Raw genomic sequence first — 144179 nt, forward strand, 5'->3', positions numbered from 1 at the left:
AATGCTAAGCGTGACTGGCATGTGATCATCTTTCCAATTTTATCTTAAATTTTTCCCTTAAGATAGACCTATTTTCATCATTTAATCTAAGCATCTCCCTTCTTCATTCCCTATTGCAACACTGCTTTAACCTTCACAGCCTTTACTTATTAACATTAGATTAATTCCCTCAACAAATATTTATTTAACACCAACTAGCGCCAGACACTGTACTAGACTTTGTTTATTGTCTTTCGTAACATTATGTCCATCTTATTTACCAAGCGTAAGTCCATGCCCAGAACATAACAGATCCTAAATAAATATTCACTGAATGAATGAATGAAATGACCTGATACCAAATCCAATAAGAAATTCTGAGATGGTTTGAGGGGGAAAAAAAGAACAGGAAAATATATTATTGTTAGACAAATTTATCTCAATCTTGCCTTATTGTTTTAGTACTTAATTTGCTTTAGACACATACATGGACCCCCAAATTTAGGCAATAAAAATAAACTTGTCATACAAAAGTCATTAAATATATTATTTATAAAATTACTGATGTAAGTCCACAGTACATTACTGAAAACTCTTGAGAAGAGGTATATTTTAATATTAAGATTCTTTAAGTGCAATTAATATAAGGTATGTTCCTTATATTATGTAACATAGTCAATAGGGTAAGGGCAATACCATATAATAAATGTTAAACTTCCTATAGCAAAGACTCATACCAAGTAGGATTGAGAAGGATAAGCATTCCTATTTTTGTTCAGGTCAAGTTCTATCATTAAATGGATTTTCTATGAAGCTATTTAAAAAATTGGTATCTTAGGATTTGGAAATAGCAGATAAGGACTGTGAACTTAAAATCACATATTTTTCTACAATAATTCAATGCAGTATTTCTCCAAAATGTGTTTTTTTAGCTTGATTTTTATACCTAGGCAGTTTCTTTCTTGTTTTTAATCCCACTGAATTAAAAATGCTATTTGACAAATTAGGTCACCGGGATGGCAGAACTACTTACCTGCGTATGTGCTTCATTTTCACACATAGCTGTTAGTCCATGAGCACTGATCACATGCTGTGTCCAGTCCACATCTGTGGGACAGCGCTTGTGTTTATCACACCAGCTTTTCTTCCTGAGTAAACAGGAAGACTGTATTTCCCAGCGTCCATGGCAATTATGTCTGGGTAATAAGATATTACCAGCCAGTAGAGTACAGATAAGAGGGATAGAAGCCATTTCGAAGCCCATCTCTTACAAACAATCCACGAGACCTTTTGGCTTTCATTTCCTATTCCATAGAAGTCCTGGATATCACGTGTTCCAAATCATACATGCACGGAGCAAGGCTGACATAGGGGTGGTGGGCTCTCATGTGACTGAACGGTAAACTTTCACAGTGTTAAGACATTGATTTCGGGATATGTTTGTCACAGCAACACAATTCACAATGTAATCTTTTCCCTACGTGAAAATCAATCCTACGTGAAAATCGAGGCATGAGACCTCAAAGATAGAGCAAAAACCGATCAGGCAATTCTCCCTTACATATGACTCTCATGTATACCACAAGTTAATTGGCATGTCGTGCAAGACCGTGGACTGAAATGTCAGCTAATAAGTACTAGTGATAATAATTGCCTTTAAACCCTGTCAACAATCCTTGATCAAGACATTTTGCGAAAAGCTCATTCAGCTTTCTGAGTTTCTCACCTCCAGTGTCCATAGCATCTGTGAGTTGGTCTGCCCCAGGTTTTTCTCCAGAGCACCAGCATCTCACCCAGCCAGAGCCCACAAGTGCAGGGGGAGTTAATGCCCCCCAGAGCAACTCAACTTCAAGATGGTGAATCGGTGAATGGAAAGTCTAAACCTTCTGTCACGTGGTGGGAAAATTCCAAGGTTCATGCTACACAGTTCACTAGAGGATCCCAGTAGGACTGAGTTATGCTTTCCAGAATAGCCAGAGCCAATGACATACCCTTCACTGTCTTCCTAACCTCCTCAACCCTTTCTGCTTCTATACTCTGGCTTCCTGGGATTACCTCCCAAAATGAATGGCCTGTTCTGGGGAAAACCAAGCTAATCCACTACTTCTGTGTTGAATTTACCTATAAATTCAATCAGTTTCATTCCCAATTGGTTTATTAAAAAGGAATTATGTATTGTTTGAAAAGGATGCAAAAACAGACATTAGTCAAAACAGACAACAAACTAGTTATTGAGGGAACAGATTTCTGACCCAATAAAATCCACTTTTAAGGCTGGCACTTTTCTGTTTGGGCTTCTTTGATGTAAAATCTGCACCAAAAATCATGTATTCCAGTATGTAGAGACTTATAGTCTATATTTTCAATGGGAGCCCTAATCATTTCTTACGTCCATGGCATTGTTTTGAATTATAGTATGTGTACCTATATAAGGTGCTTATCTTTTTATCACTTTTTTTCTTCAGTGAGCCAGTTTTGAACCATTGATCCACATTTGTGATTGGGAATGTAAAGAAGTATCATAAAGATCAGTTGGAGCCTCTGGAAAGTAGATGCTGAAATGAACTGCAAGTTCAAATGTTTATTAGGACCAAACCTGTGACAGTTAAGAGGGGATTGAAGCAGAACTGGGCAAGGAAAATCTTCAACCCAATGATGGGAATCTGACATCTCTGAAAGGAAAGGGGGTGGAGAGGAAGCAGGATTGGGAAGGAGGTCATCTGACCACACCATACATCTGACAGTCACAGGCAATCCAATAGAAACCTCAAAAATAAAGATTTCCCACTCCAGTATTCTTGCCTGGAGAATCCCATGGACAGAGGCGCCTGGCAGGCAACAGTCCATGGGGTCGCAAAGAGTCAGATATGACTGAGCGCGGGTGCGCACGCATGCACGCACACACACACACACACACACCAGGCCCTAGGACTCAGACCATGCTCAGTTATGGCTAGAGGGCAACTGCCCAGGAAGGCTCTGCCTTTGTTCAAAGGCCAGAAGCGGATCCCGAAGGTGCTAACAACTGGAAGCTCTCAGCTAACCACTCTCCTCGCAGCTGAATGGCAAATTCTTTCCTGAAAGAAGATCCAAGCAGCACACCACCATCGCTGCCACGATATTAACAAATATAAACATCAATATGAAAACTACGTGATAAATGACCTACGATGAACTGCAGCCTATTAATGGAACATAAAGTGAGATGATCTAACCACGGAAATCCTTGTTGCCCATGTACAATCTTTTAAAACATGAGATTTATTAATAACGTGGTAAGGTTTCAATAAAACATAAGTAACATTTTAATTTTGTGAAATGTGAATAAGATACCATCCCTGCCTTTTTCTGTCCATTAGATTGTGGCAAACACTCAACCTTATGTACCCTACCCTTTCGCTAGCCATTGGAGGGAAAACTGTAACACAAACTGTAGCTGACTCATGAGTGCCCAGGGCTTTCCAGGTGGTGCTAGTGGTAAAGAATCCACCTGCCAATGAAGGGGACACAGGAGATGCAGGCTCAATCCCTGGGTAGGGAAAATCCCCTAGAGAAGGAAATGGCAACCCACTCCAGCATTCTTGCCTGGAAATCCCATGGACAGAGTAGCCATCCATATAGAGTTGTAAGAATCAGACATGATTCATGACTAAACCACCAACACCACATTCTCTGTTAAGTCCCAGGAAGGTGTGCTTGGGAGGAGAAGTTTCAATGTCAAGGACATGATAGAGTATGCCCCCCTAAGTGGAAGACAAGTCGTTGCACACAACATTGACAGGGAATCTTTTTGGATTCTGGAATCAGATTTACATAGCATTTGTGCACCTCTGAGCAATTAATTAATAGGTAATACAGAAATCTGCCCAGAGCAGATTAAGAGGAGATTTTCCAGATGGTCTAGACCACAAGGTTTCCCAGACAGCCTCTGAGCTTGTCTGATGGACACACTGATCTGATAGTGTCCACGATGCATGAAGCAGGCCAATATGTTATAAAGACACTCTGCTAAGCCTTGAAAGTAGTGTTACCACAGGAGATCCTGGGGTTTTGGAGCTAATTCATGTCATCATCAGCAGGCAACTGTTCTCTTTTTGAGCAACAACTCCTGGCACGCTTCTAAAACCAAACATGTGATTATAGAGTCAGGGTAAATATGCAGTCTCGGCAGCCCTTCATGAACTGTAGATCTGAACTGTCAGATCCAAAGAACCACGTTTACCCTAAAACACTCCAAGAAGCAGTATATAAAAGAATAAGCTTTACAGGCCACAATGCTATTTAAGTAAATGTGTTACTCACTTGGAACACAAGAGCATACATTTATATATTACAGGAAGTGCTTAATAAAAATCTCATTAAATAAAGAATAAATAAGTGAACCTGTTCCTAGCAATAAAAGATTCCTACTATACAGGAGGCTATCAAATAGTTTCTGAAGTAAATTTTGCCACACATCAGGCTTCATTAATAATATTTATTTTAAAGATCACTTTTTATCGTAACAAATATAAAGTCATCAATGTTTTACAAATTGTCAAAAATGCCTTAAGTACAAAAAAAATTAGTAAAATGAATGTTATACTGTATATTATTTGGTATATACTTAATACTGTCAACATGCATACCATATGTCAGAAAAGCTCATGCATTATTGGAAGAGAGAAAAAAATAAAAGTGCTATATTAAGACTTCCCAGGTGGCTTAAGTGGTAAAGAATCCACTTGCAATGCAGGAGATATGGGTTCAATTCCTGGGTCAGGAAGATTTCCTGGAGGAGGGTATGGCAACTCACTCCAGTATTCTTGCCTGGAAAACCCCATGGACAGAGGAACCTGGTGGGCTACATTCCATGGGGTCCCAAAGAGTTGGACACAATTCAGTGACTGAGCACTCACACACGCAAAAGTGCTATATTATCTGATTACAAATTCATCGCTTCGGTTAGTTTTCTTTCTTCAGGAATACCATTTACCTGCAATATGTAAGAATGAATGAGTGTGAGTTAGACATGGACAACTTTTAGACTTTGAGTAAAACAAATTATGGCAAGGTGTAATTTTCTATCTTCTTAACATAATTATGTTGCATTATTTCTTTGCACTTGGTTTTCAACAAGAAAAAAAAGAGGAAAGTCTAAATTAGTCCTCTCCTTCCTGGAGAAGGAAAAGGCTACCCACTCCAGTATTCTGTCCTAGAGAATTCCATGGACTGTATAGTCCACGGGGTTGCAAAGAGTCGGACATGACTGAACGACTTTCACTCTTGAGTCAAAGTTATAATGTTTTATATTTCTCAAAAGGTATGGTCTGAAAATTCTTCCCACAATAAACAAAAAGAATGGGTTCTGACTGTGGGATGTATGACTGCATCGTTTAATCACAGCTCTTTAGAAAAAATCATGTGGGTAGAAAGGACAGAGAAAATGAGAGAATCTGAAGGGACGTCAGAACTGATGGCTTCGGCTGGTCTAAATGGTAATACTACTTACTGTCAGCTCTTAACTGCTCTATTATCTGAGCCAGTGCGTAAGTGCAGGATTACAACCCTAGCAGTTAATTCATTTCTTAAAGTTCTGATGATCTTTTAAGAGAAAACAACTAACTAAAGAAAACAAACTTCAAAATACACTCTCCATTGGCAAATTCCATAGAGGAAGCTCAAATAAAATATCTTGATATCCAAGAGATAAACACTGTGCTTAAATTACCTTCATAAAGAAAACTGTGATACCAACATAATGCTTTGAGGTACTTGCAAAAAGCAAATTATGTAAACCCTGCACAAACGGTGTTGCCTCCTCGTGATACTAAGATAACCGGGATGCAGGGACAGGGAAGTTGTGCCCGTGAAAATTTTGACACATCCATAGCACTGAATCTACGCACGTGCACACAGAATGGGATAAAATTGAGAAACAAACTTTATTTTTTCATTCAAATGAATAGAAAGGGAGTAAGGAGTGTAACGTGCCCATTTAGCTCTTCTCTCCAGGAGTCACAAGTCTATTTGGTGTTACATTTATCAGAGGAAGAAACACAACAATCTATCATAATTATATAAGATGCTAGGGTGGTTTCTCTCCCTTTAGCATTTAGGTACTTTGGGGACTCACTGAAAACGAGAACAAGTCGAAAATAACCAAGAAGAGATGGTGCAATAATATACCCCAAATAACAGAAAAATATAAGAAAACAAGAAGGTAATAGGCTATAGTGTTAACTAAAAAGGAGATGAAAGCTTTCCTGACTCAAGCAAAATGCTTGTTTCCCAAAACCTGTTTTAGAAAAATAACTTAGAAAATTAGGCTGAAAAACCTAAAATCCCCCTAGGGAAATTCACTGGTTCTTATAACACTTGCTCAGGCATAAATTGTCTTTTTATTTGGAAATGGTGCCTATTACTAAAACGTAGCAAGCTAGTAAGTCTACTTGCTAAAAATTTATACAACTACTAAATAAACCTCTCTAACGTCATATACTTAGGTTTCCTTATTTCCCCCAATGGGAGGGGAGAGAAGTAAAATCAAGATTTTGTATATATTCAAAAGAACTATTTACTATTTTTCTAGATATTGTCTTCCTTCATTCCTTGTCTGAAATAATTAAGAAACAGAGGAAAGACATCTTAGGAGAGATTGAAGCCTATGAGGAAGAAGTTCTAGCATTTTCATTGTAGAAATACTCTTTTAAAATTTTATCTCTTGAAAAAAAGTCATGAAATTAGTGGTAGTAAGGACTCATTTAATTCTTTGCTCTTTAGGCACATTTATAGCAGTTTGTTCCTTCATCAATCACCTGAACGCTCACACAATAGAATCACTGCATCAATATATTGAACAGTCTTGTTGAAACATGTTAACATTTAATTAAAACACAGCAATCAAAACTCTGGGGAAAATTCGTATAAACGTTATCTCATACTTAAAATCTGATGAACAACTTCATTATACTTGCCTCAAATCTTTGAAAAGTTGTCAAACGAAAATCTCCTTAAATTCCCCGAAAGCATTAATAGAGAAGATAATTTTTTGAATGAAAATATGCACAGATTTTCTATATGTGCCTAAAGTTTTAACGAGACTTACTTAATAGCTTCCCCACCACAATACCACTATTCATACTCAGAATTCCACATCCAACTTACAGTTTTAAAACTTCTCTTGCTTTTCCAAAAGAGCTACAAAGGCATTACTGGTTGCTTGGCAATTAGAACTAGGAATCAACCACTAATTAGAAGACAATCATGAATAAGTTATCTACTTGGTACAGAGATGAATGAAATAATTGGCTGTGGAAAATTTTTAGGGACACTTGAAAGAAATAAACTTAAAGAAAGCAAGTCTTAGGGCAACAGGGAGAATTGTCCGCCATCTTGTTATTGGTCATGTTATAACAGCTTTTTAAAGCTGCATTAAAACCAGGCCAACCATTTCTCCTTTATCCCCCTGAAGCCTCACTGATTAGCCACAATGGTTTTCTTTTGTAAGAGTCAGTTTCAAGCTGCTCACTTACTGAGACAAATCCTGGAAGCATCCAAGCTAAGAATCTTTCATACCAAGGGGAAGAATAGGGAGCTTCGCTGAAGGAAGGGGATTTTATTCAGCCTTCCTTAATTAGACAGGACCTCCATGGATGCTTTTGCTTTAAGATCATTTACGCTGTGTTTATCACTCTGATGCCAATCTATGCAATAATCTAAGCTATTATCCTGAGGTTCTAACTCTGATTAAAGAATGACACGACTGTTTTGCCTTACTTGGTAGAGCTAAAGCTTCATAAATTATCTACTACTAAAACAATCTTTTAATCTATTAGCTTCATTCATAAACATCAACTTACTATTTTTAGTACTCACCTGTAGTCTGCTGTTGGGGAATCTGAGTCTGATGTGGCAAGTTCCTAGAAATGATGAACATTTTTTAGTAAAACTATTTTTATTCACACACATGTAAACAGAGAGCAGACACATTAGAATGAAAAACTTCATAGCTAGAAAGGACCCCAGAAATCATCTAATCCAGCACAAACATGGTCCCCCAACCCTCACAAGTTTATGGATGAGGAAACCAAGGTCTGAGAAAGATGAATAATAACAATATTTGATAAGATTCAAGGAGTTTCTGCTACCTGTTAAACTCTATCTCATAAGAACACAAGGAGGTAGGTATCAATATTATTTTTCCCAATTTACAGATGAGGAAGTAGGCTGAGGTTCAAGGCTACATAGCTAGGAAGTGCTAGATAAAGATGTGAACACAGGGACTCCTGGCTGCGTGCCTATAACCTGTACACTTTCAGATCCAGGTCTAGATCACATGTACACACTCACAGAACATGTATCACCATCTTCAATCACTGTGCCAAGTCCATGCTCCTCCATTCAACTTCCAGGAAATGACACTGGCTATCCACCAACTGGACAAGTCAAAAGTACAGAAATCCTCACTCACTCTCCCCCCTCATTCAGTCCCCACATCCAATCACTTGGGAACCCTTCATGAGTCTCCTCAGTCTCCTGTGAATCTGTTCACATCTCCCCATCTCTACTGCTGCCTTGGTGGAAGCCATCACCATTTCTCATTTGGGTTTTTGCAACTGATCTGAATTGTTTCCTCATTCCCGTTCTTGCTTCCGCATCATTTACTATGCACATTGCAGCCAGACGATCCTCCAAGGCACAAATCTGACTATGTCATTCAAATGAACACATTTCATTATTTCCTTATACCTACCTGTGAATTAAGTTTCAGGTTTCTTAGTGTGGTACAGAAGTCCAACCCAACATACCTAGCTCCTATATGGAGCCCTCCCTGCACTGCTGGAAACAGAACCACCACCATGGCCTCTGTTACCTCTTGCCGCCAACTAGCCCTCATTTATCCTTGCAAACTCAACCCAAAATTTGTTAGAGTGGCCTCTTGTTACTCCCATAATTTAAAGTATTCCACAAGGAATGTTAATTAAAATATTTAACTTATTACTTTCAATTTATAAAGTAACATCTCAAGTACCACCTCTTCTATGCCTCTGTCCTCTCCAAGCATTCCTTCCCCAATTAGGTTACCATTCAGCATGCTTTCATACACATGTTGTCATTGTTCTTCTCCTCACTTAATATTTAATTGCCCCAAAGTGCCTTAACAATGAGAATGTTCCTATTTTGTATAGTACCCCTAGCAGTAAGCATACAACATTTGAATGAACACATACAAAAATGAAGATACTTAAAAAGATTAATGTAACGTACATGTTCACTGACACACATTCACCCACTCATTTTCATATTTTGATATGAAAACTAGTTTACAAAAATGTACAGTTTAGATTCCGTGTAGGAGAAATTCTAGGAGTCAATAGGGCTTAGATTAAGCCAGGGATTTTCAAGGTTTTTTTGTTTCTCTTCAGGAATGGAATTCCTTTTAATTGAAATCCTAAGCAGAACACTTGATGTACAAAAGAGATAAATGTGAGGTTGCCCGGGTTGAAACAAGGGAGCCAGGAATGCCGTCTCCTTTGTTTCCTTTACCTCTCATGCTGGCCCCTAAGGCATTTTAAAGAAACCTCCAAGAAACAGAGTTTGAAAACCACTGATCTGAATCATTTCAGCCAGGCAAATATTATGCTCCAAATACAAGGGCCTAAACTGGAAAACAGGACATGCTAGTTAAACATTGTTTAAACTCTTAAACTAATCCATAGGAATGTTAATGACATCAAGTGATTTTTTTTTTATTTCTATTCTATTTAAAAGATATGGTTAAGGAAATAAAATCAAATTTAATTCAGTTTGAAAAAGTTACTTTATAATTCATCTCAATAATCACATTCTTTTTTTTTTTTTCTGATATTACCTATCAGCCCTATTTATCCTTGTGAGGTCTCAAGGGGTATTTTCCTTTGTTTATTCTTTCAGTACTTCACAAAATGTATTTATAGTGCTTTTGATCACAAAAGTAAAAAGATGAATTTACATATCACGGAAAGGACATTAAGTTATAGATTTAAAGATGGAAGAACAAACATCTTTACTACCAAAGTAAAAAATGTAATTTCATTGGCATTTGGGAAGAGGATATTTGTCCTTCAAGAGGAAACAAGAGTTTTGTTTTAACATCTCAGGTACAACTAACTTTGGGTCTATTCTACATTGGAAACAAACACAATATACCTTACACACACACACACACACACACTTCCTCATTTCCTATCATCTCTAGCTCTATTTAGCCTATTGATGGATTAAATCAATACATTTTGACAAAACAGAGGCACCACATAGGACAAAGAAAGTCTCAAAAACCCTAGATAAAGATAACCAAACTCAGAAATCAAGCTGTGAATGACGTGGCTGCCGCCCACTCCCACCGCACTCACTGGTCAGCCCTCTTACCCTTCTGTGGAACACAGTTTTCAAATCATAGATCTGAGTCGATCTATACCCTGTAATTTCTTCTCTAGCCATCATTTTTTCCCCCTCTTCTGCTACAACTTTCTAAATAGCTATGGGCTTGGTTAGGTTTGAAGAGAACTGATTAGTTGAGAAAGTGCCACACACAATTAAGCAAAAAATTCAGAGAAGTATGAGCAACTGTGTGTGCTACATTGGTTAGAGATTTAAAAGTATCTGCAGCATGTGTCCCAGTTGGTTAACGATGTACATGTGCTCCTTGCAACTTCAACGGAAACTTACATGAGTTGCATATATATAAGCACAGTGTGTACAAAAAGGTGCTCAACAAAAAATTTGTGGAGATTCAACCTCCTCTGTCTCCAAGGTGTATACACATAACTGATTTTGTGGTTGTCCAAACTTGTGGCTACATGTGAGCCTATGAATGTTAATATACCTATGATGGGCATATTTGAAGTACGTATTTCATTTAAAGGCTGAAGGAAGGTACCTCATAAGAGTGCTGCTTAAGGCATACTGAAAAAATGCCCCACTACTGACTTTGCTATAGCTGATCAGAGAATGCAGTAAGAAAATGGAAACGTTTTCATCTTTGGTGAAAGCAGGTTGCTAAAGGCAATTAGACAGGAGAGTGGGGTCGGACTTCAAATAGAAGTCCTATAATCCTTCAAAGAAAGGACCTTTATAAAGTCATAAGACTATTTAGAATAATTGAGTTATTAAAGGACTAACAGAAAGATTATTATGGGTAAACTGAATTATGTAGAGAAAAGATTTACAAAAACTGTAATTCTCTGAATTATTAGCATTAATTATTTTCTATTTTACTACCATTAATTACAGGCATTTAAATAGAAAATTATGTAAATTAGCTATTGCACAAACTCTATCCTTTAAGATAGCAAAGGTAATAACTTGCAAATTAACAAATAAGTGATTTAGGGGGAGTACACAATCATTTATTATTTGTATAACCATTTTAAGGTAATTTGATGTTCTTGGATACCCCGTAGAGTTATTCTATGAGTAAGGTTGAGGATTATCAACTCATTATATTCCCACTTGCTTGAAGACCCAGAGCAAAGAAAGGTTAAGTGATTTCTATAAAAGCCACAGAATCTGTGCCAGAGTTGAAAACAAATGACATTAGTTTAGTTACGAGAAACACAAAACACTTCTCTTGTGAATTAGTATGGATTCATTTAACAATACGAAATAGTAACATCTTTAGGGCATTTCTCAATTATCAACAAAAACTGGTATTACCAAACCTTAAATTTTCTACAAATTCTTTTCTACAGAAATGCTGATTTGGGTCCTATGACTACTTTTACTAAGGAATCAAGTCATTATTTGGCTCAAAGAAGGAAGGAAGGACACAAAGAAATTGGAAACATCACCACAATTTTAAATTTCAAGATCGAATTTTAGTTAAAATCGATGTAGAATATACATGCAATATAAAGAAGAAAGGTGATATTTGTTTATTTTAGGTTTTTCCCTCCTACTTTTATAAAGTCAAAAGCAAGTCTACCAAAAGTTTAAAATGGAGTCAATTACACTCCTTAAACAGAATTTCCTAAATTATTATCAAAAGCAGATAAGCAATAGTTAAAAATAATTGAATTCTTAATAAGTACGGTGGACTGTGATGATCTTTTACTTATGTTAATGCTTTTAATCCTCAGAATACTATTATGAAGTGGCTATTTTCATAAGGCCTGTTTTATTAATGAGAAATTTTAGGCCCAGAGAAGCTAAATAACTTGATCAAAGTATCACAGGTAGAAAAAAAAAATGACAGGATTCAACCTTGATGTTGTGATTCATTTTGATATTTGGCAAAACTAATACAATTATGTAAAATTTAAAAATAAAATAAAATTAAAAAAAATAAAATAATAGAAAGCAAAATAAATAAATAAATAAATAAAATAAAATGGAGTCAAAATCACTAGAACCAAAACCCATCAGAGAGATATACTTATTGCTTTTAGTGTATCCTTGCTGAATTTTTTAAAAAGTCAATGGCTCTGACATATCCTTGGCTGCTTGACACTTCTTGTCAACAAGAAATTATTATCTTCATCTCCAGAAAGTCTCTTCAACTGATAATAACTTTTATTGAAACCTAATTTTTTATTTATGGAATTTTACCATGAAGTTGGTTCTCACTAGTACCCAAGGGAAGACAAATGGAAAAATACTTCAGGTAAAAGCAAAATGATTAGTTACTAAATATCTATAATTAGAAGACTTAATTCTACTTTTATACTGTTAATTTGTAAAAGATTAAACACAACCTACTTCCTGTTTTGAGGGAGACCCAATCACCCTGGATTAGGTGTTATGTTTAGCATAATGAATAAGGAAAATTTTGGTATAGCCAAGTAAAATCTTCCTGGGAAATGTCTGGATTACCTTCCCTTATCATTCCTTACATAAACTCTTCATTGAAGATGCCTCCCATGAAGGAAAAATCAACTGATATTGATGTTGGTATAAGAAAAAGATAATGAGGAGGCAGATCTACCCCAAAAAAGACTGCATGATATATTATAAATTTAAGAATAAATCATTTTTTAGAAAATTGAATATTGGGGAGCCTCTGGTCAATGCTGTCCATAAAATTGCAAAGTGAGTACAATTTCCTGGGTGGTTTTTACCCTTTCAAGGTTTACCATTTCTCCGTCCCATTAAGACATCATTTTCTAGTCATCACTCACCTCTCACTTCTCCACACCATCCCCTTCTGCAATTTAAGGGAGTGTGAAAGCAGAGAGGTTGATGGGCATTATAAACTCACGAAGCCCAACAGTCTAGACTGCCACATGTTCTTTCGCACAGACCCCTCAAGGGGAATTAGGAGAAACTGTTCCCCTCCCACCACCCTCAGCAGAAATGCCAGAAAACCTGAATCCTAAAACAGAAGCACTTCAAATATTTAAAAGCTGGGATTCCCAATTTTATTTTTCCTGCTCCACCATAATACACCCTAGAAGCAGGGCCCTGGGATCTGTATTGTTAAAGCCTCACAGGGGAGTATGGCCTCAAACTTGGTTTGGGAATAACCAGGCTAGATTATCTCTCAATAGTCCTTTTAGGACCTAAAATTCTATGCCTTGGAATCTGACTTTCTTAATTTAAAATACTGTGTGTTAGTCGCTCAGTCATGTCTGACTCTTTGTGATCCCCATGGACTGTAGCCTGCCAGGCTCTTCTGTCCACGGGATTTCCCAGGCAAGAATATTGGAATGGGTTGCCATTCCCTTCTCCAGGGGATCTTCCTGACCTAGGGATTGAAACCGGATCTCCTGCATTTCAGGCAGATTCTTTATCATCTGAGTCACCAGGGAAGCTCATAATTTAAATGAATATAAAAGCTTACCTATGAGGCCTGGCGTGCTGCGATTCATGGGGTCGCAAAGAGTCGGACACGGCTGAGCAACTGATCTGATCTGATGAGATACATCGTGTGTGCTAAGTCACGTCAGTCGTGTCTGACTCTTAGCAACCCTATGGACTGTATGTAGTCTGCCAGGCTCCTCTGTCCAAGGAATTCTCCAGGCGAGAATACTGGAGTGGGTTGCCATGCCCTCCTCCCGGGGATCTTCCTGACCCAGGGATCGAACCTGCGTCTCTTATGTCTCCTGCGTAGGCAGGCAGGTTCCTCACACATCAGTTAAAACTATATTATATTTTTGATATTATGTCTTTGGTAAGAAACATAACATCTAATCACAAAAATGATTCTTTGGGCAAAGAGAATGTACTCTTATTTTTAAGTTGTTTTTTTTTATGTGCACAATTTTTAAAGTCTTTATTGAATTTGCCACAACATTGCTTCTGTTTTATGCTTTGGTTTTTCTGGCCAAGAGGCATGTGGGATCTTAGCTTCCCAACCAGGCATCAAACCTGCACCCCTTGCACTGGAAGGGGGAGTCTTAACCATGGACCACCAGCGAAGTCCCTAAAGCAAACTGACTTTTAAGAATTACTTGAGAGTGTGCTTTCTAGCAATAAATTGTAGTAAGTCAGGAAACTGCTTTTAGTGGAAAAAATTCTTCCTATTAACAGTCACATATCCACTAAGCTACAAAGACAAGCAGTTAAGCACAGATGTAAGAAGTCTGACTATACTTCAGGGTGGGGGACATTTTACAGAAGACCTGACCAGTGCTCCTCAAGACTGTCAAGGTCATGAGAAACAAGGAAAGTCTAAGACACTGCCTAGAGCAGAAGAGACTAAAGAGATATGCCGATTATTCTGTCCTAGACAGAATCTTGGAGAAGAAAAAGCTCATTGAGGGAAAAACTAGTGAAATCTGGGGGGGAGGGGAACAGTCTGAAGTCTGGTTAATAGTAAAGCAGAAATGTTGGTTTCTTGGGCTTCCCAGTTGGTGCTAGTGGTAAAGAATCTGAGTGCCGATGCAGGATACATAGGAGATGCAGGTTGAATCCCAGGGTCAGGAAGATGCCCTGGAGGAGGGCATGACAATCCACTCCAGTATTCTTGCCTGGAGAATTCTATGGACAGAGGAGCCTGTGGGCTACAAAGGGGTGGACATGACTGAAGTGACATAGCACGCATGTGATGTTGGTTTCTTAGTTGTGACACATGTATTATGGGACAGTAAGATGTTAACAACGGGAGAACTGTGGTGGGGCACCTCTGTGAACTCTGTATTATCTTTGCAACTTTTCTGTACCTTTTAAATCATTCCAGAATTAAAGTTTATTAACCAATAAAGACATTGGGGCTTCCTAGGTGATGCAAGTGGTAAAAAAAAGTCTGCCTGCCAATGCAGGAGACACAAGAGATGTGGGTTTGATTCCTGGGTCGGGAAGATCCCCTGGAGAAGAAAACGGCAAACCACTCCAGTATTTTTTGCCTGGAAGATTCCATGAACAGAGGAGTATGGTGAGCTACAGCCCACGGGATGGCAAAAGAGTCAGACACAGCTAAGCACACACACAAACAATAAAGACATTAGCAAATATCAAATAAATATGCTTTATATTTCTATACATGTAATAATTTTAAGCTCGTCTGTGCTGTCTGTCTAATCTGAAAAGGAGAAGGAACAGAAAATAACTTCCTTTCTAGCAAGTCCTGTGTCTCCGGACCTGCTCCAGTTACCCTTTCTACTATCTGTTCAATCACCTTGCCTGTAGCCTGAATCAGAAATCCTAGAGGTCAATGATCACAGCATCTATTGCTGACTTGATATCAAGACTGGCAAATAATCTAATCCTGGTTTTGACCTAATTTAAAGTCTCTTATCCATATCTCAATTTTATTATCTGCCAATGATTAAACATTTTTTACTATCTAATTTAAGGGGCCAGTCTGGAGTCATGTGAAGCATTCTACCAAAAAGAAGGTTGTGTAATTGATGAATAACAGTGGCAGCGTCCCATTACACAGCTTTCTCTAGACCGCAGTGTTACAAGGTTTGCTATACATCAGACTGACTTCTTTAAAAGACCCAAACAGGCTTCTATGCAGCTCTGAAGAAAAGCTCTGAATGTTCTTGAGCCTTGCTTAGAAGTCAACATAAACGTGCAACCCTATCTTATGCCTAAATATTTCTGATGTTAAATCTGAAGAATAAATACAAAATGATGTAGCTATCCACATTATGAACAATAAATTCAGTACAGTCAGTACGCCTATGTGAAGATGAAACTCATGCCCTTTTAGAAAGAGTTTAATAAATACCAGGCAGCTCTCTCCAAGAATATACCTGGTTATCAAGTTCTGTAATGCCCCATCAAATATAATATCTCATTTTAACACTGAGAATTCAGTTTGATCCAAACGACCAAAATATTTATGTATGTGTGTACCTGAGCTGAAACAAACCTTCAAAAACAGGTTAGGAGCAAAAACTGAATTCGCATAAAGGACAATTGTGATGAACCCGATACAATAAATTCCCTATTTTCTGGCATGGTTGGAAAATGAGGTTAATCACATATTCTGGCTTATAGAGAGTTACCATAGAGACCATGCACATATTATCCATTTCCAAGAATAAAAGAAAGATAATATACACTCAACACCGAAACTACATCGAATGTAATTTAATTTTCCTCTGATGAGTCAGACGCACTTGATGATCTTGCAGTAGCTCAGAATAATCATTGTGAACATCATCAATTATCTATGTACCCTGTTTATATAGAAGTGCTCGTTAATGGACTTTTTCCATTAGCAGAAATATGAATAATATAAAGGTTTTCTGGACTTAAAAATACATATATGGTCAAATTGTTGCAAGTTCAATAAAATAATCTATTGCATTTGCAAATAGAGAGATCTGATCAACATAATGACAGTCTTGATGGAGTTATGGAAGGACCAGGAAGATGCATTTGTTTATAAACTAGATAGGAAATTTTGTTTTACTTGGGTATTAGTAGTAACACTGTCAAATCCTAGTCACAGAGAATCAAAATAAAGCTTAAGGAGTTATCCTTATTCTCAACATATATAGTTATTAAGCACATCTAAAAAATGACCCAGCCTTTTATCCTCCCTTAAAGTTTTACTGACTTATTGTAAAATCACATTCAATTTCCCCTATTCATTGTAATGAATATTCTTCTCTTCTAAAATTTGACAGCATTGTTATTTTGTCAGTAGAAGATTCCCAAACTTCGTTCTTTACCTCTTCTGATCCTTTCCCATGGATTCACAGGGCATATCAACACACTAAAGGCTCTGAGAATGCCCCCAGTTTAAACCAAAAAACAAGAAGTCCTGTTTCTCAAATTTATGTGACTGCTTCTTTTCTGAAGATATATATCAACCTTTGAAGAACAGGTATTGACATTTACTAGCATTCTTAGGGAAAGAATGTGAGAAATGGAAACTTTAAAGAATTCTTCAATTCTTTTCAGTTTGAAAATGAACAATAAAGCTGTTCATAATTTCTCCTGTCATCTAAGAAAGACAGGAGAGATTGCAAAACTGTGAACTATTACAATATTCTTGGATACTGTAATATTCAACATTCTTGAATTTCCTAATTTTTCTCAACGGCTTCTAATAATCCTGAGAAAGAGGTTTCACAGTGACCCCACTAACCATTTGAGGACATAAAAATCCATCAGTTCCGTTCAGTACAACTCGATTTTGTGAAACTTTAATATTTATATCAATGCTAGAATATTGTTTCCAAAACTCGAACTTTTAAATATATGCCATTTTCCCTACTGCTAATAGATTGAATCAGTTACTCACAGACACACACATACACACACGTACACACAAATACATACCTTGGCCTATTCAACAGTAAGAGCATACTGCTAGAGGACTTCAGGAAAATATTCATAATACTTTTAAGAGTTTCATGCTCTACTGACTGAGCTAGCTAGGCATGCTTTCATAATACTTTTAGATTGTCAAAGTCTTTTGATAAATTTATAGTCTGTCTATACTACTCATATTAATCACTATTTTAATTACTGTTTAATCTTCAAATTACCACATGTCATTTACATGGCTGTAAAACAAGCATTTGCAAAGTAAAAATGTACCCAATATGCTGTTCAAATAAATCTCTAACCAGTAAGAGGTTACTTTTATATCCTATCCTAATATCTATGTGTGAGTATCTCTGTATGTATGTATGTCTGTGTGTTTGGGGGTGGGAGGGATAGATATATTCATTCTATTTACAAAAGTCAACTGAAAAAGAGAAGACTCTTAAAAGCAAACTGTGACTTCCTTAGGGAAACTGAATTTAACCCATTTTAACATATGTTTAAAAAAGTAAGAGTCATGTTCTTCGAAATAAATGACACTTTCACCTACAATTTCTTTACACTAAAACAGAGTTTCTAGATATATCATGGGTTCTCAGGAACAAATGGGCAATCTCCTCAACTAATTTCCTCTACACCTACCCCTTACAAAGGTGTCCTCCAAGCTTTCTGACCACAGTCCTTCTAGCACAACAGAGAAGGTCTGTACTAACGTGTCTTTACAGTCAAAATTGGAACTACTCATTTTGATATATAAGCAAATCATTTTTTAAAAAACCCCAAACCTTAAAAACCCTGAGGCAAAAAATTTAGATTAAATAGCTCTCTGGTAATAACATTAAACAACAGGTTAACAGAACCAAATAATTCTAATAATAGCTTTAAAAAATAATCAATTTGCTATGCTTTAGGATATGCCTCTCTTTTCACAATTAACTCATCTTTGAGCAAGCATATGTGAGTTCATTCGTTGTGCTAACATTAAGGTGAATGTCATCTTGTTTAGATTAGTGAAGGAAAAAAAAAAAATTTCCTCAAAGTAATTTTATGTATGTGCCGTGGGGCTAGGATCTACACTATCAGTGTTCTTTGGGTACTTTTCTCCTCCAGTTATAAACAAACAAACAAATGCAACCATAATGAAGCGCTCTGGTCTTGAAAGACATTAAGCAGATACATTCATGCATTAATAATGACGGTTCCAAGTGGACACTTACTGCTGCGTTTGCATCAACGGCATATTGGTGCTCTCATAATTGTCTGTGTGTAGAGGGGGTATGATTTCTCCAGTCACAGGGTGAAAGACAGGAAGTGTGGACAGGGGCCATGCTATCTCTCTATTCTTGGACATGTCACGGAGTTCTTTGGTAGATTTCTGAATAGCACTATGATGGACCAGTTGGATGCTAGGTCAAAAAGAAATAAAACAACACAGATTTAAAATCACATATTAGCTCCACAGATTATCAGTTTGAAAAAGTTACAAAATCTTTTTTTTTTTTTTAAATAAGAAGACATTATCGCACTTTGGGCATTCTACAAGTTATTTCAGAAAAAGATAAGTTTCACATACTTTTAACATAACAAAACTGAAAATTAGAAACTAACTTTTAAATAAATGTTATTTCTTGTTAAACTAAGCTATAAAGCACTGTGTTAATATTACAGCCCTAGGTAGCAAACTACTATTCTATTTAATCTCTATGATTAAGATAAAACTACCATAGCTTTTATACTGTTGCTTCTGATGGGGCATTTATACATACTCACATAAGTTTCATTTTATGGTAGGTTATTACTGTAGATTCAGGAATACGTGTATGAAAGGTCTTTTCATCTGTTCTCTGGTTTATAGAAATGCAGATTGGGAAATCACATAATATAAATGGCAAGTTAATATTCTGAACCTGAAATATTTTAGGTTTAATTTTTACCTATATAATCTTAGTTTTCACATCTTTTTTATTCTCTACCCCTCCTAAATTTCTCTATTTAGAAAGCAGCTTTCACATGTATGAAATAAACTATGAAAGATGATGAATGAAAAAAAAGCATGACACATGTATGGCGCGTGATGAGCAACTGAGACATGAGAAAGAAATGACAAAGAAAATAACAGGAAAGAAGACACTTACTCTGGTGTTTGCATGTTTCTCTTTTCCCTAGAAACAAAACAAAATTTATGAATTAAATAATAGCATTGAAATTTGGAACATTAAGACTATATGCGCACGGATCTCGCATGAGGTGGAAATGCTGACATTGTTACTATTAAATGCAACCAGGCAGCATTTGCCAGCAGGTTTATGACATTACTTGGATGAGTACACACACAGAAATGGAATACTGATGAGAAACACAGGAAAAAATGGGAAAAAATGGAGATTAAGCATCGAGCTCTTGGAAATAAATTCTATGACATAATGAAATCAGGCTACATGAAAAAATGGAAGAATTTGTTACTTGCTGCTTTATTAATATTTTATCATTTGCTTTGTCACCCTGACTTCCAGATAATCTCGGGAGGTTATTTTAATTGACACAGATGTCCTGAAAGCACTAACTATTCATGAAGTGAAGACTCATTGCTCAAATTATCATTTTATTTTCATTAATTTACTCCTAGGTTTATATATATCTACATAGGTACTTTTAAACATTTAGGTTGTACTGCCTTGCTTGACATCCAGAAAAACTGCAAGAAGAAATCTAACCATCATTTCTGATCAAACTGAGACTGAGACAATTTATTTAAAGTGCAATTACCATGTCAATAGGTTCCACAGTCTCTGCTTACACAGGACGGCTTACATAACCAAAATAGCTAGCCTCAATTATCCTTGGGACTGTTTTGGCAGTATGAGTTTACATTTAGCCTTAATCATTTTTGAATATAATAATTACAACCTCTAGTTTACCAGACTCAGAACTATTTTAATTCATTTGAAAGGAATAAAGTACTGTAGTTTGACTTGAACAAAATTTCATTTACAAGGTGTTTTATGAACTAAATGAAACTTGGGTTTTAATGGAATCTTATATATTATCTTAGAAGTTCTATAATTTTTTATTAGTGTTTTAAAGTACTCACACTCCTTCCCGTCGGCAGCACATAATATAAGCAAGTATTAGAAAAAGGACCAATGCTACTGCCGAGGGCACAGCCAGTGTAATTAGGAAATCCGTGTAATAGTCTCTGCTTTTCAAAGAATCAGAAGGGGGTTTGTACTCTCCACCATCAGGCAAAATCCCTTCTCCACGAATCACTTCCTGATAGGTGGACACTTGCTTTGTTTTATCAACCTGATACAAAAGAAGATAATTACACATGAAATTAATAGTTGCAAATATTATGACAGCTTAAGATCTAGACATACCAAGATAGACTAATTTCTAAAAGGCAGCCTTTCCTGATTACTTTATCACCTTGAACTTGCAATTATTTATGGAAACTAGGAAGAAGTAATAAATGAAAGTTAACAAGTTAAAAGTTTATACTGGCCTTTCTAGGTCCTTCCTACAACATATATACATACATATATATGTACACAAAAAATGAGTACACGTGTATGATTGTTCTTTTTCACTTTACTTCCCCCAAAGCAAAAATCCTCCACATGACTATGCATACTTCTTGTTTCCTAGTGACAGATCTCTAGTGCAGATGTCAACAAACTGTCAACTGACTGATAACCAGTATGCAGGTATGGTTTCTAAGGTTAGTGAAAGAGAGTCAAAAAAGAGAGGGAGAGAGACAGTTTCTAAATGCCTACGACTTTGATCCTCTGCCATCCAGCAGACAGAAGTCATTTTTAGGAAAAATAAACTATTTTCCTTAAAAATAATTTAAGGAACATTCAATGCTATTGCTTCATTAAATTCTATCCCAGGCACAAAAAATGTATAACACTTGTACTATATTAATTTACCTCCACATTAACTGAATTGCTTTCACTGAGCTGCATTTAATTATGCTAAGGGTTTTATTGAAGGACACAATAAAAGAGCCGTGTGAAATTTGTTACTACATTTGTTCCCTGCCTTAAAAAATATTGGGGAGAATTATCTGCAGCATTTTTCAGTATCCTCGCCCTTAAACACCACTTGAAGAATTTTGCTACTGATATAGTACTAGTAAAAACTTTATCTTTTGCCAAGGAATTGATGCTCTGCCTCCTTTAAGAATGAGAACTAAATAACAAATTAACAAATTAACAAATTAACTTCCTCATTTTACCAGGGACATTAGGAGGCTTATTGTCAAACATGACCTTAGGCTTTATGTTTTGGTAAAGTGCAGGTCCTGATTTTCCAGTTCTTTTATATTTGCTCTATTATGCTTATTTATCTGACTCTTATTTAAGGGTCTTGAAATCTTCTGTGGTAAGATGTAACCAATACACACATACATGCAAAAGAAAAAAACAAAAATTCCCAACGTTTCTTTTTATGCAGTCTCACCACAGAAAATGCAGTCTTCAAAGCATGTCATTTTTAAACCTTTAGAAATTAGATAATTTTCCTAACCATGAATAGTGTACAGCTCAAGCACAGGTGAAATGGCATCACCAGGGCTCTCTGTCTGCTGCTCTGGTGAGAGGCATCTATTTAAGTTACGAATGCAGCCACTCCACCTTTTGTGCGCTTTTACGATTAGCACATGGCCAAAACATTGAGCTTTGCAAATTCAACATTCATTGAGTAGAACACGTAAACCACACAGCATCTGAATACTTTTACTGAGTTTGAGAAAACAGAGAAAGAGCATTATCTTCCTAAGGCACATGTGACGTGGAAAGAGGACGCTGGGGCACAGGCCACGGGTGCTAAGTGCTTCAGTGTGAGCAGGGTGTCCCCGTCCCGGATCTGGGACAGGCGCCTGCAGCTGGTTTGCTAAGATATCACGTGACAGGTGTGTTTGTGTGTCAATAACTTTGCTCAAATGTCAACTTTAAACTTAGACCTAACTCCCCACCAATCATTAAGAGTGGACTGAAGTTAAATCTAAAGGTCACTAAAGAAGTAAACCAACATTCCTAGCTTCCAGAAAGGAGGATCAAAAATATAATAGAAATTATATGTACAATATCATATGTATCTGACATACATATGAAATCTTACTCACATGTTCCTAAGTCTTTGAGCATGCTAATTAAAAAGTGATTTGGAAAAATAATATTTAAGGGGTTCTGGGTAAGATTCTAACTTTCCTCTTCTTTTCCTTTTATTCCTTGATCTTTCATGACAATGAGTTTCCAGGACACTGAATCATAGCAAACTTTTGCTTTAGTTTCAGATTTATCATTGCACTCCAGTCTCGTCTTCCAAAGTGGGACAAGGCAGCATATTTGAGGCTTCCCGCCCATGTTACACAGACTCCAAAACTTGACTTAGTAGCCACCTGGATGTCCGGGGGATCATTCAGACCACCTGCCAAGCTAATTCGGCCCCAACAACTAATCAAGAGTAGACTGAGTATAAAAGTGGAGGCACATTTCTTAAATGGAGGCACTGTCAACAGTCTCACCAAAGCCTTAAAAGTCAAGGGAAGTCAACTGCAGTTAACAAAGTAAACCCAGGATTTGTTCCTAAAAGCAGTTCAGGTTTTAGTCAAATGCTATTTTTGGCCACATCACTTCTAGCTACAGTTGCAAAAAACAAAATAAAAACTCACCAATGAAATTTTGCACCAGTCAATGTAAAATTGAGTACGGAATTTTTTGTCACATGTTATTACAGGCTCCATTTCTTGACTGCATCTCAATTGATTCTGTGGATTTTCAACTTCTCGTAAACAAGAAGAAAACGGGACGTCAGCACCAACCATGACATAAACACTGCAAAAATGTGAAATTCTCAGGTTATCCTTTAAGAAAATTGGAAAACACTGAAATAAATCTACCCTGAAAGCAGGATTTATCCTTTTGAATTGAGGGATTATCTAGAATCATCCCTAAGGTAGAGGCCTGGGCTTTTAAAGCAGTGATTCATGTAGGGGCTTCTTTCCATTCTTTCCTTTATTCAACCAATATTTACTGAGTGTTTTGGTGTACAGACACTCTCTTGACTCTTGTTACTTCCCCAAAATTTTTTCACCCTGTATCATATTTTGATTAGATTTGATAGACTCCATTCAAAATATTCTTAAATTGTTTAAATAATATTATCACTAAGATAATTATCAGTAATAATTCTTCATCTAATTTCATTTTAATAAGATTGTGATATTACATCCTGAGGTGTGGAACTGCAGGCAGATCTATTCTTTCTAACAGCTCTATCTTTTAGGCTTTTCTATGGCACAGAGTCCCTACTGGTAGGTGCCTCTATACAAGGTCTCTAAATCTTTATCTAAGAAGCTGATGTAAGAGAAAAACTCCTGTTTGGTAAACACAAATTAGGTGAACAAAATTTATTTTCTTGATATGTATCTTGGCAACTAGGGGAACTCAATTTAATTGACCAATAAGAGTTTCACAATAAAAGAGAAGACAGATAATAGTGTTTAAGTAATCTTGGAGCAGCTTGAGCAGCTAGGAATTTCAAAGGTCTTTTCAAAAGAAAAGGGAAAACCAGAAAATTACTCTAAATAAATATTATTTCTTTTCTTAATGACAGTGCCATAATTACTTATAAAATGGAATAAACCCATCAAAATTCCTGCCATCTTTTTTACAGAAATTGACAAACTGATCCTAAAATTCACATGAAAATTCAAGTGACCCACACGCACACAAAATTCTTGAAGAAGAAAAACACAGTTGGAAGACTCACAATTACCAATTTCAAAACTGACTACAAAGCAATAGGAATAAAGAGAATGTGTTACTATCATAAGGCTTGGCATGTAGATCAATGGACTAGAATTCAGAATCCAAAAATAAAATCTTTAGCAAATTGATTTTGTCACAGGTGCCAAGACAATTCAATGAGGGAAAAAACAGTCTTTATGGTACTTTAGAACAATTGGCTATCCACATGCAAAAGCAAGAAACTGGACCCCTACCTCACACCATATAAAAAACTGACTCAAAAAAAAAAAAAAAAATCAAAAGCTTAATGTAAGAGCCAAAACAATTAAACTCTGAGAAGAAAGCAGGAACAAATCTTAATGGCCTTGGATTAGGCAGTAGTTTCTTAGTTATGACACAGAAAGTTCCAGCAATCACAGGAAAAAAATAAATTGCATTTTATCAAAATTTAAAACCTTGTGCTTCAAAGGGCATCATGAAAAAAGTGAAAAGGCAACCCACAGAATGAAAGAAAATATTTACAAATCATATATGTAATAAAGGACTTACACCTATAACATATAGAAGACTCTAACAACTCCATAACAAAATGACAAATAACCCAATTTTAAAATGACAAAGAATCTGAATATATATGTCTCCAAAGAAGATATACAAATGTCCAACAAGTGCACGAAAAAACATTCAATATCATTATCAGCAGCAAAATAGGCATCAAAACCACAATGAGATATCACTTTACATCCATTAGAATGGCTATAATGAAAGATACAGATGATAGGAAGTGCCCAGGATGTAGAGAAATTAGAACTCTCTACTATACTGGTGGGGATGTAAAATGGTGCAACCACTTTGGAAAACACCCTGGGAGTTCCTCAAAAGATTAAATACAGAGTTACTATATGATGTAGCCATTCCATTCCTAAGTACATACCCTAAGAGAAATTTAAACACATCTATCAAAAACCTTGTACATAAAAGTTCATAGCCACATTCTTCATAATAGTCAGTAAGCAGAAACAATTCAAGTACTCATCAACCATCAAATGGATAAAAAGTAAAATATCCATATAATATCGCTCAGTCGTGTCCGACTCTTTGCGACCCCGTGGACTATAGCCTACCAGGCTTCTACGTCCATGGGATTCTCCAGGCAAGAATACTGGAGTGGGTTACCATTTCCTTCTCCAGGATATCTTCCCGACCCAGGGATCGAACCGCGGTCTCCCGCATTGGAGGCAGATGCTTTAACCTCTGAGCCACCAGGGAAGCCCCCCATATAATATTACTCAGCCATAAAAAGCAATGAAGTACTGTACATACTACAACATGGATGACCCTTGAAAACAATATGCTAAGTGAAAGACGTTGGTCCCAAAGGACCACATATTGTATGATTCCGTTGATATGAAATGTCCAGAATAGGCAAATTCATAGAGACAGCAGGTAAATAAATTGTGGTTGCCTAGGGCTGGGGGTTGTGGTGGTGGTGACTGCTAATGGATGTGAGAAGGGAGTGTCAGAAGGATAAAAATGCTCTAAAATTGACTGTGGTAATGATCGTACAACTTTGTTAATAAACTAAAATATATTGAGTTGTATATACTTTAAACAGGTGAATTGTATAATATGTAAAATATGTCTCAATAAAGCTGTTTTTTAATGAAATGAAATAAAAGCATGGCACAAAAATTCAAAGTTATGTGACTATGAAGCCACACCCTTAATTAACAGCTGTGTCCCAGAGCACACTTACACAGATTCAGCTGGTTGTGCTTTATGTCAAGTTAAAAATTTATAAGTTCAGAAAAAGTAGAAGAAACCACTGGTAAAGAATTCACATGATTAGTGAGTAGAAATAGATTCCATTTATAGGAATATCGCTCATTCATAAAAAAGAACAAAATGTCATCTGCAGCAACATGGGTGGGACCTGGAGACTGTCAAACTCGAATGAAGTCAGACAAAGACAAACATGATATGGTATCACTTATACACAGAATCTAAAAAATAGTACAAATGAACTTACTAATAAAACAGAAATAAAGTTACAGATGTAGAACACAAACTTATAGTTACTGGTGGGAAAGTGAAGAGCGGGAGAAGGCATAAATTGGGAGACTGGAATTGACATATACACTCTACTACATAAAAAATAGATAACTAATAAGGATCTACTGCATAGAACAGGACACTCTACCCAGTACTCTGTAATGACCTATGCGGAACAAGAATCTGAAAAACAGCAGATATGCGTATATATATAACTGACTCACTTTGCTACATACCTGAAACTAACACAACATTCTAATTCAACTACTCTGCAATAAAAATTTTAAAAGAGAAATACATTCCATTTAGAACAACTGGTTACTCTTAAGCTTCATATAAAGCCAATTTCTATCCTCTTATTAACTGCCTTGCAAAGACCATATTTTTCCTTGATAACTATGAAATATATTTGTAAATACAGAAATTAAATATTTCAAAAATTGTTAAAAGTCCTCTTGCTTTTATATAACATTGATTTGCATTTATAATTAGTAAGATTTTAAATTAATTCACTCAAGATAACATAAATAGGCATAAGCATCAGTTTTGGGTGCTCTGAAATGTTTTTTTTCCCTCAAATTATAAAAGCAATATAAAAACATTACATAAAACTTGGGATATAAAAACAATTAATTTCTATTACCAAGATCATGATTTTCATTTCCAATGTACCTTGCAGAATACTTTTCAAGTGCATATATTTTAACCTAATTGCAATCATCTCCAAACTATAATTTTGTATCCCACTTTTTTACTTAATGCATCATAAGCATTTTCCTCATAAGCATTTTTCCATATTTTATAGTCATCGCAATTACATTTTTATAGGAATATAATTTTTAAGTGCACATGAATTTATTCATAATTATTTCAGAGCTGGCCACATAAGTTGCTTCTAATGTTTTGATGTTATAAATAATACTGTAAAGATGATCTCTGTGCATATTCTTTAACATTACTATCTTAAAAGAGATGCCTAGAAGTGGAAACATTTTTATGACAGTTGACACACACTGCCAAATTACTTTCATCTCCACTTGGACGATCCAGCAGCTTCACAAAGTTAGTATGTTCCGAACTGAGCTCATCATCACCCTATCCCACCTCCACCTGTCACCCCTTCCATCTTCTTCTCTCTCAGTGATTGGCAAGGGCAGATGCTCAAGCCCCAGCATCACTGACTCCCGTCCTTTTCCCTATCATCTGTCTCTGACATTTGCCCTGAAAGAGCTCTCGCACACACCTGTCCACTCTGTCCCTTCCCACAGTCAGCACCCCAGTTCTAGTCAAGGGCGTGAAGCAGCAGCGCCCTGGCTATGCGCCTGGAACTCAGTCTCCCTCCCTGTCCTCAGGGCGTCTATCTGCAGCAGGAACGATACCGGTTTAGAAACAGAAGCATTTGTATATTTGAAAGTTGCTAAGAAAGTGGTTCTTACAAGTTCTCATCACAAGAAAATAAAAACTAACTGTGAGGTAATGGATGTTATCTGAAGTTATTGTGGTGATCACTTCATAACATATACTTCTACCAAATCTTCATGCTGTGCACCTTAAACTTATCCAATGTTACATCATCAATTATAACAAAACTGGAAAAATAAACAAGTTAATTTAAAAATTGCAAACAGACTACTCCAGAGAAGTAGATATTGGATTAGACTTGTAGTTTAAAAAATAGGTATTCATTGTTTTTTGTTTTTTTTTGTACAGCCAGTAAGTTTTAACATCTTGGCTTTTTAAAAGATAAATTTGTATGAGGCCATGTGTAATAATTATAATTTCATGCTATACATGCTAAAATATATTTTTAATAATCTGCTCTTTTCCTAGATCTTTGATACGCAGTTTTTGATTTACAGCTATTTTGACAGGCTAGCTTTTTGGTAGGCAGAAATTAAAAATTTTTATGAAGAGAAATGAGGATGATCTTTACATTTATGATCTTAGCCATGCTTTCAAACTTTCAAACATATGTAAACAGATGGCATGGCAGTGTATTATCAAGTACAAGGCTCTCAAGCAAATGTTAACAAAACATGGTGACTCACAATCTTAGGAATTGAGTACTCGAAATAAATCTTGCTCCTCTGAAGAATCTTTTTCTTCCAATTTGAACAACTCAATTTCCCTTGAAGTAAAACCCATTTACTATGGTCTTCACGCATACAAAGTGCAGAACCATGTTACAGGTAGAAAAAGTATGTCAAAACTCTCCTGCTTTTCCAGCAACAGTCAGATAAACAGATCCAATGATTATATTGCTTACCTAGTTGTCCAAATGATGAATGTATTTTATTCGTGATTTTATGTATATAAGAGACAGAGGACGGTTTAGAGAAGAAAGTGTCCAGGTACGTTACATGCTACCTGGTAACTCTTAAAAATATATGTTGATTCTTGCCTCTGTTCACTTCTCTGTTCTGTGCATATCAGTCAGTTAAAAAATAAGATGAAAAACAAAGAAGACATAAAACTAAATACAGCATCTAATTCAGAACAAAAAATAAAGAATAAAGGTCATTTCTAGACTCTACTTCTACTACTGTTTGTCACTCCTCTTTACCCAAGAAGGGAAGAATGATCTTATCAACTGGCACCCAAGACTCAGACCTTTCTGGGGGATTTTGTGGGAGGATTTTCTTGCTTGAAGAAAGGAGGCATTTGGGTTTGATCTACTCTTTTAGCTTGTGCAGTTCAGGGGGGCTCAGCAGGCCTACTTGCTAAAATGAAAATGTTAACATACACGATTGTTTGCAATGTCCCTAGTGCTACACAAGATAAAATCCAAACAGTTCTTCCTGGAGTACGAGGTCTTAACATGGTCTGGTCTTTACCTCTTTGGTCATTATTATTTGTGGGTCCCTGTCCCCCATTTGCACACACAAAGCAACTTTCCAAATCTACCTGGCTTCTTCCCACCTAATGGCTCTTGCTCAAGCTGCTCCCTCTCCCCAAACTCTCCCTTTATCATTTTTTGAGCTGGCTAATTTGTTCATTTCAGTTCAGTTCAGTCACTCAGTCGTGTCCGACTCTTGGCGACCCCATGGACTGCAGCACACCAGGCTTACCTGTCCATCACCAACTCCCAGAGTTCACCTAAACTCATGTCCATTGAGTCAGTGATGCCATCCAACCATCTCATCCTCTGTCTTCCCCTTTTCCTCCCGCCTTCAATCTTTCCCAGCATCAGGGTCTTTTCAAATGAGTCAGTTCTTCACATCAGGTGGCCAAAGTATTAGAGTTTCAGCTTCAGCATCAGTCCTTCCAATGAACATTCATGACTGGTTTCCTTTAGGATGGCTAATTTGTACTCGTATTTTAAATCTCATCTCCTCTATGAACCCTCTGACATGGACCAGAAGTGGGGGAGGAGTCATCTCCATGAATACCTTAACTACAATACATACAACACTGTTTTCTAATTATCTGATTACTTTCTGGTCCCTAAGAGATGTGAGCATAGACTATACTCTTTATTTTTTAAATTTAATTTTATTTTTAATTGGAGGATAATTACTTTATAATCTTGTGATGGTTTCTGCCATACATCAACATGAATCAGCCATAGGTGTACATATGTCCCCTCCCTCCCCATCCCATCCCTCTAGGTTGTTACAGAGCACTGGTTTTGAGTTCCCTGCATCAGACAGCAAATTCCCACTGGCTACCTATTTTACATATGGTAATGTATATGTTTCAACTGTACTCTTTAAATAACTGTACCCTAGAGAGTAATACATTATTCCCCCATAAAAAGCATTTACTAAATGCTAAACAATGGAAGAAAGAAAATAAATCTATGCCTAGAACTTAGAAGAATAGAAATTAAAGACATATAGTTATATAGATACAGAGTTGCATGGATTTTTTTTAATTGACTTATTTTTATATTTATAAAAATGGGCTTATATTGGCTTCCAATTTTGTTATTAAAGGCTCAAAAAGTCCAATCTCATATCATCATTCCCTAAAATAAAGAATAGTTGCATCAAAAATACAGGAGGCACATTATTTAAGAATAAAGGGCTATCTTATAAATCACCAACGATGGGGACTGACTGAGCAGAGCACTATAGACTGCCCAGGACCATGGCCTTGGATCAGATGAGTCTTTGGCAGCCTCTGACTTACATTTTCTTCTCCAAGTGTAACTTCTCTCTGAGCCCTTCACAGGGCAAAAAGCAGACAATCAATTAGAGTGTGCACTCTGTGAGATTGTCTAGAGAATAAACTAGGATTCTCTGTTGCTGACTGAGGCTAGATCCACAGGCTTTGGTAACCAGAGGAAACAGTGGTAGGTTTGACAATCTCTTATGAAAAGTGAGTATATTCTTTAATCCTCACACCCCATCATTCCCTTCATAACCACCATTTACACCACATCACTCACCCTGAGTTGGCAGCTACGCCATGTTCAGACTGAAATATGAACCTGCTCCTCTTTCCACCAGCTTTATCCCAGGCTAAATGCATCCACGAGTCCTTAGTCTCTGGCTCAATGTCAAGAGCAAAAGCAGCCCTGAGACCACACCCAGAGACAGAGCACAGTTGCCCTGGGCTTATGGGTCTGGAAAGTGAAAGGGAATCTTTTCAGGAGGTTCAGCTTTCCTTTGCAGGAGCTTATTCACTCTGAAGGAAATCTTTACCATTGGTTTCTGTTAGATTTAGAAGTTTAAAAGCTGTCAGTGAGGTCTGCAGAAATGAGGGTGGGAAAATGCACATCGAGAAGGACGAGGAGCTTGGGCGCTGTAGCAGGGACTCCTGGTGACTGATATTTAATGCACTGTGGGCTGTGGAAGGGCTGGAGGCTTACTCCGAGGGTCTACTACTGAGAGTCCTCTTGGCCATCTGCTGCGAGTTTGACTAATGTGGAAAACTTTTCAGTTAGTAAATTGTGGCTGCCATGCATCAGAATAGGAAATAATTTAAGGAGATTTTTTTAAATCACGGACTGAAACTCACTCAAAGAATAAAGCAGAACACAGTTAGTAGGTGTTTAATACTTCTGAAGTATATTTTTAAATACAATTTTAGAAAATAAAGTGATGCAATTCCTTTGCATCTCTGACCATATCCTTGATCTTTCCAGTATTTCATTTTTAATGACATTTATAGGCCATGTTACTTTCAAAAGAAAGTACAGAGGCAAAAATTTTAATAAGTGGATTAGGAATCATGATGTTGTTATTCAGTCGCTAAGTCACATCCGATTCTTTTATGACCACATGGACTGCAGCCCACCAGGCACCTCTGTCCATGGATGGGATTTCTCAGGCAAGAATACCAGAGTACATTGCCATTTCCTTCTCCAGGGAATTTTCCTGACCAGGAATTGAACCCACATCTCCTGCACTGCAGGTGAATTCTTTACTGCTGAGCCACCAGGGAAAGCCCCCCTAAAAGTTCAACAAATGAATTAAGAATCATGATATTCACCATTAAAAAGGAAGAAAGGCACAAGAGGTGAGTTAAGCACTGAATTTATTCTAAATTTAAGGCAAATAGGGTAAAAAAAACAAACGTATTTTTGTTACCTTGACATTACATAACAACCAAAGAAAACATGCAAAATGATTTCCAGGGACAAATTTTTCTTATGCAATTATACTCAAGTAGGATCCTACTCCATTGGTGCTCATATAGGTACACTGGAGTTATAAAGTTGGCATTGGGTACAATTTATAGAAATTCTATTTTAAATGACTTACCATATGAATACTTTGTAAAGGTTGCAGCTTAACATTAAATTAAAACTCATGGAAAGCATTTCTAGTTGGGAAGGGATCTGAGACAACAGGGTCCAAATAAATGCCACGGGACTGACAACACATGCCTCCTGCTAGCAGGTGCTGGGGGTCATCAGCTAATGACTAGATTCCCAACAAGTACTTGTAGAACAAGAAATTCTGTTCTTAATTTAGACTCACATGCTCAGGCCCAGCCCTAGACTCAAAAGATCCAGAATCTCTAGGGGGGATCAGAGGCCAGGAACCTAGATATATTTTTAATAAACTCTACTGGCAATTCTCAAGCTAGACACATTTGAACAGTACCGTTTTAAGTCAGAGTTTGGTTTAGAGAGGTGTTAGCTCAATTTAGTCTCTGTGCTGTGCTTAGCCACTCAGTCACGTCCAACTCTTTGTGACTGCATGGACTGGAGCCCACCAGACTCCCCGTCCAGGGAGATTCTCTAGGCAAGAATGCTGGAGTGGGTGCCATGCCCTCCTCCAGGGGATCTTCCTGACCTAGGGAGCGAACCCAGGTCTCCCGCATTGCAGGCAGATTCTTTACCATCTGAGCCACCAGGAAAGCCCTTAATTTAGTCTAGTGGTGGCTAAAAGTGCCTCTGTGGGTGGGGCCTACACTACTGATTAGGGAAGGGGTGAGGCCAGAAGGAAACACAACTATGGTGGACTCTTCCAATGACTGGTTTTCCTGTTGCTTCCTCCAGCATCTTTTAGTCATTGTTTTAACAATCGCTGTGGAACACATTACTTTAAGAAACTGTTGAAGACTCCAGGGACTTACCTGGCAGTTCACTGGTTAAGAATTTACCTTGCAATGCAGGGGACGTGGGTTCGATCCCTGGTGGGAGAACCAAGATTCCATATGCCATGGGGAAACTAAGTCCATGCACTCCAACTACTAAGCCCAGCACCACAGCTAGCCTGTGCACAGCAACCACACATCCTACATGACACAGCTAAGACTCAATAGAGCCAAATCAACAAACATTTCTTTAATAGACTCCACATTTGGAGAATGTGGGAGATACTCCTGTTCATCTCCTCCTATGGTTCTACTTTAATTACTCACTGGGAAAAAGATCCAGGTTGTAACCTCTGAAGTAAAATGTTAAGGCCAGAATTCTGTTTTCAAAGAGAAAGCCAATGAGCAGACAGGCAAGAAATAAAGCAACTGTTTTTCTCCGAACACTTGCAGGTATGCTTGACTGACTTCAAAAATCCATTATTGTACCATACGAGATACAACTGAATTCTGAAATTTGTGAGTTGGACTTTACAGGTCATTGCTTATGCTTCCATCCCCTTTCTCACTACTTGCTCTACCTTATCTGTGTCTATTTGGGATTTCTTCCCTTATTTCCAACAAAGTTCTCCTTTGAAGTTGCCCTTACATTTGATTCTTATTAATCCAGACATTCTGGTTAATTCCAGATGTCCTCTGTATAAATGTTACCAAAAATATGGATAAAAGAGAAGATGGAAAAGCATATGTTATGCACAATGTGATTTATTCTGTATCTCGTACTTTTATAGGATTTAGTTTTTTTTAAAAAAGCAGATCTGCCTCAACTTGCAGATTAGAAATTAAACAGTAAAATTTCATCAATGTGGGCATTCAATCTGTCATCGTGCTCAGGTATAAGTGTTTTACAACCCCTACAAGGGTGTAAGTCACATTCTATATATGTAAGACTTGAGAATAGACAAGTCCCTTTCAAATGCATTCTCTCTTTAATCCTCACCACAACCCCAAGGTTGTTCCCATTGGAGCAGACGAGGAAGCTGAAGCCCAGAGGGGTGCAGCAGTTTGCCCAATGTCACCCAGCTTGTGAGTGACAAGGCCAGGCTTTAGGATGGGTTTCAAATCCACCCCAGCCATCAATCATCGCCACATGGTGGAAAGAATGTTAAAGGCGAAGAAATAGTTTCCTAGAATAAAGTTACAGCAATCTGTATGTCCTTCTGCAGCTGATAACTGGGGCATCAATTTCCTTTGAAACTCGGGGCCCTAAATAATCAGCTTCTCTACAGAAGGTACAAAAAAGACTTAGCACTGTAATTTATGATGCAAGTCCTGATCTACAATTAGCTTTCAAAGGACCTGGAACATCAGATATAAAGGACCATTAACGTAACCTCTTTGTCAATACAGAAAATTGCTATTTTTTTTCCACATCTCTGCAATACCTATCGCTTATTAAAAAGAAAAATGCCACAGGCCCTCTTCCATCTACACTAAGTTTGGTAATATCGCCACATTTAAAAATCCACACTTAAAGCGATGAGATGAAGTCTGCTTACCCCTCCTTCATGTCGTTGATGGGCAGTGGGACCCGGCCGCCCCGGTCGAGGGCTGACGTGATGTTTATGGCGTTCAGGCGCTCGGGCTGCCACACATTTTTCACGGCCCCCAGGAAGTCTCCAAGAACCTCGCTGGCCAGCATTTCTTCTACATTCATATTTTTGATGAAGAATTCTGCTTGATAGGGTAACGGGAAGTCTAATTTTGGTGGGAAAAGGGTATGCACACCTTTAATGAGGGAGTCTTTTGAACGGGAAACAAAACAACTTGAGATTTGTTGACATGTCACAGTCCTGGCTTTGGGGAACAATATTATTCCTGACTTCAAAGGCTTTCCGTGTAACAGAGGCTGTATCTTATCTAAAAACACCACATACATTTGACCCAGAATTTTATCTATGATGTAATCAAATCCAAGGGACACCAGAGCAGTTTGCAATTATAGGAAAAAGAAACAAAGAAAGAAAAGGAAAAATGCCAAATCTTGTATCTGTCTCTAACTTGCCAGTGGCCTGCCAGCCTCCTCACCTGGCCAACGTACCCAGGTAGAAGCAGCATTTCCAGAACTGAGAAAAATATTTTGTGTTTGTAGTGTCTTAAAGTTGACAGATCTTTTTCATGTTGTTTAATCATTACAACCCTAGGCAGTGCTATTTCTATTTGAACAGAGGAGGAAGCTGAGACACAGAACAGTATCCTTTCAAATAGAGAAGATATGACAAAATACCGGGACTTATTTGTGGGTTGCTTATATAGGATACGGAAAACCGCATTTTTAATTTGCAGTATCACTGATCTTTTTAGAGCATGCTAAAACATTACATTTAACTAAAATAAATACTGACTGCATTTTCAATAAGTACTTTGAAATCATAACTATTTCATCCTTTGGATCACTCCATAATTAGATATTCTAGAGAAATCGTAAAGTTTCTCTTGAAATTCCATATCTCACATTGTTAGACATTTACCTAGCTTTTTTCCTCCTCAATGTCTCATCAATAATTTCCCTCTAAAGATGACAAAAAGAATATTTTAAACCAACCCAATGTCCAATTCAGACTCTGGATATAAGAAACTTGAAATAAATATAATTGATTTCAGTTTCTCAAATGTTAGTCTTGAATTATAAAATGTCATTTCCTATATTCTGGCTGTTCTATTAAGACAAAGAATAGCTTTCTTTTTGTTTAGTAATATTTCTGTAATAATAAAAGCTACTTTCAAAGAAAACAGGTGAATTACCATATTTAATACTCACAATCAGAAAGTGAGTAGGCACTTGTATTTTTCTCCATACTTTCAGAAGAGGAAGCTAATTTTTAGATCATATGAACTTACCTCACATGATTTTTACCTGAGCTAAAAGAGACTGTGTATATAAAGTGCTCACTAGAGCTCCCAATGTAAGAACTTAGAAAATATTAAGCTTTAGCAATTATTATAATAATATGCACACATTACTTATTTGGATTCTGCTGTGAAAATTTCTGGACTATCCACAGATTTAAAGTCCCCAATAATAATTACATTATGTATTGTTGTTGTTCAGTGGCACAGTTGTGTCCAACTCTGTGACCCTATGAACTGCAGCACGCCAGGCTTTCCTGTCCATCACCAACTCCCAGAGTTTACTCAAACTCATGTCCATTGAGTCAGTGATGCCGTCCAACCATCTCATCCTGTTGACCCTTTCTCTTGCCCTCAATCTTTCCCAGCACCAGGGTCTTTTCCCCTCTGACTTACTATAACTCATGTACTATCTGTCCATTCTTATTTAATAAACCAAAAATTAAAATTATACAATAACTAAAACCTCGATGACCTCATTTATTATGAAGCCTCTTTAATATTAAAGGACATTTGACGCCAGAGCTGAAGTCAGGAGATATTCTGGCTCTAGAGTTTTCAGGAGAGTTTTCTGGAGTGTAGTGTCTCTAAAGATTAAGTTTTTCAAAGCCCTAATCACAGACGGCTTTTCATCCTTCTCCTACACTGTAATTTATTCTGCTTATGATTTTGTTAGATTTGTTTGATGTATAGTCCATCTGTAATCTTCTAAAATATGCTGTTTATTCTCTTTGATGTAGATAAGTTTCCTGTTTTATACAGATACGTTTCCTGTTTTATATAGATAAACAGTACCTTAATCATGTTACATTTCCCCCACCCCCACCCCATACTGAGAAACAGTCATGCAGAAAAATGTCAGGAAGAACAGTTTCTTGGCAATAAATAATATTTATAAATAATACCAAGTATAGTTTGTTGAGTAGGCTAGAATTCTATCATCTATTCACTTCATTCGGTGTTTTTAAATCCACTTGTCAAAAAAAGCATGCAAAACTTTTTCCTGTTTATCATCGAGGCTCCTCCTTGGAGAGCTGCTCCCTGGCCTTCCCTAATGCCTGTGACCTTCCATGGCTCCTAAAGAGGCTGGCAGCTGCCACACCCTTCCGTGGCTCCAGGCAGTGTAAGCTGCCTGCCGTCTACCCAAGCCAAGTGCTCTTGCCAAGTCTCCTAGAGAGGAGTCACCAGAGCTTTCTAACTTTGGGGAAATCCCGCACCTGCTATAATTGGACATCACGGAGGCCAAGGGAACAGAAGGCCAACAGAGTGGTGGCAGTAAAACCTGATTCAGAGAATCACTCTACATTCTCCTTGGGCTTCACACTGTGCGATTCCACACGACTCATTTCCCATTAGACCTCCCAGAGCAGGAGGCAGCTCCCAGACAGGAGACAGAACTGAGTATGGTTATCCTGACGCTCAGCTCCCGTTACTGCTTTTCCTCACCTTATCTGGGGGCAACAGCCCACATATAGGTCGCCCACAGATGCATACCCTAATGACCACATGCATTCCAGCAAAAAGAGCAAGGAAAAATGACTGCACTGGTTTTCAGAGGTTTGGCCACTGCTGCTGTTCACTCAGTCGTGGCCAACTCCTTGTGACCCCATGAATGGCAGGCACACCACGCTCCTCTGTGCTCCTCTATCTCCTGGAGTTTCCTCAAATTCATGTCCATTGGGTCTGTGAGGCCATCCAACCATCTCATTCTCTGTCCCCTCATTCTCCTCCTCCCCTCACTCTTACTATCTAATGCAATCTAATAATCTATAAAAGGAGGCTTTCTAAACCCAGATATTCGTCCTCTTCCAACCCTAACTTAGATAAATAGCCCCTCAGGCCAACTTTCAATCCTATAGTTGACTAGCAGTCTTCCATTAGTATCTGCTTGAATATGGTTCCCACACGTCAGCATCACCTGTTAGGATATATTCTGTGTCGACTAGACTGAGACCAGACTTGAAAAGAAAGCAGTTCAAACCATAGGCCAGGTTATTTTTCAATTTGTTGTTGTGGTTCAGTCGCTAAGTCGTGTCCAACTCTTTGCTCGTAGGGATTCAAAATACCTTGCAAAAGATTTCTGAGTCCCTCTGAGAACATACTCGTGAGGTTAGTGGTCCAAGTCCACTGTAATATAACTAAACTGATAGATTCCCAAGGAAAAGGAACGTCACAACCATTCTTCTCATTAAAGATATTCCAATTTTACATAGACAGCTTGGACAGCAAGTACCCAATTACAATTGGGTACACAATTACAAAAGCCCCTGGGCAGTGGAAAAGTGGACGGAGAATCTTCTGTCCTGGCCAAAGGAATGGGCACTTGGACTTTCTTCTCATATATGAAAGTAACAGTGAAAGTCACACGGTCGTGTCCAGCTCTTTGCAGTCCCATGGACTCTAACCTGCCCGGCTCCTCTGTCCATGGAATTCCCCAGGCAAGAGTACTGGAGTGGTTTGCCATTTCCTTCTCCAGGGGATCTTCCCAACCCAGGGATCGAACCCAGATCTACTGCATTGCAGGCAGATTCTTTACCAACTGAGCAGCTAGGAACGGTCATTTTAAATTTTAAACTAGCACATTTGTTGTCTGCAATTAATACAGCTAAAATGCCAAAAGGAAAAACTCATGTTAAGGGGTTCAAAATCATCAAGCATTCTCCTCAATTATGTATTGTATTACATTTTCATTTCTATTGAAATTACTTTCTTTCATAGAGTGTAAAGATAACTTTAAACACAGCCTTTACTGAATTACTATGAATTCCAAATTAGTAGGCCCTGATAAAATGTGTTGTACTAGAAAACAGACGGAGAAGGCAATGGCACCCCACTCCAGTACTCTTGCCTGGAAAATCCCATGGACGGAGGAGCCTGGTGGGCTGCAGTCCATGGGGTCGCAAAGAGTCTGACGTGACTCAGCGACTTCACTTTCACTTTTCACTTTCATGCATTGGAGAAGGAAATGGCAACCCACTCCAGTGTTCTTGCCTGGAGAATCCCAGGGACAGGGGAGCCTGGCGGGCTGCCGTCTATGGGGTCGCACAGAGTTGGACACGACTGAAGTGACTTAGCAGCAGCAGCAGCAGCAGAAAAAAGAAATAAGAATTTTCCTATTCAGGATACAGAATTGTTTTTCTGTGCTGGGATGGGGTGGGGGGAATATTGTATCAGTTCTTCTCCCATCACCCTCACAAATGATATCTGGTATAGCATCCCATGATTTATAAATTTTAACCACAAAGTTTTTAGGGGTATGTCTTTCCCAACTGAATGCCAAAACAGCATCAGAATATGCTAGGTGTCGGAGTAACTCTTGTGTCCCTAACCTTCTAAATCCTAAGGTATCACTTAACAATTTGAGCATGTGTAATTCTAAATTGCTGATGGACTCCAACAATTACTCCAGCTAAATGATTAGCTATTTAGAAAGGAGACTGTGACCCAAATGATGACCCAAATGATGGTTTATTTCCATTGACATTTCTTTATCATCAACACAACTAGACTACAAGCTATGATAGGTTTTAAAATAAAATCATACCAATGATGAATTCTATGACCAGCCTTACGTCAAGCACATTTTGAGCCTTAAATGATCGCTTCCTTACCTCAGAGTTACAAGAGGAATGGTATTAGTCCCGCTGAACAGATGATTCAACCAAGGCCTGGAGAAATAAGTGGCCTCTATATTTGGCTCCCTGTCCTGAGGTTTTCAGCACCAAAACAAGTCATGATATTTTGTCATGAATTTTATTGCTTGTTTTCTTTTCTACATTTTACTATTTCATTAGGTATGGTAGGTATGCGGAGCTTTAAAATCCTGAACTAGATTTTATATACCTATAAAACATAAGTGAAATACTTGTTGCAAATAAGGAAACAATCAATAACGTATTTTCCCATACCTACCTTCTGCTGACATTATATTAATTATCAAATTGTGCCTTGCGGTCTCAAAGGTACGCCTATTATAGGCTGTTATCTATTAGAAAAAGAAAGTTATATTAAAGAAGTGAAATGTTATTTGAAAAATGAAATTCATTAAGGGCTAAACGAAAACAAATTGTCGTTCTTTCCATTTTCATTATTTGTCTATATACTTGCAAAATATTCCTTCTCTGAACAACAAGAATCAGAGCTTTTAGCAATGTTATGGGAAATAGATAATTAGTCAGGTCTATTAAACATGCTAAAACAACAAGTTAAAATCAGAAAAACCCTTTTATAGAAGACTGTTAAGTGCCAGTGGCAATGCAGATGCATCATTAGTAAATGGATTAACTATTATGAATTACTTACCAGAGCCATTCTAAACTTGGAAAAAAAAAAAAAAACATACAAAATCTATTTCTGTACTTTTGAATGGAACTTAAGGATCATACCAGAAAGTGCACTTTAAAACAAGCATATCTCTGTGTTCTCTGCATTTAGTACTAAACTGCACACCAACCAGTCAGGAGATGTCAGGACCCCTTTGGAAATCATATCTCACGATGGAGCACAGCAGTAAGGATCACAGTCTGATGGCACATGCTCAAAACCACAAATCAATTCCTTCACAAAAAAATATTGGTAAATGTTTGTGGAGTCAATGAACTTACATCAAAGTCAACTCAGAAACAGCCACTGCAAACAACAAAGCAAAGGCCAACAGCAGGATGTGGCTTCAAAAATCTAAGAATAATTAACTTTATAACAGATATGAAATCACTCAGACAGGCCTGCGGTACCTCAAAAACCAAAACACAACAAATGATCGTCTTAGCATCCCAGCACTGTCCTGGCAGTAATTGCAGCCATAGTTGACACTGAGATAAAAAAGTAAGACAACAGAAATATCTTGCACACTCAGAACCAGTATCAAAGATTTTAAGCATCATATATGAGCTTTAAATATATCACCCTCATCAGAAGTATCCTTTGAGACAACAGTGAAAATCAGAATTTGGAAATTAAAAATTTTAAAACTTTAACAATATTTAAAAGTACATATCCTGAAAAGTGTATTATTCCACAAAGATAAAAGAAGTTCTCTCTCCACAATCTGTCAGATTTCTTTTGGATTCAGTGACTTCTTTGCTGCTCTCTGCTGGGACACATGATCCATGAGGTTTGCAACCAAACACTAAAATTAAGACTAGTCGTTAAATAAATGGGGCATTATTGTTTGCAAAGAAGCAAAAGACATTTGGGAATGCTCATGAGTTTAAAAGTTTACTCTGCAAAATTTTAATCATGTTCTCAATGGAAAAAAATACTAAATATTATTTGCTATAACATCTTAAAGCTAATGATCAGGGAGAAAAAGTTAAACGTTTTCAAATTAACTGTAATATTCTTCTGGCTAGCCTTCCCATAATTATCAGAAAGTTCATTATTGTACATTTCTTAATTCTAATAAGTTTTTTAAAATCATAGGCGACATAAGAGAGTGAAGAACATTTTCATAAATCAGGAGGAAGGATTTTATTATCCAGATTTATATTTAATGCTTAATTTTAAAAGCTATAACAGAATTCAATTCTTCTATCATTTCTAATGAGATATTTAAATACTATAATATCATCTATCAAAGTCTACTTATCATGATGTGAAGCCCTTCATAGCTAAGAGATAAGCACATGTGTACACTTTTGGATCCCTTATTTCTAAAACAGTGGCTGATTTATTTTAGATGCTTAATAAATATCTACTGAATAAATTATGGATGTAAGTGACTAAATTTAAGATATGCAAAATCTTTTCACTATATTATTAAAAGAATATTTTAAAATGCTAAAAATGTTTTTATAGATGGATATGAGTTATTTACAGATAAAACACTACTTGTGTTAGATGAAATATATGCTGTTTTCATCATTTTTAAAGATATTATTTGATACTCATTCATAACCTTATATTTTGGTAGTAGGGTATAATGAACCCCTGTGAATCATGGCTCAACACACGTGTTTCTCTTCTGTCCTAGCTGCTTGCCTTTCTCCCACCAGAGAAACCATTTTGGATTTTGTGTTTATCATCCCATTAGTTTTAAATATAGTTTTATTATACATGCATGTATGTTTAAAATACATTGTTCACTTTGATAGCTTTTGAACTCTATAAAGATCATAAACTAGTCTTCAGAGGTGTGGGGTTTTTTCCAGCATTATGTGTAAAGCATTTATTCATGCTGCCAGGCAAGTCTAACTTCATTCTTGCTGTAAGTGTTCACTATGTGAAATAATAATTCCAGGAATTATTTATCTACTCTCCTGTTGATGGACTTCTGGGTCTCGGTTGGTTTGTGGGTTTCCAATGTTTTACTATGCAAACATTGCTCAAGGAACATGACTGTGCATGCCTTTGGGTGCTGGACATTTGCAAATATTTCTTTTTTTTATATTTTAGTCACACCACATGGCTTGCAGGATCCTAGTTCCTCGACCAGTGATTAAACCCCAGGCCACAGCAGTAAAAGCACCAAGTCCTAATCACTGGAACGCCAGGGAATTCCCTGCAAGTATTTAAGTTCATATGTAGAAGTGGAATGGCTAGATCATAGGGTACCACAATATTCAGCTATGTAAAAGTGATTAGTTCAATTCCCACATCCACTGCCAAAGAACTTTACTGAGGGTAAAATTCTCACTGCAGTCTTAATTTGAATATTCCTCCTTATAGTGATGAGAGTAAACTTCTTTACTTAAATGGCATTTATGTCTTCTCTTTGGTAAAAATGTCCATTCATGTCTTTTTCTTACTGAAATTGTAGGTGTCCTTTTTCATAGTTTACATACTTCTTATTAGTCAGTTATATATATTTCAAATATTATCTTCCAGTTTGTGGGTTGTCTTTTCTTTAAAGTTTTCTTCTCATGAATGGAAGTTCACAAGTTTACTATGGTAACTTGATCAAGTATTTCTCTTAAGTAAAAAATATTTAGGTTTTATTTAAGATATCCTTTCCTACCCCCAAATTCAGAAAGATACTCCTCTACATTTCTTAAATTAATTTAATTGGAGACTAATCATTTTACAATATTGTGGTGGTTTTTGCCACACATTGATGTGAATCAGCCACAGGTATACATGTGTCCCCCCATCTTGAAAAGCCCTCCCACCCCATGCCTCTGGGTTGTCCCAGAGCACCGGCTTTGAGCGCCCTGCTTCATGCATCGAACTTGCACTGGCCATCTATTTCACACATAGTAATACACGTTTCAATGCTATTCTCTCAAATCATCCCACCCTTGCCTTCTCCCACAGAGTCCAAGAGTCTATTCTTTACATCTGTGTCTCTTTTGCTGTCTTGCATATAGAGTCATCATTACCATCTTTCTAAATTCCATATATATGCATTAATACACTGTATTGGTGTTTCTCTTTCTGACTTACTTCACTCTGTATAATAGACTCCAGTTTCATCCATCTTATTAGAACTGACTCAAATGTGTTCTTTTTAATGGCTGAGTAATATTCCATTGTGTATACACAGCTTCAAAAGCAGAGACATTACTTTGCTAACAAAGGTTCGTCTAGTCAAGGCTATGGTTTTTCCAGTGGTCATGTATGGATGTGAGAGTTGGACTGTGAAGAAGGCTGAGCGCTGAAGAATTGATGCTTTTGAACTGTGGTGTTGGAGAAGACTCTTGAGAGTCCCTTGGACTGCAAGGAGATCCAACCAGTCCATTCTGAAGGAGATCAGCCCTGGGATTTCTTTGGAAGGAATGATGCTAAAGCTGAAACTCCAGTACTTTGGCCACCTCATGCGAAGAGTTGACTCGTTGGAAAAGACTCTGATGCTGGGAGGGATTGGGGGCAGGAGGAGAAGGGGACGACAGAGGATGAGATGGCTGGATGGCATCACTGACTCGATGGACATGAGTCTGGGTGAACCCCGGGAGTTGGTGATGGACAGGGAGGCCTGGTGTGCTGCGATTCATGGGGTCGCAAAGAGTCGGACACAACTGAGCGACTGATCTGATACACAGCTTTCTTATCCATTCGTCTGCCAATGGAAATCCAGGTGGCTTCCATGTCCTGGCTATTGTAAATGGTGCTGCAATGACATTTGGAAACATGTGTCTGTTTCAATTCTGGTTTCCTCGGTGTGTATGCCCATGCCCTGCAGTGGGATTGCTGGGTCATATGACAGCTCTATTTCCAGTTTTTTAAGGTATCTCTACACTGTTCTCCATAGTGGCTGTATCACTTTGTACTCCTATCAACACTGTAAGGGGGTTCCCTTTTCTCCACACCCTCTCCAGAATTTACTGTTTGTAGACTTTTTGATGGCAACCATTCTGACTGGTGTGAGATGGTACCTCACTGTGGTTTTGAGTGATGTTGAGCATCTTTTCATGTGTTTGTTTGCCATCTGTATGTCTTCTTTGGAGAAACATCTGTTTAGTTCTTTGGTCCACTTTTTGATTGGGTTGTTTATTTTTCTGGTATTGAGCTGCTTGTATATTGGAGAGTAATTCTTTGTCAGTTGTTTCATTTGCTATTACTTTCTCCCATTCTAAAGGCTGCCTTTTATTCTTGCTTATAGTTTCTTTCATTGTGCAAAAGCTTGTATCATGTGTTTATTTTTGTCTTTATTTCCATTACTCTGGGAGGTGGGTCATAGAGGATCTTGCTGTCATTTATGTCAGAGAGTGTTCTGCCTATGTTTTCCTCTAAGAGTTCTATAGTTTCTGGTCTTACATTTAGATCTTTTTTTTTTTTTTTTTAACAGTAGTTGTGCTATTTTATTTTTTTTTAATTTTTTTTAATTTAAATTTTATTTTATTTTTAAACTTTACATAACTGTATTAGTTTTGCCAAATATAAAAATGAATCCGCCACAGGTATACATGTGTTCCCCATCCTGAACCCGCCTCCCTCCTCCCTCCCCATTCCATCCCTCTGGGTAGTCCCAGTGCACCAGCCCCAAGCATCCAGTATCGTGCATCGAACCTGGACTGGCAACTCATTTCATACATGATATTTTACATGTTTCAATGCCATTCTCCCAAATCTTCCCACCCTCTCCCTCTCCCACAGAGTCCATAAGACTGTTCTATACATCAGTGTCTCTTTTGCTGTCTCGTACACAGGGTTATTGTTACCATCTTTCTAAATTCCATATATATGCGTTAGTATACTGTATTGGTGTTTTTCTTTCTGGCTTACTTCACTCTGGATAATAGGCTCCAGTTTCATCCACCTCATTAGAACTGATTCAAATGTATTCTTTTTAATGGCTGAGTAATACTCCATTGTGTATATGTACCACAGCTTTCTTATCCATTCATCTGCTGATGGACATCTAGGTTGCTTCCATGTCCTGGCTATTATAAACAGTGCTGCGATGAACACTGGGGTACTCGTGTCTCTTTCCCTTCTGGATTCCTCAGTGTGTATGCCCAGCAGTGGGATTGCTGGATCATAAGGCAGGTCTATTTCCAGTTTTTTAAGGAATCTCCACACTGTTCTCCATAGTGGCTGTACTAGTTTGCATTCCCACCAACAGTGTAAGAGGGTTCCATTTTCTCCACACCCTCTCCAGCATTTATTACTTGTAGACTTTTGGATCACAGCCATTCTGACTGGTGTGAAATGGTACCTCATAGTGGTTTTGATTTGCATTTCTCTGATAATGAGTGATGTTGAGCATCTTTTCATGTGTTTGTTAGCCATCTGTATGTCTTCTTTGGAGAAATGTCTATTTAGTTCTTTGGCCCATTTTTTGATTGGGTCATTTATTTTTCTGGAGTTGAGCTGTAGGAGTTGCTTGTATATTCTCGAGATTAGTTGTTTGTCAGTTGCTTCATTTGCTATTATTTTCTCCCATTCTGAAGGGTGTCTTTTCACCTTGCTAATAGTTTCCTTTGATGTGCAGAAGCTTTTAAGGTTAATTAGGTCCCACATTTAGATCTTTAATCCATTTTGAGTTTATTTTTGTGTATGGTGTTAGAAAGTATTCTAGTTTCATTCTTTTACAGGTGGTTGACCAATTTTCCCACTTGTTAAAGAGACTGTCTTTCCTCCATTGTATATTTTTGCCTCCTTTGTCAAAGGTAAGGTGTCCATAGGTGCATGGATTTATCTCTGGGTGAATCAACCTTCCTGACTTCTGACTATATTATAAAGCTGCAGTCATAAAGACAGTATAGTACTGGCACAAAGACAGAAATACAGATCAGTGGAACAAAACAGAAAGCCCAGAGATAAATCTACATTTTTATATAATAGCTTAAAAATTTGCTAAATCTTCAATATACCTAGACATGAATTTTGTATTTCTTGGGAAGTAAGAATCTAATTTTATGTTTGTCATGCAGCTGAGTTTCAGTCAATAGGCTTCCTTTTTCCTAATCTGTGATATGTGGTACCATTTCTTTAGATATGTACTGTTGTTCTTTAAGTACATGGACCTGTCTCTGGGCTCCCTACTTTATTCATTGGTTAATTTCTCTATTCGTGTATCAATACAAACTTATGATTGGTTACTACAGATTCACAATAAATCTTGATATCTGGAAAGGAAAGAAATTTTACTCCCTTTTTTTTTTTCCTCTTTAAAAGGAAAGTCTTTAAAAGTCTTGATTTTTCTTGGTCATTAATTTATCAATTTTAGACTTAGACAATTTTAGTTGTCAAGTTTTGTGAAATAACCTATTGAGATTTTTTTTTTTGAACTGCACTGAATCTATAGATCAATTAGGGAGAAATCAATGCTTTCATGATTTTGAGTCTTCCTATCCTTGAATGATAGGATAGCTTTTTATTTATTCAGGCACTATTTAAAATCAATAAAATTTTATAATTTTTCCCATATATACCTTTTGTTAGATTTATTTCAAGTACATTAGAATTTTATTGCTAAAAATGGTATCTTTTAAAAACTTGCATTTTTCTCAATACTTATTTAATAAATAAATATGATTAAGTTTTTTTTAAATTTTATTTTATTTTTAAACTTTACATAACTGTATTAGTTTTGCCAAATATCAAAATGATTAAGTTTTTTATATCAATCCTATAACTTACTGCCAGGCTTTCTTAAGATTTTAATAGCCTACAGACTCTTTATATCATTGACTATTCCATTTCTTCCTTTCAAACACTTATAAATTTCTTTATTTACTGCACTGGTTAGGACTTCTAAAATATTCTGTAATAGATGTGATAAAGGGAGCTATCCTTGTTTTGTCCCTGAATTTAAATGGAATTCTCCTAGTGTTTTCCCATTAAAAAATGATGTTTGCTATTAGTTTCCATATATAACCTATTAGGTTAAGGAAGCTCACTTGCTTTCCTAGTTTGCTCAGAGTTTCTTTTCTCTTACCAAGAAGAAGTGTTGAATTTTAGTCAACGCTTTCTTTGAATCTATCCAGGTAACTATGTTTTTCTTTTTGAATCTAGCAACGTGGTGACTTCCATTTATATATTTCTTTTATAACTTTACTACATATTTTAAAAATTATTTTGACAATAACTCCAAATAACTTTCCTATATCTACATATATTCTATATCAACACTGCCTTAAGAAAGCAGATTTATAGACAGACATCATTGAAAAGTCATGTTAATACAAACTTCAGTTCAGATGAAGAAACACCTTCTCTCAGTCAACATGGAAGTTCATATCCACAGTCCATGGCTGATTAAAACTTTGGAGAAAAACGCAAAACGTGTAGCCTCCTCAGAATTTGTAAAATTACTACAAATTTCTGGTGGTAGAAAACATGCCACCCATGACCTGTGCAAACCCCTGGCAATTCCACAAGCAGTTCCGATGCTGGTGCCCTGGTCACTACCAGTAAGTCTTTACAGAATTGGAGAGTTAAGTTCAAGAGGGAGGGGACATAGGTATACCTATGGCTCATTCACGCTGATATCCAGAGGAAACCAACACAATATTGTAAAGCAATTATCCTTCAATTAAAAACAATAATTTTTTTTTTAAATTCCAATTTAAGATCTTAGAGGCATCGAGGCCTAAAACTGTACAACTCTCTTGCTATTAATTGCCAGTGTAATTCTGATTTTGTTAGGTATAGTAAAGAGTGAAACCTTTTAGCATTTATATCCATTTATTAAAAAAAAATTAATTCCCATTAAAGGTTTGATGTCATCATTGTTTTTATTGTCTTAATATCTTTTTTTATTTTGGCCATGCCACATGGCATGTGGAATCTTAGTTCCCTGACCAAGGATCCAACCCATGTCCCCTGCAGAGAAAATGTGGAGCCTTAATGGCAACCCACTCCAGTGTTCTTGCCTGGAGACTCCCAGGGACGGAGGAGCCTGGTGGGCTGCCGTCTATGGGATCACACAGAGTCGGACACAACTGAAGCAACTTAGCAGCAGCAGCAGCAACTACTGGATTTAACCACTGGATTGCCAGGGAAGTCCTTATTGTCTTAATTTCTAATATCTTCCAGGTATGATGTCAGGTACTGATAAAAATCTGATTAATTATAGCACCACCATAACTCCCAAAGTCAAGGTCAAACATATCTGCATGGCTTACAGAGCCCTCCAAGATCTGCCTGTATCAGCATCAACACCTCTGTTCCCATCATTTGGCCTCTGGAGTGCATGCTGTCCTCTAACTACCCCTAAAGTTCTCTAAGACCATGTGGTTTTGTTTATGCCTCTAAGATTTTGATGTGCTGTGCCTTCTTCCTAAAATAGCCTTCCTTCTACTTAGTGAATTTCTATTTACCCTCTTACAACTCTGCATCAGACAGCACCTTCTTATTATAACAGTTATGTCAGTGTTGGCTAAGTCTGAGTTTCCATTCCAGTGCTTCAACTCCAGAACTGTAAGACATGGCAGGGGATGGCTACTATTCATTTTTCTACCATGAACACCTATCATAATGCTCAGTACATGGTAGGGGCTCAAAAGACATCTGTTTAAATGCTTGTATTTGAATGAACATGAAATCTGAATTTAAAATCTGGAGGAAATAAGTGGATTCATCTTCTTAAATAGAATTCATAGGAATCTATTTATTTTAAATGTCTTTTAATTTTTTTCACTAATTTAGACTGCCCTTTTTATATATAAAAGCTGAAACAGAAAACTCTGTAGATGAACAGAAAGAAATGGTATATTTCCAAATGTTATCTCATATGTTTTCATACATAAAATACTGAAAACCACTGCCACATAACTTTAATTGCATTTGAAACAATTACAAATAAACAAGAATATAATTTTGCTCTAAGTAAATTACCTCAATGACTGTTGGTTTCCCCACATTTTCGGCTGTTGGAGACCCATAAAGGACTCCATCGCTATATGGTGTTCTTTGGATATATCGAAGCCATCCAGGACGGTCTGGGTAACCCATTAAATTTGTGTTAAATGTTATGGGATCATTACTAATCTCACCTAGGTAAGAAACACAGAAGTGATATATAAAAGTTATTTTCACTTGCTGCTTTGATAGTTTCAACAAAAATATGTCTGTCTAAAAAGTTTTTTCTTAACATTTGTAGCAAATTAAATAAAACCCAAAGAAATCCATCTGAGAATTTACATTAGGACCTCATATAAAGAAGAAAATCATTTTGGTGGTTTAGTTTGTCTAGAAGTCTGATGCAATGAAGAGCATATTCATGCAATTTTTTTCAAACTATCTTTTCCTTTAATTTTTTTTTGGAGGGGCGTGGGGTCACATGGCAGCAGAGAAGTTCTATCAATCAGACAACTAACTTTCAGGAAAATCAGGTTCATATGCTCATTCTTTTGAGAAATCTTTCTTTCATTAAACTCTGAACACTATCAACTTAATCTTAAGGGATATCTCAAAATTATAAAAGTATCATGAAAACAAAAATAATGTAATTCCAAAACACTGGAGGATGAGTTGAAAAATCCAAATCTAAAAGAACTTCAATAACATGACATTTATTAATACTAAACAATAATAACAGCATCATTTTATTAGCATGTGCCAAGCCTCATGCTGTGTCTGGCCTCTACAGGCACTATTACTTCATCTGATTCCAAACAGACCAATAAAAGTAGTACTATTACAGTCGTAGTTTTACTGATGAAATATGTCATTTTCCATGTTAACTCCTCATAGTCAAATTAAGTGGGGAAACAAGAATTTAATCCTGGTTGACCCCAGAAACTATGCTCTTAACTATATGAAACTATATGTTTTCTTCTGCTGCTTAAAAGGTTTAGCTATACAGTTTTGCAAAAGTACAATGCCTCATGAGAAAACATTTTATAAATAATTGATGAAAAGATTGCCTTTTTTCTTGCATACTGGTGAAAACATGCTTAACTAAATGAGTATTTTCAGATATACTACTCATCATATCATCTACAAAAATAATATTTATGCCATACTTTTCAGAAAACTCATTTTTGTTACTTAAGTAAGAGTCATAATAAGAATATATTTTCTCTTGCTATTCTTTCTATATCTTCATTAACTGGATGGCATTTATGACAATTGAACAGAACATAATTTAAACAAATAGATGATTAAATAAGGCTTTGTAATTGGTATTACTTTGAAGAAAAATTAATCTCCATTATATTATCATGAAGTTATATAAAATTATTTCATATTGTAAAAGTTTTTTTGAGAATTTTCTTTTACCATTATTTCATTCTCTTCTATGATATGTGTATAATTTTCCAAAAGTCAATGTCCTAGGTAAGACTATAAGTCTTAATGTGGAAAACCATAATTTTATAGCTATAATTATTTCTATGAGAATATAGGTAGATGATTTGTCAGAGGTATAAAACTCAAGACTAGACAATCAGAAATATGCTTTCTTCAAAATTCAAAAATGAATTATTTTCTGTAATTAAATGTTGAATCTTACAATGGGAAATATCCTATAACAATCAATTTATCATATATCCTGACCATGTCAAATAATGTCAGAAATATCTGATTAAACATTATCTGGATTATGCACACTGAATAAAAAGAAAAAAATTTAATAAATTAACCTCTTTTTTTCCCCCCACCAAGAACATACCAGGTTTGGGGTAAGGTGGAAATTCCCCCTTAAAATACTCTCTTTCCAAAACATGAACAAAGAGGACGCCTGCAGAGGGGTAGACATTCCGATCGGAGTGTACCTTGGAGAAAATAGTGTACACTGCAAACAAAAAGGCAAGAGAAGAGACAGAAAGACAAATAATGAGGTCTGCTTTTGCAGATTCACTTACACTGTCAAACCGGGTTTCACTATAGAGGCATTTCTGAGAAAAATGAAGCAACATGCAAGATAGTTAAAATTTGTTTTAGGACAAAACATGGAACAACTCTCAACTTGGTGTGTTTACAGACTTTTCAAGCACTATGTCAGCAGATTTAGGCACAATTAATTTTTTAAATTGTTATTAAATAATAAAGACAACCACAACATCTCTTTGGTAATTTTTATGGAGATTATTACCAATGAAATACATCATGAGAAGTGGTCAACTATATCATTGCTACAGTATCTTTTTCATTTTACCTTTTTTCAAAGAAAAGTATAAAGAGCAAGTTTTAAATGGTAAGAATCTCCACTGTATTAACTGTTTGCCAGACAAAGCATAAATACCATTGATAAATATAAGGTGACTTTCAGAAATACTTACAAAAAGGCGTTGAGTACTCTTTGAGTATTAGTTCTCATATCTCTCCTAGAAATGATTTATTCCACTTTACCTGATCTTGACATTTAATAATTCATACATGTAAGCTAGTCTATTATGCTATCTCCTAAATAAGCAATAACAATTACATAATAAAATTCAGGGCAAATCACTTCTTTAAGTGAAATGGGGCAGATTTTATGATTTACTGGTTCCTGAAGACACATGATGTGAGTACATTCAAATGACTAAATTGGTTTGATTAGTTTCAACTTATCATTTCTTTCCCTCTGATATCATCATCTCCACCAACACATTACTGCCATTACCCTTGTCACCTCTCCAATCTCTTTTGGTTTTCTATCTTCTTGTTTGGCTAGTGGCTGCAATTTTTAAACAGATAAACCCTATCAGGCAAGTTCTTTCTCTTAGTCCCTGATGGATTTGTAAATGTAGTAATTAACCTTAAGAACCCAAGGCTGCTCACTCCAGGCTCACAACTAACTAAAAGCTCTGAAGAGTAAAATGACTGACAGTAATTTTTCAGCATAAAAATAGGAACTCACAAAAAACATTGCTGTATCTGTGAAAACTTGCCCCTGCAGTTCCATGGATGGCTGCCAAAAATGAGGAACTGAACTAAAACATTTGGCTGGTAGCTTCATGTATCCATAGCTTTACTACGGAAAACACAACTTCAAAAGCTAAAGTAACTGAGGGAGGGAGGCAGCAAATAGGTGTAAACTAGGTCTGTAGGGAGACTCGCTTCCAGACCTGTTTTGTACCAGCACTAGGAAGCATTCCCATGGTTTTAAGCACCAAGAGCAATTAACTCACCTGTGAATATGGTCTCATTCCAAAAAAAAAAAAAAAAAAGAATGAACAAATACACCGTAGAAATATAGTGGGGATGAGAACTGGAGCTTTTTCACCAATCAATATTCCAGTGTCCCCGGAGTGCTAGGTACTATGGAGACTGTGAAGATGAAGGAAACCCAATCCCTGTCTTCTGTGAGTTCCCCTTCTGGTTGGGACAATGACACTCACCTAACTAGGTATGACTCACAGAGAGACAAACTGCTGTGGCAAGACCTGGAAAGATGTGAGGAGCAATGGAAGCTGGAAAGATCTGCTAAAGGTTTATGGAAAAAGTAGAATTCAATATGGCTTTTTGAGCACCAGCAAGATTCTGAAACTCAGAGATGGACAATTTCGGTGGTCAAACATGCAAGATACAATCGTGGGAGCCTGTGGGGTCCTTTTGAGAAAGGGAATTAAGCCACTGATGCTAGATCCTGGTAGGGAGAGGAAAACTGGGAAGAAGAACCAAATTACAAAGAGCTGTAAACTCCTGCTGAGAAGTTACTTCATGCTATACAGAAGGGTGTTTAAATTCTAGATCACAATCTTACATCCTAAGCACAGGAATGCTTTACATAATTTAAAGAATCTCTTCAGAGTTTATCCACTTCATTCTTTCTAGAGATTAAAAACATGTTGAAGTCCAGCACTGAACTTTACCTTTGTTTTTCTGGGTACCTCGGAGGTGTCTGGCATATGCGAATAATTGTATAAATGCCTACTGAATGGATTAATACAATCTAATACATAGCAAAAGGTACAGGGAAACAGTTCTTATGTTGGTGTACTAAATATATATAATGCTTAACTTCAATTTCAGTTTTGTAGCTTACATTAATTCCTATATGTGTGTAGCAGTTTATGGGTTACCATTCTTCATTTACATTATAAACTACTAACAGTCTCCCTTAGTTTCTGCTGCCATAAGGTAGCAAATGCTAGCTTCTAAATCAAAAAGAAAGGTTGTTCATATTAAATAATATTGAACTGATTCTTTTTCCTATATGGCTTGCGGCTGGGCCTGAAACGGAACCATAAAAGGAGCCTGTCACTGCTTATCATCTCACTTCAAGGACTAGTATAGAACATCTCACTTTCTGCTTTCACACACAAAAATTTTTTTCTATGATCTACAGAGCCAAACCACAATCTACCATGGCCCTCCTGGGTTTTAAGATGACATGCACATTTCTTTATTCATGTGTACTCAAGTGCCTTTCTGCAATCTGCTGAACTGCATACTTGCTGGTCAGTTACCCTGGCGACTCTGCTTCGCTCTAAGTATAGTATGCCATTCACTTGGAGGAAAACATGATACAGATGTACAGCACATTCATCACCTAGAAATGGAAAATGACTAAGCCACTATGTTTTGTGAAAATAATACTTCCTTTCTGTAGCATCAGTTTAAATGATGGGCACCCACACAACATTTTAGAGAAGTGCCCTTTACCTTACCTTTCCCATTTGTTACTTGGAAAACAAACAGCTCTTCAATAGAGGCTATTGGGGCAGTATTTACACCTAGCTTCCTTTCAAAAACAACAAATGACACAGAGAATTCAAAGTGATGAGCTCCTATTCTAAACATGGGCTATACAAACAATACTGAGCAAGTCTGCACTAACACCAACCAAGGCTGTTCCTTAACAGTGAACACATGTTGCACTCACAGATGTTTAGGTAGTCCTCACAAACAGTAAGTTTGGAGCATACTGTTTTCTCTCAAAGGAAGTTTTGAAAATCAAATTTAAACACTTGAAGAATCTCTGAAAGACATGTCCCTGAAATACGCTGAACAGTCTCTCTGAAATACACAAGCATACTGTGTCGTGCTAATCAAGCTGAGGTCACAGGGTCTGGCTGCTCTGTGTATCGCATGGCTCTGCAATCGTCTAGGGCTGCAAATCCATCACCTCTGCAAGCACATGCCATTGGATACAAATGAAACAGGAAACCAGTCTGTTGCTAAATCCATACAAATCCATCACCATTAATGGTCAAAACAATTAAACCAAAAGTCCAACTCACAGGGGGTCAAAAACATCATCTTCAAACCACAAGCGTAGCTAGATGTGCAAAGATTAAAAATTGAAAACAGGTAGTCATAAGTAACAGAATTTTTTACAGGAAAAACTACATATCTGAGTTAAGAAGAGCAAAAGAATATGTGGGCACAAGTGGTTGGGGTAATATTTCACCGTCCTGATGCAGCTCCAAAATCCCTTGTTAACATGCCAGCAAAATCCTTCCATAAAACTATATTCTCTGTATGCTTTCGTCATAAGGCATAGAAACTACAGACCATTTTCAACAATGTATATTATGTGAACACAGAGAGCCAAGAACCAAATAACAGACCGTGATGGCAGGAGCAATAAAGTGGGACCTCATGCTAGCTAAATAGCATCCTGTCTTTCTTTATTAATAGTCCATTTGAAATTTTCTCCCCATGGGAGCAACACTGAGATGAAAATAGAAGGGTGCACATGTGTGTGCTTATTTACAATTACTTAAAAACAAACGCAAATCTGCATGAGTTAACCAAACATCAAATCTGAAAGGACTGTGGTGATACAGTGCCAACGGATCTAGAGCAGGACACTCACAATTATCAAAATGATTTTTCAATGGCATATACATGTGCACAGACATATATAAAGTCCACTCTCCACAAAAACGTCCAGAGAACACTTAAGAGCCCTTTGTCTGCATCAAGAAGGAGGAGATGACTATAAAGATAAACTGGCTGCTGAGTGTGGGACCAAGTCTCAGCTAGATTGAAATCTTAAAGCCTCCTTTCCTCTGAAATCTTTAAAAAGTCATAAAGGATTGTCAGTATTCACATCGAGGTGACCTTTATTAGGCAGATATTATGTTGATCTCTCTCTCATAGAATGCTTATCAACAAATTAATCACTTTCAAAGGTCCACTTACATTATCATCTTCTAATTTTTTTTGTGGTTTAAGAGAATACGGTAAAATCTCAGTTTACCAGGAACCCCAAGGAAGGAAACATTTTAGAGAGCTGAGTTTTCTAAAGTACTCGGTGGTCGATCCTTTTTCATTATGGGTATAAGATCATCATTTAGCACATTAATTATTGCACTCCGCTCTAGTATACAATGACGCCCTTACGGGCCGTTTGGTTGCCTTGCCATTTACCGATCATGCTAGTGCTTAGCAGGTAGCCATCTGCTAATGCATTTTGAGGTTGTGCGTTTTATAGATTTTCTGTTTTCTCATCTGTAGACAAGCTGTCAGCTGTCATTTCTCATTGCTGTCAGTAATGTTTCCTCTAACTGCTTCTCTGGGCCTTCTAATTTGCAGCTATTAATCCGCTGCAGGCTTAGAAACCAGACTACCAAATGAGGTGGGATTGCATGTTAAAGTAAGAACAAATTTGTACTGTCGTATCACTCACAAGGCTCTGCTAGAGCTGAAAAAAAAGAAGCCTGCATCTGCCACATCTCTTTTGGCAACCCAGAGACCCTTTTGTGGCATATTTCCCGATTCTTCATTGACACAGTATATTCTGAAAAGATGATCTTACTATAATTGGGAGCCAGCCATGATTTGAGGACATGGCAGCATAAACTCTACATATTAAATGTATTCAGATAAAAAAAAAAGTGTACCACAGAAAGCCTTTATTTAATCCATATGTTACATAAACAAACTGTCAAATCAAAATGAATGGATTTAATGTGCTCTATAAAATACTTTCTTACATATTTGCTGGGTGGGAAATACACTGCACAATTTAAACAAAGAGAACTATTGATTAAGTGATCTATTACCCTTAGCAATAGCTAAATCAGTCTAAGACTATAACACACTAAAATAAGTAATTTATTAATAAGAAATTGAAGCCTGTTTACAAGAGCATTTCAATTTTGTTAATTTGCCTCTCTTGTAAGCTACTCACTGGGAAGCGTGACAAGGGTGCCTTAACCGAGTGCAAATTAGTTAAATAAGACTGAATGTTTTTCAGATGCTCACAGTACTGCTTTAATAGTAAGTATTATTTGAAAAAAATTTTGGATAAAAATGATGAAGACGACTTTTAAATATGTTTAAGATAAAAGATAATACTGAATAGCCACTTACCTGGTACAGCTTCTCAAATAAACTTTTGCCGAAGCAACTAAATTTCCCAATTCCTCAAAATCCTATTTATAGAAGAGACACTTCTCTGCTAAAGTGAAGAATTGGATTATTATTAAAAAAGAAAGTTACACAAAAAATACAATCACTGAAAACCTATTTTACTGTATGAGTTTCGCTGATAATTGAGAAGTTTTAAGTGCTGACAGAAAAAATAACCTTTGCCTTCTCTTTACCCACTCCAGTGTTCTTGCCTGGGGAATCCCAGGGACGGGGGAGCCTGGTGGGCTGCCGTCTATGGGGTCGCACAGAGCCGGACATGACTGAAGTGACTTAGCAGCAGCCGCAGCCTTCTCTTTTATAGTTTTAATATCTAAAAGCTCTTTATGAGGCTCAGAGCCCTGTATACACAGCACTCCAATAAGCTTCTACCGATTAATCAGAATTGATTGTAAGAGATGAATTCCATTTTGCTATCTCTGCATCAAGAGAACTCATTTTAGGGTTTTCAGAGACTGATATAAATATGGTTTTCTCCCTAATTTATTTTTCAATGTGTTATCTCTATAGTCTAATTGAAATTTAATTATTAAAGCAGATAATGTCTATAGAAAAATATTTTGAAAGGCATTAATATCCAGCTGGTATACAACCTGTTTTGCTTTTTTTTTTTTCTTCTTTAAAAGTTACTGTGTGTTTTATCAGTCCAGCCTTATAAATCTTGGCTTAGAATCAAAAGCTTTTCTCGGCAGTCTGCCCTTCACCCCTTGAGTTTACTCAACATCAAAGTCCTGAAGACCATTCATTCAGCAGTGGTCAGCTATTGTTTTTATTTCAGTCCCAGATAGTCCACACTTGGGCGATAGAATTCATCACCGGGAAGGCATTAAATTGCCTTTTCAAACGTCATTCCTTTAAGAGATAGGACCACTTTTCTTTACATGAGGTAGAAAAGAAACTACTACCTGGATCTTTTTTCTACAAAAAAGCGGAAAGGTTTCTTCCCAAGATTTTTCCTCCCCAACCAAAGCCACTTACTAAAACCATTTTTCGACATGGAGTTAAATATCTTGATTTTTCCATTGAAAGATCACATGTGTTTGTTCTGTTGTTGTTATTTTTTTCATAAATGTCAGTTGGAAAGTGGTTGCAAACCATTTTTAATTGGTAATCAATAAACTTGGTCACATAGAACACTGCAATTGAAAAGGGCTTTATATATCATCCTGTCGGGATGTGCCAAACACCGTTCTCTACTAATGGACAGGTCATTGCATCACTTCCTATTTGGATATGGCCTCAGCATTCTACTCAACCCAGGATTCCTGCTAGTTAATACCAGAGTTACCATCCATAAAAACAAGTTCAGTCCTCCAATTTTAGAGTCAACAACATTGAACCCAGAGAGACTGAGGGACAGGTTCAAGTCTACAGGACTAGAAAGAGGAAAAGCCCGAATTTGAACTGGGAGTAGTTATGCATTTTGTTGATTTTGATAACATAAGGTAATACACTTGGTGGCCGTCCATTATTATACCCCACTACAGTAAACTCAGTGCTTGCTGCATGTAGATATTTTAATAATGCAGAACTATAATAATAGGATTTAAATTAGAGGAGGAGACCAGGAAGGGAGAAAAAGCTAAAGAGTGAGTTCAAGAGAAACTGGGCAAATAAGAGAACATGGAAAACTGAACTGGTTGCCTCGGCAGATTCAAGATGTATTGACCATTTCTATTTTGAGAACTATAGTTCTGGCTCAGGTTCCAAGGAGAAAATCATTGTGAGGGCCAGTGGGAGCATGAAGCTTGGAGCAGGAAGAGATAAGGATCTCTTGGAGATTCTGAAAAATGTGACAGTAAAAGCCTTGGAATAGTATATTTCACTAAGAATACCACCATAGCAGAGGATTCAACTGAGCTTAACAGCTGGTGAGAGAGTATCAATAGAAAATCAAATAGGAATGGAGTGACATGCTGAAAAGAGGACAGAAAGTCTAGAGATCAAAGTTAAAAAGAGGAAACCAAAGAAAAGGAAAAAGAAGGCTGCAGGTAAGTGCAAAATAGTGTGAAGTCCAGAGGAAGGGTTTTGGTGATTTCATGTGAAGCAGCAGTAATCAGGGCAGATCCCAAATCCTTGGAAGATGACAGAATAGAAATACGATGCCAAATCTGGGGCCATAACTAGAAAGATTAGATAACAGGAAGAGTGGATGTGCGGAAGAAGCTGAAGGCCCTCAGCTTGATTAAGGAACAACCAGATAAGGTGCTGCTAGTCACTCTCACTTTTCACTTTCATGCACTGGAGAAGGAAATGGCAACCCACTCCAGTGTTCTTGCCTGGAGAATCCCAGGGACGGGGGAGCCTGGCGGGCTGCCGTCTATGGGGTCACACAGAGTTGGACATGACTGAAGTGACTTAGCAGCAGCAGCCGCAGTGGTAAAGAACCTGCCTGCCAGTGCAGGAGACGTAAGAGATGTGGGTTCGATCCCTGGGTCAGGAAGATCCCCTGGAGGACGGCATGCCAATCCACTCTAGTATTCTTGCCTGGAGAATCCCAAGGACAGAGGAGCCTGGCGGGCTGCAGTCCATAGGGTTGCAAAGAGTTGGACACGACCGAAGCGACTTAGCCCACACGCACGCAGATCAAGTATTCAGAAATGAATACCTTGAAGGAAATAGAGAAAATTCCTTGAGAATATCTAAGGAGGGTGTGGGGAAATGGCTATGGGACAAATCGCTTAGATCCTAGAACAAGTGCATCTACTGCTTTTTAAAACAAATTTTTGCGAACTCTCCATGAGAAGTTACTGTCACAAAACTGCTTTCTTTTAGATATTAGAGATGAAAATTCCTTAAACATGCAAAGGTGTTTATGGGTTTGTTTCAAAAACAAAAGAGCAGAAGAGATCCTGGGAGCCTTGGTCCTACTGTGAAATCGATCTGGGAGTAGAAGACCTCAGCTGAGGAATAATTTGATGCTATCTAGAAAAAAGTTAGTGACCCCAACTCAGAAATGTAAGAAGAAAATGAGGTAAGCCAGGAATCACTCCTATAAATACCAAGAAAGTCTTATATGGCAGTAAGTCCATTTTATCACAAAAAATTCCTGTTCTTTTCAAAGTATTTTTAAATTGCTATTTTTTAATAGATAGTTTGATTATCCCAAAGTTATAGAAACCAACCTACTGTTCTGCTACTGTTCCTGACCACATAGAGTAGAAATTTGGGGGTGGAGGTGAGGGAATGGGAGGAATGTGGTTAAGAGGGATTGTAAAGACAAATAATCCAGAAATATTAAGTGAAAGCTCAAGATGATAATTGATATTTTTAAAACAACTAATCTTTCCGTTGTTAAGTAAGTCTTTTTCTCCCTGATGAAATGCATTATTTCAAAGGTCCTGACATATTGCTAATGGACACATTAAAGATAGGGAAGAAAAATTTAGAAGGACAGTCAATCATTCCAGGGTCAGGACATCTTTGCAATAGAAAACAAATGACATCTAATTATTTAATAGCAAAATATACTAATTTGGTTTTGCAACAAAAATCATTCAAAAAATCATTGATAATTAGCCAAAATATTTTATGACTTTTGACCATTTTTCTAAGGTTATGCAAATACTGTTTTTAAGAGATTTATATCAAACATACTTCTTAATGTTTTTCAATGTTACAAGTAAATTGTTATAATAACTGCATTGCAATAAATTGTATAAGTGGCAAGCTAGTGACTGGATAGGTTAAAAACAAAGTATTATTTTTAGCTTTAAAAAAAAGGCAAAACTACAGCAAAGGAAAAAAATAAACCTGGAGAATAACGGATTAAGAACACAGACGATTATAAGGTTTAGAAGATTAGGAATATAAATTTTTTTTTCAGATTGATTTATCAAAAAAAAAAAAATCCACACATGACTAAAAAAGCAAAAGGACTATTGGAAGCGGACATTTACCAGCTCCCCAAAAGGGATTCAGATTATAACCTAAACTCACCATCTTTCTTCCCAGCAGTCATTTTTCTGCTGATAATAAAACTGTTGGCCTGTTTGGTCTTCCATTTAACTGTTCCATTTATGCCATCAGCACAGCTTAATAAAAAAGCTTTTCAGAATGAAACAAATGCACAAAAAAAGAAATTAATGTCAAAATAAAATGACTATCACAGATTACCTATTACTTATTAACTGGGATCAGATTCCTTCCAGCCCTGCAAGCTACTGAATTCCATTCAATAAATATTTGTTGCATGTCAATACAGGGAATATGTGGGGATACAAGGTAAAGATGCAGTTCCTGCCCTCCAAGGAGCTTACAGTCTATAGGGACTGATGCTTCATGTACAGAAATACATATGTCATATATAGAAATATATATATATATATATATTATATAACCCCTTCCCAAGTGGTACATTGGTGGAGAATCCACCTGCAATGCAGGAGGCGTGAGAGACGCAGTTTCAATATTTGCAGCAGAATGATCCCTTGGGAGTAGGAAATGATAACCCACTCCAGTATTCTTGCCTGGAAAATTCCACAGAGACGTCTGACAGGCTACAGTTCATGGGGCCACCAAGAGTCGGACATGACTGGGTGAGTGCACAAGAGAGATGTAATATAAATATATATATATGCAATATATATGCACGTATAGAAATATATCGTATACTGTATATGTATAGCAATTACACATATACACACAGTGGTAGAAACCGTAAGTGCTACTGGAGGGAAAACAATTTTCCCTGGTGAGGAACATTACGATAACTTTAACGTGTCTTTTAAATCTATAGTTGAGTTTTGGAAACATTACACCAGCAGCAATGAACAGAGAATCGGAGCAGGGGACACTAAACAGGGGCTGTCTCTGGAATGTAAAGGAGCAATCAACATAAATCAGAGGTTGAAGAAAGGAAGAGTAAAGGTGGGGCCAGTTATAAGACATCATGGGAGATAATACTGACAATCCTTTCCAAATTGCTAGACGTGGGTAAAAAAAAGTATAGAACAGTCTTATGGACTCTGTGGGAGAGGGAGAGGGTGGGAAGATTTGGGAGAATGGCATTGAAACATGTAAAATATCATGTATGAAATGAGTTGCCAGTCCAGGTCCGATGCACGATACTGGATGCTTGGGGCTGGTGCACTGGGACGACCCAGAGGGATGGAATGGGGAGGGAGGAGGGAGGAGGGTTCAGGATGGGGAACACATGTAAACCTGTGGCGGATTCATTTTGATATTTGGCAAATCTAATACAGTTATGTAAAGTTTAAAAATAAAATAAAATTTAAAAAAAAAAAAAAAAAAAAAAAAAAAGAATCAATGATGGCTTTGAATGTTTGACCCAGAATGACACAGAACAGTACTATATTGACTGAGTGAGTGCAAGTCTCTTCGTTTCCGACACTTTTGCGACCCTGTGGACTGTACCCTGCCAGGCTCCTCTGTCCATGGAATTCTCCAGGCAAGAATACTAGAGTGGGTTGCCATTCCCTTCTCCAGGGGATCTTCCCAACCCAGGGTCTCCTGCATTGGAGGCAGATTCTTTACCATCTGAGCCACGAGGGAAGCCCCCAAAGGAGTTCATTTCTGGAGAAAGATGATAACTTTAATTTGGGGTATGTGAAATTTGGGGTACCAATTGGATATCTAGGTGAAACCAGCTAAGAGGAAGATGGAAATAGAGCTCTGGTTCATAAGAGAACCTAATGCAGGCTTCAGATAAAGATTTGAAGTTCATCACCAGAGAAATGATTGCTGAAGCCAAAGCCCCAGTGTAATTCCTTAAAGAGATCATGCCCTCAGGTAACCTGTGTTAGACTGTCAGGTACAAAATGATCTGGAGAAGATATACATTAACGTTCTTGGCTTACTTGCCTATCCTATTCCCAATTATCCAAACTGCCAGTCTTATTGCTTACTCTCCCATCCTTCATTCTTATCCTCCAGACTTGATATTTGGGTACCATTTCCCTAACTACAACATTGGGTCACCATCTCATTCTTTTTCCCTCTAGCCATCTCAGATATGTTCCCTCTGGGTTTAGCTCAGTCCCCAAATCCCCCTGGGTGCACCCCGTACCTCCGCCCTAGCTTCTGGAGCTGAAATACACAGCAAGAAGGGATCCACAAAAAGTGAAAGGGACAAAAAAGGCAGAGGAACATGTTAATAAATATATTCACGTAGCCAAAACCCACGATGATTCAGCAAAGACGGAAGAGACAAAGCAGTCAGAGAGGCTGGACAACTGAGCTTGAAGTGTCACATTCATGTTAACGGAAGAGATGCCAAAAAGGAGTGTGATCAACAACCTCACTTACTGTGAAAAGGTCAGAAAGGATGAGAGCGTAGAAAAGATGACGGCTAGATGTGAAAAGTGAGACGTCAGCGGTGACTCCTTAAAGTGGAGCTCCAATAAAGTGATAAGAGTAAAAACCAGAAGCAAAAGACCAAGATGTAGATGCAACAGATGCAGTGAATCTTTTAGGAATACTTGCCAGAATAGGGAAGCAAAGAAATAAAATGATATGGCAGACTGAAGAGCAGCAAGGTAGAAAGGCTGGTCCTCTTAGTGTGGGGAGACAGACTGTGTTTATAAGCTGAGGAAAAGACACAGGGAGAGAGAGAGAGACAAGGTGTAAGGAAAAGGAGCATAAATGACAAGACACAATCCCAGAAAAATTAGAACAGGTGCGACCAAGCATATATAAGTAAAGAAAATACTTTATGAACCAGAGAGTAAGGACAAGTGAACACAGATATTTGTTGGGGGTACAGAACACCTAATGGTGAAAGGGCTCCTCACTCTAGCGAGTCAGAGATGAAAAGTTTATTTTCTTTTCAACTGAATTTTGAACTTTAAATTAAAATTCTGAACTTTAAATTACAAAACATACCAAGTCCCCTTCCAAAATGAAAAGAGAATACAATTCAAAACCCAAGTTATTAAAAATAAACAACTGAACAAAACCCCAGGTGATCATTTCAGTGATACCTGGGAGTGGAAAGCAAAGGCCTTAGCATCCCAAGTGAGTAAATGACTTGGTTGGTATTGAATTTTTAAATCATGCAAATGTAAGTATACTAATTTTCTATCTTCTAAAAGCTCAATCTCATGGCTGATTCGCCTAATAAATGGTTTTTTCACCTAAAAACTGAAGTTATGTCCTTTTAAATCTAGATGAAGAATACCGTAGTCATTTCCCAAGGAATTTAACATGAAATAGGGTCAGAAGTGTTCATGGTCTCTTGTGGCAAAATACCCCACCCCCCAATTTTTCCTAATTGCTGGGTTCCAAAGGCAACCTGCTGGTTACATAAGAATCATCTGGGCAGCTCTCTAAAAATACATATTCTCACACACCCTATCAAATGTATAACAAAGAATTTTAAAACACATATTCACGATTCCACCATGGAGAGTCCAGCTGAGATGGGTGACACAATTTCATCAGGTGATTCTCACACACAAATACGAACTCTAGAAGACCAACAGAAGCTTTACAGAACCCAAGAGTATATGAGATATTCAACCAAGTACGTCAAAGGTGCCAGATGTAGGGGTAACCTTATCACTTAAACCGTCACTCTCTCTTAACTCCAGCTGGCCCATGCTGCTGCTGCTAAGTCACTTCAGTCGTGTAGCCAATTTGCAAGAACACGTAAGTCACTGCTGGGCAGTGAGAAATCTCAACCTACACAGACTCAAAGCAGGTGGCCAAATTCTCCTACATAACTCTTCAAAGAACAAAGTATCTATGTGGACCTGACAAACACCACCTACATTTAAATCTATCGCATCATTTAGTCCCAAGCTAGGTGCTTTCATGTAGATTGTCTAGTTCAATCCTTACAAAACCAAGAGAATGTATTAGCATGTCTGAAGGTTACAGACACTTGATCCTATAGCTGCTGCTAAGTCGCTTCAGTCGTGTCCAACTCTGTGCAACCCCATAGATGGCAGCCCACCAGGCTCCCCCGTCCCTGGGATTCTCCAGGCAAGAACACTGGAGTGGGTTGCCATTTCCTTCTCCAATGCATGAAAGTGAAAAGTGAAAGCAGAATGGAGTAAATCCTGCAAGCAAGCAGGCACTGTCCGAGTTCCAGACTTCTTCATCGACTGGGAAGTTACCATAAAAAAAGTATGGGGTGGGTGTCCACACAGTACCCCTTTTGTTCCTTTCTTTATTCTAGTCCAGTGGTTCTCAGACCATGCTGTGCCTAAGAGTAATTGTTCAGTTATACACACAAAACTACACATATGTACTTTATAGTAGCTTAAAGGATTGACTAGGGTAACTTAAGTTTATGGAATTTTTTTGGTCTTACACTCTGTGTCTTTCAGAACCTCACTAAACCCGTAAGATTTAATGCCACTGTACACCCTTGCTGGGTGAACCCACACACCATGGCTCATACTTTCCAGGTCCTGTGTAAGTGCAGTCTACTTCACTTTTACAGACAAATTTCAAAATTCAAATCTGATTGGTGCTTCAATTGTTAAAAATTAGAGGCAGGGTAATATATTTTAAAGGGCTTCCCAGGTGGCTCGGTGGTAAAGAACCCTCCAGCCAATTCTGGATATGCAGGATTCACCGGTTCAACCCCTGGGTAGGAAAGATCCCTTGGAGGAGGAAATGGCAACCCATTTCAGTATTCTTGCCTGGAGAATCCCATGGACAGGAGAGCCTGGCAGGCTATGGTTCATGAGATTGCAAGGAGTCGGACATGATTAAGCAACTGAGCACAGCACAAAATAGTTCAAACACATCTTAAAAATAAAGCTCTATTTTAAGGCTGGCATTGCTTTGAGCATGTTCATTTTTTTAAAGTTTATATTGATCCATCTAAAGTCCTACTTTGACCACGTAAGACCACAGTCCAATAAATCTCAATAAAAAGACAACTTCTTACGCCTCTGCTTACCAGACAGCATCAATAAAGGCAAGACACAACACAATGGATAACATGTCTGCTTAAAGATTCAAGTCCCATGCCTTGAGGGAAGAATCTCAGTAATACTGAAATATCTATTTTTCATTATGCATTCAAGATCATGGATCAACCCAACTAACTTCTTGTGTAGAAAATTATTATAATCTCTATAATGGTGACTACGGTCTTCTTCCTTAGATCTTGAATTTCCCCTTTAGTTCATTTATGCTTAATAAAAAAAGACTTTTTGAAATGTATTCTTTATTGACTAAAAGATTATTTAAATTAAAAAAAAGAAAATTATTACAATCTGTACATTAAGAAATGAAGAATATTTACTGGTGGAAAAAAGCTAGTATTTTAATAACTTTGATTTTCATTGAAAAAGATCACCCCATTTTTTTCTATGAGAACAAATTTACTTTGTTAGGATGGGAAAAAATGGCTCAAATTTTTAAAACATTTATTCTATACATTACATTTCAAGATTAAATCTAGTGTTTAAAAAGAAAAATGTCAGCCTGTATAGACTGGTTTTTGGACTTTTTCCAAAGATAATGGACCATCCTCAGAAATCCTGAAAGGAACTCCACTGTGCTCATTGGGTTCATGAGCTACCGTTGTACCTGGATGTGAGTTTTGCTCTAATTCATAAACACAAAAGCAAAGAATAAAATGAATCTTGTGTTTACAAAGCCCAAACTAAGACAGTCACACAATTAGCTAACAAAGCATGGTATACAATTTAACCAATTCTTCAATGCTCCCTCTCAAAATTCCTCAAAGCCTGAATGAATCCAATGGTGGCTGGCAGGACCTTAAATTCCCTAGAAACCATCCAATACTTAAAGTTTGTCTTAAGGTTCCACGATTCATCTGGAGTCTTGTAGCAGCGTGACTACATCTCATCTGGCCGGGGGTAAACACTGTCTGAAGAAACACTACTCTTTCCCAAACCTGAATAATTTGCTGACTTAGGGAGGTGGGGTTTGCTATTTAATAAAAGCCATTGAAGAGTTGTGAATAGTGACTGATTGCTGATGATCTAATCAAAATGTCAAGGGATAGAAATAATAAATAGTAACTTAGTCCGACATCACTGTTCAAGTAAATAGCAGGATACGCCAAATGAAATGTAATCTCGTTAACATACTTACCTTAGAACCGAACTGTCAAGTCTTTCTCTGCCCACTGTTTCATCAGACTCTTTTCCTATTTCACTCAAAGGGGACACAGACGAGAACACAAAGGGGAGCATAGATGGGATACACAGCTCATGCCCCCCTCATCTCTTCCCCTCTCTCACCATCCCCCATATCATTATGTCTCTCTTTTGCCTTCTGTTTTCCCTTCCCTTTTTCATGCAACTGTCCTTAATATTTTGTAAACTGTCTCTTATACTGAAATCCTGTTTTTATATTTTCCTCTCTAAAAAACGTTAGCTGACATTATCACTGGCTACCAAGTTTTATATGCTAAGTGCAAGGTACTAAAGGTTTTCTATATAACTATTTCAATCCCTACATCATCAGCTATGTAAAATAGGTATTATTAGTTCCATTTTAAAATAAGAATAAGAACTCCTAGGAAATTATATGACTTAATCCCAGATCATATGTCTAGTAAGAGGCCGAGTTGGATTTTGAACCCCTTTCTTGGCTGACTGCAAAGACTCCATCATCTACTCATCAATACTATCCCCAAATGGTTAAATGAGGAAGCAATTTGTGAACTATATATTTTATGTAATTTGAGATAGTATTATTATTACCAGTAAGTCCTCTTCAACTTATTTTTCTTTCTAGAGCAAAATAAGTTTTCCCTGACTGCTAGATTAGAAATAACTAGCAACAAGGAAATGCCCATGGAAATTAATCCTGTGTGTTAGGTACAGACACAAACAATTCATTAAAAGAAGAAAGTTAAAAGGTTAGCTGGAACCTACGGAGAGAAAAATGGCTTTGCTGAGAACTGTCTACCCCAACCTCCAAGGGAGTCAAGGAAAAATATTCCTAAGAGAAGTATAACAGCAAGAATTTAAACCGAGAATGCCAGAATAAGAAGCCTCTAAACTTTGTTCAAACACAGAGCCTGGCAGGGCAGAACATAAACAATTATTTAATATAATGTAAAGTTATTAGAATGTCATAATTTTAGCATAAGCTTGGTAAGATTTTAGGCTTCAGAGTGAAATAAAAATTAAGAACACAGAAAGGCTGGTGTTTAGTGTTTAAAATCAGCATCTCTGGAGACAGAGCACCTGGGTTCAAAATCCCAGTTTCTGTCCACTGGGCAAGTTATTCAAAGTCTCTGAACCTCAGTTTCCTCAACTGGTAAAAACCAAACAGTGCTCACCTCATAGAGACATCGTGAATATACACAAAACCCTGACAAGAGTGCCTAGCACACAACAACATTCTCAAAAAACTGAGTTGTTATTACACTTAAACTTCACTTAATATGAAGGAAATTTTAGATTTCTTTAAATGTTTTGTTTTTTTAAAAAACAGACATTCAAATAAAAAACCATTGTCACTGCAGTTGGCATTACAGAATACAGAATTCTTTTTTCTTTTTTTTTCCTCCTTCACAGTCAGGAGACACATGAAAAAATGATATTTGTATGGCGGAGCGGAATAAACGCTGGAGGCTGCTCTCCAGCCGAGACAAACGCCCAGGGGTTCCAACCATTCCAGGCTCCACAGGGCTAAGAAGATGGCATGGTAGCAAGTCTTCATTCCCAGTATCTGCCAAGGCAAACTGGTGGAGAGCTGCAGTTTAACCCTTCGGAGGAAAGCCAGGTGGAATGAGAAGTAAGTTATATTGACATCTGTACTGTCTGACTGTCATAAACTCTTAGGTATTTATTCTGAGGAAATAATGCCACAAAAGCAAAAACTGCATGGGCACAAGATTCAACTTTGCATCACATATCAAAACCAGAGAAAAACGGAAACATCCAATCAAAGAAAAAGCATTGGTTTGATAGACTAGTTTGTGGAGAAGGGAGGGTTATCCACTTCTCTTTGTGGTTTAAGAGCCCAAGCAAGGCACATACTGGATTTTCACTGACGGGATACAGTACTATCTATATTCTATCTCAAAAATACTAGATGAAGAAGGAGATCCTTGAGATCCACTGAGATCTTTGAAAATGGGATACATAAAACATGCAATAGTTATATGCATAACAATTTAATGTCCCCATCTGCAAAATGTTGGACTGTTTCAAAATTATTAAAATTAATGAAAGGCAGAATACAAAACACGATGCAGACTGAAATCTAGCCTAACAGTGCAATCTAGTGGGAAAGGTTTAAAAGGCAAAGCAGTAAGAGTGACTGGGCTCAGGAAGTAAAACTGTAGGAAAAAATTCTGTCCAAAATAAAAAAAATATAGTAATACAGTAATAATGAGTGCTTATTTGAAACTGTCATTATTTTTCTTTATTATAGAAGCCACACATTTTCACTGTAATACATCCAAAGAGTATAACCAGGAGGGTATGAAATATAAAAGTTCCTTCCTACATATCTATTGCTGTCCCTCCAACGCCACTGCTAAGGGTATCCCCTCTCAACAGTCCTCACATCATTCTATATTCTATGCACATATAAATGTATGTTTGTACACAAACACATATAAACACACACATACCATGCTTTTCCATCCATGATGTAATCACACTTTTTTTCCCTAGCATGTATCTTGGACACATTTACATGATACCACATTGTAAGACTGCATAGCTTTACCCTTTGTGGCTCAATTATAATTTATTTATCATCACCTCAAGCTCCCAATCTTTCCCTTAAAGTCTGGTCTCTTCCGGCATTCCTTATCCTGAGAATGGCGTCACCACTCATTCTCGTGAATACAACAGAAATCTGGAAATCATCCTTGATTTTTTTTTTCCTAGAGAAATCGTCTCTGGTAACCCTCCACCCAAAATTCAACCCCTGACCCACTCCTATTGCTGTTTACCCCTCAACATGTTCTTCCAAACTTCATCTCCCCACCACTACTCTAGCAAGGGAGGTCATCTATTCCTCTCTGCTCTGGATTACTAAGTAGACTTGGAACTACTGCTTCTATTCTGACCCCTCCAATCCTTTTATCACAATGCAAAGTGCTCTTTTTGAAACGCAAATTTGATCAAGTCCTGCTTAGAGCCCTCCAAAGAGGTAGGCTTTAGATTTTAGGATGAAGATTACACTCTTTAAGGCAGTCTAACGGGTCCAGCAAAATTTGCTCCCTGGCCCCGCATCCAGCCTCTTCATACTGTGCTTCCCCTTCTACCCGGGCACCAACCTCACAGGACTTTCTAGAGCACCTTCTGTTTGCTAGGGCACCCTGCTACAGAGCCTCTACAGAGCTCTTCTTTTGACCTCCAATATACCTTTCCTCTTCACCTCACTCACATCTACTCATCCTTCAGGTCTGAGTACCTTCTCAGATAAGCCTTCCTTAATCCCCCTGACTGGCCAAATCCCCTGCTTAGAAATTCTATTAGTATTTGTAACACTTACCATAGTTCTAAGGGCACATTGATATGTGTGATTGATTAATCTTTGTCAACACCCTAGTTTAAAAGTTCCCTAATCTAGGACCGAGTATTCCACAGCATTTAACACAGTCTCAAAACCAGTCAACACTCAAAAAATAACTGAATAAAAAAAGTACTAGTTAGTAAGAGGAGCCACTATTTTTTCTAATTTTTCATTGACTACCATCAATATAAACATCCTTATCCTTTTATTTTTCATCACCCAAAGGAGTATCTTTGTAAGCTAAACTCCTATAGTGTCAATGGCTAGACAAAAATAATGTATATCTCAAATCTTGATAAGCACATGTAGCAACCTGTTCTGCTTCTACTTCTGCAGTACTGGCCTTTGATTAGAATCAGCCCTGTAACTACAGAAGATGAAAGATGGTAAAGTGCTACATCGATTAACTCTTTCAGAGGAGAGAAAAGCCACTGTCATTTTTCTGCACAGCGAGGAGCGCCAATTTGCTAAGGAGAAAAGAAAAATGAAAAACCTTGGGGCTAATTTTGCTCTCCCTCTGCATTCCAAGGTAAAAAAAAAAAAAAATCAACTTTTACTTCTATGCCTATTGCTGAAGAAATCCCAGAGAACTAAAATATTTCACTTGAACTGCTATAGCAAAATTAACTGTGATCCCTTCTTTCAAATTGACAGTGAACTCCAAATCTCCATAAGAATCAAAGTGGTGACCAAATGAATGAGTGGAAAGCTAAAGAATGGGAAAGAATTTACACTGGAGCTGCCTAACTCCTAAACATTTTTGAAATGAGAGGCTTCATTTGTCAGAAAAGAGAAATGTCTGCCTTCTGTGTCACAACACAAGCCGGGGCAATATCCGTGGTACAGAATGCCAAAGAGCTAGTCTAAAAAAACTGATTAGTCCAAGGCAATTAACTAGAAAATGAGACATGCTAAAGATGAGTGCTTTTAAAGTGATGAAACACATTTAAATACTATTGCATAGACACTGCATAGGAATTCTCAGATGAAGACATAAAACGTAAGATTCTTACCAAAGTGACCCAAGAAGAAAACAGCACTTTTCTAACATTGAGTTTGGCAAGAATATAACATTAACAAGTATACCAGCAGTACATGTTTCGTAGCAACCTGCTTATTTCCTAAGGTAACTTCCTGAAGTTTTAAAATTTAAACACGGGATTATTTACTTCCCAAACCCAGCAGCAGGAGCAAGTACTGCATTCAAGGAATTGCAAGTAGCCGCCTGCAGATCAGGTGCACGAGCGTTGACAAGCCAGGCACTCAGGCTTTGAGCATTTCTCTCTCGGAAATATGAGCTCAGCTCAGGAACGCCTGTGGCATCTTCAACAACTGGGAGCCGGGCCATCAGCCGTCGCAAGCTGCCCAGTACATTACTACAAGCCCACAAAAGTGCATTACACTTTTATAAAAGATAGAGAAAATAAGAAGAGAACATGTTTAACATTAAAAATACACTTCACATATTCAGGGTTCGAGTGACCATATCTCTGAACTCACAATCTGAGTGGAGGAGAAAGTTCTGGGCGTGGGGAGAAGGGACAGGAGTCAAAGAAGCATGACAACGTTGATTTTAAAAGATGCCTGAAGAATGGTGTCGTCTTTCTTCACATTTGTCATCAGAATCCCCTTAGTTTTCAAGGGTCACTCACAGGCATAAAAATCGTCACTGCGGAGTGAGACGTGTTGGGCTTACCACTTCTTAGAACTGAGTTCCTGTGTGCCTACTCCACTAAGGAACTTTGAGCAATCAATCACATTTTCACAGTTGGAGATAGTAATCAAAATAAACAACCCATAGGCAGGTGGAAAGAAAATCTGCCCCAAGACATGTTTGAGACATGAAGCCGGTGCTCCTAGGGCAGTGACGAACCAGGCTCACTTCAAAGGGAGTTAAAAGAGCACAAGGTCAGCGGCCTACTTTTGATTGAAAGGTTTTCTTTGCGAGTGAAAAGCTAAAAATTGTAACTGTTATGTATTACAAGGACATAGAAGAGGGGACTGCAGAAGGAAGAAGAATGGCCTCACATTTCCCCTGGGTAAGAGGCTCTAGCAGCGTAGGGCTCAGCTGTCCTGTACCAGCGGCTGGCAGCAGTCTGCTCCCCCTTAACCCAGGGCGCCCCCCGGACACCCGCAGCGAGAAACACCAGGGAAGGAACAATTTCAGGAAGCAACTGAAAGCCACTTTAGTTCTCAGATTTTCACGTTTGAAATGAAATGAGAAGGGAGGAAAGCATGCGTTAAAATGTCCAGTTGCAGCTGTTTGCAAGTTGTAAGAAATCAACCTGCAACCCACAGGACTACTCTTTCTTTTAGACAGTTGATCAGAAAAAATAAAATGTTTACACTGCGACACCACTGTGTCTCTGCTGTCCTGCACTAAAATGTTATCATGGCCTCAAATTAAATATTCATTGCAAGAAAGATAAATATTTCTGGCACTTGAAAATAAAGAGACCAAGAAAGGTGCTAAGTTGATTCCCTTCTTGAGCTTCACTGTTAGAAAGGTCTCAAGTTGAAACCCATCTCTATCTTTCACCCACTACAGCTGGTTCTGCTTTCTGAAGCAAACAGAAGAGAGTTTATGTCTACTTTTAGTCTTTAAGCTAAACGTTTCCAGACCCTCTGAGGATACCTCCTATGATAAGATTGCCAGACCTCTCACCATCCCCACGGATTGTTCTGGAAGTTGTCTAATTTGTCAATGTCTCTCTTTAAATGTGACAGCCAGAAATGGACACAATACCACAGATGTGGTTAATTAGAGCAGGCTACTATTAATTTTTGTGACGTATGGACACTGTACTATTACTAGAATCTAAATTTGATTTTTTTTTTTTAAATTTTGCAGCCACCATGCCACTGGTTCATATTAACTGTCCTTCTCCTCAAAAACTGCTACCATATAAAGTCATCTCCTTCCTTTATACAGGCCAATGAATTATGAGGCATTTACTGCTACAAAATATATTTCTAAATAGCAGCCTACTTAAACCATATTAACTCTGAATTCTGTTATCTATTTGTAATAGACTTTTGAAGTCAACGATGGATTTTAAAGCAAGCATCTTAGAACTTCATCAAAGCTCTCCATAAAAATGTTGAAAAAGAGAAGACCCAGGGCGAAGGCTTGAGATCCTTTACCTAGGACCACTCTCAGACCCAAACCCAGTAACCAACACGGATTGCCCCAGGCTCACAAAGCCATCCTGCTTGTCTATACAGCATCTTACATACGAGAGCCTCCGAAAAGCCCTGACAAATGCTTAGCTGAAAGCAAGATTCATTTATCTTTCAAAGCAAAGTGTAAAAAATCTACACACACAAAAACTAAGAGTCAGGTGAAAATACATATGCACATGGAACAAAGACTAGAAAGGAAGGCACATCAGTGCAAATGTTTGTTCTCGTGTCAGACTGTGGAGACTCTACTCTTTTTTATTCAATACGGCCTTTACTATAGTTACACTGTTTGAAAACCTGAAGTCCCCGGAATTTTGCTCAGACAGAAATGTGCGTGGAAGCTGTTCAGAAGCCATCCATGTGAAACAACTTTAAGAGCATTGAGCCTCTATCTGATTCTACCATCCTGAAAACCCCAATCGGGAAAACCAGTCACTTGAAAAGACTTGTTGATCTTCAGAAACACTAGCTTCCGTTTTTCAATTCTGCAGTGCTGCTTATGGCTTACTATTTCTAGAAATCAGGGAGGCAGCAAACTGAAGAACTGCATCCTAAAGTTGAGAAAAAGCCTTGATGTCTTGCATGTGCGTGTGTGCCCGTGTGTCTATCTGTCCATGTCTCTCTGCCTGCCTGCCTGCCCGTGTCTGCCGGTCTTTCTGTCACATCTCTGTTGGAGAAGCTGGAAAGGACAGAAAGAAACAAAAAGCATCATGTTAATATTTCCGTGAAGCTCTGGACTTCACAGAGCTCCAGCCCAGGGATCTGTAGCGGACATGTAAACATATGTTATCTATTCACGTAGAGTCCTTTTTTACACCAAGAGTGGGTAATAAGATCAACAACAGAATCTACCCTTGGGTGTTTAGAACTGAGGTAACAGTAAGTTAAAAGAAAAGGGACCAGACAGAGTAAGCATGGACGCTTAGTAAAAAAGAAGAAAAAACAAAGTGTCTGGTTATTTTAGAGAAAATGCGATCCATAAATACTGCACCTCTTAAAACCCCGACCCATCTGAATAACTGACGGAGAATTTTTTAACATGTCAAGGTTTCTTCACTGCTTCAACATTTTATTTCAAGCCTGGTTTTCATCAGTTAAAACCAGTGCTAGAAACTGGATATGCGCTATCTTTCTCATCAGTTTTTTCTGGTGCTGTCCCTTGCTAATTTTCAATGTCCGAGAGACAAGTGAAAATTCCACTTTGCTTAGAAAAACAATTTGCCTACCACACTACAATTTAAAGTAAATAGATGAGGTCGATCAACAGTTTTTATGGCAAACTCTTTATAATAAATGGATAAAATGATCAAGTATTAAGTCCAATTAATTATTGACAACTGAAAATTTTACTTTGCTGAGAAATAAATTCTTCCTACCAAACTAAAAGTTAAGTCAAATGCATGTAGTAAATCAGCAGATTCACAGATCCAAAGCAAACTGTCATCTAAATCAGATAAAATGTCTAACTAGAAAGTCCAGTTATTGTTTGGCAAGTGACAATTCCACTTTTTATGAAGTACATTTTTCCTACTCTAGACATTAAGCTAAATATAAAAGGTAAATCAACAGCTTCACAGATACATGGCAAATTGTCTTAAATAAGTAAAATATCCAATTAGAAAGCTATTATTTGACAAGTGAACATCCCACTTGGATTTGAAATACAATTTTCCTACTACACTTGAAGTTAAACACAGGTAGTTAATCAACAGCTTCATAGATCCACAGGAAATTCTCATTAAAATGGATTAAAATGTTCCCATACAATGCCCAGTAGTATCTGATAAAGTAAATAATGCATATTAGCATCTCTTTTTGCTATGCGTGTAATCTTATGCAAGACGGGTAAGAAACAGATAACACTGGGAACTATCTGAGAAAATCCAAAATTCACTTATGACATCAAATATCAAAAGAGTGTTTTAAATTCTTATGTATTTATGTGGGGGTGATTTTTAATGTTGTTCTGTGCTTTAGGTAACATGAAAATGTCATCTCAAGTATTTACCTATTAACATTGTATTTTTGTTTTTATGTTTAATATTGTTTTGCTGCTTTAGATTAAATTTTTTTCTCAAAGCTACTTATCTATTGTTGCTTTTTTCCTTAGAAAAATCTATTTCTAAGCAAAGTAAAAACTTTTTCATATATAGAGAATAAAAAACACAAGGATATATACCAGATTACTATGTGTGTGTTAGAATAGTGAGATCAGAGGAAACTCTCAGTTCTTTGGTTTTAAATATTTTTGTACTACTGTTCATCTAAATTTCAATTAGAAAAAGTAATCACTATTATTTCCATTTTAAAAAAGATTCTGAAAATTTAATGTTATTTAGATAGCTAAGGCTCCTTGAAGAGACAAAAATGGAGGAAATTAACTTGATCCCATTTTTAATTTTTAGAAATTATACACGTGCAACTCTATGAAAAATATACATTATTTAGGCACCTGTATATAGAGAAAGTAGAGTCCATAATGTTTACTGGGGTTGTCACAGGATAAAGAGGTTACAGGTGATCCTGATTTTCTTTTTGAGGTGTTTTTTTTTTCCCCCAGTTTTCTGGAGTTTTTCCCCCTAAATTTTGTACAATGAATAGGAATTACTTTTATTATGATAAAGATAAACACTAAAGCTGGGTTTTTTTCCTCCACCCTACCCCCCCCAAAAAAGTCCTGTCTAACATTCTGAAATAAAAATTTGAATAGGTTCAAACTTGTTCAAACTTTTTTGATTTTTAAACTTGAGTTTTTTCTATCACCTATCCTGTTTTTTAATCTCATTGTTTACAAAAAGAATGTCTATCAATTACCAAACAACTAGATTAAGTAACTTTCCTGGATTTAAAAAAGTAGGAAGAATTTGAAGGTCTGGCGGTCACCAGAACAGTATTCTAGAAAACATAAGAAATCCTGAAAGCATTCAACATTGCAGGGAAGAGTGAACATCCTAAGCATGGAAAGACACTAAGGCACTTCTAAACACTGTAATTATATTCACCCAACTTCCTTGGAAGATATCTTTCAGTGTTGGAAATTTGCACTTCATTTATTCATATATCTGATGGTCAATATTTTATTTCTGATTAAAAAGCAGAGTTTCAATAAATGTGCTAGAGTTTTGTTTACTCTTAGAAAGGCTGGCTTTAACGGAGATCTCTACCATTCTGTCATCTACAACGGGTCAAATTCTTATCTATCTTCTATGTACAAATTAATATGTAGCAATGTTACTCAAATCTGCTATTTTAGCCTTTAAATACACATCTCATCTGTGTCTCATCTGTGTCTCAGGAACCTCACGCAGTTGTAGACAATTGGTTTTTCATTTTAACTTAAAGTTCTTTTACTAAGATTATCAACAGATTGTCCCTTTTCTTAGTGCCTAATACTTTCCTAAATTGAAATCCATGTTAAGGCTTTTTATTTCAGTTCCTTCCTCATCAGTATTTTAGTCTCGTAACTCATTGCAATTTTCTCTAACGTAAAATATATACGTTTATAAACATACACAAATATTTGTGGCCAAATCTTGGCAATGCGCTTCAAAGGATTAAACTTGCGGTTACCGTGACTAAAGGTATTCATTCACCCTACAAAATTTAGAAAAACGTAACGTTGCAGGGAGATCCATGTCTCTGCGTAAACCTCGTAATCATCACCAAAAGGCCGTAGCTGGGAGTCTCCGAAGCCCGCCAAATACACTGGAGGCATCCACAGCTGTTTTTAATTGTTTTCGCTTTCTCGAAATAGTGTACTTGGTGGGGCAAACCGTTGTGTTTTCAGCGTCTCTGGCCCCCAGCCGAGGTTAACCCTGACCTCAATGCCCTGTTTAGCTCCTAGCATTTCACGATTCCGTTTCTCTGCTCCTCAAAACCTAAGAAAAATGCGATTTCCGTTGCCGAGAAATTCGCTTAGGCAGAAAGGAGAATTAGGCGTGTCAGATGCATATTTTTATGTTCCCTCCAGATCGGATTCAAGAAAAGGGGGAAAAAAAGATGTGGTGTGTTGGTAGAGCTGGGCACAGCTCGACACCCATTTCCTAGGGCTCGCCTCTGGGCCACAGAGCCCCATTTGCAAGGTAAGCCCCCAACCCCCAGATGGTCGACGACCCCCAGCCTCTGAGGCAGGGATCCGAGGAGGTTCATCACCCAGACTGCTGGGGATGGGTGGGGGGCAATGGGAACGGAAACTGGAGATGGAATTTCGGCGCTGCTGGGCAGGGAGGGGCCCCGGGGCGCAGAGAAAAAAGGCCAGGGGTCAAGCCTGGCAAGGGAAGCACAGGGTTCCAGAAGTGGGGTGCGGGGCATCTCGGAGGAAGCGTGCACTGGGGACTCCGCAGCACGAGGGGCTCATGCCCAGAAAATGCACCCAGGTACCCCAAACCCGGGAAGGGGGGTGGGGAAGCAGCGGCCTGTTGGTCCCAGGACCTCCCGTCGCGCGCGGGCCACTAACCTGTCAGCAAGAAGGTGCCAGTGGTCGCGGGGCTCATCCTGCGTGTCCCCCGACCCTGTCCCGTCCAAGCACAAGGGTCTCCCAGCTCCCACCACCAGGGCAATTGCATTCTTGGCCTGGCTAGGCCGGCCGTCCTCGATTCTCCCCTCCCCTCCCTTTCTTCTTTCCTCCCAGCTCGGCCAGTTCAGCATCAGCATCCTGCACCCCCCTCCTTAATCCCGAACTCCCTCTAGTGGCGGGCCAGTGTAGCGGGGCCGTCGCCCCCACCCCCATCTCCCCCATCCCCCCATCCCCTCCGCCCCCGCTCCCCCTCCACCCTCCCCCTAACCCGCGGAGCACGCTGGGATTTGGCGCCCCCCTCCTCGGTACAGCCTATATAAGGCTCCGGGTCGGCGCTCCCGGTACACGCGCTTCAACTTCGGTTGGTGTGTGTCGAAGAAACCTGACTACGACCTGAGGAGACCAGCGGAGACGGACCACCGAACCTCGAGGAAGGTCCGCTGAGCGGGCTCGCGTCCGGAGCCACTCCGGGCTGCCGAGCAGCCAGCGGCGCCCACGCCTGGCACAGGTGTGGGACCCCGTCTTTCCAGCCTTCGCAGAGGAGTCCTCGCGTGGTGAGTATGCGGTGAGGATGTTTCTTTTTCTTTAAGATCACGTTCATTCCCCGTTCTTATCGAGAGCTGCGGGAGATGGAATAGCGCCTCGAATGTCTCCACACACGTTGTCACGCCTTCACTGGCTGCACCCCAAAACTGTGTGGAGAATCCAAGCCTTCAGGGCTTTGATTTCTAGTACCTAAGTCTAGATACGGGTGGTAGACAGATATGAGCTGCGGACAGACATGAGCTGCAGACGGACATGAGCTACAGACCAATTTGCAGATGTGCTGCAAAGTGATATCCTCTACAAACTAATTGGCGCTTCAGATGCGCTACAAACTGATGAGCGCTTCAAATGCGCTACAAACCGATAAGCGCTTCAAATGCGCCACAGACCCGCTAGGCGCTTCAATGCGCTACAGACTGATGGGCGCATCAATGCGCTACAAAGCGATGGGCGCGTCAATGCGCTATAAACTGATGGGCGCTTCTTTTGCACTGAAACCAGTATGAACTGCCGCGATTTATGAATTGCCGCGATTTATGAACCACAGACTGATGAGTGATTTGCGCTTTAAATGCGCTACAAAATGTGAGCTGTGGAAGATTAGCGCTACAAAAATGATACGATAGCACTACAACAGCGCTTCGTTGCGCTACGAGACTCAGGAACCGCAGAGGTACACGAGCTGTGGAACGATGTATACCTAAAATGCGCTACAGAGGAATAACAGCGACAGAAATAGACCAGCTGTACTGTTTTGCGCTACAAAGAAACCAGTTGAAGCGGACAGGAGCTGAAGAGTAAGATCACTCTGTTCTTAGAGGAACCCCACCCTTTGTCTCTCACACACCTTTGGAATGGCTCCCACTATGTTTTTCTCCAGGACGGTTCTCTGCATGATGGTGCTGTTAGACAAAATGGAGCCCTGGGCAAAAATTAGTGTTTAACATTCTGCCCACACCATTCCTGCTATGGCAGTGGAGTGGAGGGGCTCTGACTGTAGCGTAAAAGGCAATCTTTTGGTGGTGGCGGGGCTGCCTTGCTTAGTTGCACTTGATTGAGTGGTGGTGTAGTTGTCGTGGTGGCGCGAATTGGCATCCAGCAACAGTTTGTGGAAACTGTTGGTGTGCTTAGTATTGGGAGGCGTGGGGTGGTGGTGGGGGACTGGATCTGGGGGTGATTGCTCTTGTTGCATGAAGTGAATCTGGCTGGTGGAAGCTGGTGGGAGGGGTTTGGGGAGGGGGGATCCTGGGAGAGGCACGCAGCCCGTCTTAGACCTGCCCCGCCCATCCTAGCGCGCCTTCTCTGCAGTATCTGCTCAGAGCAGGCTTAGCGCCGCCCAGCGCCTGCTCCGAGCGCGCCTCCTCTGTGGCGCGCCTTCCCAGAGCGCGCCTTCTAGATCCCGCCTCCCCCGAGCCCGCCTCCTCTGAGGCGGCTTCCCTAAACCCCACCTTCCCCTGAACCCCCCCTCCCTTAGGTGGCACCTCCAGACCCCGCCTCTCTCTGAGCCTGCCTCCTCTGAGGTAACTCGTCCAGACCCCGCCTTTCAAAACTTGGCCCCACCCAGAGCCTGCTTCTTCTGAGCTGGCCTATGGCCCCGCCTCTCCAGAGGGCGCCTGTGCCTGCGCAGTGCGAGCCCCCAACCATCTCATCACGTTTCCCCTCCCCCCCCCCCCCACCGTCTTTTGCGCCTGCGCACCTTCGCTGCCTGAGCCTGGCTGCACAGCCCCGCCCTCCTGCGGTTTCTCTGCTGTGGTTTCTCTTCTGCGCAGGTTTTGCCTTTTATCCACTGGTGTCTAATAAATATAATAATAATATATAAGGACAGTTAACAACAATAACAATTATACATGGCATTAAAAAGCCACGTTTTATAAGCACTTTGTATATATTAAATAACATAAACCCACAATTTAAATTCCTGATAGTGGGTTATATGAGGGGGTGCTTCCAAACTGACATGGCTGGCGCCTCTAAAGGCAGTCTAGCTAAATGTTTTTACTACAAATGAAAAATAAAATAACATTTTTAAGTTTTGAGGTTTTTTAAAATCTTAATAAAAATTTAATTTCTTTAAAGTAAACTTTTTAAAGTATTTTGGACACACTAGTGGACCTTTGTGGTGGGACCCAATGGAATCAGATGCTTTGGTGAATACAAAATAAAGAACTTGAACTTTGTTTCACAGGAGTTTTAAGTCACTTTGTTGGTGCTACTGGCTTGGCCTCTAAAGGAGGATGATGTGTGTTTCTGGATTTTTTTCTTGGAATCTCTAGGGCATTAGCCCTGGCTGACTTGCCTACATATTATTAATTGGGTCTGGCATATTGTTGGCGTTCATTAAATGATCAGAGTAAAATGGTTTATTCAGTGTCTTCCTCCGTGTGTGCAGGTGTTTTCTGGTTTTTTGTTCCGGGCTCTTTCCTGTGGTGTTTTTGCTGTCCTGGGTTGTCCAAGACGCTGCTTGTTTTATCTTGCTCACATTTAACAGGATCTTACACACACAAAAATTGCATTTTTAAGTTTGAATAATGTAAGCTGTAATTATAATTCAAAACACCTAAATTAATTCAAAACACTAAAAATAATTAGCTTTTTTATAAACTAAAAAGCAAAGCTAATTATTTAAATTTGGGGCAAGTGGATTAGTTAATGGTACATAATTGTCATATTTAAAATTTGTGTAATGTAAGAAAGTGGTTACATTACAAAATACAGATTGACGGTTTTAGCTGGCATTTTAAAATATCTGTATAAAACAAATTTATAGTTTACTGCCAGTTAGATATTTATGTTTCTAAGTAAATGAAGAAATTTTAAAACCTGGTTCCATATGTTGTAGACCATGAACCAGGACTGTTACAGGGGCATTTGGAAGCATTGGCTCCCCAAATTTGTCAGTCCCCACCAGTCACCCCCCTACACACACACTGCCTCCAACAAGTATATAGTCTATGGATATATGGATAACATATCATAATTACAGCTTCAAATCACCAGGTTCCATTTACCCACCTTGCTGCCCTAACCCCTCTTCTCTTTGGAAATTCTGTGTCTGCATTATAAAGACGTTCAAAACAATGGTTTTTAAAATGTGCATATTATTAGAATTTGCATTTCATCAACTGTACAGTTCTCAAAAAGAAATGTGGACATTTGCAAATGTAAAACAATTAAGCATTGTTTGGTGAAGTATCATTTACTAGTGTGATGGTTAACGTGTGATGGTTTTTTTGCTACTGTTGTGCTTTGATGTCTTTGGTGGGGGCATTGAGGGAGGGTAGGGTGGGGGGAATAGAAAGTTTCAAAAATAATTGTGAAGAGCCAAAGATTAATCAAATGTATTTACTTCTTAAATAGAGTGATACTGAACTGTTTTTCATGTGTAAAGGTGGCATCTGTCCCAGGTGGCTTAGCTATATGCTGTGTGTTCTTTGCGGTTTTATTTTAGGAATGGGGCCTCTTGAACCTGCCTCTGCAATCCAGTCCCTACTAAGGAGGCATTTAAGCAGCCATAGTCTTGTCATTCAAATCAAGTCACAGTGCCCCTGTTGCCTGTCATCTGGTGCTCCAGTTGCTGTTTAAACATTTGTAAACTTTACTTCAGCTCTTAACTTGCTTGCCCACTACCCTATCAGTTTTAATGGTTAAACAACTCTGTTCTGGGCAGTTGACCCTTTTAGGACTTAAGAGTCCCACCCCAAAATTACAAACCCTAGGGGTGGGAGCCTTAAGCCTGATACCTGGTAAAAGTTAGGGACCTCAAACTAGTGATCTCACAGGTCAAATAAGGCCCTGAATGTTTGACTGGCACTGGATTTAAAAATCATACAAGAGTTAAAAGAGTTTGTAGGGGCGGGGGGAGGTATTCATCCCCAAGTGATATAGCTGTAGCCCCTCCCTGTTGTCCAGTCTCTTTTCACATTTCTATTACCTTCCTGTCCCCAAAAGCATTTGAATTTTAAGGTCTTACTGATCTTCTGTTTCCATAAACAATTCAGTGATTGTTTACTGATTTCCTAATGTATTGTTATTTTTTCCTGTCCTTTTTTTGCAGATGTGAAAACCATCAGACCTGGGCCTCAATAAAGCCCACCCCAGTGACTGTGATTGACATATAGGTGGTTAACCTTTCTGACCTGCTCCAGGCCGTGCTGTAAAATGCCTTTTCCAAAGTCTTGTCTCTAACTTTTGAAAGTATTAGTGTTTTGATGACAGAACTGGCACCTCAGTCATCATGACATGACACAATGACCTGTGCTTATTAGTTGCTTTTTAATGGGGCATTAAAACACTTCATTTAATTAATAAAAATGGCATTATTTGGTGATCTCATATTCTGATTGTCACCAATGTAATCGTCTTTAAGCAATTGGACATGAAACAATGTCACAGGCTATGATGTGTTAATTACATCTCATTTTTTCTAAACTTGAATGTCTTATCTTGAATGTCAACTGTTAATTGTTTCTGTAGTCTAAGTTATTAAAGTAATTAAGTAACAGTTTAAAAATATTAAAATGGCACAGTAATTCTGTCCCTTAAGAACTCTGCTTGCTGCATAGCCTCCTTGAAGAGGCCGAACAAACAGCCCAGGGCATAAGGGGAAATGGCTGTGGGTGGTGGGGCTGGGGCAGGGGAGGGGCTAAAGAACTTGGAGGGGTCTCAGAAAGAGGAGGAGGAAGGGGTATTTCTCTGTAGCCAGGCACCATGTTTAATTACCATCACCTTCCCGCCCCGCCCATACCCGATTGATGAAATATTAGCAGTTTTTCACCTAACTCCTCGAAATAGCATGTTTACTTTTGTGGCTTTATTTTGCATAATTAATTTGCTGTCTGTTTTTGTCTTGGTGGGTCAGAAAGGAACAGGTAGCAAGGACTGCCAAGTTAAAATGTAATGAATAGGCAGTCTACCGGCTTTATATATTCCATTTTTAAAGTTTTGAGCACTTTCTTAGTTTTCCAAATATGAACACTCAATGCCCATTTTTAAAATCATTGATGTGTTAAAATAATTACTCTAAGTGAATTTAACCCTATTTCCAGGAAGTACACGTGCCCTTGTGTGCTGATTTATATATGTGTAATTTATTGTCACCCTACCCATAATTAGGGCATTAAGTTCCCTCCTCTCTTCCCCCTCACACAGTCATTCACCCCTATGGACACAGTCTTTTTTTTAAAAAACTGAGTATCTTTAGGTGGGATATGGGACCCAGGTTGCCATAGTTGCAGCCTCTCCCTGTTTTAATCTCAGCCTCATTATATAGAAAGTTAAAGTTTCTGTTTTTATTAATAACTTTATTAATATCAGCTAACAGTTGTTGAATATGCACTGTGTGCTTTCCTTGCATTATCTAATTAAACCCTCATTGTAAGTTTGAGGGACACTATTACTGGGATTCTTTGAATGTTCTATTTTATAGCCTAGCTACTCCTAAGAGGCATCAATCAATAACTGTTGGTTGACTGCATAATAAGGAGAGAAACCAGTATATACAGGTTGCTGCTCAGTACCATTTCTGTCCCAAAGGGGAAATCTAATTAGGGTTTGAAAAGAAATTTAGACAGTTCTCTGTTGGCTTTGTGGCAGTTGTTGTTTGTTTTGATAACCATTCATAGTTACCTTCTCTATAAAGGTGGATCAGGGTAGGGACAGTGGGCCAAAGGGCCCCCCCTTGATGGGTTGATGAATACAGTCATTGTGATTTTATCCCCCCCCCTTTCTTTTTCTTGGTTCTCTATTGGCTGGAATAGCAGCTGTTTTTTTCCAGTAACAAGTAGTTATCATTTTGGCTTTATTTTACATAATTTTTTGGCATCTTTGCCTTGAAGGTTTCTTGCTCTGCTTATAAAGTTTCTTATTTGGAGTGTCTCTACGTTATTAGTCAGTAAAGGTAACCATGCTGCTTATAAGAGTTGCATATTGTTAAATTATGATGAACAGGTGATTCTTGAGGAGGAAAGGATCATTTGGACATCAAAGAGGAGGATGCTTTTCATTGTCCACAGTCCTAATTGATTCACATCTTTTTTGTGGGGCTTTGGTCTGTTTATTAACTATTGATGTAAACAAGGGGAATAAAGATATACTTTAAATACTCATGTATTTAAAGTACTTTAGCAGATACATCGTATTGTGGTGCTTTGAATGTATGTGTTGAATTTATGCTTTTATCTTCACTTACAGAAACAAAAAGCTTCTGAAAACCAGAAGGCGAAAAGGTGGACGCGGAGGCCAGGACACAGGCCTCCATTGCCACAGGAGTGAAGCTACTACGCGCGGGAGGTCTCCTCCCACCCCAACCATCACCCTGGGGCCCGACTGCCCACCACCTCCGCCTCCTCCTCCCCCCAACGATCCTTCCTCCCCCTCCAGCTCCCCCTGCAGCAGCCAGAGGGGCCAGTACAACCCGAACCTGGGAGAACGCCGGCGGGAGGATCTCTCCGAAGAGATCAACAACCTCAGAGAGAAGGTCATGAAGCAGTCCGAGGAGAACAACAACCTGCAGAACCAGGTGCAGAAACTCACCGAGGAGAACACCACCCTCCGGGAGCAAGTGGAGCCCACCCCCGAGGAGGAAGAGGACGACATTGAGCTGTGCGGTGCAGCGGCTGCTGCCGCCCCAGCCACCCCTATCGAGGAGGAGTGCCCAGAAGACCTTCCCGAGAAGTTCGACGGCAACCCAGACATGCTGGTTCCCTTCATGTCCCAGTGCCAGCTCTTCATGGAGAAGAGCACCCGCGATTTCTCTGTCGATCGCGTGCGCGTCTGCTTCGTGACCAGCATGATGACGGGCCGCGCCGCCCGCTGGGCCTCGGCCAAACTGGAGCGTTCTCACTATCTCATGCACAACTACCCAGCCTTCATGACCGAAATGAAGCATGTCTTTGAAGATCCCCAGCGGCGTGAGGCCGCCAAACGCAAGATCAGACGTCTGCGCCAGGGCATGGGGTCAGTGGTCGACTACTCTAATGCTTTCCAGATGATCGCGCAGGACCTGGATTGGAACGAGCCCGCCCTGATCGACCAGTACCACGAGGGCCTCAGCGACCACATCCAGGCGGAGCTGGCGGGCCTCGAAGTGGCCAAGTCGCTGTCCGCGCTCATCGGCCAGTGCATCCACATTGAGAGAAGGCTGGCCCGGGCTGCCGCCACCCGCAAGCCTCGCTCCCCGCCACGCGCGCTGGTGGCGCCGCACGTCAACAATCACCATAACCACCAGGTAGACCCGACCGAGCCCGTGGGGGGCGCCCGCATGCGCCTGACGCAGGAAGAGAAAGAGAGACGTCGCAAGCTGAACCTGTGCCTCTACTGTGGGAATGGAGGCCACTACGCTGACAACTGTCCTGCCAAGGCCTCGAAGGCTTCGCCGGCGGGAAACTCCCCGGCCCCGCTGTAGAGGGACCTTCAGCGACCGGGCCGGAATTAATAAGGTCCCCCCAAGATGATGCTGCGTCATCTCCACACTTGCAAGTGATGCTCCAGATTCATCTCCCGGGCCGACACAGCCTGTTCGTCCGAGCCATGATCGATTCTGGCGCTTCTGGCAATTTCATTGATCACGAGTACGTGGCCCAGAACGGCATTCCTCTGAGAATCAAGGACTGGCCCATACTTGTAGAAGCAATTGATGGACGTCCCATAGCATCGGGCCCCGTGGTCCACGAAACACACGACCTGATCGTCGACTTGGGAGATCACCGCGAGGTGCTGTCCTTCGATGTGACTCAGTCTCCATTCTTCCCCATTGTCCTGGGGGTGCGCTGGCTGAGCACACACGATCCCAACATCACGTGGAGCACCCGATCGATCGTCTTCGATTCCGAATATTGCAGATACCACTGCCGGATGTATTCTCCGATACCACCACCTCTCCCACCACCAGCACAACCAGCGTTCTATTACCCGGTAGAGGGGTACAGAGTTTACCAGCCTGTGAGATACTACTACGTGCAGAATGTGTACACCCCAGTGGATGAGAACGTCTACCCAGACCACCGTCTGGTGGACCCTAACATAGAAATGATCCCCGGAGCTCACAGTATTCCCAGCGGGCATGTGTACTCACTGTCGGAATCTGAAATGGCAGCCCTGCGAGATTTCGTCGCCAGACACGTGAAGGATGGGCTGATCACTCCCACCATCGCGCCGAACGGAGCCCAAGTCCTCCAAGTGAAAAGAGGGTGGAAGCTGCAAGTTTCTTACGACTGCCGGGGTCCCAACGGTGTCACCATCCAGAATCAGTATCCTCGACTCACAATTCCAAATTTAGATGACCAAGCTCACCTGGCGACGTACACTGAATACGTACCTCAAATTCCAGGATATCCGACCTACCCCGCCTATGCGTACCCGACCTACCCGGTAGGATTCGCCTGGTACCCCGTGGGGCGAGATGGACACGGGCGATCCCTCTATGTCCCCGTGATGATCACCTGGAATCCTCATTGGTACCGCCAGCCGCCAGTGCCCCAGTACCCGCCGCCGCAGCCGCCGCCGCCGCCACCCCCGCCGCCGCCCCCGCCTCCGTCTTACAGCGCCCTGTGAATAGGCATCCTGCCCTTCAGGATCTCCGCCCTCAAAATGAACTCCTGTTCAGCTTCTCATCAGTGACTGTGTGCTACATTGGGCCGCTGCACCTTCAGACCAACCTGAGCACAGGCTTTCCTCTGAAATGGTTACAGAAGGTCAGGGCCACCCTGGACTGACACCCATCTCAAAGCACCCACTGACCTCCACTGTTTGGTGGGAGCAACAAAATATTTACCAACAAATTATCTCTGGTTTTCCACCGTAACTGCCAACCTAATTAAAATTCGTAACAAGTTTACTTCCCAGCAAACCCTGGAAACTTGGGTTTTACCTGCTGAAACCTCTGTCACCATCTGAATTATGGGCTGTCAGATTCCTCACTTAAGAGTTACTGAGAAGCTGATGCAAACACAGGAAACGCTGTTTTCTTTATGGAGGGGGAGGTGAGGAGGAGGACATGACTTTCCTTGCAGTTGAGGTACCTTACAGCCTTGGAGGAGTGAGGCCTTATTAAGGAAGCCACAATTACTGGTGCAGTGCCAACGGCTTCCGTGATCTTCTGGCTGCACCCTTTGAAACTTCACCATCTTCAAACTCCATTTCCATGACTCAAGGAGCAGCAACTCGACCGGTTCTCTGGGGAGCAGGCAAAACCCCTTCAACAGAACACCTCAGGCCTCAGGAGGAAGTGCTCTCAGAGGGATCTGTGCATGTTTGAGTGTGCCTTCACATCCTGGTGCAAATCATATGTACCCAATAACTCTGACTTTGTCACAACACCTTACCATCACCATGCCAGCAATGGCTTTCACACAAAACAAAAAGTCTGGTAACCAGAGACTGTTGGTGGCTCCAGGTGGTTAGATATTTGTGAAATGTGATCACCTCTCAGTCATGTATGAAGGCTAACGAGTAGCTAATAAGGACTCCTAAATCCCTGTACCCAAGTCTTAAACGAGAGACTCACGTTTAATGGTACCACCTTGACCTGGAACTTCAGAAAGAATTTTCACGAGCATTGTTCACTGGCTGGAAGGGTGCCACCTGAAGTCTTGGGAGCATCTGTCCTTGTCTCTGCCTCCATATGCACCTGGGCATTTCATTACCAGTCCCCTCACTAGACTATAGCACTAGGATGCTAAGGGAGGGGGAGTGTATTTTACCATCCTGTAGGGGATGGAGCGATAAGCTGCCAATGAATGAAAGGCCTCAGAAAGCAACCCAAAGCAACAGACAACACAAGAGTTGTCTTCGATCCAGTGACATCGGCTGGTGTCTCCTGGATGCTTTGTGCTAACCTGGGACTGCCTGACTTCCTTTAGCCTGGTCCCTTGCTACTACCTTGAACTGATTATCTAACCTCTCTGTGTTTACTACTGCCACTTACCCTGCTGCAGGATTTGACAGCCTTCCTGCCTGGTTGCTGAGACTCCATTTTGCCGCCAGGGCATGGAGAAGAAAGAGGCAGGCTTCTGGGAGCATGTGTTTCAACACAGTCTCCAACAGTTTGAGCAGTAGCAAACGATATGGTGTATGTTTCAAATAGTCATGAAGAGGAGTCCAGTGGTGAAGTTTCACTTTTCATCAGCATCACCCTTCACATATTCATTATCACTCACCCTTACCCTTGCATGTTTAAATACTTAAAAGTTTTAGCTGTAGGTTGATAGTGTCCTTTAACAGTGTTTTAAAGTAGTGACTCTGCTTTCAAAGTTATTTCCATTGAATTACTATCCAGCTCTCCTTAAATCAGTTAAAATTGATACGTAAGGTAGTGTAAAATAGTTCTTTACTGTGAACTTCTCTTACAACACTGTGAATAAGAGGCTCCTCAGACTGGAGTACTTGTATAATAGTTCATCCTGTTCATCTTCAAACTTCTATTTTAACATCATCTATAGTTTAAATTTTTTTTTTTTGATTGGGCCTTTAAAAATCAAACAAAATGAGACATAAATTCAAAGAAAATACCTAATTGGCTATTTAATCCAAAACAACTTTTCTTTTTTTTCCAATGGAATCTGAAAGCTTGTCAGTCACTCATGTGTTTTAGGTTAATTTCTTTTTAAATGGTGCATTTGTGCTTCTGGACTTGTTGAAGCATCATGTCAGTTTACCTCAATCAATCCATCCTTCATACATTTGAATTCAAGTTGCTTTGTGTCAAATTTACAGTTGTCAATTGATCTTCAAGCTGCAGAGGGCCTAGAAATGGGCTATTGTCTGCAGCCCCAGCATGTGCACACGGACATTGCCATCGCTGCAAGCGGAAGTCTGGAGATGTGACGACAACCATCATGAGGGAGCATGGTGGTGTGGGTTAACAACTCACAGAGGAACTCCCTGACACACCTTTGGTTGTTTTGTGGGGCTTGTGAAAATCTGTTTGGCAGTGTGTACTATGCCCTATAGCTATATATACTATCTATATGCGTAGGTGTTCAAGATAAGTAATCTCAAACTTATTCTGTAGAGTCAGAATTTATTAAGTTTCCTTTAGCTCATGTGTTTTCATCAACTTTGTTTTAATTGACTACTTTAAAATTTTTTGGCATTTTCCAACAAGATGCCTTTATTCGTAAGAAAGGAGAAAGCAAATTAATCTCTAAAGAATGTGGAAAGGGAGCAAAATAAAGACAAAGATGATAAAGAAAACATCAAAGTTACTAGCAAAGCCAACAGTCTGCCTTTTGAAACAATGACAAAATTGATTGACTTTTGGCCCAAATTGTCAGTGTTAGTTAAAAAATGAAGGAAGAAGATATAAGCTCCCATTTTTAGGCAGACCTGGAGTGAACTAGCTAAGGTCACCATGCTAGATTGTTGAAGTGGAGGAAGTTTATATACATTTCTGAAGGGTCAGTTTAGTTTGAGCAATGAGGTACTTGTATTAGATACTGGAAAATGGAGAGTTAGTTGGAATAAATCATGTGAGTTAGCACAGTGAACTTCAGGTGGACAAAATAAGAGGGGCACACCTCCATAGTGCAGTCAGGATTTCTGTTTAAGTTTGCAGGTACCTTTTGGACTCCTGAATTGATCCAGTCATCATCCACCACAGACATCTAACATCAGAATTCCAAGACTGGCAACAGAGAACACTCTGCTGGAAAGACCTGGGCAGAAATGAAGAGAACCACCTGCAGAGATGGAGAGCCTGATGGGAACCATGCCACGCTTTCATCTTAAAGAAAGAAGGCACATCAGTTAGGATTGAGAGTTCTTTGTTGTTTCAGATTGTAGAAAGCTATCAAAGTGGTCTGTGGAAACTTTGCTTGTTTTTTATTTCTTTGTGTAACGATTTACTTGGGGATATATATAATCATAAGTATTTTAGGGGGGGACTATTAAGTAATCTTAAGTGGGTGGGATTAGTTAAAAAGCATGATACTATTAGATACCGCTATAAGTAAACCTCCTTGTGATTCTTTCCTCTATAATTGCTACCCCTAAAGATTTCAGATAAACTTGAAGGGAACTGCAGGGAGATCAACCTTTTGGGGGCTGTTGGACACAGATAGAAACTAGTGGGAGAAAGTTCAGGGATGATTGGATAAAAATAATCTAATAGAGGCTCTTTGCCCTGAGGATTAACTCCGGGGATTGAGATTGTAAGCAGTCTTTAGAGAGTTAAGATAGATAGATGCCCTTTGAGAAATTGTTGCTGGAGTGATATTGATAACTATAGATGGTAAAGATTCATGGAAGTTACAGAAAAGTGATGAATAAGAACCGTTGGTTATGCCCCTGTCAGTGGCCCTTCTTCTTACCCCTGCCCCTTCTTCCTAACTCTGCACTTCCCGCCTGCCCCTGTGCCACCTCCCTACCCTTGCCCATTTATTGCTATTTACTCTGTATTTCTCTCTGTTTGCTAATGTATCAACTGATGTTATAATAAAAATTCAATAAAGATTTAGTGGTTAAGTGCAAACTGTGTCTTGATGATTTCAGCGTACATTGGACATCAAGTGGATGGGGTTGGGGGAGGATGGGGAAGGGGGAGGAAGAGGAAAGGAGGGGTGGAGAGAGAACAGAAGAGACGGTGAAGGAAGAAGGCGGAGTGAGGAGGGTAGGGGAGTCTAGAGGATGGGGCTGGGGATGGGAAGACGGGTGGGAAGGGTGGGGGTGATATATATCAATCGAGCAACACAGTGTCCATTATTTACCCAGAATATTCCAAGAAATCGATGAAATCATTCCCAGGGCAAACCTTTAATGTATAAAATAAAGCCCCACGATTAATAGCAACTCTATGGACATAATATAAAAAACTTCCTAAGCTGAAAAACTTAAATTAAGGCCACACAATTAATAGAGATTCTATTGACATGTATAACTTTTTATATGAATTTACCATGGGGTCACAGAGTGGGATACGACTTGGTGACTGAAGGACAACAACAAACTTGGAATACCTGGGATTTATTAATAGAAAATTATTAAAAACCTAAGGATAAAAGAGAAGACATACCAAATGTACTCAGGTATGACATGAAGGGAAATTAGCAGACAGATGTTTTTAACACCAAATAACACTAAAACAATAACAGCATGAAAATCATCTAAAGTGACAAATAAGGTTGAGGAGGCACTCATCGAATTTCATAACAGTTGTAGGATAATAGGTTGCATATAGAAAACCTGAGCTAAAGGTATGATAATCATTTCACAAAATACATGTTGTCAAACTATTAAAGCTGCTCACCTTATATATATCAGTTAATCTCAATAAAACTGGAAGAAAGAATAACTGCCAGCTTTTGCCATTCCTTAGAAAAAGAAACCCTGAAAAAAAGGATTCAGTGATGGGCAAGTTTTGAAGGGTTACTGGGTTCATTGATGGGATAATGACCTAAATGCAATCGTTTATTGGGAGGTACACATGGGAGACGATGATGAAATGGAATGATCTGGGGTAAGGAAGGACACACACAACCTGAAAACTTTCACCGTAGAAGCACAGCATCCTGAAGGGTTACTCATCTAGCCCAGAGTTCATGGGCTTCGACAGTGGCTGAGTGGTGGGCGGGATTTGAAAAATCGGTGGTGGGACACAAATGCTTACTTGGGGGTGGGCGTTACTTAATTTAAACAATATGCTGTTGCTGCTGCTGCTGCTGCTAAGTCGCTTCAGTCGTGTCCGACTCTGTGCGACCCCATAGACGGCAGTCCATCAGGCTCCACCGTCCCTGGGATTCTCCAGGCAAAAACACTGGAGTGGGTTGCCACTTCCTTCTCCAATGGATGAAAGTGAAGTCGCTCAGTCGGGTCCGACTCTTCGCGAACGCATGGACTGCAGCCTACCAGGCTCCTCCGTCCATGGGATTTTCACCACTTGGAAAAAAATGGGAGTATCCATACATTCCTGTTTTGTTGCACCTAGACTCCTCCCTTTTTTGACCTCCACCTCACTTCCTAAACCACATGATTAAACAAAACTTAAGGGAAAATACACAAATTATGAGTGAGTGAGTGAAGTCGCTCAGTCATGTCCAACTCTTCACGACCCCGTGGACTGTAGCCCACCAGCTTCCTCTGTCCATGGGATTCTCCAGGCAAGAATACTGGAGAGGATTGCCATTTCCTTCTCCAGGGCATCTTCCCGACCCAGGGATCGAACCTAGGTCCCCCGCATTGCAGGCAGACGCTTTAACCTCTGAACCACCAGGGAAGCCTAACACCAATTATAAAAACATATAAAAGCAATTAAGTATTAATGTGGAAAACTTTTTGATCCATACCTCAAAAAATACACTCGTGAAATCCAGATAGATCAGGAACTACAGAAAGGAAGAAGTGCATAATGGCAGAAGAGGGTAAACAAAATTATTCATGGAATTAAATTAGCAATCGCAACTAAGACCAGTAGTTTTGAATTCACAAAGAACTGTTCAACATAATGAAAAGATACATGGTATACACCTATAAACTATGTGATAACTAGCTTATTTACCAAGCAACTACTATTTTCCTAGAGACATTAAATACCCAGCCCCCACCCTTTACTCATTTTGGGGCTTCTTTAAAAATATATAAAGAATAGAGATGGTAAATAATAAATTAATAAATGTGTGCACGTGTGTGTGTGCATGTGTGTTCTGGCTTCCTTGAATATATACAGAGAAAAATCTCTATGGATAAAAATTAAATAAATATATGTGTGTGTGTATGTGTTCTTGCTTCCTTTCTGAATATAGGTAGAGAAAAATCTACCTGGATAAAAAATATATGTGGGGTGTGTGTGTGTGTTCTGGCTTCCTTGAATATATTTATAGAGAAAAATCTTCATGGATAAATAATTAAATACATGTGTGTGTGTGTGTGTGTGTGTGTGTGTGTGCGCACGTGTGTGTGTTCTGGCGTCCTTGAATATGTGTAGAGGAGAGTTTACATGAATAAATAACAATAACATTTAAACAATAAATATGTGTGTATTCTGACTTCCTTGAATATATATAGAGAAGAATCTAGTTGGATAAGTAATAAATAAGTGTGTGTGTGTTTCATGTGTGTTCTGGCTTCTTTGAGTATACATAAAGAATGTAGGTGGATGAATAATAAACATTTAAATCAATAAATAAAGGTGTGGTCAATAAGTATGAATTTCTCTTAATGTGCCAGACACTAAGCTAGCTTAGGGGGACACAATCTGGGCACAGACCTTGCACTGAGATGCCTACTGCGCTTGAAGGATAAGCACCCAAGGATGCTCTAGCCAGGGTGTCCAACTTTTTAGGCATCATAGTTAACCAAGTTATTTTTGACCAGGCACAATTTAACCATCATTTACTGCAAGAATCTTGCTTAATTTGTGACATTAGATATTTTTTCTAGAATACACTAAATTTCTCAAGTATTTGTTTTTATTAGTGTTTAAATGAGAATTAGAAAGGACCAACAAGAGAAAGAGAACCTAGATGGCTCTTTTCCTCCCAAATTAATCTAAGAAACCTTTTCAGCACACAGTAAACCTCCTCCCTAATTCTATTCCCAGATAATCACTAGAGATGGATGATACACAAACATCAGAAATCTTGCTACCTGGAACTCAGGGTAATTTACAGAATAACATTTTGATCTAAGACAATAGCTATTATTAATTATTACTCTGAAAGATCATTTATTATTATTTTTTTGTCTTATACTATTTTGTCTTATTACTATTGTCTTATAGTCCAAACATAAGACAGCAGCTGGATTAAAATGATCAGTTATATAACTTTGTATCATTGACTAGTTCTTTTCCAGCAGTCCATGTCACAAACCAAGAATGAAACAGGTGCAAGTTTTACCTAGAGACAGACACTCATGAAAGTTTACAATGGATAAAATTCTTTTCAAAAATAACAAAAAAATGTTTTCTATTCTAAGAGGTTTCAACATTATTGAAGGAACCTGATGTTAGAATAAGTCTAATAAAAAACACAGCATCTTACCTTCTAAGCCTAACCAAACTTCGGGACTAGGTATTGTTCATTTCTGTAACTTTGAATCACCTGAGCACTGCCACCCCAATTTTAATCACTGCCTGCAGTTCTTAAGACTAGTCACAAATAGGGTAAAAGTATTTCACTAGTTTTAGGACCACAGAATCTGTATATCGAATTACCAATTTTGTGTCAATACAACACTGAAATAATGCCCAATTCTGAGAAAAAGGAAACCTTGAACACTCTTGTGCAAAGGTAAACTGATGCAGCCACTGTGGAAAACAGTATAGAATTTTCTTAAAAAAAAAAAACTCAAAATAGAGCTACCAGAGACTCAGTAATTCTACTCCTGGGTATATATCTGAAAAAAACAGAAACACTTATTTGTAGATACATGCATCTCAATGTTCATAGCAGCATTATTTACAATTGCCAAGATTTGGAAGTAGCCCATGTGTCCATCAACAGATGAATGGATAAAGATGTGGTATATATATATACACATATATATAACTCAGTTATTAAGTAAAATAAAATTTTGCCATTTGCAATGACATGGATTGACTTGCAGGGTATTATGCTAAGTGAAATCAGTCAGAGAAAAGACAAATACTGAATGATGTCACGTATATGTGGATTCTAAAATGTAAAACTAATGAATATAACAAAAACAGAAAAAGACTCAAAGATATAAAGAATAAACGAGTGGTTCCCAGTGGGAAAGGGGAAAGTTCAAGATAGGAGCTGGGCATTAACAACTTAGTGACCAGAGATGTATGTCTTTTGTTACCTGAATGTTATTGACCGGACACATTTCAATATTCACTTTAATAACAAATGGCCAGCCATAGGCATTAGTTTCTGCAAAAATCCCCCAATCAGTAATGTTTTAAGAGATAATAAATAAGCAACAGGGATATATTGCACAGCACAGTTCTCCTATTGAGAACTTCTCTACTGCCCACATGCCCCCTCCCCCCGAATCCGGGCAAAAAAAGAGCATTAACTTCTGCAAATGTGATGGGAAAAAGCTTAAAAAGTGCTTCTTATCTGGGAATAACGGGTATCTTTCCTGAAGGACCGAGAGATAAAAAGTGAGACAATCTGCTGACCTTCCTGAAATGGTGAAATAAGGAAAGGTTTGCTGTGGTCCAGTTAATTTAAACCTGAAGTTACATGTTCTTTGTTCTTTTCTTCATGTCCATTTGTGTCCACCTGGGGATCAGATTTGACATTTGTGACTTACTCCAGCCCAGGAGGTCATGGTGGATTTTCATTTTCCATGAAGTAGAATTTGCACATTATTTAACTCTTCTAACTGGGGTTAGCTGTAGGCTAGAGAACATGCAAGTCGGGACTGTCCCAACTATTGCACAATTCTTTAATGAATTGGCTTCCCAACTGGCCTGTGGCCAGCTCCCATTAGCAACCCTGCTGACTCAACACTTGGCATTCCTTTGCGCTTTCTAGCATTCATCCTGCTAACTACTTTATAGTTTTAAGAAATTCCTCAAGTTTTCAGTATCATTAGAACATCCTGCTTTGTTTCCAGTGCTGTAATAGATTTGTTGTTTTTCGTGTATCATTCCTGTTTTTCAGGGTGATCTTAGAGATGAAGGAAAATAAAGTCTGTCATCTTGGTGTGAAGGGCACATTTTTTTTTTCCACTTCACAATGGGTAAATAAACCAATGGGTAAAATCAGAATGAACAGGCTAACTTAGACTAAATAGGCATTGGTCTGATTGAAAATTCAGCTTTTTATCAGTATTTTTGGAATTTGTGCTTGTGCCAAGAAAAATGGACATGAACATCTTTATTACTTTTAAAATGCAAAGTATTATTTGATTTTTATACAGTTTGATGTTTGTACAGTCATTTCAGTACTCCAGAGAAATTTTTTTCTTAGTTCTTTTCTGAATCACATCTATGTCCATTAACATAAATAGATTTTTATATGAGGAATAACCATTTATTATGGTTATTTTGGAAGGTGAAATTTTGACTGACATTATTTTTGTTTCTAAATGTATTTCTACAACAAACACACATGTAATTAAAAGGGGGACGTTTGTTTTCTTTCAGTTTGCTAGACAAATGTTATACCATACCCACCGCTACATAAAAAAAGTAATTACATTTTTGAGCAGTAAATTTTAGGTATGGAAAATCTAAAGCATTAACAGTCTTATATATTCTGGTTGCACAGAGATCTTTTTGTGAAGTTTAAAACTTCATGCGTTATTTCTTTTCTACTTTTTCCTGCCAGCTGCTGACCTTCAAAGTAACATTATTATTGAGATGACTCCTGAGAGTCAGTGTGAAATAGACATTTTGCTGCTGGAAGTTCGTAGATTGCTTAGTACTATTTGGCAGTATTGTATAAAGGAAGAACAAAGTTGTAAAAACTAAGATTAGAAATTAGCCCTGTCAGCACACCTTAAAAGAACTATAATTTTGTTAGGAATGTGTAACAAAAGAGTCAGTGTTAACTATTTATTTAACGATAACATTTATTATGCAGAAGAAATAATGTGTTACTAGCATTAGAAGATGAAATCTCTTCTAAGGTCTAACCTGGCAAATACATCTTTTTAAAAAAATATTTATTTATTTGACTTTCCTGGATCTTAGTTGTGGCTTGTGGGATTTTTAGTTGTGGCATGCTAACTCTTAGTTGCAGCATTTGGGATCTAGTTCCCTGGACCAGGGATTGAACCCAGGTTCCCTGCATCAGGATGGAGTCTTAGCCACTGGACCACCAGGAAAGTCCCACGATAACATCTTTTAAAATAAAAAATGTTTTCTGTATCCCTTAACTGTTTATTGAGTTGTATTATATGATTATTATTAATCAGAAATAATTTCCTCCTTGTTATCATTTAAGTAGCTTGTAAAGAGTCCTTTTCACATTAACGTAGAAATATACAATGTGGATCAATGTACATTCCTTACAAAAATTTGGTGGCATCTATATTATTAGTAGGTAATAAAGAATATACATTTTTGTACCTAAAAATAATAATAGAACATGGAAGCTAGGAGTTTATGTGTTTTTCCAGAAGTTAAGTAAATAGCTGAGCTATTATATAGTGATCAGTTCAACTCCCAGTTTATCACTACTTTCCTGTGAGTCCTGGGAAATCCCTATTTTGTATCACTGTTGGCAATACAATGACAAGTACAGTAACATTTGTAGCTATATGATATATTAATTTTGAGAAGCTATAGGTAACATTTATAAATTGGATGATCTAGTGAAAAAAAAGTAGTATTAAACTTGTAGTATCTTCAAAACCACCATGAGATAGTATTTCACACTTGTTAAAACAAGTACTATTTAAAAAAAAAAGAAAACAGAAAATAACAAGTGTTGGCAAAATTGGAACCCTGATGCACTGTAGGTGGAAATGCAAAATGTTGTATATGTTATGGAAAACAGTGGCCTCAAAATATTGAAGATAGAATTAGCAAGCCCGCAGCTGGGTATATACCCAAAAGAATGGAAAGCAGAATCTTGAAGAAATATTTATACACCCATGTTTATAGTAGCATGATTGAAAATAGTTGAGAGTTGAAAGCAATCCAAAAGTATGTGGTATATATAGAAAGGAATATGATTCAGTTTTGAAAAGGAAGGAGAGCATGTCACAGGCTACAACATACATGAATCTTGAGGACATCATGCTAAGTGAAATCAGCCAGTCACAAAAAGTCAAACACTGTACTATTAGACTTATTCAGTTCAGTTCAGTCACTCAGGCTGTCTGACTCTTTGTGACCCCATGGACTGCAGCATGCCAGGCCTCCCTGTCCATCACCAATTCCCAGAGCTTACTCAAACTCATGTCCATCAAATTGGTGATGCCATCCAACCATCTCATCCTCTGTCATCCCCTTCTGCTCCTGCCTTCAACCTTTCCCAGCATCAGGGTCTTTTCCAATGAGTCAGTTCTTCACGTTAGGTGGCCAAAGTATTGGCATTTTAGCTTCAGCATCAGTTCTTCCAATGAATTTTCAGGACTGATTTCCTTTATGATTGACTTATATGAGTTATATGAGTACACTTATATGTGTTATCTATAGTAGCCAAACTTACTGAACAGTAGAAGAGTTGTTACCAGGGGCTGGAATGGTGGGAGAAATGGGGGAATTGTTACTTAATGAAAATGTTCTGTAGAGGCATTTCACAACAAAGTGAATGTATTTAACCTTAGTGAACTGTACAGTTAAAATAAAAGCTAATATGGCAAATATTATGTGTTTTTTTTTACCACAAATAAAAATAGAAAAAAGTATATAAATCTGTCTGGATAGGATTAACTTTATGACTTTATAAGAAGGCAGCTATAGGAATGGAGAACTCACTAAAGGAGTCTCTCTCTCTAATCTCTGTTTATGCTTTAAATGCCTCCCTTAGAGCATCATTCATGGGTTACAGCATATTTATTATCGTGAGTAAATAGCTAACATAATGACCCATAGTCAAGTATTTACATTTTAAGAACATTTATATCAGATTGTTAAGAGTAAGCTTTGATAGAATAGGGCTTCCCTTATGGCTCAGCTGGTAAAGAATCTGCCTGCAATGCGGGAGACCTGGGTTCGATCCCTAGGTTGGGAAGGTCCCCTCAAGAAGGGAAAGGTTACCCACTCCAGTATTCTGGCCTAGAGAATTCCATGGACTGTATAGTCCATGTGGTAGCAAAGAGTGAGACACAACTGAGTGACTTTCACTTGATAGAATAAGGGAGGAAAAAGAGCAGAAGGGAAGGTGTCCTTGGAGAAGGAGGAGTCACAGCCTGGAGAAGACTAGCTGTTTACCAAAAACTTCACCTATTAACTCCATCTCAGACCTGCAGAAAAATGTTCCCTTCCTATTTCCTGTTGCCCTGGGGAAAGATTCTGTTACCGTAGTCAAGGGATTCTCTCCGTGTAACCTATGCATGCCTTTCTAGGGGCACACAAAAGAGACATTGTGACGGAATGACTTTCACAGCTCTTCACCTCTACTCCATCGGTGCTCCGTTTTAAGCAGCATTTTCCCTGTTTTTGAAATTAAATCCCATATCGATTGTTTCTCCTCATTTTCACATCTTCCTTTAGTTCAGCTGTAGAACAATACATTATGATCCTTACAAGGGAACCAGAAGTGGCAATTCATTTTAAGATCCATTCCAACACAGATCGCTCACCTCCCAGCCTTGTGCTGTGGGACTCTTTTCTGGAAGAAACTTCATTTTTCATTTTGCAATTTCTACATATATGAATACTACTTCCCCCCGCCACCACCACCACCAAAAAAAATGGTTACCATGGAAACCGGGGAGTTAGTAACTTGGAAACTTTAAAAGAAGCGTTTAGCTGCTGTGGCCAAAGCCAGGATAATAAACATGCATTTACCGGGGGGAATACAGAACTTTCTGTCATAAAGTTGGCTACTTTTTCGGCCAGGTGCTCCATAACTCTTCTACAAGTGTATTCCCAATACAGGAACAATATTTTCTGTATTACTGATGTAGGAAAATGTTTATTCTTTTGACATAGCAGTATGGTGGTTAGTGAAAAAAATTAATTAAAATGATTTATATTACCTTATGTGTGTACATCTTTCCCTTCTCTTCAACCTAAAGCTTCAAAAGGGCATCCTTGAGGGTTTTATAGGTTTAAGTTTCCTTTATTTTTAGTTAAGAATTGAAGTGATTTATTACACAAAATTTGGATAGCAGAGTAAGTTACAAAGGTGAACAAAACCCATAAACTCATTCTCCTAACTCACTCTAGTAAGTGATCTATGTTCTTCCAGTATTTTTTCTTAAGCATGTTTTTAACATAGTTGAGATTATTGAAGGCTTTCATTGCAATAAATTTTGTTTATCACCTAGATCTTGTACCATCAGATATTCAAATTGACGATAATCCATTCAGCTGTTTCCTATTTCTTAGGCTTGATAATAGGAAAGGGTTTGACTGTTGGTAATAGGGGATGGAGAGGGGGGCATTATCAATATGTAAAACTTTCTTTTCTAGTCTGAATATTAAATGCTTTAAGCTCTTCTTCCTCTAAAAAATGCTCCTAAAAATACTCTTTGTCCAAAATTGTTCTGTAGTCGTTCTTGTTGTTCTTGAGATATTTCTTCTGGTTAGCACCCACATCAATCTCTATTCTTTCATATTCTTGTGGCAACATAAACAGCATAAACTGTAGCCCAGAATTCACACATGGAGTCTAAACATACTAATTTAAGACTGAAAAAATATGCTATGTAAGTCTTTGATCCTCAGTATGTCACTTGAAGACACTGCTGGGAATCTAGAAATCACATGTAGGGGTAGGTAGATAAAGAGCTTTCCTCACAAATAAATTCTGAAGCTGGAGAGATGCTGAACAATTAGCTAAGATGAGGGTGCCGAAAGTATTCTCAACCCTGTTTTTCCTGCAGTTTCTTTGCACACACAAAATGATAAAAATAATACTCTTTCAAAGGCCCAGAAGCCATCCCAGCACTTGCCTACAAGTCTCAAAGAATAGGAGGCTTTACATCCCTGAAAGTCCCAAGCATAGTGAATTTGCCATTAGCAAAATATTTGAACTTCTGAGGACCAGAGGCTGGAAACAAAAGAAAGGTAATTTATCCTTAAGCTGAAACTACAAAGGCTATATATATTTTTTATTTTCAGCTGCCAAACTGCTACTATGTAAACATTGCTTAGAATGCCTCTTTAATCTAGATGCTCTATAAAGTGAATAAGATGTCCAAATACTCTTCTAAAACAAAGAATTCTAAAGTTCAGTAAAACTTAAAAACTGAGCAGTGTTGGCCTACACCCTGCACAATGCTGCAAAAAAAAAATATATAAAATAAAACAAAGCTAGAAGTCATTAGCTGGGACCGGGGGCAAGTACATAGGAAGGTCAGTAATGTGACATGGTATAGGGGAATTAATCCTTGACAAAGGAGGCAAGAATAAACAACAGGGGAAAGTCAGTTTCTGCAGCTAGTGGTATTGGGAAAGCTGAATAGCCACATGTAAATCAAAGAAGTTAGCACACATTCTTACACCACATACAAAAATAAACTGAAAATATCTTGAAGACTTAAATACAGGACTTGAAACCATAAAACTCCTAAAAGAGCACATAGGCAAAACATTCTCTGACATAAATCATACCAATGTTTTCTTAGGTCAGTCTCCCAAGGCAATAAAAGTAAAAGCAAAAATAGACAAATGGAATCTAATCAAACTTATATTTTGCACAGCAAAGGAAACCATAAATAAAATGAAAAGATAACCTATGGACTGGGAGAAAATATTTGCAAATAATGTGAAGGACAAGGTATTAATTTCCAAAAATATTCAAACAGCTGATATATCTCAGTAACAAACAAACAAAACAAAAAAATGGGCAGAATACCTAGACATTTCTCCAAAGAAGACATACAGATGGCCAATAGGCACGTGAAAAGATGCTCAACATTGCTAACTATTAGAGAAATGCAACTCAAAACTACAATGAGGTGCCACCTCACATTAGTCTGAATGGCATAATAAATGCTGGAGAGGGTGTGGAGAGAAGGGAAACCCTCCCCTATACTGTTGGTAGGAATGTGAATTGGTGCCGCCACTAGCAAGATCAATATGGAAGTTCCTTAAAAAGGAGTTACTGTATGGAAGGAGTTGCTGTATGATCCAGCAATCCTACTCCTGGGCATATACCCAGACAAAATTATAATTGGAAAAGATACATGCAGCCCTATGTTCATAGCAGAACTATTTACAATAGGCAAGACTTGGAAACAGCCTAAATGTTCATCAATGGATAAAGAAGATGTGGTGTGTGTGTCTGCATGTATATATACACACACAGTGGAATACTACTCAGCCATAAAAAAGAATGAAATAATGCCATTTGCAGCAACACAGATAAATCTAGATATCCTCATACCAAGTGAAGTAAACCAGAAATAGAAAGACAAATACTGTGCGATATCACTTGCATGTGGAATCTACAATATGACACACATGAACTTATCCATGAAAAAGAAACAGACTCTCAGACAGAGAGAAAAGACTTTCGGTCGCCAAGGTGGAGGGAGGTCCAGGGATGGAAGAAGGGAGTTTGGGATTAACAGAAGAAAACTGTCAGAATGGATAAACAACAAGGTCCTACTGCATAGCATAGGAAACTACATTCAATATCCTGTAATAAATCATAAAAGAATATGAAAAAGAATATGTATGCATACGTGAATCACTTTGCTCTAAAGTGATTTAGAGCAAAAAGCGATTTAGATCTAAAGCAAAAATTAACACAGCATTGTAGATTAACTATACTCAATAAAATAAATTTTTAAAAATTAATAGTCACTTGAAAGGCACATACCTTCCATTGTAAGACTAAGTCTGGGCATCCCATGTACAACACAGCAATTATAGTTAATAACACTGCTTCATATACTTAGTGTTTCCAAGAGAATAGATCTTAAATGTATACACCACAAAAAGAAATTGCTAATTATGTAACACGATGAAGAGTTAGCTAAGATGGTAATCATTTTCAATATATAAACATATCCAATCAACAAGTTCACCTTAATTGTACACAATGTTATATGTCATTTATATCTCAATTAAGTTGGAAAAACAGCAGCAGCGATAATAACAACAACAAACTCTTAGTCTCTGGCAAAAAGCCAGAAGCAAGTAATTGTGAACTGTTTGCTTTACTAACAGGAAAATGTATGCTTTAGTTTTCCTCTCCTAAGAAGGTGTACCTAAAAGTAGGTAAACGTAGACCCACCCAGCAATTAATGTTCCTTTATTTATCCGATTTGAAATGACTATCCAGATAGTCAACAAATTCTCTTCAATTTAGTTTAGTTAGGAAAGACCCTGAAGCTGGGAAAGATTGAAAGAAAAAGAAGTGGGCAGCAGAGGATGAGACGGTTAGATAGCATCACTGACTCAGTGGACATGAATCTGAGCAAACTCCAGGAGATAGTGAAGGACAGGGAAGCCCAGCGTGCTGCAGTCCATGTGGTCACAAAGAGTCAGACATGACTTGGTGACTAAACAACAACGGTTGCAAGTTACTAAAATCTGAAGACTGCTTTAGACAGACATTCCCAAAGCATTATTATTTCTAAACAGTTTTAAAAGGTCTCCTTCTTTCCTCTTCACTCTTAGAGATCACATAGGAGTAAAGTTTCTGAGAGCCCAAGTAGATGATTTATATCTCAAAAGCACAAGAACAGAAATACCAATTCCTTCTAGAACACTAACTTCCTCTGATGGTATATGCAAAGTCCAGCTTTAAAATGATAAAAACAATTCCCACCTTGGCCATTTTCAGAGATTTTTTTTTTTTCTAGGTTCTAAATAAGCCAATTCAGTTGAAAGACATAGCAATACTACGTATCATTCACTCACATTCATATGCCTCACTTTCAGAGGAACAGGAATCAGCATGCAAGTTAACTGATACCTCGACTGTTAACTGTGGCCTTTCTTAAACAGAAAGCAGTTGCTAGCCTGCAGCTGTGGCCACCACCTATTGTCTCTTTCTTTCCTGTAGAAATGGCAGCCAAACATCCCCACAGTAACCTTAGGAGGGTCTATGATTTCTCGGTACTCTCTCAGTGGCCCCCATTCATCAAGGACAGTTACCAAAGGGCCCCACACACCAGTGGGTGGCCATGCCAGGGTTACACCTGCAACGTTCGGGCCCCACATGCTAGGTCCCTGCAACTTCCCACCCCCATCTTTATTTCCCAACATCTGGTGGCTCTTAGGAGTTTCCTGGGTCTCCTGGCTGATTCTCTATTTGTTGTGCCGCACCCTGAGGCCTCCAAGGCCTTGCCCAAGAATGAGCCCAAAGGCAGTCACAGGGACATCAGTGGTTTAATGGACAGGGGAATCTTCATCTGAAGTAAGGTCCTGGAGGGAAACCCCGCCATGTGCAGACAGCAGGACTTGGCAGCAGTGTTTGCTGCCGGGGGCAGAGGGAGGTTATCTACCAGGGGAGGAAGTGAAATCAGATGGGCTCATAGGTTATCAAGGAAACAAGCCTTTGACAAGCATAGTGAAGAGTTCCAATGTAAAGCTAGAAATCATTAGCCAGGGCCTGGGGCAAGTATGTAGGAAAATCACCTGGGTGAGTAGGGTATAGGTGAAGCAGGCATTGGTTGAACAGGGCATGTACAGAGAGCAAGAGAACAGCCACCTCGGGAGTTCCCTGGTGGCCCAGTGCAATGGTTAGATGTGTTCACTGTTGTGGCCCCTGGTTCAACCCCTAGTCAAGAGAACATTTTGAGTGACTTGACCGGACAAGTAGCTACAACATGTTTTAAATGGTACTCTGGGGCTTCCCTGGTGGCTCAGAGGTTAAAGTGTCTGCCTGGGATGCAGGAGACCTGGGTTCGATCCCTGGGTTGGGAAGATCCCCTGGAGAAGGAAAAGGCAACCCACTCCAGTACTCTTGCCTGGAGAATCCCATGGAGGGAGGAGCCTGGTAGGCTACAGTCCATGGGGTCGCAAACAGTCGGACACGACGGAGTGACTTCACGTTCACTTTCACTTTCACTTCACTTTACCACTAATTCAGTTCAGTTCAGTTCAGTCACTCAGTCGTGTCCCACTCTGCGACCCCTTGAATCGCAGCACACCAGGCCTCCATGTCCATCACAAACTCCCTGAGTCCACCCAAACCCATGTCCATCGAGTCGGTGATGCCATCCAACCATCTCATCCTCTGTCATCCTCTTCTCCTCCTGCCCTCAGTCTTTCCCAGCATCAGGGTCTTTTCCAATGAGTCAGCTCTTTGCATCAGGTGGCCAGTGTATTGGAGTTTCAGCTTCCACATCAGTCCTACCAATGACTATTCAAGACTGATCTCCTTTGGGATGGACTGGTTGGATCTCCTTGCAGTCCAAGGGACTCTTAAGAGTCTTCTCCAACACCACAGTTCAGAAGCATCAATTCTCCGGCGCTCAGCCTTCTTCACAGTCCAACTCTCACATCAATACATGACCACTGGAAAAACCATAGCCTTGACTAGACAGACCTTTGTTGACAAAGTAATGTCTCTGCTTTTTAATATGCTGTCTAGGTTGGTCATAACTTTCCTTCCAAGGAGTAAACATCTTTTAATTTCATGGCTGCAATCCCCATCTGCAGTGATTTTGGAGCCCCCAAAAATAAAGTCTGTCACTGTTTCCACAGTTTCCCCATCTTTCTGCCATGAAGTGATATAAATCTTATGAATGTCGAGGCACAACTAGAATGTGTGTTTATATCTATTCTTTTTATTGAGAATTATTTTATTATAAAATTGTGGGCTATTTTTTGCACTAACATAGATGTATTGCTGGGTTTCTCTCATGGCTCAGTGGTAAAGAATCTGCCTGCCAATGCAGGAGATGCAGCTTCAATTCCTGGGGTGGAAAGATCCCCTGAGAAGGGAATGGCAACCTATTCCAGTATTCTGGCCTGGGAAATCCAATGGACAGAGGAGCCTGGTGGGTTACAGTCAATGGGATTGCAAAAGAGTTAGACTTGACTTAGTGACTAAACAACAAGATGTATTATTAGATTTTATTAAGAAAATTTTCTATAAAGTAGATAGCCCAACATTTTCTGTCTTATGAACTCTCCAAATGTTAAAAATCATTTCCATTTTGTATGCTATACAATAAAAAAGTAAATTCAATAATTTTTACAAATATTTTATTTTGCACATCAACAAAAATACAATATCAGTTCAGTTCAGTCGCTCAGTCGTGTCTGACTCTTTGCGACCCCATGAATCGCAACACGCCAGGCCTCCCTGCAGTTCACCCAGACTCACGTCCATCGAGTCAGTGATGCCATCCAACCATCTCATCCTCTGTCGTCCCCTTCTCCTCCTGCCCCCAATCCCTCCCAGCATCAGGATCTTTTCCAGTAAGTCAACTCTTCACATGAGGTGGCCAAAGTATTGGAGTTTCAGCTTCAGCATCAGTCCTTCCAATGAACACCCAGGACTGATCTCCTTTAGGATGGACTGGTTGGATCTCCTTGCAGTCCAAGGGACTCTCAAGAGTCTTCTCCAGCACCACAGTTCAAAAGCATCAATTCTCTGGCACTCAGCTTTCTTCACAGTCCAACTCTCACATCCATACATGACCACTGGAAAAACCATAGCCTTGACTAGATGGACTTTGTTGGCAAATATAATACAATATTCATTTAAAATAATAATTTTAATACTCAAAATATTTAAAATGTCAATATCTGATAATTTTTAAAATACATAAGGATAAATTTAGACCCTTTCCTATTGATTAAGAGACACAGGTGCTTAATTTTCTTGCATTAATTATGTAAGACAATGCTTACTATACTTAAAATAATATTTAATATGAAATAAGTTTTATTTTGGGACTGAATAGATGTTTAAAGATATATGAATGTGTAATGAAATGTTATACATCAAAAAAAGCAAAAATGACTTTGCAATTTTAGCATAATCTTCAAAAAATCAACTGATTTGTTAATTTTTTTAAATTATAAGTCCAAGGCTGTGTTTTCAGGCAATTTCTGGAGATCTTTCCAAAATAAAATAATAACCTTGGGATATAGTAATTATTGATATTTTTACAGCACATGGCTAACACATTATGTTTTCTCCTTTTAACATAAATTTTTTAAGTCCTTCTTTTGAAGAACTATTTAAGAGTACTATAGCCCCTGGATTTGATTAAAAAATAGCTTTTTTATTATAACCCCTGAGGAAGCAGAACTGCCTACTTCTGAGTATGATTAAATTTATGAGATTGATTTATTACAGTGACAAACTCTATCAAAATTGAAACAGTAAACTTTTCCATTAGAGTACAATAGATTAAAAAATTTTAATATATAATATTTTAGGATTAGATTCCATTGTGGACAATGAAGGCATTAACAAACATCCTGACTCTGTCAATTTTTTCTGCACAATGTACAGTCTCAGAATATTTTATATGAATTACCTATTCATTTGATAATTCTCATGAATTCCTTATACGGTGATGAGTTAGTTCAGGACTATTAATATAAAGTATATCAAAGTAACCTAAAATATTTCTGGCATTTCTCTTTTTATAAGATAAATGTATAAATCATTGTGATTTTCCAGCGGCTCTTTGAGAAATGCCATAGATAATTTTAATTTTGAAAGACATCTAATGCTCATTTTGGCAGCATCTAAACTAAAACTGGAATGATACAGAGATTAGCATGGCCCCATAACAAGTATGACATTTAAATCTGTAAAGTGTTCCATAATTTTTCAGCAAATGTTGCCAGAAAAATTGACCATTCACATGCAAAGTAATCAAGTTGAACTCTTACCTTACACCATATACAAAAGATTAACTTAAAGTGAATCAGAGACCTAAACATCACAGCTAATACTAAAAAGACACTTGGGAGAAAACCCACTTAAGGTAGTTAAACTCAGAGGACAGAAAGTAGAATGTTGGTTGCCAAAGACTGGAAGGAGGAAGGGATGGGAGATATTGTTTAGTGGGTATAGAGTTCCAGTTGGGGAAGATGAAAATGTTCTGGTGACAGATGGTGGTCATAGTTGCACAATAATGTGAAGTGACTTTTTGTACTTGATGCTATTGAACTGTATACTTAAAAGTGATTAAGATGGTAAATTTTATGTTACATATATTCTGACACACACACAAAAAGACATCCTAAATTTTTAGTTTTTTTAATTTAGGATCAGTAATTCTTTAATAATCTTGAGGAAGCAAAATAAAAGTTATCAAGAGGATTTGGTCATCTGATTGAGACAGGAGCACAATTACCTGTGAGCAGGGATGAGTATACATAAATCAAAGTAAAAACTATATTTTACAATAAAAATAGAAGGTAACAAAATAGTAAGGAAATTTAGCTGTTCTGAAGAAATGAATTTTTTTAATAATCAAGGACATAATAAAGTCAGCACAGATTACTAAGAACTTATACCTTGAACATTACCAAGAAAACTATGGATAGTAGTCTTAGCAAACTTAGTGTTAGCAAATAGCTTAGGTAAGATTATGAAGGATGCTGTTCACCATACAAACAGTAAAGGTAGAGAAAGGACATTCTTAGTATCCATGCAAAAGACATAAAATTATGACCAAGTGTATCATGTTCACAGCTTATGAATAATCATATAAAACTTAGAAATAAAGCCAAGAGAGTATAGTGGATCATTAGAAAGATGGTAACGATAACCCTGTATGTGAGACAGCAAAAGAGACACAGATGTATAGAACAGTCTTTTGGACTCTGTGGGAGGGGGCAAGGGTGGGATGATTTGGGAGAATGGCATTGAAACATGTAAAATATCATATGTGAAATGAATCGCCAGTCCAGGTTCAATGCATGATACAAGGTGCTCGGGGCTGGCGCACTGGGATGACCCAGAGGGATGGGAAGGGGAGGGAGGTGGGAGGGGGATTCAGGATGGGGAACACCTGTGGAGGATTCATGTCAATGTATGGCAAAAACCACTACAATATTGTAAAGTATTTAGCCTCCAATTAGAATAAATAAATTTATATTATTTTAAAAAAAGCACACACACACACGCACACACAAAACATCTGAGTATTATTTTTAAGAAAATGAAACTGGCACTTTCACCTATATTTTACCATTCTCTTTCCTATTTGACTAGAGCTCAGACAATGTAAAATTCATGTGGTTTTGTAGATTTCTATGTGATAGAAAAGTTAACTTCCAGAATTATATTGGGTTTTTTTGTTGTTGTTGTTCATTTTTTTCCTGTGAAGTAACAAGTTTTGCATCTCACCTAAAACCTTACTCTAATATTGGTGCCTATAAATAATTCCTCAAAATGTTTTTGAATTAGCTTTACCATCTTACTTGCTAATGTTAGGAGAGAATTCTCCATGGGTTTCTCACATTTCTGTGTGTTTTATGAGCAGGGGTACTAACTGCCTTTGTACAGGATTATCTTTTAAAGAATGTTTGTATAGCAACAGCCTTGGACACAGTATTTGTGTCCAGAGAAATGTGCGGGTTTGCTGAGTCTTGGAACGTAGAGTTAGGTGCTCCTTCTGAGTCGGATGGGAGTCAGGCAGGTAGCATGCACTACCTAAGCTCAGAGTTTCTCTCCTGAAAGGCACCCACATGCAGGTGCCACCAGGCCTTCTTCATCTCATTGTGCAGAAACTGTGGTTTGAAAAACTGGCACCAAATATGCTTATGTTCATACAGCTTGCTGTGCTGTGAGTAATACATTTCTTCTTGCCTCTAACCCAAACGTCTTGTGTCTTCTGCTGGCAACCATGAATCCTTGGCAGGCAGCCTTTCAGTTTGTAACTAGGGTAAAATCTCCAACCCTTCACAGTACTTGATAGTCTCTTCACTTTTTAAAAAATAAGCAAAATACATGTTCATTCTGTATTGATAAGAGAGCTTTGTTTCAATTATTTGAAAACTGTACTTCAACATGATGATCGATCATCCACTGAGATACCCAAGCGGCCTAACCTGCGGGTTCAGCAGAATAGCATTGTGCAAGAACTGAACTTAATGTGTCCTTAAGCTGAGGCATGTCTTTCCTTGACCCCTGCAGGGATTCCCAATCAACTGTAGAAACTTAACCTTTGTTGACTCACTGTCTCCAGCTTTTTCCTTTCTTTCCCCTCCCCTGATTTTTGTTTTCTTTCTGGGTTAAGTGTGTGAGTTGGGCTATGCTTTGTCTAACTGAGTGTTTGGGCTAAGTTGCTTTCCACAGTCAACTGGAGGGACAAATGGTCTAATAGGTCATCTCGCTTGCATAGTCAGTTGAGCATCTGATGTGTACATAATTTGATTTGTGTGTGGCTGATCAATGCTTCCTGATTGATTGCAACAATTTCTGATAATCTCTTTGAACTGTCCTGACATTTAGTAATCTCTGTAAGGGTGATGGAGATCTGTTCTTTGTCAGGTGAGAGATAACAGAGAATTTGGTTTGTTTTCCTTTTTGACTGTTTGTGAACCCATATCAGCTAAGAAAATATTTCTGTGTCCATTGGAAAGGAAAAAGAACTGGGGAGTTTTTGTGCTCTGTGTTTACATTTACCCGTAGCTGAGGTTGGAGAAGTAGAACTGCAAACTTTTTCTGTGGTTTTTGTGACTGAGAAAGTCTTTAGCTCCTTCAGGGTGATTTCAAATATTTTCCTATCTCCAGAGGGTATTAGTAAATTGGACTCCAAAATCTTACAAAAGCAGAGTTCTGTTCTGATTGTTTTATATAAGTTAATAAGTTAGTAAATACATATAATATTCCCAGAATTTCTAGAAGTTAAATAAACTAAATTTTAATATTTTATATAGGTTAGTCTTTAAAAAATGCATTTCTAAAGAAACTTAGTTTGGAAGCATTTTTATATAAGAATCTAAAATCTAAATAAAATAAAATAAAATCTACATTATGAAGATAAAATTTTGGACAAATCAGACTAGATTTGTAATTTTGGTTTAAACTAGGGTTTCTTTAGTTTGGCACTGTTGACATTTTAGGCCACATAATAAGAATTTAAAAGATTAATGTTCATTTAAACATACTTTAGTATTTTTTTTAATCCTAAAAATACTTGTGGAAACAAAGATAACTTACTGGATCATGGAACTGATGTAGGAAATCTTAGACATTTAAATCATGAAAAATTAAACTCATCTTGTATTTAACTAAAATCTTTCGCTAAACATTTTACAAGTTGATAAAATTAGCAAGAAGACATTATGTTGATTTTAAGCTACAATTAAAATACTCTAATTTGTCCAAAGAATTATCTTTTTAAGACGAATATCTTCCTGGTTTTTATATATAAGTAAATCTCTGTAATAATCTCAAAAATTTTAATGACTGTGAAATTTTGCCAGAACTTCTCAGTGTTGAGTTTTTCTTTCTAGCTGGGAACCACATGCATTGCTTAAAATCACAGTTAACTTTTCTTTTGAGTTTCACTCTTGGCAAGGAAAAAATACAAAAGAAGCACAAACAATATAATATTTCCTCCATCCCCATTATATTTTGGAAACTTTAAACATTATATCTGCATTAGATACTATAGAATTTACACATCATGACTGAGCAAAGTTCATGAACAAATTAACTTCCAAATTTCCAAAGAGAAGGGGAAAAGAAAAGGAAGGAAGAAATAAGAGAAAGTCAGCTTAAGACGGATATAGAATTATCAATAAAAGACTAATTATCTAACCTCTGCAAGGAAGGGAAAGGGGTCAGATGAAGGAAACTCTATTTATACAAAAATACACACAAGATTAATAAAGCATTACAGTTTATCTGAATAATAACTAAGGTTTTTAGCAAAACCTTATGATTAAAAACACTGGTACTCAGAAGATCCCTTGGAGGAGGGCGTGGCAACCCACTCCAGTATTCTTGCCTGGAGCATCCCATGGACAGAGGAGCCTGGTAGGCTACAGTCCATGGTGTTGCAAAGAGTTGGACACAACTGAAGTGACTTAGCATGCACACACTCAGTAATCACCAAAGTGGGAAAACTTAAGAGGGTGGATCTCTTATGTTAAAAAGTAATCTCTTTTACATGTAGCTGTCCAGTCTTCCCCAAACTACTTAGAGACCATCTTTTATCCATTGTATATTGTTGCTTCCTTTGTCATAAATTAATTGACCACATGTGCATGGATTTATTTCTGGGATTTCTATTCTGCTCCATTAATCTATTTGTCTGTTTTGGTGCCAATACCATGCTGTTTTGATTACTGCGGCTTTATAGTATAGTCTGAAGTCAGGGAGATTGATATTCTGGCTTTGTTCTTTTTCTTCAAGATTGCTTTGGTTATTTGAGGTCTTTTGTGGTTGCAAACAAATTTTAGTGTCATTTGTCCTAGTTCTATTAAAAAGTCATGATTATTTTGATATATCACTTATATGTAGAATCTAAAAAATAAAACAAATGAATGAATATGACAAAACATAAATAGATTTACAGATACCATAAACAAACTAGCGTTTACCAGTGGGAAAGGGCTGGGGGAGAGGCAAGATAGAGGAAAAAAAAAATTAAGAGGTTAAAAACTACTAGGTATGAAATAAACAAGATACAAGGATGTGCACGGGGAATATAGCCAATATTTTATAATAACCTTAAATGGAGTATAAACTACAAACATATCAAATCACTATGTTGTACACTTAAAACCAATGTAATACTGTAAAACAATTATAACTCAATTTTTTTTTTTTAAGTTACCTCTTATTTGGATACTTAAGTCAGAAAATCTCCTCCCAAGATTTTCTTCCCATTTGCATCTTATTCATGTCAGGAATTTCCTGACATTGCCAGAGTAATTCTAAATCCTCCTTGGTGAAATAGGTTACTGAGAGAAATATACACGTGAATGAAAATGAAAGCAGTACATGCGTGCCTCAGAGTGTCAATGCGACCTCATGAAAACCACAACACTTGGTGAGAATCTGGCCAATTAGCAAGCCTCACAGCCTTCATATTTCCATCTCCAAGCAAAAGAAATGAAATTAAGTGATGAAACAAAGGCCAGATAGAGAACCAGCTTTATGGGGTTTGGATTGGTGGCGCAAGGCACAAACGGTCCTATAAGGATGTGGGTCTGAGAAGGTGTTCTGCACTTGTCAGCTCTAGGGGATGGACTGAGGGACAAACTGCTAAACCTATGCTAGTCCGTCCCCCCTCTAAGTTTTCTCTGGTAGCCTTACAACAAAAAAGTGACAAGAACATAAAAAGAACCTTAATGCTGTGCTATGAATAACTAGCTAGGTTTCCCTTCAAGTGTGAGTTTTCAAACTGGGCCAGATAGACAAGGGATTCCCAGGAGGAATTCTCTTATTCCCAGGAAACAAACACCAGGGCTTCCCTGGTGGCTCAGAGGATAAAGCATCTGCCTGCAATGCAGGAGACCCGGGTTCAATCCCTGGGTTGGGAAGATTCCCCTGGAGAAGGAAATGGCAATCCACTCCAGTATTCTTGCCTGGAGAATCCCATGGAGAGAGGAGCCTGGCGGGTTACAGTCCACGGGGTCGCAAAGAGTCACACCCACACACACATACACACAGAGGAAACAAAATAAACTCGGCTTTAGAGAGCTTCACATAAATCTACTGGACCTGAGCACCAATGCAGGACCTACTTGACCACTGCAGAGGAAGAGATCCCTGAATAGGATGTTCAAGAAGCCTCAAGGATCCATGTGGTTTCAGAGCTGAGGATCTTGGGCTGTGTCAGCCAGCTGGTGTTGATCAGATCTTCTTGTGTGTCCAGGGCTGTCAGTGTCAATTCACCAAAAGAACAGCAGAGAAATCTATTGATCTAGTGACGCTAAGGTTATTCGAGTTGCTGTCACAAGGCGGGGCACCCCCATGATCTTATATGAGAAGGAAGATTTCAAGAAGTAATATTTATAGGGTTTAAGAAGCTGGTCTTACAAGGTTTAGAGCAAGTCTTTCATAGCAATTTATCTTTGTGATAGTTTTGACACAATAATTTGGAATTGGTGGACATAGCAAGGTGTTTTGATAACTAAACTGCTGAAGGATAATGAAGCTCTTTGCCCAAACCAGCTAGCTAGTATTATCTCAACAGTAGAACTGTTTATCCAAATGCAGAGAAGGCAATGGCACCCCACTCCAGTACTCTTGCCTGGAAAACCCCATGGATGAAGGAGCCTGGTAGGCTGCAGTCCATGGGATCGCTGAGGGTTGGACACGACTGAGCGACTTCACTTTCACTTCTCACTTTCATGCATTGGAGAAGGAAATGGCAACCCACTCCAGTGTTCTTGCCTGGAGAATCCCAGGGATGGGGGAGCCTGGTGGGCTGCCGTCTATGGGGTCGCACAGAGTCGGACATGACTGAAGTGACTTAGCAGTTATCCAAATGAGCAAAGTATATACCTGAACAAAATTGGTTTGCAGAAATTCACAGAACAAACAGTAAAATGTACTGATTTACAGTCTTATCTCCTTGGGGCATGAGCTTCCCAGATGGCACAGTGGTAAAGAATCTGCCTGCCAACGCAGGGGATACAAGACATGGGTTCGATCCCTGGGTCAGGAAGATCCCCTGGGGTAGGAAATGGCTACCAACTCCAGTAGTCTTGCTTGGAAATTTTCATGGACAGAGGAGCCTGGCAGGCTACAGTTGCAAAGAGCCAGACGTGACTTGGTGACTGAGCATCTATGCATGCCATAGGCCAGAGTTCTCTAGAACAAATGGTTGTGTCATGATAGCATAGGTGGTCTGAGTTCTCAGAACCTTTCTGTTCTGTGACCCCTACTATGGCTTGCCTAGTGGCATATGTGGAAAGTATTGTTGCTTTCAGATGATTTCCCTTATAAAAATTAGTAAATATCTTTCATAGGAATACTTTTCTTTTCTTTTTTCAAAATATACCCTTTCTTTAGAGTGGTATTATCTTTTCATTGATCTGGTAATGTTTCTTTTTTCCATTTTCTTGCAAATAAGTTACTAGTTGTTAATAGCATGCATGCCTGCTAAGTTGCTGTGCTCGGTTGCTTCAGCTGTGTCCAACTCTTTGCAACTGGAGAATACTGGAGTGGGTAGCCATTCCTTTCTCCGTGGGATTGTCCCAACTCACGGATCCAACCCTCATCTCTTGCGTCTCCTGCACTGACAGGCAGGTTCTTTACCACTAGTGCCACCTGGGAAGCCCAGTTGTTAATAGGTTAGAGTTAGAAGTTTTGACAGGGTTTAGATCTCAGATTCTTTCCAGCTTCCTGGGCACACTGGGCTCTCCTTCCTTAATCTGCTCCCATTTATAGCTAGCAAGTATTCATCAAACTTCTAAGGATAGTAACAATTTTTTCTGACGTTAATATTTTGCAATTATTTCCATAAAAATCTAGGTTGAGAAAAACTAACAGTTTGACTTTATGGCCCTTTTGTAAAGCAAACAAGTCAGACATTTTCATTCTAACATGACCAGTAAAATAAAAAATAAGATTACAGATGACAGAATCTGTCCACTGTGATACGACCACTGGTCACTTTGTAATACAACTGCTTCATTGTTTTGGATTACAGTAAAAATGTTTTCATCTATTGTAATGAAGTGAAGTAGCCTGAGATACATATGTTACTGCTTGGATTTATTAAAACAGAGAATTAAAACCTAAATTTTAATATTGCTCGATATTAGAAACATTTCCAGAAACCATCCAAAAGAGCTTTTTAATTCAACGAGTCAGATTAAGAGGGAGACAGAAATAGACAATACAGATACCAAAGGAAAACGACCACACTTCGTGTCCAAGTGTCAAGAGGAAGATTTTAAAAGTCAAAAGTGCAAAAACTAAAAAAGCTATGGGGATGCCTGGAGGGTAATTAGATAGTTTCTAACATGTATAACAATTTGAGCCCTAGAAGATAGAAAGAATATGAAAAGAATGCAGATATGGTCATGTCCAAGGTCTTTTGAAGATAAACAGGAAGCTATTTAAGTATGTCAGGGCACAAAGAAGTGAAAAGCCAAATAATATGATGAAGCAAGAAGCAACAATCAGTGGGGGCCCCACACTCCTTTTGGAAGACAAAAGTAGGCATCTTCTGATTAATGTCAGTAAACTGTTCCTGACAATCAGCACTTACACACAAAATTGTTACCAGAAGCCTGTGTCCCAATTATTTTAAACAGGAACACATTTAATATGTTAACCATCAACTCAGTGCCTCCAACGAGTGTCTTAAAATACAGAAAACAGTTGCATATGAGTAACAGACTCTAACATTAGGATGTGAAATTATTATAATTAAATGTGTTGTGTGCAATAATGCTGCTATGCCTTTTTTTTTTAACACTGTGGGCATCATAAGAATCACAATAAAAAAGATTTTTTATTGGCATTATGTTATGCTTGTCAAGGCTTCTACTCTGATTCTGTCATTCTGTCAATTGTATTTGGATCACGAGTCAAAATTATCCCTCTCATCATTTTGATTTAAAAAATATTGCATTGAGGTTTGGGAATGAAAATATACATTTGATCCCATATAAACACCAGCCTAAAATATTGTTTTGAGAAATAAACATGTTTTATGAAGTTAGGGGCAGTAAAATCTAAGAGGCATCCTAGTGGGAAAACCTTAATTGTGGAGAGAATCAGCAATTTATGCCTTTATTTAAAAAACTGTGACTTATTTGAGGCTTAAATCTGTAAACTATGTGAAATTTCTCCATCCCCTTTTGAAAGGTACAGTGATTATAACTAAGACTTAGTTTGAGCCCCCACACCATTGTCATTAAGAATCATGCTAGGGACTTCCCTGGTGGTCCAGGGGCTAAGACTCCACGCTTCCAATGCAGGGAGCCTGGGTTCGATCCCTGGTGGGGGAACTAGATCCCACATGCCACACTAAGAGCTTGCACGCCACAACTAATAATCTCATAGGCTGCATCTAAGACCTGGCACCGCCAAATAATATTTTTTAAAGATCATTCTAGAATTTTGCTTAAATAGGAAGAAAACTCTGATACACTACCATAAGGATGAATCGGAGAGTATTAGGCTAAGTGAGATAGCCAAACAGAAAGAGACAAACACTGTAAGATGCCCCATATATGAGGCATCTGGAGTGGCCAAATTCATGGAAAGAAAAAGCAGAAGGGTGGTTGCCAGGATCTGCAGGGAAGGGAGAAATGGGGAGATGTTGTTGTTGTTGTTGTTTTTTAATGGATATAGAGTTTCAGGTTTTTCCAAATGAAAACTTCTGGAGATTGGTTGCCCAACAAAATTAATATACTCAACATTACTGAAATGTAAACATATGGTACAAATGGCAAAGATGGTAAACTTCATGCTATGCATTTTTTTTTTTACAAAAAGAAAAAAAGGCAGGGGGAGAGAATTATTCTAGATGCCTACCTTACTCAGAAACCATCTCTAAATGTTCTTGGTATGACATATTATATCTTTAGTGATTAAGCATCTTTTTGCCCAGGAAGAATCAGGAGTATATATAAAAATCTTAAGATAATAAAATCCATAGTGTCAATATTTTGCACTGAGGAATCTTGCACGTTTGCCTCTGTGGTGGCTTAGTTACTAAGTTTTGTCTGACCCTTGTGACCCCATGTACTTGTGAGCCTGCCAGGCTCCTCTGCCCATGGGGTTTCCCAGGCAAGTATACTGGAGTGAGTTGCCATTCCCTCCTCTAGGGGATCTTCCCAACCCAGGGATTGAACCCAGGTCTCCTGCATTGCAGGCAGATTCTTTACTGACTGAGCCACCAGGCAAGCCCTATTTGCCTCTGTATTTTCTTATTTATTTGTATTAATACCCTTGTAATTCCATTTGCTAAAATGTACTTGTGTAATTGATTTAGGTTTGTGGTATTAAATTCAGTTCTTACTAAGTTTATGTACATTCTTTAAAAATTTAAGATAACTGAATGAGATTAAGAAGAGTTAAGTAGCCAGGAAGGCTGTACTTAAGCTAGACAATTGTTTTGCCAAAAAGAAAACTGAACATTTTAATGTAAAATGCTAAACGTAAAAGGCAATGTAATAAACTGAGATGTTTAAGGGAATTTAATAAGGTTCTAAAATCCAGCTTAAAAACAACTGTAAAAATGTTCTAGACTTTTAGAAAGAATTCAGAGACTATAAAGGTACATTAAAAGCTTAAGAAAGAACCAAGTAAATAAAATATTCATTTAAAAAGTAACCTAAGTAAACCTCTAAATGGCCTTTTCTACACATAAAAGCTGTCCTTGAGGGCAATTAAACACACACACATACACAAAACCTCACTTTCACGCAGACAATAATAAGGAATGGAAAGAAGGGAATGAGAGCTGGGTTGTAGCAGCTAACAAGTAGTTGTAAACCGCCACTGACGTGTGAGCAAGTCAGGTATCTGGGAGAGCAGACATAGAGGCAAACTCAATGACTGCAGAGAACCACAGCGAAAAATGGATGTGCAGACTGTTTTACTATTTAAATTATGTCAAACTCTTCTTGATAATTTTTCACCTCAGAGCCTTTCCTCAGTTCTTTATTCATTAATTGCCTCACCAGCCGGCAATTTGTGAGTTCTAGGGTCGGCCTGAACCTGTGGGGCTAAGACTACCAGGAGCCTTGATAATGAGCAAGGCTTAATTCTCTCTTCCTCGCAGGAACAAAGAAACTTATAATTCTGCTCAGGTGCAAAAGCAGTTTGAAACTCTGTCTCCGGTTCTCAAAGATTTTTCTCACAATCAAAGAATAGATTTTCCTTTCTTTTTAAGCAATCTGCAAAGCACCTCACTCAGTAACGTGTACATTGAATAATTTGGGGGGAAGGTATTAAGGATGACCTGGTGTGATACCATTTTAATGAGCCAGTTTCTCTCTAAAAGAGCTCTGGGCTTTGGTGAATCAGAGGCACAGTTTTAAATGAGTCAGAATCATGTATTGATCACCCTCTGTGTGTAGATGATAGTGTTAGTGTTACTGACAATTTAAATGAATAACAAAAGAAAAAGCCTGGGATTTCAAAGAGTTTCTAACAGCCCTTTTGGAACACAGAACACTTACAGACAGGTAAGCCCAGGGTGACATGCTGCAGCCATATGTCACTTCAAGGCCTTGAGTCACACAGCAGGAAAAGAGGAAAGGAAATGAGGGCTCCAAGTAGGCTGTAAAAATGAAGTTGCCTTCAAAGGAATCCTCAGACCAACCATCACATGGAAGATGTCACGCAGGGGCTGGAGGAATCCATCCAAAATTATACCTCTTACTAAACACAGAACTTGGTCCAACTATCAGTTTGATGAAGACTTTGCAGATTAAAAAAATGAAAAGTCACTGCCCTCAAGGAGAGCCTGAAAATACTGGTAGATAAGACCAGAAGATGTATCATGTACAGCTTCGCCCCAGGCCTCTACAGCTATCAGCCGGAAGAACCACAACTTGGTCAGCGACTGCCAGCTCCCTCTCATTGGGGGACCCACCTTGTTGCTCAGGACCAACCAGAGAAAGCAAAGTATGTGTACTTAGTCACTCAGTCGTGCCTCACTCTTTGCCAGCCCATGGACTGTAGCCCACCAGGCTCCTCTGTCCATGGGATCTCCCAGGCAAGAATATTAGAGTGGGTTGTCATTTCCTACTCCAGGGGATCTTAACCCAGGGATTGAACCAGAGTCTCCTGCATTGCAGGCAGATTCTTTACCATCTGAGCTACCAGAGGCCCAGTATATATTTCTAATATATTTTTATATATTTATATATATTTATATTCCCAAATCAGTCATGGAGGAGGACCCACCTCTCCTGAGCCCGCTTCTGGCTTCCCCCCAGAGGCCTATCCTCCCACTCTCCCCTCATCAAGCCTCCTTTCCTGTCTTGGAGTCACTGCTAAAAGCAAGTGATTGGATTTGAGTGCCCCAACTGGTAGCAAGCTCTGAATACATCACCTCCTAAAATTCTAATTCGGGTGGTACTCATTTATTTCCACAGTTCTGGTGGAAGTCCCACGCAGACACTGTGCACTCTGTATGCAGTCACAGACCCCAGACTTCAACCAGACACAAGAGACCCTGTTGGGGGCCAGCGTGAGGCACTCCGTCCATGGCAAAGGTCATGAGGAAGGAGGCTTGACATACGTAAAGGCGGGATCGAGCCTCAGGAGTCCCCCTGGAAATCCTCGAGCATCTACCCCCATAACCAGAGTCTGCCTACTTTACTACTTTGTGCTCTCACCTACACCTCTGGCTTTACGGGGGGCTGTCCCCCACCACCTCTTTTGGAGAAGGAGTTAACTTAGAGCTCCAGTTAATAATAATTCCTGGGCGTGATAGGAGTGTTTCAACCTACAAACTCCTCTGAAGGTTCTCTAGCCTGCCTGACAGGCTTGTCCGGCCACATGTGATTGCTCACAGCCTCCCAACCGTGAGAGGCACGAGATGCTTTAAACCTTCTAAAAACAGGTTCCCTAGAAAAGTTAGAAAGCTATTAGTATAAGTATAATGGGCTGATTAGAAATTGTATTGGTGAAGGGTTTTTTCATTTGTTGAGCCAATGTTTGTTGCTAAGTCTCCATATCCCCTGCCCTTACACACATTAATGAATATATAGAAGAAATAAGTATTAACCTTTGATATAAATCACGTTAGACCTTAGGCTAAGTAAATTCTTTCCTTAACTAAAACCCACTATACCCTCACCCTATAGGAATGTAACTTTATTTGGGTGGCGTCTGTTTAAGAATAATCACCCCTGGAGAAATAAGTGTCCTGGTTGACTGACCGCTGTCACAAGGAGAGGGTCATAAATTGTCAGCAGGCCCCCTGGCCAGAAGATGATGTAACACCCCTAAGACCTCTGTATACATTTGTATGAAGCACCTGACTTTGATAAAAGTCAGGACTGCTGACCCCAAGTGACTTTTGCATAATATCTCAGTGTATAAAAGTAGACCATGGAAAATAAAGAATTGGGATCAGTTCCTCGAAAGACTGGCCTCCCCATGTCTCTCTCACTCTGGCTGAGTCTCCATCTGGAGTGCGGAACCCACCATGCTTACTAATTATGCCTGGGCTTCTAAAATCCGACCGGGGAGGCCTCAGTGTCTCCTCTCCTTCGGGAGAACGGAAGGACGCCTGTGGCCTACGTAAGTGGTGCAAGCTTCTTGTCTTGAAGTTTTATTGGTCCCCCGCGTAAACCAAGCTACTCAGCCTCTTTTCTCCACTGAATTTTCCTACTGAGCTATCCTCATTCTATTACTGTTTATATCTTTGATGAATAAATAATTAAATAGGTCGCCGACGCCGTCCCTGCTTCGAATACCCTGGATCAGCCGGGGCTGGACCCCGGCAAGACCCCCCCCCTCACCGCCCCCGAGGGCGCCCCAGGTGTCTTGCTGCTTATGGCCTACGGAGGGCACGCCAGAATAGTGGGTCAACAATAGGCGGTGAGTCAGCACTGGGTCTGAACATTGCACTCTTTGCAGAGCTCCTCTGCTATTTATCCTCAGATTATTAGGCAGGCTTTGTTACCGGTTCTCATTTGTTTGGTGTCCTTGGTGGAATCAGGTCATTCTTCTTCACCCTTTTTTCCAGTGTTGTGCACTTTCTGTTTTGTGTTGTGCTGTCTGAAAGTGTTGTTTGTTATAAGAAAGAGAGTCCCAGTTGAAAACACAGGCTAGGTGTCCATCAGGGTCCCACTCAAACATACCCTCTTTTGGGCTTCCCTGTAGCTCAAATGGAAAAGAATCTGCCTGCAATGCAGGAGACCCGGGTTCAATCCCTGGGTTGGGGAGATCCCATGGAGAAGGGAATGGCAACCCACTCCAGTATTCTTGCCTGCGGAATTCCATGCATGGACAGAGGAGCCTGGTGGGCTACAGTCCATGGGGTCACAAAGAGTCGAGCACTACTGAGTAACTAACACTCCCACTGCCAGGCTCCATAAGGCTGCTTGGCTACTTCACAGACCCATGCATTTGTTCTTACCCAACAGACGTCCATTTGAACAAATTCTGCTAAGGGTCACCAGAAACCTGATGAGTGTTTTCTCCCATCCTGACTTTTTATCTTGAGAGCTTGGCTTTGATCTAGGCTGAGTGTTCACTCTGGAATCCTGCCTATGGGGTGAAGAGTTTGAGGGGAGCTGTGAAGATTATTGGGTCTACATTTGAAGGCAGCCTTCTAATTAAGAGCCCAATATGTGAGGACCACAAACATCACATTAGTAGCTCTCATGGTGTCATCTAAGCCTAAACCCTGTCCTCGGAAAGAATCTTCCCCTGTATACTCCCATTACCATCCTTTTCCTGAGCCTCTCTTACTAAATGACATAACTTCACCAAGGATGATCTGGGCCTTCAGGGGCACTCTGGAGAATATTTGACTTGAATGAAATTGTTCACTCAAGAGGTGCCTTGGAAAAGAAAGAAAATAAGATTTTGTGGGGGTCTGATGGGCAACAGTTTTTTTTTGATTGGTATGAAGAAGCCTCTAAATGAAATCCTAAATCAAAATTTGCTTCACTTAAAAGAGTCTTTGACCAAAAACAATGAACAATGTAATGAACTTAGCAAAAGCAAACTAGTCTTATTTCCCTGGTAGGGTCTTCAGTTGCCTCTTTGTATCCCTTCCCTTAAACTCTGATCTCTCTCCTTCTTCTTCCCCTGGTCCAGATCTTCTTTCTTCTAATGACGACCCCCCAAAGACTCTAAAATAGCACTTGTTTCTAAAGATCCATTCCTCCCATGAGCCTGGCATGCAGACAACTATAGAATTTAAACCTTTGAACCAAGATGATATAAAGCTGTAATTATGGATTTCCCCAACACAGAAAAGACCAACAACTATTCATAGATGAATATAGACTTATTTCAGATGCATATGACCCAGGGTTATCTGGCCTCTATCAGCTTGTACATATGGTAGTCAGAACTTCAAACCTAAATCCTAGATGGGAAAAGTTGATTGAACCAACTCAGAAAGGAACCTACAAGATGTCTTTCTGCTTTTCAAAAAAAAGTAATGTATTTGACTGTACCAGGTTTTAGTCGGAGCATGTGGCATCTAGTTCCCTGATCAGGGATTGAACCCTAGGCCCCCTGCATTGGGAGCATGAAGTCCTAGCCCCTGGATGTCCAGGGAAGTCCCCAAGATCTCTCTTCTGACAGTCAACCTGAGGGTCAGAAAGAAGCTCAAAAAGGAGACCACAGTATTCTAAAAGCCTTACCTGAAACATTTCCAGGAAAAATTGTTTGGGCCCTAATTGACTTATACAAACAGAAAAGAAAGATGAAATTTTAGGAACAGGTTCTCAGTCAAGATTTAAAAGATCTAAACTTCCCCTGTGATTCAGTTCTGACACAACATATAGATGATGTTATCCTTTGTTCAGAGAACAAGGAAGCCTGTGGAAAAACGATGCCATTTACAGTCACAGCAGAAAAAAGACGGCAAGTTTCTAAAGACATTACAGTTTTCCCAAAATATTACTCATTATTTAGGGCATGACCTAATTAAGAAGAGAAAAAACACTCTCCGAATAAACTAACAATATCCAAATTTAGCCTACAGTCCTTATAAAATGACAGTTGAGAGAATTCCTAACTTAACCGGATGTTGCAGACACTTGGGTGCCTCATTTTTTTGAGTTTCGAACACTTCTTTATGAATTGAAGAGTTTGCAGTTCCTGACTATGGAGACCAGCTAAACAATCTCCAACTGGTGAAGATGTGGGTCTCTAGCCTCCCCTGAACTGGTCAGCCTCTCACAAGTGATGGAGTGAGAGAAGAGTGAGGGGAGGTGGACTGAGAGGCACACAGATGGACGCCGGCCAGATCCCATGTGCAATCCAATTCTGACCCGCAACTTCTGCTGCAGTTGGCCCAGAGAATCAAAATTTGGCCGACGACTACCAGCTTTCCTAATTTTTGCCCTAACTTCCAACTTGGAAGGAACCAGGGAAAGCTAAGTAATCTATACCAAACTAATTACACAGGATGCCCCATTTCTAGTTAGCCCTTTGGTTCCTCTATAATGCTTTTGCATGCCCCTGTCGGCCTCTGAGTCTCTGCCAAGTGATGGAGACTGCCTTACTCAGACTGCAAACTCTGAATAAATAACCTCTGTTTATTCTCACTTGGGTTGTCTTTATTTACTTTCAAGTCTTACATTCAGAATGTTCCTATTTGAGAAATTTTGGTTTCTAGTTATAAAAGTTTCTAAGCACCATCCATCACACCTAGAGCCAAGATAAAAAGGATGCAACTTGATCCCAAGGGCTTCCCAGGTGGCTCAGTGGTTAAAGAATCCACCCAATGCAGGAGCTGCGGGAGATGCGGGTTTGATCCCTGGGTTGGGAAGATCCCCTGGAGGAGGGCATGGCAACCCACTCCAGTAATCCTGCCTGGAGAATCCCATGGACAGAGGAGCCTGGCAGGCTACAGTCTGTAGGGTCGCAAAGAGTCAGACATGACTGAAGCGACTTAGCACAGATGCACAGAGAGCAGACCTGGGTTCAATCCCTTGGTCAGGAAGATCCCCTGGAGGAGGGCAAAGTTACCCACTCCAGTATTCTTGCCTGGAGAATCTTATGGACAGAGGAGCCTGTGCAGTCCATGGAGTTGAAAAGAGTTGGACACGACTGAGCACACAACCACTGATCCTGAACTGCAGAGTCAAAACCTTTGAGCGAACATGCCACTTTGTCTTACTTTCACTTTCACCAAAGTCACACTCAGTGAAATACCAGCCACACCTGCAATAAAGATAACATATTATCTCCATCAACGTGATAGAAAAATAATCCAAAAACTGGAAGTAGGTAAAAGTGGGTGTTGGGTATTTCTAAGCTCAGTGCTGGGCTTGCTGCTTTAACATCTATTGCCTGTACTATTATGTGACTCTGTAGGGACAGAGGTTAACATGCAGATTTTTTGTTCAGTAGAGACATAAATAACTTCTATCCTGTATCACTTATTGTCCTGTAAGATATGAAACAGCTTAGTATCTACCTCAGAAATCTACTAGTAATATTCTTTTATTAGATTAAAATTTACATTCCTGGCTCCTCAAAAGCCCTCTGGACTAGTTTTACCATCTTACTGGCTCCTTCATTGATTGATAAGTTGAATAAAATCTTTAACCCATGTTCATTTGATAGTTTCCTGAGGCATGATTTTATTTTATGAAAATTATACTTTAACCATTTAAAATGTAAGCTCTTAAAGGAAGGATGTCACATTTTTTTCTTCTTAAATATTGTAATATGAAAATATATAATAATAGCTGTCCTAATATTGACTCAACCGTGCATTCCTGGGATGTAGTGTACATGATATTGTGGTACCAAATTCTAAACTACAAAATATGCGATTAGAATTTGGCACCACATACATACATACAATGGAATATTACTCAGCCATTAAAAGGAATGCCTTTGAGTCAGTTCTAATGATGTGGATGAGCCTAGAACGTGTTTTACAGAGTTAAGTCTGAAAGAGAAATATAAATATCATATACTGACACATATATATGGAATATAGAAAGATGATACTGCTGAATTTATTTGCAGGGCAGCAATGGAGAAACAGACACAGAGAGCAGACCTACAGACACAGGGGGAGGGAAGGAGAAAGAAGGCGAGATGCATGGAGAGAGTAACATGGAAACTTATAATACCATATGTGAAATAGATAGCCGATGAGAATTTGCCGTATGACTCAGGGAACTCAAACAGGGGCTCTGTGACAATCTAGATGGGTGGAATGGGGAGGCAGATGGGAGGAAGGTTTGGGAGGGAGGGGACATGGTTGTACCTATGACTGATTCTTATTGATGTTTGACAGAAAACAAAATTCTACAAAGCAGTTATCCTTCAGTTGAAAAATAAATAAGTGGCAAAAAAAAAAAAAAAAGAATTTGGCACTACAAAGAAAGGAAACCAGGAAAATGATATTTCAATAAGATAGTAACAGCAAGGAGATAAAAAATATAAGACCAAATAGTATAGCTGGAGGTGAAAAATACAAAAACCGAAATGAAAAATTCTGGAGGGGTTCACTAGCAGATTTGAGGAGGCAAAAGAAAGCATCAGATAATTAAACAATAAGTCAAATGAAATTATGCAGTCTGAGCAGAAAGACAATAAAAGGAGGAAGGAAAATAAACAGAGCTTAAGAGAACTGTGGCACGCTGTCAAGCATGTGAACAAATGCAGAATGGAAAGCCCGGAAGAAGAGGGGAGAGAGAATTGGCATAGTTGAAGGATACGCAATGTTTCAAGCAATGGTGGCCCCAAATTTCTCAATTTAAAAAGACATGAATCTATACATTCAATACGCTCAACCCTGCCTGTTTATTTTTGCTCATTTTCTCATTTTTAAATATTTTATATATACATTTCATCCATTCTATGGCTCTGTTTACAGTGTTTCATTGATAGATGATTTCATTTTTATATCAGCAGTTCTTTTTGTTTATTTATATTCTGGGGGTTCCTGTATTGCTTATTAGTTACTTCATCCTCTTCAATATTATACAATTATTCTGTTACATTTGCTTCTAATATTTCTATGGTTTAATTTTTAACATTTAAAACTTGATTCCATCTGCAATGAACACTTCCCATGTGAGAGACTGGGGAAATAAAACCTTTTCTAAATGTTCAACCAGTTGCCCTGACATCATAATTGAATAATATATTCTTTTACCCACTAACTTTCTCCCCTCAACTAACTTCTAATACTACCTATCTCTATCCCTACCCTTTAAGATTTAACATGTACATGGGAAAATGTATAGACCCTTTGATCTGTCTCTTTCTATACCAGCATCTATGCAGATTCAAGAAAATTTTCATATCTAATAGCACAACTACTTCAATATTTTTTTTTTTTTCACAAACTTCTTGGCAAGTTTCATTTATTTATTCCTTTACATAAACTTGAGAATTATTTTATTGTATCAAGATTAAATATGTTTGGAATTCTGATTGGAATTGTAATCGATTTATATATAATTCTGAGGAGGATGGATATGAAGACTTCTCATCCTGGAAAATGATGTCTTTCTATTTAACAAGATTTGGTTTATAGTACTTGATAATTTTCAAAGTTCTTTTTACAAAACCTCATTCTTTTTGTCAAATTCATTAATTTAATCACATAATTTTTTCCTGCATATCATATAATTTATTTTGGATGCAGGAAATTTTTCCATTTTGATTTATATCATAAAAACTATTAATTTTTATGTTTTTGTTAGCTGTTTATTAAATTCTCAAACTAGCTGTCATAGTTTACAAAGTTGAGCCACTTTGATTTTCTTGGTATAGATCCATAATAACTATAAATAATAATAATTTCTTCTTTCAATAATTATGTCTTATACATTTTGTATTACCTACACTCTTTAGGAAAAAATGAATAATAGTGGGTGAATAGTAGAGTCGGACACAACTGAGCGACTTCCCTTTCACTTTTCACTTTCACGCATTGGAGAAGGAAATGGCAACCCACTCCAGTGTTCTTGCCTGGAGAATCCCAGGGACGGGGAAGCCTGGTGGGCTGCCGTCTATGGGGTCGCACAGAGTCGGACACAACTGAAGTGACTTAGCAGCATGTTCCAATAAAACCACAGCACAGGCAGCAAGTCTGTGGATGGGGTCTGTTGACTTCTGGTGATTCCTTTAGTTGTCTTCTCTCAGTTTACCAAATTGAGTATGGATCAAGATTTCTACTTGAAGCACATGTTCCAGCAGAGGTGTAGCTGCATTCTTTTAGGTTTTTATCCAAAATGCTATCTTTTCTTTTCCTCTCTGGGTGACTTTTACATTTCATTTTAAAATCACATTTCTTCTTGGAATTATATTGAAGTGTGCTTTCAATTATGAAAAAGTTTATGTCTTTTCTTGTTATTCATTTTATTTTTTTATATCTTAGTGAAAGAGTATTATTAGTGTTCTTTATTCAAATTTTTTCCAAGCTTCTTATTGGAAGCTTCCAAGCTTCCTGCCCAATTATAAGAAATTCTTTACAGTTGTTTTGAGTGAAATAAAATAATAAATACATATAGTGATAGAGATACAAAATATCATATACATATATATGTATGTTTTGTTCAAATGAGGAGTATTCTTAGTTATTTGATAAATATCAGTGCTTATCATATCAATTTTTCTGTATTTTTATCATATAAACATCCCTCTTTTGTAGAATACTTTTAAATTCTACTACATCTGTTCTTAGTAATATCATCCTCTGATTTTTGATTTGTGTTTGCCTAATGTATCTCTCACTTTTCACTTTTATGCATTGGAGAAGGAAATGGCAACCCACTCCAGTGTTCTTGCCTGGAGAATCCCAGGGATGGGGGAGGCTGGTGGGCTTCCGTCTATGGGGTCGCACAGAGTCGGACCCGACTGAAGCGACTTAGCAGCAGCAGTGTATCTTTCTCCATCCCTTTGTTTTCATTCTTTGTTTCTTGCAGCAGTTTATGGCTAGATTTTGTCAAACCAATCTAAAGTTTGTCTTTTTATGAGGGAATTTAACCAAATCAGTTGTTCAGGTTTATTTTGTTTTATCTAACCTATTTTTTTTTTTAAGTTTGTTTGTTTTTTTTTTTAAACCTGAAACACTGTCCTTTGTATGTTTTGTTATAACCTTGTTTCACTTCCTAGGGGCTTCTTGCATTGACTGTTTAAAAATTATGTTTCCCTTGGTAATTTATTCTATAATATAACTCTACAGTTTATTTGAATCGACCATATTTAAACTTCTAATTCTCTCTAATGGCATGCCAAAATGAAACAATTTTTGTAATGCTGTGTCCCAACTCTCTCTTCTATCATTCTCTGTTTTTTTCTGATGCTGGGGATTGCTGGTCTCTGCCTGAGCACTGTGGAGGCACAATATCCACTCGAATATTCTCAGGCTCTCTTCGATATTCTAACGGAATGTAGATAAAGCTAATGAGGAGGGGAGACTGGGGGCAAGAATTTCCTCCCTCAGAATGTATCTACAGTGAGAAGGTGATGTCCAGCCAATTTCCGGTTGTTGACCCTCTTCCTGTCAATGGGCTGCATCCAATCCCTGTTGCATTATTCCAGGGCAAAAGGTCAAGCATGCATTGGCTATGATTAGACTTGTTTAAACCTTAACATCTGCTTGTAATTAGTATGAACCCTTCCAAGTTTCTGATATATGATGAATTCTAATCCTTAGTTTCCAGAGCCATTGCACATGTTTTTCTAATGTGTTTTCATAGATATTTCATAAAAATGTGGGGGTTTCTTTAATAGATATTTAAAAAGTAACACATGTTGCCTAATGTTTAGAAAATGCAGAAAAGTCCCCAGAAAGAAAATATCCATAACCCATTTATAAAAAGATCATTTCTTTTATCAGACTGTTTATATATATATTATTCTAATTCTGATTTTATATCTGTTTTTGTAATACTAGAGTCTATTTGCAAACTGTTCCATATTTTAAAATTTTATATACATGAAGTTTTTTCATTCTATTTAGTATTCTTCAACAGCATAATTCTTATTGCTACTTAGCATTTAATCTATAATTTCCAGAGAATTATTTTCAAATTTATTGGTAGAGTTGTGCTAGTATTTTCCTTTTACCTTTTAGTATCCCCTGGACTATGCAGATATCTGCTTTCTCATTCTTAAATTTGTTTATTTGCATTTACTTTCTATTACTTTTATTAGTGTATGTAGAGGTTATTTTAAAATCAACACTTTTTAAAACTTTGGTAAAATTTTATTTTAATATAATTTCAAACTTATATAAAATTCGAATGAGTAGGAGGACATACCTATATGCCCAAATTCACCAATTGTTTGCATTTTGCCTGCTTGCTATATTATTTTATATGAGTATATTATATATATAATATAATATGTACTGCTATAACTATTCTACACCACATTACATTTTTCTGAGCCATTTGGGAATAAGCTGAAGATATGCCTACTTTTCCTTAAATACTTCCATGTGTATTTACTGAGAACAAGGATATTCTCTTACTTAACCATAGTATAGTTGTCAAAATTAGGAAATTAGACACTGATACACTATTGTTGGCACAGCAACCCACTCCAGTGTTCTTGCCTAGAGAATCGGTACTATGGATAGCAGAGCCTGATGGGCTACAGTCCATAGGGTCGCAAAGAGTCAGACACAAGTGAAGTGACTTAGCACATGAACACACATTATTGTTGAAACCACAGTTCATATTCAAACTTACTTATGCCTCAGTAATGTCCTTTATAGCATTACTTTAGTTATCACATCTTTTTAGGATTTTTAGTCTGGAAGAATTCTTTCTTGAACCTAATGTTTTGAAGAGGGCTGTTATTTTTGTTGTTGTTATTTACTCTTTTTAAAAAATTAATTTATTTATTTTAATTGGAGGCTAATTACTTTACAATATTGTGGTGGTTTTTGCCATACACTGACATGAATCATCCATGGGTGTACATGTGTCCCCCATCCTGAACCCCACTTCCACCTCCCTCCCCACCCCTCAGGGTCATCCCAGTGCACCAGCCCTGAGTGCTCTGATTCATGCGTTGAACCTGGACAGGCGATCTATTTCACATAAGGTAATATACATGTTTCAATGCTATTCTCTCAAATCATCCCACCCTCGCCTTCTCCCACAGAGTCCAAAAGTCTGTTCTTTATCTCTCTGTCTTTTTTGTGGTCTCGTATAGAGGGTCATCACTACCATCTTTCTAAATTCCATATATATGCATTAATATACTGTATTGCCATTTTTCTTTCTGATTTACCTCACTCTGTATAATAGGCTCCAGTTTCATCCACCTCATTAGAACTGATTCAAATGTATTCTTTTTAATGGCTGAGTAATATTCCATTGTGTATATGTATTACAGCTTTCTTATCCATTCGTCTACTGATGGACATCTAGGTTGCTTCCATGTCCTGGCTATTATAAACAGTGCTGCGATGAACATTGGGGTGATGAACACGTGTGATGAACACGTGTCTCTTTCAATTCTGGTTTCCTTGGTGTGTATGCTCAGCAGTGGGGTTGCTGGGTAGTTTGGGAGTTCTATTTCCAGTTTTTTAAGGAATCTCCACACTGTTCACCATAGTGGCTGTACTAGTTTGCATTCCCACCAACAGTGTAAGAAGGTTCCCTTTTCTCCACACCCTCTCCAGCATTTACTGTTTGTAGACTTTTTGATAGCAACCATTCTGACTGGCGTGAGATGGTATCTCATTGTGGTTTTGATTTGCATTTCTCTGATAATGAGCGAGGTTGAGCATCTTTTCATGTGTTTGTTAGCCATCTGTATGTCTTCTTTGGAGAAATGTCTGTTTAGTTCTTTGGCCCATTTTTTGATTGGGTCATTTATTTTTCTGGAATTGAGCTGTATGAGCTACTTGTATATTTTTGAAATGAATTCTTTGTCAGTTGCTTCGTTTGCTATTGTTTTCTCCCATTCTGAAGGCTGTCTCTTCACTTTGCTTATAGTTGTCTTTGTTGTGCAAAAGCTTTTAAGCTTAATTAGGTCCCATTTGTTCATTTTTGCTTTTATTTCCATGAAGAGGGCTGTTATTTTAGAGAAAGTCCCTTAATATAACTTTGTCTGATTTTTCTTCATGAGAAGATTTAGGCAGTGCATTTTGGTGGAAATACCACAAGTGATGTTGTGGCACTTTCCATGCATGATATAAGGAGAAATGATGTTAGTTTTGGTCTCTTGGTTAAGGTGGTATCTGCAGGTTTCTTCACTTTAGAGTAATTGTTTATTCCTTTGTCATTCATAAGTAATTTGTGGAGAGAGAGTTTCAGATTATGATAAAGTCCTGATCTTTCCTGCCCACAAATTTTAGCATCTCTGATTGGCTGATTTTTAACTTAACCACTCCTTCTATATTTATCGCCATTTTACTAGACGAAAGCTATTTATTCTTTCCCTTTTATTTTTTACATCTGTGGGTATATTTTATCTCATAAATCCTTATGTTATTAAATTGGTTATAACTAATTACTCCATATATTTTGGTATACAACCTATCCCAAAGTTACCAAATGTGAATCCTTTAAAGCTGTCTTTCTTATCCTTTCCTTTAAAATAAACCTTCATATTATACTTCTTTTTTCTTGAAGATATCTCTAGCCTTTCCCATTCTATTGTTTTCCTCTATTTCTTTGCACTGATCACTGAGGAAGGCTTTATTATCTCTCCCTGCTATTCTTTGGAACTCTGCATTCAAATGAGTATATCTTTCCCTTTTCCTCTGCCTTTTGCTTCTCTTCTTTTCACAGCTATTTGTAAGGCCTTCTCAGACAACCATTTTGACTTTTTGCATTTCTTTTTCTTGGGGATGGTCTTGATCCATGCCTCCTCTACAATGTCACAAATTTCCATCCATAGTTCTTCAGGTACTCTGTCTACCAGATCTAATCCCTTGAGTCTATTTGTCACTTCCCACTGTATAATCATAAGGGATTTGGTTTAGGTCATACCTGAATGGTCTAGTAGTTTTCCCTACTGTCTTCAATTTAAGTCTGAATTTAGCAATAAGGAGTTCATGATCTGAGACACAGTCAGCTCCTGGTCTTCTTTTGCTGACTGTATAGAGCTTCTCCATCTTTGACCACAAAGAATATAATCAATCTGATTTTGGTGTTGACCATCTGGTGATGCCCGTGTGTAGTCTTCTATTGTGTTGTTGGAAGAGGGTGTTTGGAACACACTATGACCAGTGCATACTCTTAGCAAAATTCTATTAGTCTTTGCCCTGCTACATTCTGTACTCCAAGGCCAAGTTTGCCTGTTACTCCAGGTGTTTCTTGACTTCCTACTTTTGCATTCCAGTCTGCTATAATGAAAAGGACATCTTTTTGGGGTGTTAGTTCTAAAAGGTCTTATAGGTCTTCACAGAACCATTCAAGTTCAGTTTCTTCAGCATTACTGGTTGGAGCATAGGCTTGGATTACCGTGATATTGAATGGTTTGCCTTGGAAATGAACAGAAATCATTATGTTGTTTTTGAGACTGTATCCAAGTACTGCATTTCAGACTCTTTTGTTGACTGTGATGGCTACTCCATTTCTTCTAAGGGATTCTTGCCCACAGTAGTAGACATAATGGTCATCTGAGTTAAATTCACCCATTCCAGTCCATTTTAGTTCACTGATTCCTAAAATGTCGATGTTCACTCTTGCCATCTCCCTTTTGACCACTTCCAATTTGCCTTGATTCATGGACCTGACATTCCAGGCTCCTATGCAATATTGCTCTTTGCGGCATGGGACTTTACTTCCATCACCAGTCACATCCACAACTGGGTGTTGTTTTTGCTTTGGCTCAGTCTCTTCATTCTTTTTGGAGTTAATTCTCCACTGATTTCCAGTAGCATATTGGGCACCTACTGACCTGGGGAGTTCCTCTTTCAGTATCCTATCATTTTGCCTTTTCATACTGTTCATGGGGTTCTTAAGGCAAGAATACTGAAGTGGTTTGCCATTCCCTTCTCCAGTGGACCACGTTTTGTCAGAACCCTCCACCATGACCCATCCATCTTGGGTGGCCTACAACCAGGCCACATTCAGGACAGATCATAGCAGCAGCTCTATAGTCCTCCACTAGGATCGCATCTGGATGGCTTGGACATGTGCCTCTTGGAAGAGCATCCAAACGCCTGGTAGACACCATCTTCACAGTCACTGTGGCTTCAGATACAAATGATAACAGACGCAACTGCAAATAAAGGACAAAAATGGTATGGACCTAACAGAAGCTGAAGATATTAAGAGGTGGCAAGAATACACAGAACTATACAAAAAAAGATCTTCATGACCCAGATAATCACAATGGTGTGATCACTCACCTAGATCCAGAAATCCTGAAATGCGAAGTCAAGTGGGCCTTAGGAAGCATCACTACGAAGAAAGCTAGTGGAGGTGATGGAATTCCAGTTGAGCTATTTCAAATCCTGCAAGATGATGCTGTGAAAGTGCTGCACTCAATATGCCAGCAAATTTGGAAAACCCAACAGTGGCCACAGGACTAGAAAGAGTCAGTTTTCATTCCAATCCCAAAGAAAGGCAATGCCAAAGAATGCTCAAACTACTGCACTATTGCACTCGTCTCACATGCCAGCAAAGTAATGCTCAAAATTCTCCAAGCCAGGCTTCAACAGTATGTTCAAGCCGGACTTAGAAAAGGCAGAGGGATCAGAGATCAAACTGCCAACATCCGCTGGATTTGGAAAAAGCAAGAGAGTTCCAGAAAAACATCTACTTCTGCTTTATTGACTACACCAAAGCCTTTGACTGTGAGGATCACAACAAACTGTGGAAAATTCTTCAAGGGATGGGAACACCAGACCACCTGACCTGCCTCCTGAGAAATCCATATGCAGGTCAAGAAGCAACAGTTAGAATTGGACATGGAACAACAGGACTGGTTCCAAATTAGGAAAGGAGTACGTCAAGGCTGCATATTGTCACCCTGCTTATTTAACTTATATAAAGAGTACATCATGAGAAATGCTGGACTGGATGAAGCACACAAGCTGGAATCAAGATTGCCAGGAGAAATATCAATAACCTCAGATATGCAGATGACTCCAGCCTTATGGCAGAAAGCGAAGAAGAACTAAAGAGCCTCTTGATGAAAGTGAAAGTGAAGAGTGAAAAAGTTGGCTTAAAACTCAACATTCAGAAAACTAAGATCATGGCATCCAGTCCCATCACTTCATGGCAAATAGAGGGGCAAACAATTGAAACAGTGACAGCCTTTCTATTCTTGGTCTCCAAAATCACTGCAGACCACCGTCACAGCAGCCATGAAATAGATGCTTGCTCCTTGGAAGAAAAGTTATGACCAATCTAGACAGCATATTAAAAAGCTGAGACATTATTTTGCCAACAAAGATCCATCTAGTCAAAGCTTTGGTTTTTACAGTAGTCATGCATAGATTTGAGAGTTGGACCACAAAGAAAGCTGAGCACTGAAGAAATGATGCTTTTGAACCATGGTGATGGAGAAGACTCTTGTGAGTCCCTTGGGCAGCAAGGAGATACAACCAGTCCATCCTAAAGGAGATCGATCAGTCCTGGAAGGACCGATGCTGAAGCTGAAACTCCAGTACTTTGGCCACCTGATGCGAAGAACTGACTCATTTGAAAAGACCCTGATGCTGGGAAAGATAGCAGGCGGGAGGAGAAGGGCACGACAGAGGATAATATGGTTGGATGGCATCACCGACTCAATGGACATGAGTTTGAGTAAGCTCCAGGAGTTGGTGATGGACAGGGAATCCTGGTGTGCTGCAGTCCATGTGGTTGCAAAGAGCTGGACACAACTGAGCGACTGAACTGAACTGAAATGATACTGCTTTTTTTGTAGCTCTATTAACCGTTTCCTGTTTTTACATTTATTTCCATGTATATTCATGCTTATATAATTAATTGTGTATATAGGAAATGCCTCATGAAATTTCAACCTTTTACTCAAAGGTCTTCGGTGAGAATAATCTTGACTTGGTAAGTAAGTAATTTGCAGGTAAGACAGAACATGCTATCAGATGTCAAACACACTGATCTTCTATTGTTTGTTTTCCCCCATTTTAGCTTTAATGCAGCAGCTTGCAGCAAAGCAACTGTTGCTTTTATCTTTCAGATAACTATCTTCTTATGGGAGTGGGACCGCATTGGATTTGTAAATGTTCTAATAACACTACATTAGTTTCTGAAACATAAATCTATATTATCCACCACAAACATCTGATTTTCAGTACCATTTTACTCTCTTTCTTTGTATGAACTTGTAGATCTTTACTCTCTATATACTCTTTACTATTTCTTTACATTCTTTTGAAAATTTTTATTCTTTTCTTTTATAGTGTATCACAAATTAGTGAATATAGTTCCCTGCACCATAGAGTAGGACATTATTGTTTCAGAATGATAATGAAACTAGAAATAAATATATAAAACTAAAAATAAATAAATTATAAAATAAAATTATAAAATTCACAAATGGAGATCAAACAACATGCTACTGGACAATCGATGGGTCAAGTCTAAAATCAAAAGAAAAATAAAACTTATCTTGAGATGAATAAAAATGGAAACACAACTTACCAAAATTTACTGGAGCAGCAAAGTAATTCTAAAAGTTAGTTTATAATGATAAACTCCTTTATTAAGAAATAAGAAAGATCTAAAATAGCCTTTTTTTTATACCTCAGAGAATTAAAAGCATTAGACCAAACACAAGCCAAAATTGCAAGAGGGGAATAAATAACTGAGATCAGAGTGGAAATAAATGAAATAGAGACTAAAAGACAATAGAAAAAAAATCAATGAAATTAAAAGCTGGTTTTTGGAAAAAATAAATAAAATACAGAAACCTTCACCTAGACTTACTCCCAAAAAAGTGAGAAAATTCAGATGAATAAAATTATAGAGAGGATACATAAAAGACTACTGTGAACAATATACAGCAACAAATTGGGCGATCTAGAAGAAATGGATAAATTTCTAGAATTATACAACCTACCAAGGCTGAAACATAAAGAAATAGAAAATCTGAACAGACCAGGTACTTGTAAGGAGATTGAAAAGTAACAAAAACCTCCCAGCAATGGAAGTCCAGAACCAGACAGCTTCACTGGTAAATTCTAACAAACATTTAAAGAAGAAGAATTAACATCAATCCACAAACTCTTCTGAAAAACAGAAGAGGAGTGAATACTTCCAAACTCATTTTTATGAAGCTAGCATTACCCTGATACCAAAGCCAGACAAGGATGCTAGAAGAAAAAGAAAATTATAGGCCAATATTCCTAATGGATGTAGTTGCATAAATGCTCAACAAAATATTAGCAACCTGAATTCAACAGTAAAATGAAAAGCCTCATACACCATGATCAAGTAATATTTGTTGCAGAGATGCAACAATGGTTCAACATATACCAGTCAATGTGATACACCACATTAAGGAAATGATGGATAAAAATCATAGGATCATCTCAATAGATGCAGAAAAAGCATCTGACAAATTTCAACATAGATTCATGAATAAAAACTCTCAACAAAGTGGGTGTACCTCAACACAATAAAGGTCACATATGAGAAACCCACAGCTAACATCATATTCAGTGATAACAAGCTAAAAGGTTTTCCTCTAAGACTGAGAACAAGACAAGAAAATCCCCTCTAGTCGCTTTTATTCATCATAGTGTCTGATATTCTAGCCAAGGCAATTAGGCAAAAAAAGAAATGTGTATACACATGCTAAGTCACTTCAGTTGTGTCCAACTCTTTGTTACCCTGTGGACTGTAGCCCGCCAGGCTCCTCTCTTTATGGGATTCTCCAGGCAGGAATACTGCAATGGGTTGCCATGACTTCCTCCAGGGGAATCTTCCCAACCCAGGAATCGAACCTGCATCTCTGATGTCTCCTGCATTGGCAGGCAGGTTCTTTACCACTAGTGCCACCTGAAAAGCCCCCCAAAAAGAAATAAAAGTCATCAAAACAGAAACGAAAGAAGGAAAGCTCTATATATTTGCAGATGACATGTACTACATATACAAACCCAAAGACATTGCCAAAAAATCTTTAGAGTTAATAAATGAATCCAATAAAGTTGCATGATTGAAAATCACTATACAAAAATTATTTGTGTTTCTGTACACTAACAACAAACTATCGGAGAGGAATCAAGAAAAAACTCCCACTTATTCAGAAAGAATAAAATACTTAGGAATAAGTTTAAACAAGAAGGCAAAAGAGCAGTACACTGAAAACTGTAATATTAATGAAATAAAGTGAAGAAGATACAAACAAATGCAAAAATATTCCATTCTCAAGGATTGGAAAATCAATGTAGTTTAAATGTCTATACTATCCAAAGACTGAACTCTGATCCACATATTTCAGTGCAATGACCATCAAAATTCCAATGATAATTTTTAACAGAAGTAGAAAAAAAATCCTATAATTTGTATGAAACCACAAAAGACTTGAATAGCAAAGCGATCTTGAGTGAAAAGAATAAAGCTGGAGGCATCACACTTCTTGATTTCAGAGAGTCCTTTGGACTGCAAGGAGATCAAATCAATCCTAAAGGAAATCAACTCTGAATATGCATTGGAAGGACTGATTCTGAAGATGAAGTTCCAATACTTTGGCCACCTGATGCGAAGAGCCAACTCATTGGAAAAGACCATGATGCTGGGAAAGATTGAAGGCAAGAGGAGAAGGGGACGACAGAGGATGAGATGGTTGGATGGCATCACTGACTCAATGTAGATGAACTTGGGAAAACTCCGAGGGATGATGAAGGACAGGGAGCCCTGTGGTACTTTCAGTCCATGGGGTCCCAAAGGGCAGGACCTTGGCAGCTCAACAACAACAACAACAAAGATATAGATCTTTTTGCATAATACATGTTTGGATTAGAATTGCCATATCAAGTACCTACAATCACAAAATTACTGAATCTCTAAGTTAAACTGTTACTTAAGTCTAGTGTCACTTTCTATCTGATACTTAAATCCCTAGAAACTAATCACTTATTAGTGATTTTCAAAACTAGCAAAAATACAGTGAAGGAACCATAGGTACAATGCATTCTAATTTTGCATTTTTCTAATATTTCCCTTAACTCATTACTATCTGGTTTTGTTTGTTTGTTTGTTTGTTGTGATTTTTTCCATATTTATTTTTCACTAAGCAAATTTAAAAAAAAAATAAAGACTTAATGAGAGAATGAACTTATCATCAGGCCAAGCTACCTCTTTAGAACTTCTCTTTTCCTTTAATAATCAAACTAAAAGACATAAGTTGATGATTTAAATAAATAAAAAGATCCATTGAAACTGGGGAAAAAAAAGTTGATGATTATATTTAGATGAAAAAAAAGTGAAAGTGTTGGTCACTCAGTCGTGTCTGACTCTTTGAGACCCTGTAGATTGTAGCCCTCCAGGCTCCTCTGACCATGGAATTCTCTAGGCAAGACTACTAGTGTGGGTAGCCATTCCCTTTTCCAGGAGATCTTCCCAGCCCAAGGATTGAGTCTCGGTCTCCTGCATTGCAGGCAGATTCTTTACCATCTGAGCTACCAGGGAAGCCCTTATATGTAGATATTACTAAGTAATAATATTGTGTACCTAGAAGATTAATAGGTATTCAACTTTAATCAACCAAATGCTAGGCTGATATATTTAAATGAATCTATTTTAATAACTTTTTATAAAAAGCAAAACAGAGGATAATGTTGAAATCAAATTCAAAATTACAACTTAAAGAGGGTTTGAATTGAGTAACTCCATTATAAGAAAAACAAAATTTCTCTTCTACACAAAAAGTATTTGTTGTGGTAATGGATCAGGATTGAGATTTGATTGTAAACTCATGTTTAGTTTAAAATAAATACAAGATGATTATATAGAGAGAAATGAGTATATTGGTTGATAGACACATATGTATCTCTTGTTCTGTCAGCTAAGAGGGCTTGAAGCAGTGACAATCCAGTGGCAATGGGGAACCGGGGCTCCTGGGAGAAATGGCTGGTTCTAGTGCAGAGGCAGGAAATAAGATAATCCTGGAGCATATCATAATGCTAGAAATATGAAAGTGGCAAAAGCAAAATCAAAACCCCACATGATGGGATACGTCAAAGGGATGCACGAGCAAAATGAAAGATTGACCGGTGGTCAAAGCTGCAACAATCTGGGCAACTAAAAAACAAAACAACAACAACAAACAGTACTGGGCTGTAACACAAAGTATAAAATAAATATCTCTAAGTCCATTCTTATAGAACTAAATGAGTAAACAAATAAAGGACAGAAGAGACAAATGTCTTGTGCAGAGAGTTCCAAATAATTTTTGCAAATACTCTGCTGTCAAGATATGGAGGCAATAAAGAGTCCACTCTTGTAATGAGGACTGTACATAGCAACCTGCTTCCAAAGTATGCAGTATGGAAAGGAGAGGGGAAAGCATCTTTACAGTGTAGGAACCTGGCAAACAATTCCTAAGGCAGCTGACTGAGGTTAGCATTAAAGTGTGTGTTCAGTCACTCAGTCATGTCTGACTCTTTGCAGCCCCATGAACTAGAGCCTGCCAGGCTCCTCTGTCCTTGGAATTTTACAGGCAAGAATGCTGGAGTGGGTTGCTGTGCCTTGCTCCAGGGGATCTTTCTGTTCCAGGGATCAAACCCGTGCCTCGTGCGTCTCCTGCTTTAGCAGGTGGATTCTTTACCTCTAGCGCCACCTGGTATCACACTGATACAAGGTCAATAAGGAGAACTGGGTGTGACGGTAAAGCATTCTGTAAAGCACTATCGTCTTTTTTGTAAATCTAAAGCTGATCTTAAAAAATAAAGTTATATTTTTAAGGTATACGCTGAAGTATGAAAAGTCCACTTGGTTTGGACTGTACGTATAAACTCTTAGCAGTCTAAAAAGGTCAATTTAGACTTTCTAGTGAGTTTGAGCAAGTTCCAGGAGATGGTGAAGGACAGGGAAGCCTGGCGTGCCACAGTCCACAGAGTTGCAAAGAACCGGACACAACTGAGCGACTGAACAACAACAACAAGGTCAATTATACTGAGTTGTTATTTATTATTCATTCTTTGGAGAGGGAAATGGCAACCCACTCCAGTACTCTTGCCTGGAAAATCCCATGGATGGAGGAGCCTGGTAGGCTACAGTCCATGGGGGTGCAAAGAGTCGGACATACTAAGTGACTTCGCTTTTCACTCACTTGGTTTGCAACTTTTTTTGATAAAATGATTCAAAGTCATTTAATGTTTTTACTCCCTCAGGCAAAAACTTCTCCATATGCTCTTCAATATGCTATTCTGTAATCTTTTATTGCAATATTTTTTAATAAAAATTCTTTGCAGAAACAATACATTGTGGAGTTGGGTTTTCAACTTTATTGAGTAAAGGACATTAGCTTGTCCTGTTGTAGGTTCAAATAAATCTCGCATTTAAAATATAGGTCTCATATAAATTACTTTTGTTCTGAAAAGGGAAATGTGCCTTGTGAGATAAACAAAATACACTGCAATATGTGACAGTTGTAGATCTGGAGGGCTGAAAGTTTCCTGAAATGAGAAATTTCAAGTATAAGATTGAACAAGTTATCCCAATGATGATCAAATAATGGTAGCCAGGACATAAAGAACATAAATCTAAGCAAAACAAAATCTAAGAAACTCAAAACACATCATAAATTTAAAATATTTATACATATTAGAAACAACAAATAATAAAGGTCTTCACCTTTTTCATGATTTCTCAATAAGGCAGAGGAAGACAGGGCCCTTTTGCCATATTTATATAAATATAGAGTTTATTCCTTTTCCTCTATTTTGGGGACTATTTATTAAAATCAAAGACTCTTTCCTGACATTAAAATTCTGCATAACCTCAGAAAAATTCCAGAAAGAAAGTTATTTCCCACTTTGTTCAGGACTGCATATTCTGGGATGCAAAGGGGGAGAGTTGAGTTCAAAATAGGAGTTTTCTACTAAAGCATGATGATGTGACAAGTACAGAAAGCAGTCTTTAGATACTGGGGAAAGAAACTGGTACTGCTAAAAAAATTACACCTATTGGAAATAGGATAAAAGCATGACTGTATGTCATTTCAATATCCTACTGAACACCATCTGATGGGGCCACCCAAGGATTATCTAATCCTCTAGGGGATAAACCTTTGTTTAACTTACTAGTTACCTTTGATTAAGACCCAGATTCTGTGAATTGTATGTCGATGATACAGATTTTTTTTTCCCCAGTAGAGGTGCAAATGGTAGAAAAGATAATACAAAAGGTTATGGTTTTATTGCCCTGTAGGATATTAATCAGTTGTCTCTCTCACTGAGTACTTATTTCAGCAAGTTTTTTTTCCTGACTGACTTGATATAAATCAATGTTAATCTCCTTCTCTCTAGCTCTCTTTCTCCATGTGTATATTCCAAAGGTTCTTTAGGCAAGATTAACCATTCTACTGGCACCCTTATTAGGTCAAAGACATCTTTGATACATGTTTATTCTACATCTGTATGACAGTCATGCTATAATAAAATGATCCAAAGTAATTTACTTTTCCAAGTGATAACTTCCACATACTTTTGTCACCCTCTAAAACAGGTAACTGAAAAAAAAAAAAGATTTATGCCTGAACACTGGTTTAGGGCTACATCGCTGTCACTAGCATTCAGCTCTTCCTTACTCTTACATATGTCCTAATTTATTTACGACAGGGGTGCAACACAGTATTTGTGAGCTAGGATCAGTGGTGACAAGACACAGATGACTTAATTTTTGCAAAGCTGAATAGTTTGACCTTGTGTTAGATGAATGAGTTGAATATACATAAGCTTTCAGAGCTTTTAAGCAGATATCAGTTGCAGAAGATGCTTTTATTTAACATTTACACTTGAAACAAAAACTATTTCATTAATGAAAATCATATTTAATCACCTCTCATTAAGTATTATCTTCAAGGGAACAAAGCAGATTTCAGTCTGTGGGTTATATGATGGGAAACAATGTAATCAATTAACATAATAATAATTTATTATCTTTTCTACCAGAGAGGAATAATTTATCAAGTAGTGAACTTTATAAATTGTACCTCTTGTGATCCAATATTGACATGATCAAAATACATTACATATAGATATTTGACATACATGAAACAAGGGCAGAATAACTACTATGGTGAATTTCATTAGATAAATATGTAGACAGATTAATAAACAACAGATCATCTGGCTACTCAGGCAGCCTAGGAATAAAGTTTCATGACAAGTGGTCCTTCCTGGAGATTATCATACTAAGTAAAGTAAGTCAGAAAGAGATAACATTTACAAGTGGAATCTAAACAGAAACAGACTCATGGACATAGAGAAGAGACTTGTGGCTGACAAGGGGGAGGTGGGTGGGGAAGAAATGGATTGGGAGTTTGGCATTAGCAGAGGCAAATTATTATATATAGGATGGATTAACAGCGAGGTGCGTGTCCATTCAAATTTATGTTACATGACAAACACCATGTGGTCAACATCTAATTGTTGCCCACATATTTTCTGTTCAAAATATTTAGTTATGGCCACCCATATTGCAGTTTCTGAAACACACATATTCAGAAAACTTGAGGGTTTATCATACTTTTACTGAAGTGCTGCTTTTGTTACTGAGGCAAAGTATACTTGCAACCAGAAGACCAACAAACCTAGTAAGCTTTGGGGTTTTTCAACTACTTTAAGTGACAAATTAATGCACAGCACTACCATTTGGATAGTCTTCAAATATGAAGGTGACATAAATAAGTCAAGTGGAAAGGCCAGCCACACTACATCAGGGACTAAGAACCTCAGTTCTGATAACATTCACACTGCAGTATGATCAATAATTAAGAAATCACCTCGGACTGCTTTCCTCCAATCAGAGGGCTGGGCTGACTTTGAGAAAACGGTCTAAGTTCTTTCTCTTCTATTTCATAATTTATCGTCTTCTCTAACTTTTCCGACAAGAAAAATAAATTCAAAATAAAATTCTTACGTTTATGAACATATAAAAAAGAATCTAAAATTTAGAGAGATATTTCTACCACAGGGGAACAAAGAAATAGTTGTCATAACTGTATCTAATTTTACACTTGATCTGAAAAACTAATATGTTCTTTATATTACAACTATGAATTTTTGATACTAGAAAAATGTTCAGTTTATAGTAACAATGCCTGTAACTGTCCCAAGTAGGAAAAAACTATGAATATCAGTTAAACTTGGATATTAGGCAGTATTTTTGAGAAATTGACTAAAAATTTAATTATATTAAATGCTAAGGATTATGAAGAGCCTTTAAAAATAAATTGTTACTTATTTACCTGAGAACAATATAGATACAAACTAGCATAAATTATTATAGTATTCACTTTTGAATACAATTGATGAAATCAATAGTAAAACCTACATAACTGAAATGCTCAACTTTGAAAAATTAAAACTTGTTTGTCAATATGGATTCTATTAGCTTTTGTTTTCTGACTCTCTAATTTTTTTTTTCCTATCAAGAAATTTCCCACATGTATTATCTTCAGAATCATTAATATCCAAGTCAGGTCAATGTAGTCTAATTAAATAATTTGGCACCTCAGGTAAGGAAAAAATATGCAAATAATTTCCAGAAGAATTAAAACCTTGTTCTTTCTATTATTGTTGGTATTTCAGTTCTGCCCAGAGATCCTCTCAAATTTAGCTAGAAACAGCTTCCATGGTAACTGAAGAATATGCTCTGATGAGTCTTGAAACAGACAAATAAAAATCTTTGCTTCTTAGCAGTGGGCAGCAATTTACCTCTCTGATGCTTAATGGGAGACCTTGGAATCTATTTTGGTTTCAGGCAAAAACTGGGGGAAAAAAGCCAGTTCAGTCAATTATACAAAGTCTGAAACGTAGATATCAGTAAAGTTGAGGTTGGCATA

The 144179-nt window shown here is 38.4% G+C and overlaps 2 protein-coding genes, 1 long non-coding RNA gene and 2 other non-coding genes across 9 annotated transcripts; 4 read left to right on the top strand and 1 right to left on the bottom strand.

Annotated features, from left to right (window-relative positions):
* Positions 1-4450: 4450 nt before the first annotated feature.
* On the bottom strand, positions 4451-77774 carry SGCE (sarcoglycan epsilon). Of its 5 annotated transcripts, XM_055589745.1 has the most exons (11): positions 77572-77774; positions 50866-50988; positions 49089-49246; positions 39783-39855; positions 34520-34718; positions 23342-23504; positions 20759-20970; positions 19803-19829; positions 18885-19073; positions 7837-7880; positions 4451-4954 (listed from the first exon to the last, which is right to left on the bottom strand). In XM_055589745.1, exons 1-11 carry the CDS (start codon positions 77678-77680, stop codon positions 4938-4940), a joined length of 1314 nt encoding a protein of 437 aa, XP_055445720.1. In that variant the 5' UTR covers positions 77681-77774; the 3' UTR covers positions 4451-4937. The 5 variants fall into 5 exon arrangements, with proteins under 5 accessions (XP_055445720.1, XP_055445721.1, XP_055445723.1 ...); XM_055589746.1 differs by lacking the exon at positions 19803-19829; XM_055589748.1 differs by lacking the exons at positions 4451-4954; positions 7837-7880 and adding an exon at positions 60441-60548 and having other exon boundaries at positions 18881-19073.
* LOC129658901 (uncharacterized) lies at positions 76905-77779 on the top strand. Its single transcript, XR_008717568.1, has 2 exons — positions 76905-77197; positions 77746-77779. It is a non-coding gene; the product is annotated as an uncharacterized LOC129658901 (long non-coding RNA).
* A 177-nt stretch (positions 77780-77956) lies between these two features.
* On the top strand, positions 77957-90643 carry PEG10 (paternally expressed 10). Its single transcript, XM_055589750.1, is given in 4 exon segments — positions 77957-78185; positions 78679-78974; positions 84367-85550; positions 85553-90643. Coding segments are annotated over 3 exon segments (2451 nt in total). The 5' UTR covers positions 77957-78185; positions 78679-78882; the 3' UTR covers positions 86728-90643.
* Positions 90644-104509: 13866 nt separating this feature from the next.
* On the top strand, positions 104510-104581 carry TRNAP-GGG (transfer RNA proline (anticodon GGG)). The gene has a single exon. It is a non-coding gene; the product is annotated as a tRNA-Pro (tRNA).
* A 2768-nt stretch (positions 104582-107349) lies between these two features.
* LOC129659783 (U6 spliceosomal RNA) lies at positions 107350-107453 on the top strand. Its single transcript, XR_008718251.1, has one exon. It is a non-coding gene; the product is annotated as a U6 spliceosomal RNA (small nuclear RNA).
* Positions 107454-144179: the final 36726 nt, after the last annotated feature.

This window comes from Bubalus kerabau, chromosome 8, assembly GCF_029407905.1.
Source record: "Bubalus kerabau isolate K-KA32 ecotype Philippines breed swamp buffalo chromosome 8, PCC_UOA_SB_1v2, whole genome shotgun sequence".
Taxonomy (NCBI): domain Eukaryota; kingdom Metazoa; phylum Chordata; class Mammalia; order Artiodactyla; family Bovidae; genus Bubalus; species Bubalus kerabau.

Coding starts and splice junctions, on each gene's coding strand:
- SGCE (XM_055589748.1), bottom strand. CDS start 77,680: ATGCAATTGCCCTGGTGGTGGGAGCTGGGAGACCCTTGTGCTTGGACG. Junction 60,549..77,571: donor TGGCACCTTCTTGCTGACAG/GTTAGTGGCCCG, acceptor CATTCTGAAAAG/CTTTTTTATTAAGCTGTGCT. Junction 50,989..60,440: donor GACTGCTGGGAAGAAAGATG/GTGAGTTTAGGT, acceptor TTTTGTTTGCAG/TGTACACTATTTTCTCCAAG.